General features: G+C 45.2%; 3 protein-coding genes, 1 non-coding gene and 1 pseudogene across 4 annotated transcripts; 4 read left to right on the plus strand and 1 right to left on the minus strand.

Moving 5' to 3' along the window:
• Positions 1-971: 971 nt before the first annotated feature.
• GLB1 (galactosidase beta 1) lies at positions 972-91,110 on the plus strand. The gene is made up of 17 exons (XM_065886440.1): positions 972-1,082; positions 23,181-23,350; positions 25,672-25,822; positions 26,351-26,411; positions 27,658-27,752; positions 32,593-32,773; positions 35,331-35,389; positions 36,819-36,940; positions 37,027-37,067; positions 42,473-42,585; positions 62,766-62,840; positions 65,581-65,670; positions 68,964-69,077; positions 70,728-70,859; positions 72,808-73,047; positions 90,443-90,705; positions 90,813-91,110. Exons 1-16 carry the CDS (start codon positions 1,011-1,013, stop codon positions 90,683-90,685), a joined length of 1,959 nt encoding a protein of 652 aa, XP_065742512.1. The 5' UTR covers positions 972-1,010; the 3' UTR covers positions 90,686-90,705; positions 90,813-91,110.
• TMPPE (transmembrane protein with metallophosphoesterase domain) lies at positions 3,579-4,922 on the plus strand. The gene has a single exon (XM_065886343.1). It carries the CDS (start codon positions 3,579-3,581, stop codon positions 4,920-4,922), a length of 1,344 nt encoding a protein of 447 aa, XP_065742415.1.
• A 16,720-nt stretch (positions 91,111-107,830) lies between the features above and the next one.
• Positions 107,831-107,964, plus strand: LOC136130101 (U11 spliceosomal RNA). The gene has a single exon (XR_010656301.1). It is a non-coding gene; the product is annotated as a U11 spliceosomal RNA (small nuclear RNA).
• Positions 107,965-110,328: 2,364 nt separating this feature from the next.
• CCR4 (C-C motif chemokine receptor 4) lies at positions 110,329-115,281 on the minus strand. The gene is made up of 2 exons (XM_065886097.1): positions 115,245-115,281; positions 110,329-111,488 (listed from the first exon to the last, which is right to left on the minus strand). The coding sequence occupies exon 2, from the start codon at positions 111,408-111,410 to the stop codon at positions 110,331-110,333; it is 1,080 nt and encodes a 359-aa protein (XP_065742169.1). The 5' UTR covers positions 111,411-111,488; positions 115,245-115,281; the 3' UTR covers positions 110,329-110,330.
• Positions 113,578-119,308, plus strand: LOC136129583 (transcription elongation factor A protein-like 4; annotated as a pseudogene).
• Positions 119,309-143,867: the final 24,559 nt, after the last annotated feature.

A 143,867-nucleotide genomic window follows, 5' to 3' on the forward strand; every position in this document is an offset into this window, starting at 1 on the left:
AACTCAATAAAGCTGGAAAAATACATATATTTGAAATCGATTTCCCTAAAGGCTCCTTCCTCTGAGAAAGGGGGGATTTTCAGAGAGTTCGGGGAACTAGGTAGGAAAGACAACTTCAGACTCATATCTAGTGGTTAACCAGCGGTCCTGGACACGTTAACTCACACAGTAGAGACTTCGTTCTCACGAGTGGAAAACTTGGATAAAACTTGTATTTTATGCCCAGTTGATAGATCTGCGGTATCGCAGGGATGTTGAGAGGCTCAAGGGCAAAACTGAAAGATGGGAGGTGTTGCTACTCTTGTCTCTCAAAACCCAACGATGAAATAAAAATTCCGCAGCCCCTGGTGCTTTGAGGGTTGGCATTCAGAAAGATTTTGCCACAGTTGAAACACACCTCTAAATGTATCAATAACCTGGAACGGTGGTTGTCAAACTTTAGCGTGCATCGGAACTACCTGGAGGGTTTGTAAAAATACAGATTTCTGGATCCCACCCCTAGAATTTCTTGGACGAGGACCTGCTATTTCCATTTCTAACACGTACCAGATACAGGATTGGTCTAGGGAACCACACTTTACAGGCCCCTGGTTTAGTCTTCCGGACAGCCCCGTGGGCAGGGCTGGGAGTCCATCTAGTCCACTTAGGTTTATCTGGCCTCAACTTCCCTCTTCTGTCCTGTCAAGGGAGCCAGGGAGCAAGGAGACCCCTGTAAAACTCCAACCCCGAGGCGCGTTATCAAGCTGCTGACAGCCAGGCCTCCTGAGGGCCTTCGCAAAAGGCCCCTCCCTCCGGCGGAGGCCTGCCAGTGCTAGATAACGCCATCCTGCTGTCACGCGGCAGCGCTTGGCCCCAGGCTCCCGCCTCCCTGGGTTCAAGGCTCGGCGGCCGCTGGGCGGGGCGCGGGGCGGAGCCGGCGCGGGGCGGTGCCAGGCCGCGGGTCCTCAGTCAAGTGACACCCGGCAGCTGCCCGGGCGCTGACAGTGGAGCCAGGAGGCCGGAGGGTGGATATGCCGGGGGTCGTTCGCATCCTCTCCCTGCTGCTGGTGCCGCTGCTGCTGGGCTCTGCGCGTGGCTTGCACGTAAGTCCACAGAACCCCCGCGCAGGAATGATGGATAGGGGACAGGCTGGCGGGGGACCGGGCTGGTGCTGCGGCCACCTGGGGTCCCAAAGGGCGGAGGTCCTGGGACCCCAAGGCGCGCCCGGGCCCGCAGGGCAACGGGGGGAGCTCAGGCAGTGGGCTGAGCCGGCAGAGGGCCGGCCGGGCGGGGCGAGCTTCCTTACCGGTAGCTCTGTCGCTCGTGTGTTCCTCCCCTGCCGCCTCTTTTCGCTGGGGCCTACTTCCTTATTGGTGCAATGAGGGGCTGAGATGAGGTGCTTTCCATCTTTGCGGGTTTCCGGGAGGGGGATTCCAAGTAGCGCGCGTTCTTGGAGGGTGCCCTGGGCTCTGTCTAGCTTGGCGCGCCCTCCCTTGCCAGCGCTCTGCGGAGCGCTCCGGAAGGAGAAAAATGGGGTCAAGAGAGGCCCCCGCAATGGGAACATTGGATTAATTACCTTCGAGGTGGTCTCTTTTCGGACATCTCGTGCCCTTCTCGGCCCTTCCCGCCGCCTACTTTTTAAGGCTTGGATTTTCCAAACCTTCAGGGTTTGGCGGTGAGCCAGAGGCAGGCTGCAGGTAGCCGCCAGCGTTGCTGGAGGGAGGTCTGGCGGGACGAGGTGCTGGGCGGTGCGGGGCGTGCACGATTGCGGGAGAACTACAGCCTCAGTCCACCCGGCAGAGCTAAGGCAGGAGCCGAGGGAACTCCGAATCGCTCCTGGGAAGGTCAACATCACGGCCTTGGAAAGGTGGGGTGGATCTGAGGGGAGAGGAACCGGGGGATTTAAACGGGCGCCTGTCTCTCTGCACGTTCAGGGAACCAACTTTCTTTCTCCAGAGTTCGGGTGGGCTGAGTCTGGGACTTGTTTTATAAGTGGAAAATGGTGAACTTTGACTTGCAAATTACACCTTTGGTAAAAGGCTTTCAGTAAAGTGCGTAGGGCAGGGGAAAAAAAAGAAAAAAATATATATATATTTTTAATTTATCTATCTTAAACCGAGGTTGAGAATCTTATTTGGAAAACAACTGCTGAAAATATTTTCATTTTGGATTCTTCTTGGGAAAAGGTCATCTCAAATGACTATTTGCTAACCTTTGTCTACCTGGGTCTGTGCTTCCCCTGCCCCAGTTTTTTGTCTGGGAGCCCTGGAGTGGGAACTAGCCAGCTATGAGAGCCACAAGAGAACAGTTCAAGGATTCAGTGGCAGAGTAAGATGGGGAGATGGCAGATCTTAACCGATATCTAGGAGGGTTGTGAGACGGAAGGGATAAGGATTTATGGAGGAGGAGCTGGGGGACAGGGCAGCCTGCCATGTCGTGGTTGCTCACTATCCTTGTGCAGCATCATTCACAGGGGCTGCCCTGTGACCGCCAGGAGGCCGTCTTCACCCCAGGAATCCTTATGTTAGGTGTCTAGGTGTCCCTCCTGGGCCTAGAGCTTAAAAAGATACCAGCCAACTAGCTTTCCATGATTTCCTTCTTTACATTTATTTACAACAGCGGTTCTCAAACATTAACTGTCCTAGAAGTTAAAACCGAACATTTAAAAATATTTATTAACTTACTTAAGAAATCGTAAAATCGTTATATGTTAATAAACTTTATATATTTCTTGAAAAATAATAATTTCTTCCCAAATTGTAGGGCGAAGAGTGACATTGTACAGTTTTGCAAATCTCTTTCATGTCTGTCTTAATAGATGATAGTTGGATTCTCATAGCTACTTCTGCATTCATTCTCGCTATATCACATGTCACGTAGCCTCTGGAAGACTTCACTGTACACTCATGAGAGAATGGTTATGGCTTAGTACTGTTTTTTTTTTTTTTTTTTGCGGTACCCGGGCCTCTCACTGCCGTGGCCTCTCCCACTGAGGAGCACAGGCTCTGGACGCGCAGGCTCAGCAGCCATGGCTCACGGGCCCAGCCGCTCTGCGGCATGTGGGATCCTCCCAGACCGGGGCTCGAACCCGTGTCCCCTGCATCGGCAGGCAGACTCCCAACCACTGCGCCACCAGGGAAGCCCCTTAGTACTGTTTTTGAAAATAGTTGTGACTTAATGGACCCCCCGAAAGGGTCTCCCTGGACCACACTTTGAGAACCGCTGGTTTAGAATAATGTTTTTGTTATTATAAAAGTTCATACGCATTATGGAAATACCTGAAACATACAGAAAACGGTAAGAAAATGAAACTGCCCATCCTGTTATAATCCAGCGTGTTTGTATTTCAATAATAAAATGTAGCAACTGACTGGTATTTGAGTGGCTTGGATTCAGGATGGGTTGGGCAGGTGTAAGTGGCCTTCAGGTTTTGACTGGGGACAAGGAAGCTCTCATATCCCACAAAGCTGACGCCGGTTCCTGGTTGCAGGCGGAGCTGACCTGGAAACCTGTCCTTGGCCACTGTCCTATCTAAGGAGCTCACCTTCCAGAGCCCGCCTGCACAGAACTGGCAGGGGACCCTCTTAGGAGCAGAGGTGATGGCGATCTTCAGGCAGCTGTCCCTGGGCGCAAAGGCCGCCCTGGCAGCCGGCACTGTCTTCGTGTCCATGGTCATCTCCCGCTCCTACCTGGCGGAGAGCCTCGAGCTCAGGGCCTGGCGGTGGCTGTTCCGCCTGCAGCTCGCCCTGTTTGCCAACTCACTCATGCTCCTCGGTTCCCTCTACATCTGGCGAAGCACTGTCAGCAACCTCAGCCACTCCCCTGCTGCAGAGTCGGCCTGTTTCCAGCTTTGGAAGTTGGCCGTTGTGGCCTTCCTGGCCCTGGCCCATTCCAGTTTCTTCACCATGATCTTTCTAGTAGCCGAGGAGCCCTATCTCTTTTCCCTGACGGCCTACTCCTGCCTCGGGGCATACATCATCATGGTCTGCTTCCTCTGTACCCTCAGTGGCATGGAGCAGGCCTACCAGCTCCTGGCCTTGCGCGCCGGCAGGGTGGTGGGCAGCCTTGACAAGACAAGGAAGCTGGCACTCAGGCCAGCGCTGGCGGTGCTGGTGTCCGCCGTGCTCAGTGTGGTAGGGCTGCTGAATGCTGCCCAGCCCCCGGCTGTGAAAACCGTGGAGGTGCCCATCCATTGGCTGCCCGCCTCCATGGACAACCTCAAGATCGCGCTGCTCTCCGACATCCACTTGGGCCCCACGGTGGGCAGGACCAAGATGGAGATGTTCGTGAAGATGGTGAACACGCTGGGACCGGATGTCACAGTGATTGTGGGTGACCTGTGCGATGCCGAAGCCTCTGTCCTCCGGACAGCCGTCGCTCCTCTGGGCCAGCTTCGTTCACGCCTCGGCACCTACTTCGTCACGGGGAATCACGAGTACTACACATCAGATGTCAGCAACTGGTTTGCGCTGCTGGAATCCCTGAACGTCACGCCCCTTCACAATCAGAACGTGAAGATTTCTGCCACCCGGGCCCAGCCTGGCGGGGGTGAGGATGATGACTGGATCTGCTTGGCCGGGGTGGACGACATCGAAGCAGACATCCTGCACTACTCTGGCCACGGCATGGATCTCGAGAAGGCTCTGGGGGGCTGCAGCCCGGACCACACCACCATCTTGCTAGCTCATCAGCCCCTGGCTGCCAAGAGAGCTCTCCAGGCTCGGCCAGATATCAACTTGATCCTTTCTGGGCACACTCACGCTGGGCAGATCTTTCCCTTGAATGTGGCAGCCTATCTCCTGAACCCCTTCTTTGCTGGTCTGTACCAAGTGGCCCAGACTACATTTGTTTATGTGAGCCCAGGCACGGCCTACTATGGGATACCCATGCGACTGGGCAGCAGGGCGGAGATTACAGAGCTCGTCCTGCAGCGGGTTCCCTGAACACACCCCTGCCCCGTGCACCTCCTCATTGCCCTTGCCCTCCGTCCCCGACCCTCTGCAGACCAGGCTGCCTGCTTTATCCCCTCCAGTCTCTCCTGCCAGCACACGCTTGTCACAAGACTGGCTTGCACCGTGATCAGTGGTGGGGCTGCCTGTTAACTCTGTAGGTGGCCATCTGCTTCTTTCTGTGCATTTGTGAGACCACTAAAGTCACATGTGTAGGAACAGGCATCTATTTTCCAGATGATGTGGAGTAAGCCCTCCTCCTCTGCAGAACTCATGGGGATGAACTGAATCAGGGGGTTGCTTGAAGGGGATGCCTGTGGAAAGTGGAGTAGGGAGGGGACTCTTGGTATTTTAAAAGCCTCCTTAGGACTTAAGCGGTTTTCAAAATCATTGATCCAGAGCTTTCTGGGGAAGGGGCAGTGTGGCTAGGTAATCTGGGAGAACTGGCGAGATGGAGGTCCCTCTGGCTGCTGGAGAAGAAGCTTTGCTTTTCCCCCTTGGTTCTATCAGAGTCACCTTTACTGAGAGCATCAGCCAAGTCGGCTGGAATAGAGGCTCATCCTGTTCCGGGCCTTGAGTGATGCTGTCTAATTGACTGTGCTCCTGGGCCTTTGGGGTTGGGGGTGGGGCAGAAGGATGGGAACACTGGTCCGTGAATGAAGGTCAGAGTGCTGCTGCCTAGGAATTCAGAGGGTGTTTGCCAAACTTGGCTCCTTTTATACAACACCTGGATGCGGTGGTTAGGGACAGGCGACTTTCCCCAACTGAGAGATGAGGGAACCGAGGCAAAGGGAGGTAGAGCACTGGCGGCAGCGCAAGGGTTATGGGAGATTCTGGCTGGAAGCCAGGTTTTCTGCCTCCCAAGACCAGTGTTCTTCCCACTGCCTGATGGTAAGTAGCTGTACCCTTACAGGTGAGGACAGGGTTCAAACACAAGTAACATTGTAACGAGAACAAGCAAGGGCCTCTAACCTGATGCCCTTTTGAAGTGGTCTGCTTGAGGCCGATTTCAGTTCATGGTAACTACGTGAGCAGGACCCGGAAGGGGGTCGGCCAGTTTCATTGTAGGATGGCTGTTACACTGGAGGGACAGTCAGGAAACTGGAGTGCACACCCTCCACCCCAGGTTTGGGTCAGAAACGGAGGTTCGCTCTCTACCGGTAGGGAGGTTGAGGCTTGCATGGGGAGTGGCAGGGCACTGAGCTCTGGCGGGCCACAAGGCCTTCCCTTCGTGGGACCCCTGGCTCTGGGATGCTGGGCTGTCCTTCCTGCTGGTGGCTCACTGCCCCCTTCCCCCCCACCAGCCTGACCCCATCAGAGCTGTCCTAGCGCTCTGGCCACAGAACTAGACGGCCATCCCTAAGCTGGACCCTCAGAAAAAGAGGCAGGGGTTACCGTGTCTGGAGCAGCCCCAGCCTCGCTGGCCGGCCTCTGTGCCAGAGGTAGGATACCCTTTGACCCTGGGGTAGCAATAAGGCCTGATAGACAAGGCCTCACTGAGAATCTTTCTGCGACAGGGAACTCTGACTGGAGGGGCTCACCCTCCTGCTTTCTTGTCAGGCAGCATCGGGCAAATGACCTCACTGAGCCTCGGTTTCCCTCACCCTGAAATGGGGATAATTATCGTATCTACCTCAGGATTGTTTTGCGGGGAGGGTATTAAGACATGGCGCGGAAGTTGCTTGTAGCTCAGTCACAAGGAAGCAGTTGATGTTGCTAATTTTTAAACATCCCATGAGGCCTGCCTGCAAAGGGGCTGTGTTGGTCACAGGTGCACAGAGAATTTATGGAGCAGCCAGTCCTGGGAAACAGGAGTGGGTACCATGCCGCCTGCCGCTGGGCCCCAGTGATTTGTCACAGCAGCAACTGCTGGGGTTGCTTTCCTCTGTCTCTTGCCTGTGTTATTGTCTCCCTGTGCACACTCAGCCTGGCCAGGGCAAGTCTCTCCATTTTCCCCCTTGTCTTCTTGGTTAGCGGAACCCTGGGGGCTCCTGGAGACCACCTTTCTTGTTTCCAGGCAACCAAAGTATTGACAGCGGGTCTTCCAGTCAAGTTTAAAATGTATCTTTGAGTTGAGATTTCAGTGGTTTCCTTATTATTTACCCTGTCGTGTTTAATCATCCTTACAGCCAGGAATAAGTTTGGAAAAAAACTTATCCAGAACCAAGGAAAGGACCCTGGAGAGCCTTTCTTTTAACACATTTTGCGGGTGGTGGGGTTATAGGAGGGGGAAGTGCTTTGCCAAGGGCAGCGCCCAGCTCAGCTCAAGTTTCCTGACTGCATTCTTGGTGGCATCACTCAACCTCGCCACCTCAGGAAGGTCACTCTTCCAGACCCTCTCACTTTCTCGTGCCCTGACCCCAGTTGGGATCACCCCCAGTCTACACTAGTTCTGCCATTTGTCTTCCACCTTGTGTGTCTCCTGCTCTACCAAGTATTATTTCACTGGTTTCTTGATTTGGGATCTTTCTCATCAGTGCCCTGAGCTGGATGGAATTCACTTCCATCAGTCCTGCTTTTCATCTTGCACCTTCTTGTCTCTTCTCTTTCCCTGAGTGCCAGCATTTTTCAGTCTTGAGCACCTGTCATCCCTGCTCTGAAGTCCTTGCTTGACTGATTCCTCTCTTAACAGAAACAAGACAGGTCCATCTTCTGTGCCCAAGGAATAGCCAGCAGCACCTTCTCACACTTGGTTTGTGTCCCATGACGTGGTGGAAGTTTTCCCAGCACAAATTTCTCCAATTGTGTCCAGATATGGTCCTGGTGGGCTGCTCTCCACGGCCCCCTTGGGACCTCTGTTCCCTGTTCTTCACTCATTTACCTTCTTTGATTTGTTTATTTATTGCTGTGGGAGGTGGTGAGAAACATTTACTTGAAGCTTGAAAATGCTTTCAATTTCATTCTAGTTTCTTTTTAAAAATCTGTTAAATGCAAGTTAAAATGAAACATAAAGCTTTCTAAAAATTAACTGTAGGGCTTCCCTGGTGGCGCAGTGGTTGAGAGTCCGCCTGCCGATGCGGGGGACACGGGTTCGTGCCCCGGTCCGGGAAGATCCCACATGCCATGGAGCGGCTGGGCCCGTGAGCCATGGCCGCTGAGCCTGCGCGTCCGGAGCCTGTGCTCCGCAACGGGAGAGGCCACAACAGTGAGAGGCCCGCGTAGCACCAAAAAAAAAAAAAAAAAAAATTAACTATAGCCCGTGTACTGGGATACTATATATATATATTTTTATTATTATTATTTATTTATTTATTTTTGGCTGTGTTGGGTCTTCGTTTCTGTGTGAGGGCTTTCTCTAGTTGCGGTAAGCGGGGGCCACTCTTCATCGCAGTGCACAGGCCTCTCACTATCGCGGCCTCTCTTGTTGCGGAGCGCAGGCTCAGTAGTTGTGGCTCACGGGCCTAGTTGCTCCACGGCATGTGGGATCTTCCCAGACCAGGGCTCGAACCCGTGTCCCCTGCATTGGCAGGCAGATTCTCAACCACTGCACCACCAGGGAAGCCCTGGGATACTATTATTATAAAACCTCAATACATTAATCCTACTGCCATTCATTCCAAACATCCATCCGTCCGACCATCCTTTTTTCCCCTTGTTTGTTCTTTTTAAAAGCTTTTTATTGTGAAAACTTGGAAGTATTCACAAACTAGGGAGAACAGCAACAGAATCCCCATCACCCAGCTTCAACATTTGTGACTATTCTACTGTTCCTTCTCATCTACCCCAGCCCTTCACTCTTTCTTTTTTGTCAGGAGTATATTAAGGCAAATCTTAGAAAATATAATTTCACCCCCAAATGCTTCAATATGAATCCTTTTTAAAAAAGCATATCCATAATGCTGTTATAGCTGATGAAATTCACAGTAATTCTTTAATATCATCTTATACCTAGTTAGGAGACTTGGGGCTAGAAGTTAGGTTTTCTACCTCTTAATAAAAGTATTTTTTCCACTGTCTGAGGATTAGGTGGCTGTATCTATTACAAGTAACTTTAGGATTCAAATGCAGTTAACTGTGTAGAGTTAGTTTTCAGTTTTTCCGATTATCTCAATTGTCTTTTGTGTGTGTGTGATAGAAAAACACATAGTGTGGAATTTATCATCTTAGTGATTTTTTAAGTGTACAGTTCAATGGCGTTAAGTGTATTCACACTGATGTACAAGAGATCTCCAGAGCTTTTTCATCTTGCAAATGTAAAACTCTATACCCATTAAACAACAACTCCCCTACCCACCCCCAGCCTCTGGTAACCACTACTTTACATTCTGTTTCTATGAATCTGACTACTCTGGGTACTTCATATAAGTGGAATTATATATTATTTGTCTTTTGTGGCTGGATTATTTCACTTAGCATAATGTCCTCAGTGTTCATCCCCACTGTAGCATGTGACAAGACTTCCTTTTTAAGGCTGAATAATATTCCATTGCCTGTATGTACCACATTTTGTTCATTCATCCATCAGTGGACATTTGGGTTGCTTTCACCTCTTGCCTGTTGTGAATAGTGCTGCTGTGAACATGGGTGTGCAAATACCTCTTTTGAGACCCTGCTTTCTATTCTTTTGGATATATACCCAGAAGTGGGATTGCTGGATCATATAGTAGTTCTATTTTTCATTTTTTGAGGAAACTCTATACTGTTTTCCATAGCAGTTGGACCACTTTATAATCCCATCAGCAGTACACAAGTGTTCCAGTTTCTCTATATCCTCACCAAATCTTATCTTCCATTTTTTGTTTGTGTTAATAAATTTATTTATTTATCTATCTATTTATTTATTTATGGCTACACTGGGTTTCTGCTCTGCATGGGCTTTCTCTTGTTGTGGCAAGCGGTGGCTACTTCCGTTGCGGTGCACGGGCTTCTCATTGCAGTGGCTTCTCTTGTTGCGAGCATGGGCTCTAGGCACGCAGCTCAGTAGTTGTGGCTCGCGGGCTGTAGAGCACAGGCTCAGTAGTTCTGGTGCACAGGCTTAGTTGCTCCGTGGCATGTGGGATCTTCCTGGACTGGGGATCGAACCCGTGTCCCCTGTATTGACAGGCAGATTCTTTTTCTTTTTTTTAAATTTATTTTTGGCTGCATTGGGTCTTTGTTGCTGTGCGCGGGCTTTCTCTAGTTGCGGCGAGCGGGCCTTCTCTTGTTGCGGAGCATGGGCTCTAGGCGCTCAGGCTTCAGTAGTTGTGGCACGCGGGCTCAGTAGTTGTGGTTCCCAGGCTCTATCGCACAGGCTCAGTAGTTGTGGCACATGGGCTTAGTTGCTCCGCGGCATGTGGGATCTTCCCAGACCGGGGCTTGAACCCATGTCCCCTGCGTTGGCAGGCAAATTCTTAACCACTGCGCCACCAGGGAAGTCCCTGTTTGTTTGTTTTTGATAGTGGTGTGAGATGATAACTTATTGTGGTGTTGATTTGTATTTCTCTGATGATTGGTAATGTTGAGCATCTTTTCATAGGCTTGTTGGCTATTTGTATACCATCTTTGGAAGAATGTCTATTCAGGTCTTTTGCCCATTTTAAAATCATATTTGATTTTTTTGTTGTTGAGTTGTAGGTCTTTATTATTCTGGATATTAACCGCTTATCAGATATATGATTTGCAATTATTGTCTCTCATTCCATTGATTGACTTTTCACTGTATTGATTGTATCCCTTGATGCGAAAAAGTTAAGTTTGATGTTCCATTTGTCTATTTTTGCTTTTGTTGCCAGTGCTTTTGGTGTCATAACCAAGCAGTCACTGCCAACCAAGCCCAATATCATAAAGCTTTCCCCCTATGTTTTCTTCGAGGAGTTTTAAATTGGGGGTTTTATGTTTCGGTCTTTGATCCATTTTGAGTTATTTTTGTATATGGTGTAAATTAAGGATCCAACTTCATTCTTCTGCATGTGGATATCCAGTTTTCCCAACACTTTTTGTTTAAGAGACTGTCCTTTCCCCATTGAGTGGTCTTGGCACCCTTACTGATGACCATGTGAACATTTGTGTGACAGTTTATTTTCAGGCCCCTCTATTCTATTCTGTTGATGTATTTGTCTGTCTTTATATCAGTAACTCATTGTTTTTTATTACAGTAGTTTTGAAATCAGGAAGTGTGAGTCTCCCAACTTTGTTCTTCTTTTCCAAAATTGTTTTGGCTATTGGGGGTTCCTTGAAATTCTGTATGAATTTTAGGATGAATTTTTCTATTTCTGCAAAGAATGCTGTTGGGTTTCTGATAGAGATTACATTGACTCTATAGATCACATTGGGTAATATGGACATCTTAACAATACTAAGTATTTCGATCCATTAACATGGGATGTCTTTCCATTTATCTGTGTCTTTTAAAATCTCAGCAGTGTTTTGTAGTTTTCAGTGTATGAGTCTTTCACCTCCTCGGTTAGGTTTATTCCCAAGTATTTTATTCTCTTTGATGCTATTATAATTGGAATTGCTTAATTCCCTTTTTGGATTGTTCATTGTCAGTGTATAGAAGTGCAACTGATTTTTGTATGTTGATTTTGTATGCTGCAACTTTGTTGAATTCATTTATTAGTTCTAACAATTTTGTGTGTGTGTGTGTGTGTGTGTGTGTGTGTGTGAAATCTTTAGGGTGTTCTACATATAAGATCATGTCTGTGAATAGAGATAATTTTACTTCTTCCTTTCAAATTGAATGTCTTTTGTTTCTTTTTCTTGCTTGTTGCTCTGGCTAGGACTTCCAACAGTATGTTGAATAGAAGTGGTGAGAGCAAGCATCCTTGCCTTGTTCCTGATCATGGAAGAAAAGCTTGCAATCTTTCACATCGAGTATGATGTTAACTATTGGTTTTCGTATACGGCCTTCATTGTGTTAAGGTAATTTTCTTCGATTCATAGTTTGTTAAGTGTTTTATCGTAAAAAGTTGTGGAATCTTACCAAATAAATTTCTGCCTCAATTGAAATGATCATGTTTTTGTCCTTCATTCTGTTAATGTGCGTTCCATTGATTGATTTTCATATGTTGAATCATTCTTGCATTCCAAATCTCACTTGATCATGATGTATAATCCTCTTAAAGAGTTCTTGAGGGAATTCCCTGGTGCTCTAGTGGTTAGGACTCGGTGCTTTTACTGCCAAGGGCGTGGGTTCCATCCCTTGTCAGGGAACTAAGATCCCACAAGCCATGTAGCATGGCCAAAAAAAAAAAAAAAAAGTTGTTGAATTTAGTTTGCTGATATTTGTTGAGGATTTCTGCATCAATATTAATCAGGAATATTGATATTGGCTTGCAGTTTTCTTTTTTTGTTATGTCCTGTCTGGCATTGGTGTTAGGGTTATGTTCTCATAGGATGAGCTTAGAAGTGTTCCCTCCTCTTTAATTTTTTGGAAGAGTTTCAGGAGGATTGGTGTTAATTCTTCTTTAAATGTTTGGTAGAATTCTCTAGCTGAAGCCATCTGATCCTTTGTTTTTCTTTGAGATTGTCAATTACTGATTCTATCTTCTTACTAGTTATTGGTTTGTGCAATTTTCTGTTTTTTCATGATTCAGTCTTGGTAGGTTGTATGTTTCTAGACATTTATCAGTTTCTTTAGGTTTCGCAATTTATAGGTATACAATTGTTCATAGTAGTCTCATAATCCTTTTTGTGTGTGTGTGTGCCATCAGTTGTAGTATCTTCTCTTTCATTTCTGATTTTGAAGCTTCTCTCTTTTTCTTAGTTAATCTAGCTAAAGATTTATCAGTTTTGTTGATCTTTTCAAAAAATGAACTCTTGGGCCTCCATGGTGGCGCAGTGGTTGAGAGTCTGCCTGCCGATGCAGGGGACACGGGTTCGTGCCCCGGTCCAGGAAGATCCCACATGCCATGGAGCGGCTGGGCCCGTGAGCCGTGGCCGCTGAGCCTGCGCTTCTGGAGCCTGTGCTCCGCAAAGGGAGAGGCCACAACAGTGAGAGGCCCGCATATGGTTAAAAAAAAAAAAAAAAAAAAAAAAAGAACTCCTACTTTCATTGATTTTTTTTTTTCTATTTCACTTAATTCCTGCTCTAATTTTCATTATTTCCTCCCTTCTGCTAGCTTTAGTTTTTTTCTTTGATTTCTTGAGGAATTGTGTCACTTTACAGTTCTTTTGTTTGAATCAGGATCTAAAAACAAGGTCCATATATTGTATGTGATATATTTCTTAAGTCTCTCTAAGTCTATAAGATACCCTCTCTTCTTATTTTGTGCCATTTATTTGTTCAAGTTATCTGGATATATCTTGGTATTTCCTACATTTTGGATTTGTGGTGGTGTTTGACATGTACTATCCTTCATATTTTCTGTAAACTGGTAGAGGTGGACATCTATTAAAGTTAGAGCTAGAAGCTAGACAGATTGATGTTCAACTTTTCTCCTTTTTTGGTAGGAAGACTTCATTGCTTTCAGTGATGCTGAGATTGACCAGGTGTTGTCAGCTTGGCTCCTCCACTAGAAGGTTCTACATCATCTTTCCATCTAATGTTTCAGCAGTCATTGATGATTGTTGCCTAAAGTCCTTAGTCCAGTAGGGATTGTAAAATGGTGATTTTTTTTTAAGTTTGATACATTTAATACAGAATTTAGTAGGCCAGAGTACTAAATAGACTTTCTGGGAGTATTTAGTTGGCTTTTATCTATTCAAGAGACAATGGAAACTTCTTTTACCTCAGTTCTGAATTTTGAAGGAGTTTTTGTGGAGCTTAGTTAGAAGTATAATCCTGGGAATTCACTGGTGGTCTAGTGGTTAAGACTCTGCACTCTTGCTGCTGAGGGCCTGGGTTCAATCCCTGGTCAGGGAGCTAAGATCCCACAAGCCGCACGGTGCGGCCAAAAAAAAAAAAAAAGAAAAAGAAGTGTAATTCTGCCTTCAGCCCCCAAAACGATGATTTTTAATCTCATTTCTTCTGCATTTACTAGCTGTGGTTCTTCTACAAAGAATTCTCTTCATCAATTGTTTGGTTATTCTGAAAAAGTCTGTACCAAAGGCAAGACGGATGCTGGATTCTTCCTCTTTATTCATTAGTTTTCAGAATAATTAGTTGATACCCCAGCAGACTTCAGGGATGACCAATAAGCTTTTCTTTTAGGTGGGAGGGAGTATTATGAATTTGGCTATTTTTGCATATCTGACGTGTTTCAATCTAACGAAATGATAAATCTTTTAATGCTCAAAATATCCCATTTTCAGCCAGTTGGAGCTCCTTCAAATTGGCTTCTATGTCATTTTGTGTGGCCCTAATAGTCGTTGATTGTTTTAGGCTTATTTTGTATATATTCTGCCCCAGACTTGGATTAAGTGGTTTCTTAAGGAGCCCTGGTTGCTTTTTGTGGGAAATATTTAGAGACCATAATTTAAGTGCTAGAGGAGCTAAGTGCTACTGGCTAGTGTCATTTCTTAGCTGTTTCTGTGGCTATTGCTGGGAAATAAATATTTTTTTAGAAAGAGAAAAAATTTTAAGTTACATTAGTTTTTAGAGCAGTTTTAGGTTCATAGCAAAACTGAGTGGACGGTACAGAGATTTCCTGATTGCAGGGCTTTTACTCAACTTTCTTTGATTTTATGTTTGTTTCTATTTTATACTGAAATGTTTGGTTCCTAACAACCCGATGCAATTGCTTATTTATCCTATTATGTATTTTATAGATTCAGAATAGTAATGAAATATTCTTAATAGGATGAAATCTACCAGATGCTGGTTTATTTGTTTTAATGCAGTTCAAGATGTATTTTTATCCTTAGTCTAAATACAGTCAAAATACTATTTCAAATTCACTTGAAATGATGCCTTCCTCTGTGGACAGTTAGGTCTGTTTTTCACTTTTAAGAATTATTTTATATTTTTAAATTTATTCTTTTTAAACTGTGTACTTACCTTTTCTCTGAGATGAGGGAGCAGAATTAAATCTGTAAATGTCTGTGAGTCCTGGAGGATAGGGAACTGATCCTCAACTGTGCTCATTTCTCCTCCATTCTGCCATTTCCCCTTCCTCTTCCATTGAAATTTGCACTCTTTATCCACAGTCTTTTGGAATGCTGAACAAAAATCTTCTTGGAACAAGACAGGAATAAGTAAATAAAATTAATAAATCTATAAGCCATGGCAGATCATTCACAAATTCCTCCAGATCCATATTGATTATCACCATTCATTCCATGCGGTGGTTTTTGTTCTACAGCCTGTCTGATGTAATGGTGCTTCCATGATATTTGATGTTTGAAAGGCTCTAGCTCTGGCATTATCAATGTGTGTTTTATAGTCGTCTGCAATATTCCTTCTCTTTCTCTTTGCTCTGTGAACTGAGGCATCTGGGAAGCCCATGTGTGTAAACACCCCTCCACCCCTGTCTTCTCCCCTTCTCTTAATCTCTTTTCCCTCAACACTAGGGTGCTAGCAGCCTGGGATGGTTGGGTCTCTGTCACCCTGGAGCTGAGCAGCTCATGTCAGGAATTCTCCAGGCTCTTGGGCCTCTGGGGTGAGTTGAGAAGGTATGTAGGGTGCTGGGGATGGAGATCCATGGAATAGGTGCTTACCTGAGTTATTATGAGAGACCTGAAGACATTAGCATCTTCACGTAATCGGCATGACACATAACCTGTGATAGCACTGAGCTCCTTTTATTTCTTTATTCAGGTTGAGGAATGTGCACAAATAATGCAAATATAATTAATTTTAGTCCTGAGGATTAGGCAACCTGAGGCATGTTCACGTTACCTGGTGATGTAAATACCAATGTTACATTGAATCTTTTTTAAAGAAAGGCTTATTCACCACTGAAATCATCTCAACAGCATCATTAACTTTAAAAATGTTGTATTGGGCAGTATTAGTTACCTGATATGTATTTGGTCTGGGGTTGTTTCATTTGTACTGTGGTCTTCTTTCTCCAGTGTTATATGCATTATGTATAATACATTGGTTGGGGGTGGGGGCACGGCTTGGAAAGGTGTGGGCTTTGACTTGCTTGGAATTGCTTTTTATTCTGTAAGTTCTGTGACCTCATGCACTGTAAATATTGATGCTACCACACGTGAAATAAAACTGTGGCTCTTCAGTATTTGGTTCCAATGCGAATTAATTAAAATGGGGTTGGGGAAGTAGGTGTCCAGTAGTTAAGAATCCGCCTGCCAATGCAGAGGACACGGGTTTCATCCCTGGTTGGGGAAGATCCCACATGCCATGGAGCAACTAAGCCCGTGCACCACAACTACTGAGACCGTGCTCTAGAGCCCGCGAGCCACAACTACTGAGCCTGCGAGCCACAGTTACTGAGCCTGTGTGCCACAAATACTGAAACCCGTGTGCCTAGAGCCTGCACTGTGCAACAAGAGAAGCCACCGCAATGAGAAGCCCGCACACTGCAATGAAGAGTAGCCCCCACTCGCCGCAACTGGAGAAAGCCTGCGTGCAGCAGCGAAGACCCAGCGCAGCCAAAAAAAAGGGGGTGGAATTTGCACACAGGGAAAATTTTCCATTATATGTATTTGGGGGGAATAAACTCTGAAGGCAGCTTTCCCTCTTTTCTCCTCCCCCCACATTTCTCGATGGCCCTACTTCCATCAGTGGTGCCACAGCTCAGAGATTAAGGAAGCTGGCTCTTTTAGACTGGGTCCTCTCAGGTCCTTCAACATTGAAAGGGGTCACTTTGGAGCCATGAAGTGGATTTTCCCTGTTTACCTTGGCCCTGACAGTCACCAGTTAGAGGCTGTCTCTTAGGTGATGCTGCTTCTGCATCTGTCTGTATCATCCCCTCTGCTGCTTTTCTAAGCTTCCATTTCAGAGACTTGTCACTGCTCCCCAGGTCCAAATAACATGCTGTTGTTTGTATATCAGACCAGTGTGACAGCTCAGGGAGTGTCCTGACAGTCGAGGTGTCTCATGGGAGAGAGCGGGGCAGTTACCAGGTCCCTGGAGCAAGACAAAGAATGTGTCCTGCCCACTTAAAAACCAACTGCTTTTGACCCTTTTTATTGATAGTTTTGAAAAGATTAGCCACAGACCAAATGCCAGAGGCTGTGCTGACTGTCCCACAGCTGCCACTGGGGCTACCACTTGGTTAAACAAGTGGTCCACCACCATCCAGCACGATCTGTTTTTGGCAGGGGCTCCCCGGTGATCTGAATGGGGATGTGATGAGGATGTCCACTGAGTCTTTGTGGTAGAGGCACCAGTGTCTGCAATTCCAGGAGAACTGTGGGCTTGTTCAGAATCATCTTGGGTGGAGGTGCGCAGTGGGCAGTTCCAGGACATCTGTTTGGCCCTTCCCTCCACAGTGGCTGTTACTCATGGGGAGGCTTCTGGGGGCTGTTAAGTAGAACCGTCCCAGTTTGCACTCAGAACCAGGGACATCACCATAGGGTAGGTCCTCTGACTAGTGAGAAGGACGTGGGCCCTTTCCCGTGGCAACAAGGTGGGGATGGTGGCATTCGGGAGCCCTGGTATATACATACCAGTCCAGACTGCATCCAACAGTCCTGATGAGGTCTGGGGGTGCACTTTCCTTAGGACACAGGTGTCCTAAGTCCCACTGGGGAAGGAATATTTATTGTGTGTACTTAGGGTGGCATCACAGGGCCCTTCGTCATGGGGATCCATCCAATCCTTCCTTCCATCAGCGGTTTGTTGTAGAACCACCTCAGAGCTGGGAACCAGATGAAGGAGTCATGATTTTCCACTGCAGGGGCTGACCTCAGCCTTTTGCTCACGAGTGATTGATTTTTTTCTTGCGAGACACATCAATCAACACCCTCACTGGTTGGCCAACCATCTCACCCTCTAGGAATGCTGCAGTTTCTGAGCCCTTGCCTGAAGTCACCTCTGTCAACACGCCCCAGCTGCCACTCTGGCCTAGCTAGTTGTGGTGGTGATTATGTCCATCTGCATCTGGTGGTTAAGTGGTACCTCTTTAGTTATGCCAGGATCTCATCACCCTCGAAGACACAAGGGAGCATCTTCTGTCACCCCCTGCCCACAGAGCACAGCCCGCAGGGGACTTCTGGAGGATACCAGGACCCTCCTCACTGCTGTGTTCCTTACTGAAGGGTGTGTTCTCTGGACAGTTCTGGGGAGTATAGTCAGATGTTGGGGTGTCTGGTCACCATTTTTACTTTCTCACTTCTTGGAGCCATCTCATACCTTCCTCAGGATTCCATGGCAGTCTGGGCACCTCCACCTCATTTCCTGTAAGTCAATATCATGTCCAAGTTCCAAAGAACTGGGTTCCAACGGCACAGGGACTGGGTTGGGCACCTTTACCAAGATGACAGCTCACACATGGGAGAACGCACCATGTCCATACACTCCCCTCTATCTGCCTTGTGTTCTGCCCCCTCAAGATCCCCTCCCAGTGTCCCCCCTCCCCCTCCCCAATTAAGTCCTGGCCTTATCTTTCTGGCAGGAGATGTAGGTCTCTTTAAACATTGCCATGGTAGCCTCTGGCATTCACGGAATGCCCTGAGTGGGTGGCTGATTTGAGCCTGTCAACCGGTCTCTTTCTTCAAAGCTTCCAATCTGTTAGTAAAAACCAGCCAACCTCACAATCCTTATAATTACCAGCACCCACCCCTCAGCCCCATTCTACGGGTAGAGCTAATGCAGATGCCCACTCCCAGCCCTGCACAGGTGAGGGCCTTATCGTGTGTGTTTGCATACCATGGGCCGTCGCCACCCACTTAGCACCAGCTGTAGTGTTCTTCCTGCTGTTTGACGCACAGGAAATGAGAAATCCAGGTATTGACTCACATCCTGAGGATCTGCTGTGTAGGACAGTTCTGGTACCAAGTGTCTTAATTTGGGTTCCTCTAGAAGTAAAACATGAAACCAGGGCTGGAGTGCAGGTGATCTGGGAAGCGGCCCAAGAGGGACAGATTCTCACTCTGGGCAACACGACCGTGATTCTGCCAAGGTCTCCTGGAGAGCAGACGGAACGTCTCCCGAATTGCCTGCCTAAAAGAGGAGGGTGGGGCTTCCCTGGTGGCGCAGTGGTTGAGAGTCCACCTGCCGATGCAGGGGACACGGGTTCGTGCCCCGGTCCGGGAGGATCCCACATGCCGCGGAGCGGCTGCGGCTGGATCCGTGAGCCATGGCGCTGAGCCTTCGCGTCCGGAGCCTGTGCTCCGCAACCGGAGAAGCCACAGCAGTGAGCGGCCCGCATACCGCAAAAAAAAAAAAAAAAAAAGAGGAGGGTGCAGTTATCCACTCCCACTGGTTGAGGGCTGCTCCGAGGTGCGTGGACTCCCCCCGACACCTGGGTTCCTGGGTGAGCAGGTGCCCGTGGCGTGTGGGTGGGAAGACACAAAGACTTGACGGGTGAGCTTGAGATGAGACACTGTCAGCACACTGTACACTGAACTCGCGCGGGACTATCCACAGGCGCTGACATAGGTGTGTTTTTGAGGTTTCGTTTTTTTGTTTTTTTAATTTTTTGGCCGCATCTCGCGGCATGCGGGATCTTAGTTCCCCGACCAGGGATGGAACCCGCCCCCCCTGCAGTGGAAGTGCGGAGTCTTAACCACTGGACAGCCAGGAAGTCCCCAGGTGTGTTTTAAAAAACACCTCTTGACCTTCTCTTTATTCTGTCTCAGAGGTCTTACCACAGTGGCAAGAATAAGTCATTATTCTCAGGATGTACATAATATTTCATCATGTGTGTGTATGTACATTCATATGCAGTACACATACCATAGAAACCATAATTTATTTCATCAGTCCACTTTTTAAGGTTAACCTTTTTCCAGTTTTATTGAGAAATAATTGGCATACATCACTGGATAAGTTTAAGGCGAACAGCGTGATTTATTTACATGTTGTGAAATGATTACCACAATAGGTTCAGCTAACACCCATCTTCTCATACAGATAAAGTAAAAGGGAAAGAAAGAAAGAAGAAAGGAAAAAACTTTCTTCTCCTTATGATGAGAACTCTTAGGATCTACTCTCTTAACAGCTTTCCTGTATATCCTACAGCAGTGTTAGCTATAGTCATCATGTTGTACCTTACATCCCTGGTATTTATTTACCTGATAACCAGAAGTTTGTACCTCTTTTTTTTTTTTGGCTGTGCCACGCAGCATGTGGGATCTTAGTGCCCCCACCAGGAATTGAACCTGCACCCCCTGCAGTGGGAGCGCAGAGTCTTAACCACTAGACTGTCAGGGAAGTCCCTGGAAGTTTGTGCCTTTTGACCACCTTTCTCCAATTCTCCCTGCCCCTGACTCTTTAATTTGTGTCAACATTTTACTAGGAAAAAACTCAGGAGGGTGGAGCCCCCTCCACCAGGGCTCACAGTTTCCTCTGCCTGTGTCGCCCATCCCCTTGGCTAACTCTTCCTCATCCTGGGGCTCGGCTTAGACCCATTATTCTTTTTTTTTTTTTTTTAGATGTTGGGGGTAGGAGTTTTTTAATTAATTAATTTATTTTTGCCGTGTTGGGTCTTTGTTTTTGTGCGAGGGCTTTCTCTAGTTGCGGCAAGCGGGGGCCACTCTTCATCGCGGTGCGCGGGCCTCTCACTATCGCGGCCTCTCTTGTTGCGGAGCAGAGGCTCCGGACGCGCAGGCTCAGCGGCCATGGCTCATGGGCCCAGCTGCTCCGCTTCATGTGGGATCTTCCCGGACCGGGGCAAGAACCCGTGTCCCCTGCATCTGTAGGCGGACTCCCAACCACTGCGCCACCAGGGAAGCCCCAACCTGGTGGTTTTATCCTCATTTTGCTCTGTAGGCCTCACTATGTCGACTCTTGGGTTTCTTCCTTGCTAGACAGAAGCTTCATGTGGTCTGTGGCTGCATCTGTTGGTTCCCCTCTGTTATTACCCAGCACATAGTAGGTGTTTGTAATATTTGCAAGTGCTTGTTAGGTTGATGTTTGGGCTGGATTTTGAGGTTGTTTGAATGCAGGGGTGCTCTGCTCTGTGGGACAAAGGCCATATTCCACCATCTGCCCAGATCGTTTCTCTCCAACGTCATCTGCTTTTCCAAATCCCTTCCCTTAGACAAGCGAACTCCAAACAGCCCTTTCCTTTTCCCAGTTCTGCCCGAAGTTGCTCACTCCCTTTCTACCTGTACAAACAACTTCCCCAACATATGGGCCACCTTTGAACTCAAAGAACTTGTGGGAAACCCTTATTTGACATAATCATATACATGCTGTGAGATGTTTTCAAAGACATCCATTGGGGCACCTAGTATAAGAAATCATGTGAGTTTCTTGCTTTTGAGTAGCAATTAAAGCGTTGTTTGGAGATATTAAATTGACACTCTGGCCTTCTAAAAAATGATTCTTAAATTATTTGGTTTTTTTTGTTTAGCTTTAGTAACTCACATACAGTAAAGCTTTCCAGTTGCCCCTAAGCAGTCTCCTGGCGGCATGCAAGATCTTTAGTTCCCCGACCAGGGACTGAACCCGGGCTGCCTGCAGTGGAAGCTTGGAGTCCTAACCACTGGACCGCCAGGGAATTCCCACAGTCACAATACTTTATATTTGGATTTCAGGCCAAGTGTGATCTAGGACCTTTGCTCTCATTGATGTTTCCAGATATGGCTTCAAGGGCAACCCCCAAAGCTCTCATGGACTGTGATGCTGCTATGAAAAAGAGATTTAAAAAAAAAAAAAGCCTAAAGATGCGCAAGGAATCTTACCAACAATGGAGGACACTAATTAAATGGTCTCTTGTAGCCCTTGTCCTGTTGGAACCTGAGGTCTATTGCTGCCTTTTTATATCCACCAGAGGGCAGTGTTCTATTCTGCCTCACAGTCGGCCTCCCCTTTGAGGTCTCCCCTTTCTTTTCTTTTTCTTTTTTTTTTTTCAATTAAAAAATTTTTTTTGGCCACGCTGCATGGCGTGTGGGATTTTAGTTCCCTGACCAGGGATCCAACCCAAGCCCCTGCACTGGAAGCACAGAGTCTTAACCACTGGACCGCCAGGGAAGTCCCAGAGGTCTTCCCTTTAAAATCCTAGCATTTCAGCTCCTGAAGTGATCCCCAAACTGTGTTTCTCAAACTTTGATTTGACTTCTAGAAATACATCTTGGGCTTCCCTGGTGGCGCAGTGGTTGAGAGTCCACCTGCCGATGCAGGGGACACGGGTTCATGCCCTGGTCCGGGAAGATCCCACATGCCGCGGAGCAGCTAGGCCCGTCAGGCATGGCAGCTGAGCCTGCGCATCCGGAGCCTGTGCTCCGCAACGGGCGAGGCCACAGCAGTGAGAGGCCCGCGTACCGCAAAAAAAAAAAAAAAAAAAAAGAAAGCATCTTGATTAGTTGCTAATAGAAATACATCTTACATCTCAACCCCACAGAGACATACAACCATATGCAACTCTATATATGTATATATAACAAAATTTCATAAAATGACACTTGTTTTCATAGAGAACAGACCTGTGGTTGCCAAGGGGGAGGGGGTTGGGAGAGGGATGGAGTGGGAGTTTGGGATTAGCAGATGCAAACTATTATATATAGAATGGATAAACAACAAGGTCCTACTGTGTAACACAGGGAACTATATTCAATATCCTGTGTAAACCATAATGGAAAAGAATATGAAAAAGAATGTATATATGTGTACAACAATCACTTTTCTGTACAGCAGAAATTAAGACAACATTGTAAATCGACTCTACTTCAATAAAACAAATTTTTAAAAAAACATTTGTCTTTACTCTGCAATACACTGATATTTCTATCCTCTTTCATTAAAAAAAGTGCCAATCATCACCAAATTGAGTTCACAACCTACAAATTGGGTCGCACATATTGCCTTAGAGTTCATTTAGTCTGGCATCCTGCATACTTATGGATGAAGAGATGCAGGGTTAGAGAGGGATGCTCAGTCATTGTGGGACTCAGCGCAGCACCTAGGATAAGGCTTCAGGGCTTCGGACTTCTGATCTGTTGCTTTCAGCACAACGGCATTCCTGTTGAGGGACACCCAGAGCGCCGGCAGGTCACAGCCATGGGGTCCAGGGTATGTGTGTGTGTGTTCCAGCCCCAGCACACTGAGCTTCGCCACACCTTGCGAAGAGTCCCCTGCAGCAGGGTTTTCTCTTTGGGCATGTAAATTCTGCAGCTCACCCACTGATTGTCACCTTGGTGCCGGCCTCTGGAATCCTGCACGTGGCTCCTGCATGCCCTGACTTAGCAGTGGTTTGCTTTATAGCCCAGAATCAAGAACGTACACAAGCTAAGAGGGTAGGGAGTCAGTTGCCACTGTTGAAGCGTCTGCTTCTGAGATGCGGAGGGTGGAAGTTCTCATGTGGTTCCGTCCTTGCTCTGTAGAACGCCTCCCAGAGGACTTTCGAGATTGATTACGGCCACAACTGCTTCCTCAAGGATGGCCAGCCCTTCCGCTACATCTCGGGAAGCATTCACTATTTCCGCGTGCCCCGTTTCTACTGGAAGGATCGGCTGCTGAAGATGAAGATGGCTGGACTGAATGCCATCCAGACGTAAGTAGGAGGGCACTGGGCTCTCACCTGGGCCTGGACACCCACCCCTGGAGGGAGGGTCCAGCTGCATCTCTCGGTGCAGCTGTTTCATTGCTCAGAACGGGGAATAGCATGGTCTGGGGTCCCGGGAGAGGCTAGTCATGGGCTTGAGTGTCCCTACTTTAGACAATTAACTACTTCTTCCAACCTTGAACTTTGTCACCAGAAATCATAAAGTGGATATCAGCTTGAAAGGGCAAAGGGAAGTAACAATGGTTGAGCGTTTACTGTGTGCAGGGCACGTTACATGGATGATGCCATTTCTCCAAGGTCACCCTTCTTGTTTGCAGCTGGCGAAACTGAAATTTGCCCAGGCACATGTGTTTGGACAGAGGTTCTGCTGAGATTTGAAGATAAGGGTGTTGGTAGGCAACCATAGCTCCTCTCAGCTCCTAGAGGGATATGCCTTGTTGGGTAGATTCCTGAAACCTAGTTTGTCTTTGTGGTTCTGCTGGGGTGATTCCATGGCCCAAGGTTACAGAATTTTACCCCAGAACTATCTCTCCTTATCTCTTCTGCTGTTGTAAAGTGACTAATTGAGAAGGAAGTTGGGGTGGCTGGCCACTTTGGTTTCTGCATTGTTGATGTGGATTGCTGATAACTCTTCAAAGATAAAGGGTGAGAAAACCCAGCGGCAGATTCCTGGGACAGTTAGGAAGAATCCCACTTGTTTTTCTGGTTCTAGGGCCACTGGGACATGTCTGTAGTTTCAACACCAAGTTCTGGGAGACCAAGACTGTTCCAGGGAACCCTGAAACCATGGGATTGTGGAAAAAAAACACAAGCCAGGGGTCATCAAAGACACCTTTGTGATGGCAGTGGGTGGCTTCATATTTAAAGTTGTGTCCCAGGGCTTCCCTGGTGACGCAGTGGTTAAGAATCCACCCGCCAGTGCAGGGGATATAGGTTTGAGCCCTGGTGCGGGAAGATCCCACATGCCGCGGAGCAACTAAGCCTATGTGCCACAACTACTGAGCCTGCGCTCCAGAGCCCACGAGCCACAACTAGTGAAGCCTGCACGCCTAGAGCCCGTGCTCCGCAACAAGAGAAGCCACCGCAAGCAGAAGCCCGTGCACCACAACGAAGAGTAGCCCCCACTCGCTGCAACTAGAGAAAGCCCGCACGCAGCAATGAAGACCCAACGCAGCCAAAAATTTAATTTAAAAAAATTAACTTTTAAAAATAAATAAATAAATAAGTTTGTGTCCCATGCTGCAGGCAGCCCGAGGAGCTGGTCGGAATTTTATTTTTTATAAATTTATTTATGGCTGCATTGGGTCTTCATTGGTGCACACAGGCTTTCTCTAGTTGTGGTGAGCGGGGGCTACTCTTCACTGTGATGTGCAGGCTCCTTCTCATTGCGGTGGCTTCTCTTGTTGTGGAGCATGGGCTTTAGGCATGTGGGCTTCAGTAGTTGTGGCATGCGGGCTCAGTAATTGTGGCACGCAAGCTCTAGAGCGCAGGCTCAGTAGTTGTGGCGCCCGGGCTTAGTTGCTCTGTGGCATGTGGGATCTTCCCGGACCAGGGCTTGAACCCGTGTCCCCTGCATTGGCAGGCGGATTCTTAACCACTGCGCCACCAGGGAAGTCCCAGAATTTTTGTTATTTTACCTCCTTCGGGCTATTCCTGACAAAATCTTTTGTTAGGAGGACACAGGGCTTGGAGGTTTTCCCATTTTTATTGAAAAATATTTTTCAAAACATAAGTATGGGGCTTCCCTGGTGGCGCAGTAGTTGGGAGTCTGCCTGTCGATGCAGGGGACGCAGGTTCGTGCCCCGGTCTGGGAGGATCCCACGTGCCGCGGGGTGGCTGGGCCCATGGGCCGTGGCCGCTGAGCCTGCGCGTCCGGAGCCTGTGCTCCGCGATGGGAGAGGCCACGGCAGTGAGGCCCGCATACCACAAAAAAAAAAATAAATAAAATAAGTATGCCTCTTATTACTTTAGCACAGATATTTTCATTTTTCCTAAGCCCTTACATAGGCATAAGTAATTTTTCCATAGCAGTAATTTGTGTCCATGAACTCTGTCTTTTTTTTTAAGTCAAGCATTAAATAGGAATGGGCGTTCTTTGAGGGTCATACACTTAAAAGTGTTCCCCACAAGTTTGATTCTCTTGGTAGCTGCTGTGAAAACTCAAAAGAAGGCTTCTTTTCTGCGAGTCTGCCTTAGGAAGATGTCTGTGTGTCCTGCGGGTTTATAGTTCTGCAGACTGTTCAGAAATTCATGTAGGACACCTGGATTTTTGAGCTATTTCCAGGAAGGGGCTGTGTGTGTCTTGGCAGGTACGTGGCCTGGAACTTCCACGAGCCCCAGCCAGGACAGTACGAGTTCACAGGGGACCACGACGTGGAGCATTTTATTCAGCTGGCACATGAGCTGGGACTGCTGGTCATCCTGAGGCCTGGACCGTACATCTGTGCGGAGTGGGACATGGTGAGTGCGGCTAGACCTGCCCTGCCTGCCTGGTGTGCGGTCAGGCAGGGATCTGGAGGCAAGTGAACTAAAGCAGCGTTGGTAAGTCTCTAATTCCAGGTAACACGGGCCTGTGACTGAGCAAACCCAGTTGTCTTTTACCTTGAGCAGTGCCCAGGCAGAGAGGAGCAGGGAGGGGTCACAAGGCATGGGTCCTCCTCTTGGTGGTCATGTACAGAAGTCAGTTTCCTCATCTGTAGAAAGAAGTTCATGGTGTGACCTCTGTCTGCCTCACAGGGTAGTTGTGAGGTTAAGTGGAGGAATCTGTAGAAAAGGCTTTGATTCTCAAAACATTGCATTCATGCACAGTGATCTTATTTTTATTATGTTTACAATTTCTAATTGCCCTGAAAGTTACAACCCAGAAAGCCCAGCTCAAATACCCCTTCTCCATGACATTTTTCTTCTCTCCCCTCACTGCTAATAGTAATTTCTGTCTCCCCTAAGACCTTATCATGGCCTCTTCTTCCTTTTTTTTTCCTCTCCTAGGGAGGATTACCTGCTTGGCTACTAGAGAAAGGATCTATTGTTCTCCGTTCTTGTGATCCAGGTAAGTTGTTACAGATGTCGTAAGAGAATTTAAGAAAGCTTAGATAATTTATATCAGAAGAGTCAGGTATTTCAAAGGCTGGGGTACTCCTGGGCGAATGCTTCTGAAAGTTTAGCAAAAGTGTGAGTGTTCCTCATGCTCCTCCAGATACTGAATGTTTCAGGAAAGAAGGATTATTTGAACAACTTGGCCAGATCTTGCTGATACCCCGGTAACTCTTTGAGTTGGCACTGGGCCCTGTTTGCGGTTCACTGGCTGATTTTAATGCTTTCTCTGCCTCTGTTCTTAGAATACGACATGGCTGGTGCTGACTCCCAGCTAATCAGCGAAGTGAATCAGCTATACATATACATATCTCAACTCTTTTTTAGATTCATTTCCCATATAGGTCATTACAGAGAATTGAGGAGAGCTCTTAGCTGCATTTCTGTCTTCTGAAGGCTTCAGTTTCTCTTGGTGATGAAGCTGGTCATAAAAGCAGCTAACGCTGATTAAATTTGCTGTGTAAAAGGCTAGTATATTATGTTCTATATGCATTTCCTTCTTAGTGTACTACCCTTACATTTTAAGCTCTTAGTATATTAGTGTTTTTCCACATTTTATCTCAGTTAATCCTTACAGCAACTTTATGACCTATGTACTCTGTTATCCCCATTTGACAATGTAAATGTATAATTGATTAGAACTTAATTTTTAAAAACCTCAACTGTGACAGAGAGGACACATCACTCAGTCATTCAACAAACATTGGTGGATGCCTCCTGTGCTGCAGGCTTTTTGTCTTAATGGCAGGGGCAGATACCAGGCATACTGGTCCTTGTCCTCTCAGAGCTCCACTGAGGAGACAACTCTCGGCAGGACAACTTTTTTTTTTTTTTGGGGGGGGCGGTATGCGGGCCTCTCACTGTTGTGGCCTCTCCCGTTGTGGAGCACAGGCTCCGGATGCGCAGGCTCAGCGGCCATGGCTCACGGGCCCAGCCGCTCCGCGGCATGCGGGATCTTCCCGGACCGGGGCACGAACCCGTGTCCCCTGCATCGGCAGGCGGACTCTCAATCACTGCGCCACCAGGGAAGCCCAGCAGGGCACTTTTAGCAGACTTTTAGTGCATGTAGCGCCCCCCATTTCAGAAAGTGGTTGTTGAATCCAGTCTGTTCAGTCTCTGCTGCCAGCCCCAGGGTAAGAGGCTGTGTTGTGTCTCTTTGTAGAAAAAGGCGTGTGATGGTGTTAAACCTGGTTGTCTTCCAGATTACCTTGCAGCTGTGGACAAGTGGTTGGGAATCCTTCTGCCCAAGATGAGGCCCCTCCTCTATCAGAACGGAGGGCCGATTATAACAGTGCAGGTAACTGCAGAGAGGAGCCTGGCCGGGTCAGGGGAGGTTTCCATCCATCCACATTATATATGGGAACGAAGCAGACATGAACCTCATATGTCTATTTCTTTCTCTTTGTTTTTCTTTTTAATTTTTAAAATTGAAGTATAGTTGATTTGCTATGTTGTGTTAGTTTCAGGTGTACAGCAAAGTGGTTCAGTCATATACATATATATGTATATATATTCTCTTCCAGATTCTTTTCCACTCTAAGTTATTACAAGATATTGAATATAGTTCCCTGTGCTATACAGTAGGTCCTTGCTGTTTATCTTCATATGTCTATTTCTTTAAGAGGCAATGCCACAGATGGTGCTTTGATTTAAATTGCATTCTGGGGAGGCATTACCATTTTTGAATGCTTGCTGTGTGAGACTCTGCTGGATACCCTACAAATGCTATTCAGTTATTCCAACCACCATCTTCAAAGAGGTTAAAGTGACTTGGCCAAGGTCACGCAGCTGGCAAATGTTGCAGCCTGGCTCCTCCCTGGTGCCACGTTGCCTTCTGGCCACAGGGATGCAGCATGGACTGACCCACTTTGGCGTCTGCACTGCCTAGGCCGTCAGTTTCCATGGGTGTGGAAAGAGGATGCAGTGAATTGGGGCCACTGTGTTTTCTCTCCCACTTCCTGCCCTCACTTTCCTTCTTCCATGTGTTTTTCACTTTGCAGTGACTGGTAGATTGTGAGGTATATCACGTGGCAAGAATTTTTCAAGTGAAAAATAGGTACACTTGACCTGCGATGATTTTTGATGTTTGTAAAAATACTTCGGTAAAACAAAACCATGTCTGTTGGTCATTTACCAAGGGTGCTCTGATTGCAAAGAATACGTTATGTAAAACTGGCTGCATCCCGGACCAGCAAGGGGGTGCGTGCGGTGCTCCCTAGGGGAGCGTGGGCCAGATTTCCTTCTTGTGAACAGCGCTGTGGAGTGTTTGCAGGGACGGTCATTGTGGGGAGGGAGCCTGGCCATTTCCATGCCCTTCAGATATGAGAGGGCTGGGCTGGCCAGGGTGCCCTGCGTGGTGGAGAGAGGCCAGGCTGCTACTCCCAGAGGGGTGTACTGATAGCACTCACTGCCCCTCACCTGTCCTGAGTCTGTACCAGTTAAGCTTACAGGAGCCCATTTTCCTGTATGAAGATTTCAAGGCTGAAACTGGGTGTATCTGCATAGCTGGGTCTTCTTCCTTTCTCTTGATCTCAGGTTTTCCTCAATTTCCCTTGCTTTTTAGTCTCTGCTTCTGCCGAAATCACTTTCAATTTTTGCTGACGGCTTTTCTGTACCTTTTGGTTATTGAAATGCACCACAATGTCAGCAAATATGAACTGTGCAAGGGAGAGCAAAGTTGACTGTCTTGGGGGGAATTTCCTCCTGTGTCCATCCCTGGCAACCTCAGGTGACTTGAACTTGACCGTGGATCCTGCCGGAGGACTCAGCTTCCTTCCTCTCCCTTCCCCCCATCACATCTCCACCTGCTAAAATCCCACCTAATCCTTTTGCCCCTTGATAATTAGGAGTGGAGGCCTTCCACCCACAAATTTGCTTCATCCAATTTGTGAGGTACTCATCATGAGGGATGAGCCCTGTTTATACCTGCTGTTTTGGAAGAGGAACAACTGAAAACGTCTGCAGTGTTTTGTTGCTTTATCAGGGAGCTTACAGGGTGAGATAATTATTCTAGAACAAAGACCTGCAACCTGCAAACCTGGCCCTCTGCCTGTTTTTGTAAATAAAGGCCACTGGCACATGACCATGCCCGACCATTTATATATTGTCCGGGGCTGCTTGTGAACCAGTAGTTGAGACACAGACATATGGCCAAAAAGCTCCAAATATTTACTCTCTGGCCCTTTATAGAAAAAGTTGGCAAACTCCTACTCTAGAAAAATCAGCTTTCCTCTGAGGCTAACTGCAACTTCGTCTATGAGTCTCAAGCCCTTTTCTGTGTGTTTCTCCTCTTACCTCCCCCGCCTCCACACACACCTCTGCTTTCCTCTCATTGGCAATGATAGAGAACTTGACTGTACGCTTTATTGCCAGCTTTCTGAGCACTTATCAGGTGCCAGGTATTGTGCAAAAGCCCTATTCATGTATTGGCTCAGTGAGTCCTCATACAACCCAGTGAGGTAGGTACACTCACCTCTTACAGACAAAGAGACATTTTACGGGTGGAGCCACCTGGATAAGAAGAGGCAGAGCTGAGGTTTGCACAGGGACTCTTGGGCCTCTGATGCCTGTGACCGCAGCACAAGGCTGTCTTGCGAATGTTGAGCTTTTCTCTTTCTCTAAAAACCTAACCAAATTAGGTATATGCATTTATTACAATCCTGTTTAAACTACAGTCCTGTATTTTATCTTAATACAATGATGATAATGGATAAATAAGATTTGAAAGAGTAAGTGAAAATCAATGACATTGGCTTGGGGCGTGGCCAGAAAAGAACGAGAGGTGCAGAGGCTCTGGGCCCTCTTAGTTGCTAAAGCCGACCCTTAAATTTAGCTCTGAACTTCTTGGCAGCCAGATGATGAAGGAAGACACAGCCATTTAAGTAGCTCTTAATTAAAGAGGAGAAAAAAGAAAATGAGGGGGACAGTACCTTGCCAGTGTTTGCAAAGCTTTTCTTAAGACTTATTTCAATTATTTCCAAAGAGACTTCTGAGGCAGTAATCAGAGTATCAGAATCAGTCATCCAAGGGGAGTTTCCTGCTCTGTGTGAGTGGCAAACACCTTCAATTGCAGGATGGCTTCATGACCTGTGAAGCCCTTGATACTGGCCTACTACTGCCTGTTTTGCTTCTTCTTTTTTTTTTTTAATTTAATTTATTATTATTATTTTTTTGGCTGCACCTCGCGGCATACGGGATCCTAGTTCCCCGACCAGGGATGGAACCCGCGTCCCCTGCACCGGAAGCACAGTCTTAATCCCTGCACCTCCAGGGAAGTCCTTGTTTTGCTTCTTTTTAAAATTATTTATTTATTTATGGCTGCATTGGGTCTTTGTTGCTGCACATGGGCTTTGTCTAGTTGCGGCGAGCAGGGGCTACCCTTCGTTGCAGAGCATAGGCTCTAGGTGCACAGGCTTCAGTAGTTGTGGCTTGCGGGTTCTAGAGCACAGGCTCAGTAGTTGTGGCACACGGGCTTAGTTGCTCCGCGACATGTGGGATCTTCCCGGACCAGGGCTTGGACCCGTGTCCCCTGCATTGGCGGGCAGATTCTTAACCACTGCGCCACCAAGGAAGGCCTGTTTTGCTTCTTGAACCCATAACATGAAAGTATAGTCAGAGGGATTCTCGCTGAGAAAACCATCGTGCGTTAAACCATTTGGGAGGAGGTGCTTTGCAGATGATGATGGTGGTGTCTAGTTCTTCTACATCACTCCCTACTCCCTTCCCACTCCCTGACTCTGTCCATAGGCTTCATGGAGCTACTAGCAATTTTGCCAACAGCATACTTCTTGCAGGAATACTCTCTATCTCTCCCGCTTCCCTGACCAGCGAGTGCCTTTCTGTCTAGAGCTGCCTCGGGCAATCCCTCCGGGGAAGCTTCCTTAACCATCTCTTCCATCCACCCTCAAACTGGGCACCTCTTTTCTGGAGGCTCACAGTTTCTTATGCTCATGTTCAAAGGCCACATATCCCTAGGATCACAAAAATTTGTTTCGCGTTGTGTGCAGGTAGAAATTGTTATGTGTGGGAAATTTTTAAATTTTTGTAAAATTGTGAAGTATACCACACACACATTAATGTGCAATAATGAAGCATTATGATGAGAACAGCCACAGAGTGACCACCCAAGATGGAAAATGGTACGTGGCCAGGACCCTGGAAGCTTCCCAGGTGTCCTTCTTAATGACATCCCACCTCTTCTCACTGTTCTGACTTTCGTAGCCATCAGCTTCTTGCTTTTCTTTACACTTTTACCAATTATGTGCACACCAAGACTTGATAGTTTGGTTTTGACTATTCAGGAAATTGTTTTCTATTCGGGAAATTGTATCGTGTGTATTTTTCAGTGTCATGCTTCTTTCACCAACCTCTATACCTCTAAGATTCTTTGGTGTATTGGATTTTCTGGTGTATCTGGTGTATAGGAAATAAATGAAGGTCATTCATTTTATTGCTTTAGAGCAATGTTGCTTAACCTTTTTTTCATTGTTGCCCATTAAAGATCCTCTCTAGACATATTTTTCTAATTGCCCCCCATGAAGTTTTAATACCTGAGATATACTATATAATTGTACATATATCTATACTTTATATGAAAAATAAGGTGTTTTTTTTTTTAATCCTCTAAAAATCAGTTCCCACCTCTTTGGGGATGCTCTCCACCTCATTGAGAATGGACACTTCAGAGCAGGGGTTACCACCCTCAGCACTTTTGTCATTGTACCCAGTAATTCATTGTTGTGGAGGCTGACGATGCAGGATCTCCAGCAACATCCTTTGGCCTCTACCCCCTGAATTAACAGATGATTTTTCTTCATTTTTTAATACTTCTGCCATGGAAAGGTATTATTTATGTAATGTTTAAAGTATCGGTTATGTATTATAGGGGACAATATCACTACAATCTGAAAACTAACACATTGGTTGTTTTCCTTATTTCTGGGAGGTATTAGAAGGTAGGTTTTTATGCTGAGTTGCTTTTTGGAAAATGAGTTTTGAGGACTGAGTGTAGGAGATATTTGGGGATATTACTAAGCCTTGTCATCTCAGAGATGTGCAGGTAGTTTCTCTAAACAAAAGCTTGCCTTCGGACGTTGGAGTCTCCTGATTTCTTTCCCCTCCTCTTTTTAAATTTGCAGGTTGAAAATGAATATGGCAGCTACTATACCTGTGATTACAACTACCTGCGTTTCCTGCAGAAGCGTTTCCACTACCACCTGGGTGAGGACGTGCTTCTGTTCACCACGGACGGGGCGCATGAGAGCTTCCTGCAGTGCGGGGCACTGCAGGGGCTCTATGCCACCGTGGACTTCGGAGCAGGTTGGTGTCTACAGTCACAGAAACCCAGCTCACCAGGCAGGTTTGGGCTTTTTACTCCATCCGTCATTCTAAGCAGCTGTTGTTCAAGTGGCAAGGGCATATCGAGTGAGATTTCCCAGATTTTCCTGTATCTGGTAACTGGTAAAATAGAACACCTGATAATGCACCCCTCCATTGCAGAGATCATTTTATGTCAGCTGAGCTGGCCCTTAGGTCAGGAGCTCCATTTCCAGCCCTGGCGGAGCTGGCTGCGGCCTGGAGTCCTGTTCTCTTAGGGGCTTCCTGCCAGGAGCAGTTCCAGGTTGAGGAGTTCCACCTTTCAGGCTCTGTCTGGGATATGCTGCTCTTCCCTGCTCCCCCTGTCCCCCGAGTCATGGCTGGATGCTCGGGCTGGGTCGTGGCCATCGTGAACTCTGAGGCCAGTCCTGGGTTTCGGGGAACTTACCTGGTACTTCCGTTTTCTTTCTACATAAACTCATAAGGCTGGGAACTGTGATGGGCCAGAGGTGGTTTGGCAGATGCTACAAAAAATCGTCTTCCTGATGCATTAGTGCTGTGTAAGCTGCTGAGGTTCTACACATGAAAGGAGGGCTGGGATGCTTCGGGCTGTAATGACATTAAGAAATCTTCATGTAGGTTGAGAGCAGCTTTCATAAAAGGCATGGCAGCTAAATGCAGTTGTGATCCTGGACTTTTTCTTTCCGTGTTTTTTTTTTTTCCTTTGTTGTTGTTATGAAAGACATTATTGAGACAATTGAAATCTTTGAATAAAGCCTTTAGATTACTGTTTTTTATCATTGTATTCTGTTTATTTAAAGAATGCCCTTGCCCTTAGGGGATACACACTGAAGTATCTAGGGGTAAGGGGTCATTCTGTCTGCAAATTATTCTCAAATGGCTCAGAAAAAAATATGTATATTCATATAGAGAGGGAAAACCTGATGAATGTGGTAAAATGTTAACAATTGGGGAACCTGGGTGAAGGGAAGATGAGTTCTTTGTACTATTCTCACAGCTTTTCTATAAGTTTGAAATTATTTCAAAATGAAAAGTTACTGCCCCGCCCAAAAAGACCAGCTCTTCAAGTAGCATAAGGATCCCGCTGTTCTCCCATCTGAGGGATGAGACGCATATCCAGCGTTGCCTTCTCTTGAGAAGGATGTACAGAAAACTGAAGTTGCATTTTTAAAAAGATTCTTCTACCCTACCAACAAGGAAATAACTGGCTCTGAGTGAATTGAGTGTTTCTAGAAACATGGTACGTTGCTCAGAGCATTTGGCGGTGAAATAACTCATCTACAAAGAGCTGCACAGGAAGTGGCGTGCTGGTTTCGTCCTGCTTTGGCACACTTCCCAACACAGTGGTGAAAAAGCACAGTATTTTTCTGTTGGGAGGAACAAATTGAAGATTATTATGAGTTAGTTGTAAGCATTATTTGTATGTAGGGTGACAGCACATAAAAATAATGCTTCTTCTGTGGGTTCAAGGACAGACACTCAAGACCAGTGTGCCTGAGGCAGGTGGGGCTGTGGTAGCTTTATTCATTTGTGTGCAAGAGGGGCAGTGCCTGGGGTCAGATCCCAGGAGAGGCGCCTGAGAGCAGCATTTAAAGATCTGGAAGCTACTGAATGCTTAATAGTGAGAAATTTACAGCCATAAAATAAATGAGATTCCATTCTTTCTTGATCAGCACATTCCCTCCTGAAAGCTGGCCTTACAGAGAAGCCCAAGGCTTGTCCAAGAGCAGGGGGGTTTTGGAGACTTGGCTGGTGTCCCTTTCACGCTGGGACACCCACTGCGGGAACTGGACTGTGCAGTGTGGGGTCAGGGTGTCCTCTGGTCTGGCTGGGAAGCACTGTGCGTGTTCACTGATGTAAAGCAGCCCATTACCTCTCTGGGGAGAAACCCCTTCTCTCTTTAGAGGTGGAGGGGAGAACAGAGTCATGGGAAGCAAGATGAGATACAGGCATCCTAATGGAATATTTCAGAAGAAAAAATTGAGTTCACGAGTGGTCTGGAATGACTGTTGATGTACAAATTAAAATTCAGAGTATACTCCATGATTCAGGGATAAACGTAATTAGAGCACATTTGTCCCTTTGATTTGTTAAGTAAGTGTCAGATATTTGTGCCACTATGGTGTGTATGGCACTGTGGAGCTTACCAGGAAGTATGTTCAAAGCAGGGCTATCCAGTAGGGAGCAGCTAGGTCAACCAGATGTCCGAGTGAGAGAGAGCGAGAGAGCGAGAGCCAGAGCGAGAGGTGTCCAGGTGCCGGGGACACAGAGGAAGCACAAAGCCTGTGCTGTGATCTCCCAAAAGAAAGCAGTCAGGAGAGGCCCGAGCACTGTTCACAGAGGAAGCATCATTCTGTGGTCCCCACGGTCCGTCAGATGGATGGCCTGAGTCCCCACCTAAAGCTAGCTTGGAGGTGTGCAAGCCCCTGGGGGTGTGGGGAAGGGTGGGGGCCTCAGGTGCAAGTCCTACGAAGGAATCTTTTTATTTAACTTCTTGTCATTCCCATGGCTGACCATTCTTCTCCCTCTCATTTTTCAGGTGTCAACATCACAGCTGCTTTCCTAACCCAGAGGAAGAGTGAACCCAAAGGACCCTTGGTAAGAATCAGGCGTGAGGCCTGGGGAGACTGTTTGCTTGTGCTAACTTCATTACCACTGCTGGGAGAGAGCGATTAACTGCTGCGGAGGGTGGGAATGGATCCTTGGCTTCTCTGAGTCTGAGGTCAGCAGCTGATGGGAGTGTAGAGATCCCCTTCTGGACACATGGGAAACAGCAGAAGCAGTGCTGCTACTTCACACTGAGGCCCTGCACTGGAGCGGGGCAGAATGGGGACCAAAGTGAACATCCCGCCTCCATCAGGCTCTGCGCTTTTGCATACCTCATCGTATTTGGTCATCGTGCCAGCTCTCTTAGGTAGTATCATTGTCTCCATTTTCAGTGAAACTCAGAGGCCATGTCACTTGCCCAGGGTCGTACAGCTGGTGAGTGGCAGGGCCAGGATCTGTGTTCAGGTCTGTGTTTCTTGAAAGCTCTTTGTGACAGAGCTTCTCCACCTTTAGTGTGCTTAGAAATCACGTGGGACTCTTGCTAAAACGCAAACGTTGATCTCTTGGGTCTGGGAGGGGATTGAGATTCTGCATTTCTGACAAGCAACCAGGTGACACGAGGAGGTAGGTGTTGCTGACCACTCTGGGAGCCGCGGGGCTCTGTGACATGCTGTGTAGGCGCCTGGGAGGTGGAGACGGAGGCCAGGTCCTGGCAGGTGTGCTCAGCCCATCAATGATGCAGCCCTCTCTGTGCTTCCCTTCTCCTTGCAGTTGTGGCAGTTGTCCTTGTCACTTGGCCCCGTGTAAGGGAGAATATCCTGTGCTTTCCCCGCAGCAAGTCAGGCTGCCCCGCCTGTGTACCCACCTTTGTACAAAGCAGCCTTTTCTGAACCTGGTCTCTGCTTCGTGAGCCATGCAGAACCCGAGTTCCCAGACTCCGGGTGGAGCTATTTCCTGGAGTCTGAGACAAGAAGTCCCCCGAACACATCCAGATTTCTCTTTCCTTCTATAGATCAAGGGCTTGGCAGGGTCATGCCCAACAGAAACAAACATTAAGTGCTTGGGGCTTGCTTGGCAGAATATTTGGACAAGTCTACCTCACTTTAAGTCAACCTGAGATCTGAAAATCTAGATTCACACAAAGGGTGAATTTGGAGCTAGTTATTTTATAAACATTTTGTCATCTGATTCTTTTGCCCAACAAACTTTCCTACCATATTCAAACTGAGGATTGGTTAACAAGATTTTGATGCAGATACAACTTTTCAGGGACACCTGTATTGTCCACACCTGAGACCTGAGTTTAGGCAATGCTATATGGGATGTCCTCATTGGTCCCCCAGCTCCAGGTAAAGTAGTGAATGTCAGCTCCTCTCCCCACCTGTTCCTCGGTAGAGAACCTAGGGCAGTAGTTACTGAGAAGCCCAGCATGTAAAGGTCTTAAGTCTATCCTAAGCTCCACATTCCTTTCTCTTTTCAGGTCAATTCTGAATTCTACACTGGCTGGTTAGACCATTGGGGCCAACCTCACTCAACAGTCAAGACTAAAACGGTGGCTTCCTCCCTTCACGATATTCTTTCCCAAGGGGCCAGTGTGAACATGTGAGTGTTATTTTTCGGAGGGGAGGCTGTTCTCCGTAGCTGTGGGCTCATGGTGAAGTACTGTCTGTTCTCTTGTTTCCTTGTAGGTACATGTTTATAGGTGGCACGAATTTTGCCTATTGGAATGGTAAGAGCAACTTAACATCTATTTGTAGAATCTAATCCTAAAATGTATTTAGTGCTTGATTTTTGGAGGGGTATGCCTATGGACAATTGTTATTTTCTATTTTTGCTTACTTTCTCCCATATTTTCTAATATATAAGAATTGCATATATAACTTAAAAAATAATTTTTCTTTTATTTATTAAGAAGAGGAGAAAAAAAAGAAGAGGAGAGAAATGTTGAATTTACTTTTCTATTGAGAACTGATTTAAAAAAATTGAGTATCCAGGTGTTATGAAATAATCAATGTTATATAAATGAGGCACTGCATTTGATGATTATAAATTACCCTTCTATACTTGTCTGAGATGCTCACAAATCACTTTTTCTTTTAAAATTTAATTCAGAATTTTCATTTAATTTACAAATGTGTTATAGAATCATAGAAATGGAATATTTTTCTTATGTAAATACGAATCTTTCAAAGTTTTCTTTTCTTTTTTCATTTTATTGAAGTATAGTTGATTTACAGTGTTGTGGTAGTTTCAGATGTACAGCAAAGTGATTCAGATATAGATAGATATAAATATATAGATATGTATTGTTTTTCAGATTCTTTTCCCTAATAGGTTATTATAAAATATTGAGTATAGTTCTCTGGCTATACAGTAGGTCAAAAAATCATTCTTCCTTAAAAAAAAATGTAAGAGACATAACTTGTACATTTAGAAGCTATTGTTTTAAATCAAGCTAGTCGGGCAGGTCATAGTCTCTGGCTATAACTTACTTGTTCATATATTCTGGTCTTTTTCTTCTCTTTTTTTAAAAAAAAAACACTTTGTTTTGTTGAGATATAATTCACATACCATAAGATTCATGATTTGGGGAATTTCCTCGCTGTCCAGTGGTTAGGACTCCGCGCTCTCACTGCCGAAGGCCTGGGTTTGATCCTTGGTCGGGAAACTAAGACCCCACAAGGCACATGGTGTGGCCAAAAAAATAAATAAATAAATTCATGATTTTAAAGTACACGATTCAGTGGTGTTTAGTTTATCACAAACTTATGCAGCCATCATCACCATCTAATTCCAGAACATTTTCATTACCCCAAAAAGAAACCTCATACCCAAGAAATGCCCCACTCTCCCTCCTCCCAGCCCCTGGCAACCACTAGTCTACTCTCTGTCTTTATGGATTTGCCTATTCTGGACATTTCATACGAAGGGAACCATACAATTTGTGGTCTTTTGTGTTTGACTTCTTTCATTTAGCATAATCTTCTCAAGGTTCATCTATATTGTACTGTGTATCAGGACTTCGTTCCTTTTTATTGCTGAATAATATTCTATTGTGTGGATATACCACATTTTGTTTATCCATTCATCAACTGATGGACATTTGGGATGTTCCCCCTTTTGGGCCATTATGAATAATGTTCCTATGAACATTATTACCTATGTGTAACATTACCTATGTGTAAGTATTTGTTTGAACCCCTGTTTCAGTTCTTTTGGCTGTACACCTAAGAGTGGGATTGCTGGTTCATATGGTAACTAACTCTATATTTAGAGTTAGAGGAACGGCCACAGTGTTTTCTAAAGCAGCTGCACCATTTTACATTCCTGTATGGCCTATATGGTCATTTTTTTTTAGTAGGAAAAATTATGGTAAAATTCTCTTCATTGCCATTGACTTTTGCAAAGACAAACCATCCTATATTGCTTTTCTCTAAACCTCATTCCCCACATCTCTCCACATCTGCATTTTCCTCTAGGAGTCATTGAGGATGCTTTACAGTTGAGTTTTGGAAGCTTAATTGGACCTTAGTCTCCTGGTGTTAGTAATTAGACACTATCAGCTCTTAATGAAGTTTCTTCTTCAAACTGCTATCTTTTGTGCAGGGCAGGATGGTCAAGGAGAAGACTTTGGTTAAAGTATTATTAACATTATTTTTAGAGCCAAAAAATGGAGATAATGCAAAGTTCAAATGTCATTTCTTAAAAGATAGTAGAGTGCCAAGGTTGGTAATTGAAGTTAGATCAGCCCTGTGTCTGTCTTCCCCTTAGAAACACTTCAGATTTTGTGATGCCTTTTGCATTCAGAAAGTAGGGATTCCTCCTAGCTTCCATCCATGGAACCAAGACCAGTCACCAATCCAGGAATAAAGGCTGATATTGTTTGAAACTTTACAGTTCATGAAACAATTTTTAATATCCTATTATTTTATTGAAAACAATACATACATTTAAAAAATATATTTATTTATTTATTTTTGGCTGCATTGGGTCTTCGTCGTTGGGTCTTAGTTGCTGCGTGCGGGCTTTCCCCAGTTGCGGCAAGCGGGGCCTATTCTTTGTTGCAGTGCACGGGCTTCTCATTGCGGTGGCCTCTCCCGCTGCAGACCTTGAGCTCTAGGCGTGTGGGCTTCAGTAGTTGTGGCACGCGGACTCAGTAGTTGTGGCTCATGGGCTGTAGGGCGCAGGTCCAGTAGTTGTGGCACATTAGCTTAGTTGCTCCGCGGCATGTGGGATCTTCCCAGACCAGGGATCAAACCGGTGTCCCCTGCATTGGCAGGCAGATTCTCAACCACTGCACCACCAGGGAAGTCCCAATACATTCTTTTTTAAAATTTGCGTATAATAACTGATTCACTTTGCTGTACACCTGAAGCTAATACAACATTGTAAATCAACTATACTCCAATAAAAATTTTAAAAATAAATAAATAAAATTTACATGTATAAAACTACCACTCAGAAGTTGTCCTTAATCCTGTCCCTTGCCCCTGACCCTGCCATAAATAATACAAGGCTCTTTTCTGCCTCTGTTTTCCCATTTAGTCCTCATAGCAGTCTCATCTGGGCTGGGGATTATGGACCCACTTTACAGATAAGAAAAGCAAGGTACCAAAAAAGTCCACAAGATTCCCATTCAGTTGGTAGAGAGTGGAGCCTGGGCTCAAACTCAGGCCTTGGAAAGCTGGTCACCGCTCTTTGGATAACTCCTTGCAGCCTGAAGCCTGTGTTTCCAACCCCCAAACCAGCCCCTCTGTGTTTGCGGTCCTCTCTCTCCTGCCCTGTTGCCCGGTCTCTTTGCAGGAGTTGGGCGAGGGGGTGAGCAGTCTGTGCTTTTGGCTGCAGTTCTTCGGGCCAGCTTCCCAGAGGACGGCATGGGAGAAAACCTCTGGCTCAGGTGCTCACTGCGTTCCTGCCCACAATAGCTGCCCATGCTGTGCAGATAGGCGCCCACTCTGTGCTCATGTATCCCCACGGGAGCCAAGCTGTCCTCTCCTCCTCACACACCCTGCAAAGCTGAGGAGCGGTACATCCTGCCATTTCTCTTGTCTTCCTACCTCACACTCCCCAGCGTGGCCCAGAGGAGGCTGAAGTCAGCACTGTTTCCCTAGGACACTGCCCTGTGGGGATCTGAAACATCCAGAGGAAGATTCTGCTGGTAGAACTGCACACACTTAGTTTTCCAGTCTGTCCTGTAACCCGTTGGCCAACTTCCCAGCCTGGGTTCCCTTGGCCCGTAAAGTATGTTTCTGGGTGTTGACACTTGTTGACACCCCTTCACAGAGTTCCTTCTCATGCATGGCTCTGCAGGGGCCTCGGGTAAACAAGGCCATGCCTACCACTAGGATGCCCTTGGTCTAGTGGAGCAAGGTCACTGCCACACTGAGCAAGAGGAGGGACCATAAAGGAGAAGGTGAGCTCCTTGCAGCAAGGGATGTGGTTTTTCTTTTCTTTGCATCTCACAGCAAAGGATGTGTTTTAACATAGGTGTTCCCAGAGGCAGGAGAGTAAAAGTAATATGACTGGATCAATTCAATTGGTTGAGTGGTCCAGGTCTATCAAAATATAGATTCTGTGCCTTGAACAGATTAGACAGTCTTTGGGGGATGACCTGATCCTTGGCCTCCCTCATCTGTCAACCCCGCCACCAGTAGGATCACCCAGGGCGGCTCCATCATTCGTGAGCTGTGGGATCACTCCAAGGAATTCGTTACTAAATCATAGTGAACTGTCAGATTTTGTGCCTCATTTACTTAAAAATTAGATTGGATATAAGATTATCCTAAAATAACTTTATTCTTCCACACACTTGCACTGCAAAGCGCTCTCTGGAGTAGAAGAGAAAGGGGTGGCATGGAGCCTTGCTGGTCTGCAAAAGGCAGCGTCAGTGTCACCTGGGAGGCTTACTTAGAAATGCAGAGTCTCAGGTCTGACCCTATCCCTGCTGAATCAGAATCCCAGGTTGGGCTAAGGAGTGTGTTTTAACGAGCTCTCCACATGACTCTCAGGCCAGGGCAAGTTGTACTGACACAGGGTCGCTGCCCAAATTTGCAGAGTCTCCTATCTGTGAATATCACCTCTGACAAGGCTGGGGCCCACTGGTCTAGACTGTGCCCCTTGGACAATAATTGCAGCGCTGTTTGCTTTTGGCATCCACAGTATTGGCATTATTTATTAGTCTCTGTGGCGGGTCTCGTTCCCTGGGAAACGGACTCTGAGACTGCCTGGCACGAGTTTATTGGGGTGTGCTCCCAGCGGCAACACCAGAGTCAGGATTGGGCAGAAGGAGAAGCTGGGCAGTGATGCAGTCTCAAAAGTGGCTCACCTGATTCTAGAGGGAGCTCTGGAGCTGGGATGGCCCTTTGAGGCAAGGGGACTGGGCTTTTATGTCCCTGAACTGGTCAATCTTTGGATGTGGGCGATCCCAGGAGGGGTGTAATCTTGGGCAAGGCGGCCCAGCAGATGTCAAGGACCAGAGAGGGGCACATCTGAGAGCCGTCCTCAGCAAGCACTCCTGGTAACTGGGGGAATGAGTGAGTCAATGTGAGAGGCACACCACAGCACCCCCCCAACTCTTTGCAGACATTACAAACGCCCAAGGTTACACTTGACTTTCAGTGGGCTGATGTGTGTCTGCAGTCATCTCCCAGTTTGTTTGGTCTGATAGCCCCTTAGTTGTTTGCTGCTGATCCTGGGCCCAGAAAACTGTGTGTCCACCATGGACCTTTTCTCAGCCACACATGAGGTGACGAACAAGATCACGGCTGCAGGGTTAACAGTCAGACGTGTGAGTCATGCCATAAGTCTTGCTGTTGCTGGTTGTGAGATGTCCAGGGGGGTTGTGGGGAGCTTCAGAGGCCCTGCTTGTCCAGTGACAGGGCTGTCTGCTGGGGTCGCTGAGAGAGTGGATGGGGAAGGTGCTCTGTAGGCTCTAAGAGCTTGGCGAGGGCCACTTGCAGGAAGAAACTCGTTTCTCTAAACCTTGCCTCCTGAGGGCCACCTCTGTGTCTCTTAACAGTTGACTCTAATGTGTTCCTTATTTTCTCCCTCCACAATGCCAAGCCATGAATCCCAAAGAACTTCTCCCAGGGGAAGGCCTTCCGTAGTAGCTAGTGGCACGGTTTTGTTTTCCAGGGGCCAACACGCCCTACCAAGCACAGCCCACCAGCTACGACTACGATGCCCCCCTGAGCGAGGCCGGGGACCTCAGTGAGAAGTATTTTGCTGTGCGGGATGTTATTCAGCAGGTGAGTGCTTTGTACGGGCTGCAGGGGCTGGTCTGGGCCAGAGCCTGCCCGGGACTCACAATGCTCTGTAGACGACTTCCTGGAGCCTTTGTGTTTAAAAGGACAGATGAAGGGAAGCATGAGCAAGACTTGGCCTTGAGTCTTGGTCCCACCCGATTAAGAGTGAGCCTGAGGGCTTCCCTGGTGGCGCAGTGGTTGAGAGACCGCCTGCCGATGCAGGGGACGCGGGTTTGTGCCCCGGTCCGGGAGGATCCCACATGCCGCAGAGCGGCTGGGCCCATGAGCTATGGCCACTGAGCCTGCGCGTCCGGAGCCTGTGCTCCGCGACGGGAGAGGCCACAACAGTGAGAGACCCACGTACCGCAAAAAAAAAAAAAAAAAGTGAGCCTGTCAGCAAGGTACTCCACAGTACATTGTAAGGATTAAAAAGAACACAGGTAAGGCCTCCGGTACAGCCCTGACACATCTGTTGTCCAGTAAGCAGTGGCCATTTATACTATTATTCATACTAATCAGAAGAAAATGTGTGTCCACATAAGTAGCTGAAGTACGCAGGAAAGAAAATCCGTGGGCATTCTGAACACGGTACAAATGTGAGCTGTCAGCAATGCTTCATTTTTCTATTTGGGGCAAGTGATTGCTGTTTCCTCTGGGCCTGACACCTGAATGCTTAGTCCTTGCTTAACGTTGTGACCTTTGAGGCATCTAACGCACCCAGGTGGGGTTTCCTGTCTCTGTGTGGCTTTAAAAAAAAACCCACAGTTTTTCTGCTCAGTCACCTGAGTTTTGAAGTTAAAAAACAAAGATTTTCTGCCTATAAATGGTATGGACTTTTTTTTCTGTTAGTTTTAAGTATGCTGTAGTCTCCGTTTAAGCCTGAGTGTTATTTATATTATGAAAAATTTTAAACATATTGAAAAATATGATCTATACTTAACTACTCTTAGAGTTTGTCCATTTGATCTACGTTTCCAGATGTGTGGTTAAAATGTTGCTCGTGTGATTTTTATTGTGGGTTTAATCTCTGTAGAATTTAGAGTGATGACTCCCAAGTTCTGTCTTGTACGTTTGTTCTCTGTTTCAAAGTTCTCTATTCCTATCTTTATTATTTCCTTCCTTTATTTGAAGCTTACCTTTTAAACTGGGCTTTCTTCTTTTCTTTTCTAATATAAATACTCAAGTCTATACATTTCCTTCAAGTACTGCTATGGAACCATATCACAAGTTTTGATATGTAATATATTTATTATTGTTTGCTTTTAAACATGCCTACTTTGATTTCTCTTTGACCCTTCAAACGTTCAGAAGTGAGTTTTTAAATTATTAAACATAAATATTTTTCTAGTCTGTTGGTTTCTCACATATTTGCATTGTGGTTGGAGAATGTAGTGTGTATGATACCAATCCCTTGAAGTTTCTTGAACCTCTCGGTAGAGCCTGGCCTATACCAATATGAACAAATACTCTGTGTATTCTCGAAAAGACTTCGTGTTTTATAATTGTTGGCTATAATCTGTATATGTGTTCATTAGATTAAGCTTATTAATGGTTCTGCTGATATCTTTGATAGCCTTCCTGAATTTTTTGGTCAGTTTATTGTATTAGTTATTGAGAGAGTTGTGTTTATGTATTTCTTCTTGTAGTTCTGTCGGTTTTTGAGGCCATGTTATTAGTATGTAGATTGAGAATTAAATCTTTTAGTATCATTATATGGAAGTCATCTATCTCTGATAATGCTTTTTGCCTTAAAGTCTGTTTTGTCTGATACTAATGCTACCTGCATTCTTTTGGTTAGTATTTATCTGGTATATCTTTCACAATGCTTTAATTTCAACCTTTTAATATCCTTTTTAGAAAAACACGTGTCCCGAAACAGACTCAACGGACGTAGAGAACAGACTTATGGTTGCCAAGGGGGAGGGAGGGATAGATTGGGAGTTTGAGATTAGCAGATGCAAACTATTATATACAGAATGGATAAACAACAAGGTCCTGCTGTATAGCACGGGGAACTATATTCAATATCCTGTGATAATCCATAATGGAAATGAATATAAAAAAGAATGTATATGTATAACTGAATCACTTTGCTGTACAGCAGAACTTAACACAACATTGTAAATCAACGTTACTTCAATTAAAAAAAAATTAAAAACGTGTCCCTTGTAAACAAGATATAGCTGGATTTTTTTAAAATCTAGTTTGAACATTTTTGTCTTTTAACTGGTGCACTTGTTCATTGTCATTCATTATAATTCTTGATACACATCAATTCATTTCAACCATCGTATAATAATCTACTTGTCCAGCTCTTCTGTTTTGTCTTCCCTTATTACTTTCTTTTGAACTGTTTATTTTTGTTTCCTTATTTCATCTCCCTCCCACCCTAGTTTGGATGTTATTCACTATATTTTTATTCTTTTAGTGGTTACCTATTGAAGTGTGAAATATGTACCCCCCCCAAAATAACAACTCAGTATAGAACAACGTGAACCCCTGGAACCAACACACAGCCCCCCAGAGGCTCCCCTCATGCTCCTTCTGGTCATTGACCTCCCATTGACCTCTATCACCATAGGTTAGCTGTGCTTGTTTTTTTTTGCGGTATACGGGCCTCTCACTGTTGTGGCCTCTCCCGTTGCGGAGCACAGGCTCCGGACGTGCAGGCTCAGTGGCCATGGCTCACGGGCCCAGCCACTCCGCGTCATGTGGGATCTTCCCAGACAGGGGCACGAACCCGTGTCCCCTGCATTGGCAGGCGGACTCTCAACCACTGCGCCACCAGGGAAGCCCTAGCTGTGCTTGTTTTTCACTTTATATAGATGGGTTCATACAGTATGCACGCCTTTATGTCTGGCTTTCAAAAAACTTTAACATTCAGTTTTTACTTTTAATAATTTAAAATTAATCCATATCTTTACTTCCTTCCTACAACCAGAACTTATCTCACATTAACTCCAATTACATCCTTCCTGACTTATATGCTCTGAATGTCATGTATTTTAGTTGTGGGCTAGTTGTGGATGTAAATCTTCAAGGGAGATTAGTTTTCTCCCCTATTTATTGCTGTGCAACAAATTACCTACAAACTCAGTAGCTTAAAACAACAAATGTGGGACTTCCCGGGTGGCACAGTGGTTAAGAATCCGCCTGCCTGTGTAGGGGACACAGCTTCGAGCCCTGGTCTGGGAAGATCCCACATGCCGTGGAGCAACTAAGCCCATGCGCCACAACTACTGAGCCTGCGCTCTAGAGCCCGCGAGCCACAACTACTGAGCCCATGTGCCACAACTACTGAAGCCCGTGTGGCTAGAGCCCGTGCTCCGCAACAAGAGAAGCCACCGCAATGAGAAGCCCACGCACTGCAACGAAGAGTAGCCCCTGCTCACCGCAACTAGAGAAAGCCCGCGGCAGCAACGAAGACCCAACGCAGCCAAAAATAAAAATTAAATAAGTAAATAAATTAAAAAAAACAAAAACAAATGTTATGACCTCACACAGCTTCTGAGGGTGAAGAATCTAGGGGTGGCTTAGCTGGATGTTCTAGCTCATGAATTCTCCTGAGGTTGCACTGAAAGCTGTTGGCGAAGCAGCAGTCTCTGAAGACTTACGTGAGGCTGAAGGGTTCATTTCTTTCTTTCTTTCTTTTTTAATATTTATTTATTTATTTGGTTGCACCAGGTCTTAGTTGCAGCACGTGTGTTCCTTAGTTGCAGCAGGCGGGCTCCATAGTTGTGGCATGCATGTGGGATCGAGTTCCCTGACCAGGCCCCCTGGATTGGGAGCGTGGAGTCTTACCCACTGTGCCACCAGGGAAGTCCGTGAAGGGTCCATTTCTTTCTTTACTTTCCTCTTTTTTTTTTTAATTGAAGTATAGTTGATTTATAATGTTGTGTTAGTTTCTGCTGTACAGCAAAGTGATTCAGTTATACATGTATATATATATATTCTTTTCCATTATGCTTTATAACAAGATATTGAGCATAGTCCCCTGTGCTATACAGTAGGACCTTGTTGTTCATCTATTTTTTATATAGTAGTTTGTATCTGCTAAATTATCCTTCCCCCACCCCTTTCCCCTTTGGTAACCTTAAGTTTGTTTTTCTATGTCTGTGAGTCTGTTTCATAAATAAGTTCATTTGTGTCATATTTTAGATTCTACATATAAGTGATATCATATGGTATTTGTCTTTGTCTGACTTGCTTCACTTAGTATGATCATCTCTGGGTCCATCCATGTTGCTGCCAATGGCATAATTTCTTTTTTTATGGCTGAGTAATATTCCATTGTATATATATACCACATCTTCTTTACCCATTCATCTGTCGATGGACATTTTGGTTGCTTCTATGTCTTGGCTATTGTGAATAGTGTTGCTATGAACATAGGGGTGCATCTATCTTTTTGAATTATGGTTTTCTCTGGATATATGCCCAGGAGTGGGATTGCAGGATCATATGGCAACTCTATTTTCAGTTTTTTGAGGAACCTCCTATTCTTCTCCATAGCGGCTGCAACAACCTACATTCCCACCAACAGTGTAGTAGGGTTCCCCTTTGAAGGGTCCATCTCACATGGCTGTGTGCAGGTCACTAAAGTTCTTTGCCATGTGGGACTCTCTATGAGGCTGCCCACGATGTGGCTTCCCCCACAGTGAATGATCCGTGAGAGAGGGGCACCTCCAGATGAAAGCTGCAGTCTTTTTATTACCCAAACACAGAATGACATCCCATCCCTTTTTCCATATTCTTTCCACTAGAAGCCAGTTACTAAGTCCGGGCCATATTCAGGGGAATTAAGTTCCACTTGTTGAGGGGAAGAGTATCAGAGAATTTGTGGGCATGTCGTTAAAACCACCACATCCCCCTACACTCAGGGCCATATTTATGACGGGCAGTGTTCATTGTAATCACAGGTAGCCTTTGGTTATGCCACTAATCAGATAAACAGGTTCATTTATTTCCTTTACTGTTTTTTTTTAATATTTTTTATTTTTAGAGGTTCCTTTTTTTCCTTTCTGTCCTAATTTTGTTTAATTATATAAAATTACAAGGTATCAGTATTTTTAGATGTTTCCCCTATGGCAAGATTTCCTGAAAATATGTCTTCGAATGTCCTGCCTGGAGTAAGGGGCTGGTTGCCAGCATTCTGCGCCCTGGGGCAGGATTGGAGGTGGGGGTGGGGGGGGTGGGGGGGTGGTAGTTACTTTTTACTACGTGCATGATCACATTCTCCCCTTTTAAAATGTCCTCGATGCTGCAGGTTATCCATGAAAGCAAAGACCATGTTTTCCCCTCTTGCGAGAATAAATCTCTAGTCCCAGGTGGGAGGGGGCATTGCATAGAGCAGCGTTTCTCAAATACCAGAGCATCAGAACCACCTAAGTACTTGATGGAAATGCAAATTCTACTGAATCAGAAACGCTGTGGATAGGGTCAGCAATCCAAGATTTTACAGACCCATGGGTGATTCTGACGTGCGCTAGAGTTTGAGAACCTTTGGCTTGAAGAAGGGGAAGAAATCTGAGGATCATGCTGCTTTACAAATAGCTTTCACCCAATCCTCCTTATTTTAGCACCTGTACCTCCCAGTTCTAGAAGTATCTGGTGCTTCCAATTTTGAGCCTTTTGGTAATTATGCAGTCTGATTGAATTGGCTCTTAGTTGTCTCCCATTCTGGATTAGGATTTGGCTTTCTTACTACTGATTTGCCATTCATTTGTCCATTTTCCAGCTTCCAGAATTTTGTTGCTGTTGTTTCCTCTTCTGTTCTTCAGTTCTGTGTATTTATGTCTTAAACAAAAATCTGTTTACTGAGATGTTTACTGGCATTCTTTTGGGAAAGAATGAAATTAGATGTTATGTTTAATGTGCCATCTTAACCTAAATGATCTCATTCTCTGTAATGGCTACATGCTATTATGCTATTTAGATTTACTGCCATTTACTTAATCCATTTCTAATTGATGGGCATTTAGATTATTTTCAACTTTTAAATGACATCTCATGTACAGTTCAAGGAAGCTACAGGAAATTTTCTTTTTTCTTTTTTTTTTAAATATTTATTTATTTATTTGGCTGTGCCAGGTCTTAGCTACAGCATGTGGGATTTTTTTTTTTTTTTTTGCAGTACGCGGGCCTCTCACTGTTGTGGCCTCTCCCGTTGCGGAGCACAGGCTCCGGACGCGCAGGCTCAGCGGCCATGGCTCACGGGCCCAGCCGCTCCGCAGCATGCGGGATCTTTCCAGACCGGGGCATGAACCCATGTCCCCTGCATCGGCAGGCGGACTCTCAACCACTGCACCACCAGGGAAGCCCAGCATGTGGGATTTTTAGTTGCATCATGCGGGATCTAGTTCCCTGACCAGGGATGGAACCCGGGCCCCCTGCATTGGGAGCGTGGAGACTTAGCCACTGGACCACCAGGGAAGTCCCTGAAATTTTCTTGAACTATATTACAAATGGCCCTTCAATGAAATTGCATCAGTTGAGTCTTATTTCCCCACACTTTTACCAATACTGTGAATTATCAGACTTTTTGACGTCGCCATTTGATATGTAAAAGGATAGTTTTAAAAGTAAGCATTACTTTCTTTAGTAATGAGTACTTGTACACCCTTTCATGTATAAATTGTCCATTTATGTTACTTTTTCTATGAACTATTTGTTCAGGTTTTTTCATAGTTTTTCTGTTGGGCTATTTGTTCTTTTTGTAATTTGCAAGAGTTTTGTTATTGTCGCATTATTCATTTTTCACAGTTTGGGGTGGGTTCCTTTTTTTTCTGTAAAAAATAATCCTGTGTTTTTACGTAGTCAGATATGTTACTTCCCTCCTTTATGGCTGCTTCCCCACTGTAGTAGTATAAATAAATTCTCAGCATGTTTAAAATTTTTATGATTTCATATTTTACATTTAAGTGCTGATGTGCATGGAATTTTTGTTGTTGCTGTTATTAGGAGTGAGGTGGAGACTTAGCTTTATTCATCTCTTAAATGACTAGACAGTTATCCCAGCCCTTTTTATTGACTTATCAATTATTTTGCCACTGGTTTGATGTGCCCATTTTGTCACCTACTTAATTTCCATAAGTATTTGGGTCTATTTTTGAACACTTTCTTTTATGTTATTGATTTTTTTTTTTTTTTTTTTTTTTTTTTGCGGTACGTGGGCCTCTCACTGTTGTGGCCTCTCCCGTTGTGGAGCACAGGCTCCGGACACACAGGCTCAGTGGCCATGGCTCACTGTGCCTAGCCGCTCCACGGCATGTGGGATCTTCCCAGACCGGGGCATGAACCCGTGACCCCTGCATCGGCAGGCGGACTCTCAACCACTGCGCCACCAGGGAAGCCCAATGTTATTGTTTTTTTTTCTCTTTTATTAATACCAAACTGTTTTAATTGTTACCTTTACAATGTTTTATTATCTGGTAGGATTAGTCTTCCATCTTTTTTCAGTATTTCCCCGGCTATTCCTGCAAGTTTACTTTTCTATGTAAACTTTCATATTATTCTATCAACTTCAAAACAAAACAAAAACTCGAGATACCTGTTGATGTTTTAAGTTTATACATCAAATTAGGGGTGATATTTACAATATTGAGTCTTAGCTAAGAAAATGCCTTTCTATCTATTCAAGTCTTCTCTGATGTCCTTCTTATTTTAAAGTTTTCTTAAAGTAGTCCCTGTCCATTTCTTAATATGTTTATTCCCAAATATTCTTTGTTTCTAATACTAATATCATTATAAAAGGAGTCTTTTATTTCTTTATGAGAAATATTATGATATATATTTGTCTTTAAAATATAACCTACTTAAAAAATGTTAAATATATAAAATAATGTCACACATCCATGTACCTGGTACCTAGATTTAACACAGGTTATTATGAAATCTTTGCTTCTGATTTTTTAAGAAAATAATACATCACAGATAAAGCTGGGTTTATTTCTTGTTTCTTCTCCTCCCTCCTCAGAGGGAGGAGGAGGAATAGTATTTATCCTTCACACACATTTTTGTGATTTTTTTACCACAAATGCATGCATCCACATACACTATATTTAACTTTTTGTCTCTTTAAATTGTACATGAATATTCCATTGTACTTCCCTTTTCAAGTTACTGATTTCTTTGATTTTATTGTAGTGCCTGTGGACTTATTTCTTTTACAGTCTGTTGCCTCATCTCACAAACCACTTCAGGTTTGTTTATTTTTAAGCAGATTTATTTAGATATAAATCACATACCATAGACTTCATCCATTTAAAGTACACAATTCAGTGGGTTTTGTATGTTAATTTTTTTTAATTGTGATAAAATATATATAACAAAATTTGTCATTTTAACCATTTTTAAGTGTACAATTCAGTGGCATTAATTACATTCATAATGTTGTGTAACCATCGCCATTATCTATTTACAAAATCTTTTCATCCACCCAGACAGAAACGCTAACTATTATGCAATAACTCCCCATTTCCCCCTCCTTTCAGCCACCGGAAAGCACTAGTCTACTTTCTGCCTCTGTGAATTTGCATATTGTAGATGTTTCACAAAAGTGGAACCATACAATATTCTCCTTTTGTGTCTGACTTATTTCACTTAGCATAATGTTTTCAAGGTTCATGTTATAGCATGTATCAGAAGTTCATTTCTTTTCATGGGTGAATAATACTTCATTGTATACATACAGACAGCCCTCCATATCTGTGGGTCCCACATCCGCAGACTCAACCAACTACAGATTGAAAATATTAAAAAAAAAAAATTACAGAAAGTTCCAAAAAGCAAAACTTGAGTCCGTTGCACGCAGGCAATTTTTCACATGACATTTACATGGTATTTACGACTATTTACATAGCACTTACACTGTATTAGGTATTATAAGTAATGTAGAGCTGATGTGAAATATATGAGAGAATGTGCACGGAACATATGCAGAGGTACTCAAGTCCCTTGAGCTTCCTGGAATGTTGGTATCTGTGGGGGTCCTGAAATCAATACTCTGCAGATACAGAGGGACGACTTGTATACCACAGTTTATCTATTCACCTCATTCATCTCTTGATGAACACTTGGGTTGTTTCCATCTTTTGGCTATTTTGAATGATACTACATTGAACATTGGGGCACAAGTATCTGTTCAAGTCCCTGCTTTCGATTCCTTTGGGTATATACCTCTCAGTGGTGTTGCTGGCAGGTTTATTTTTTTTATTTTTTGCGATACGCCGGCCTCTCACTGTTGTGGCCTCTCCCGTTGCGGAGCACAGGCTCCGGACGCGCAGGCTCAGCGGCCATGGCTCACGGGCCCAGCCGCTCCGCGGCATGTGGGATCTTCCCAGACCGGGGCACGAACCCGTGTCCCCTGCATCGGCAGGCGGACTCTCAATCACTGCGCCACCAGGGAAGCCCGTGGCAGGTTTATTTTTAGAATCATTTGCCTTCTGAAATAATGAGCTTTTCTATGCTTAACATAGAAAAACAATCCAAGTCAAATTTAAAAGCAGATATTTACATGTGCTTTTCTTGCACAAAACATCATCTAATCTTTGGCCTCATCATAACCTCACGTTTTTTTTTGCGGTACGCGGGCCTCTCACTGCTGTGGCCTCTCCCGTTGCGGAGCACAGGCTCCAGACGCACAGGCTCAGCAGCCATGGCTCATGGGCCCAGCCACTCCACGGCATGTGGGATCTTCCCGGACCGGGTCACGAACCCGTGTCCCCTGCATCGTCAGGCAGTCTCTTAACCACTGCGCCACCAGGGAAGCCCAACCTCACGTTTTTATTCTCCCAAATATTTAGCTACTTCTTTCTGCCCCCTCCCCCAACCCCTGCAACCCCTCACATTTTCTTGATCTTCCCTGACTCTTAGGATTGATGGCTGTTAGAGTCTTTCACCATCACCCTCCATAGCCCTCTCTGCTGCTGTTCAAGGGCACCTGCTCCACAAACCACCAGCCTGGACCATTCTGCTGTCACACTCTGGCCCTGAAACCAGGCAGGAGGACTGTGAACTTCAGTGTGGAGTGGCTGGAACAGGGATTTGTGCTTCCAACCTCAACTGGACCTTTAATTATCTGCACTTCTCTATTTACATCCTGGTCTCTTCTCCCCATCTAGTGGGAACCAACACTGCCATGCTTTCTCCTTAAGGTATAGGGGATGCTATCTCCTCCTTCACCAAGAGCATTAATGCTGCTGAATATACCATGTGGAATAGTCAGATATACATTTCAGAAAGGGTACTGAGTGAGGCACCAAAAGCGAATGTATATTTAAATGAGTAAAAAAAAAATCATTACAAACTTACTGTTACCAGGGGATAAGTGGGGGGAGGGATAAATTGGGAGATTGGGATTGACATATACCCACTACTGTATATAAAATAGATAACTAATAAGAACCTGCTGTATGGCACAGGGAGCTCTACTCAATACTCTGTAATGGCCTATATGGGAAAAGAATCTAAAAAGAAAAAAGAGTGGATATATGTATATGTATAACTGATTCACTTTGCTGTACACCTGAAATTAACACAATATGAATCAACTATACCCCAATAAAAACTGTTTAAAAATCATTACAAATTTTAAAATTTTAAAATTAAAATAATTGCAAACATCACAAAACTTAAAAACATATTTTGGCTTTATTAACTGAAACACCTCTGTCATCCTTCTTTCCTTATATTCTTTTGGCTGCATGCTGTTTTATTGTCTCTTCGGATGATAACAATGTTCGTAATCTTCTCTAGAGAGACTGGCAATCTCTCTCAAGTGTGACTGATTGAAATCTGTTTTTTAGTATTGATAGTTTAGAAAAACAGGAAAGCTTCACATTTTGTTACTGATAGCGTTATATGAATATTTAGGATTGTTATCTAAACTGGGGAGATCTCTCTCAAATTCTTTCATGCGTGAGCTGTAATATTTGGAAAAAATTTCTGTAGACATGTCCTGGCCCCATAACATTTTTTTTAACATCTTTATTGGAGTATGACTGCTTTACAATGGTGTGTTAGTTTCTGCATTATAACAAAGTGAATCAGTTATACATATACATATATCCCCATATCTCTTCCCTCTTGCATCTCCCTCCCTCCCACCCTCCCTATCCCACCCCTCTAGGTGGTCACAGAGCACCGAGCTGATCACCCTGTGCTATGCAGCTGCTTCCCACTAGCTATCTATTTTACATTTGGTAGTGTATATATGGCCATGCCACTCTCTCACTTTGTCCCAGCTTACCCTTCCCCCTCCCCATGTCCTCAAGTCCATTCCTAGTAGATCTGCATCTTTATTCCCGTCTTGCCCCTAGGTTCTTCATGACCATTTTTGTTTGTTTTTTAGATTCCATATAAATGTGTTAGCATATGGTATTTGTTTTTCTCTTTCTAACTTACTTCACTCTGTATGACCGACTCTAGGTCCATCCACCTCACTGCGAATAACTCAATTTAGTTTCTTTTTATGGCTGAGTAATATTCCATTGTATATATGTGCCACATCTTCTTTATCCATTCATCTGTTGATGGACACTTAGGTTGCTTCCATGTCCTGGCTATTGTAAATAGAGCTGCAATGAACATTGTGGTACATGACTCTTTTTGAATTACGGTTTTCTCAGGGTATATGCCCAGTAGTGGGATTGCTGGGTCGTATGGTAGTTCTATTTTTAGTTTTTGAAGGAGCCTCCATACTGTTCTCCATAGTGGCTGTATCAATTTACATTCCCACCAACAGTGCAAGAGGGTTCCCTTTTCTCTACACTCTTTCCAGCATTTATTGTTTGTAGATTTTTTGATGATCTGGCCCCATAACATTTTAAACCCTGTTTCCCCTCCACAACCCACATATTTCTGGAGCTGGATGCCTTAGAGCACAATCATATTGCAAGTCAGCATAATCTGTTAGCAATAATTTACCTATTCATAGGAGTGACAGTGAACCTTGTAAATATATTCTGTGCCCCAATTAAATAAATTCCCACCTCAGCTCTCCTTTGGTTGAATCTCAAAGATGCCTGTAGCCACTCTAAAGCCTCCTGACCCAAGAGGATGTTTAACACAGGAAAGCTGGAGCGGAAAGAGGCGAGGGTCTTAGCCTTTTGTGGTTAAATTGCATTACTTCTGCAAATTTTACAAAAACCTATGACCATGAGAATGCACTGCTAGGACCCTCCCTTGGGGCACTTCTGGCTGCAGAAGATGAGTTCAGCAGCTGCTGCAGTAACCTAGGAGTTAGATGATGGCGGGGCCAACGGGGAGTGGAGAGGAAGCAGTTGATTTGAAAAATATTCAGGAGGTAAAACTGGTGGAATTTGGCAACTGGCTGAATGCTGGTGTGAGGTGTGAGGAAGAATGAGGAGTCATTGATTTGTCCAGGTTGCAACCTTGGTTGGATAACTAGATTGGTATTGGGGTCAACAGCTAACATTGAGGGTTGCAGAGAAGGCACAGGTGGGAAGGGGGAGGGAGAAGCAAGTTGAGCTCAGGGTGCCTCTGAGGACATCCAGGTGGAGGTGTCTGTCTGGCAAGCACCTCACTTAAGAATGAGAAGCTCCAGGAAGAATCCGTTAGGCACGGATTCTGCACTCACTGTGGAGGTGGAGGCTGAAGTCCAGGAGAGGTTGAGATTGCACGCAGAAGCTGAGTAAGAAGGGCAGCAGGCCAAGCAAAAGACAAACCCAGAGGATCCCAAGCATTTAACCAGTGGCCACAGTAAAATGAACCCATGAAGGAGAGAGAGTCTTCAGAAATTAATGTAATGCAGTAGCTTATGATAGATTGCAGCTTAAGATGTGGTCATCTTTCCCCACTTCTCTTTTTTGATATTTCAGGTTTGGAAGAGAGAAATGAACGACTTTAAAAGTGAGCTCTTTCTTACGAGCCTTTGTAGATGTTCACTTCGATGGTTTGTTAGATGGTATTCAAAGTATTTGTCTGCATCGAGGAAAAGAAATGGGATCATAAATACCCCCATATATAGCTCTTCCTGCCTCTTTCCTTCACCAAAGACTTAAAAAGTCAAATGGGTATCTTCTTTAGTTCATCTCCATCTCAAGAGTAAGCTGGGTGGAGATGGACAGTCTCTTTCACTGACATGGACTCCCAGAGATGGGAATTTCCCAGCAGACTGCACAAGCTTGTGCTCAGCGGTGAAGACTCCAGGCAGCCCTCACACAGGACTCTTCAAGGCGTGACAAAGCTCGTGATATTTGCATTTTTAAATGTATTCTCTTTGGTGTGGGTAAAACTCAACCAGACGCGGTTAACACCTTGACCTCGAGGATGAAGCGTAATACTATAGGGTAGCGCCCTCCTCCTTGGTAGCAATTCCTGAGAGGGGCAGTGGTGAGTTTATTTTTGTATGCTTTTGAATGAATTTCAGACCGATTTTTTAAAGAGTTTTGTTCCAGTTCTTCATAGGGATTCCATCAAAGATGAGTCCAGCTGAATTTCTGAAGATGGGTCATTCTGCAGAAATTAAGTTGTAGTTGAGGACCTTGATGACTGGAGGGGATCTCGGAATTCCATGAGGGTGGTAGTGAGGCTGGGCGGGGACTGGACATGACAGAATGGCCATTGTGATTTTCAGTACCTCAGAAGCTTAATGAAGTTTGAGACTTGACCCAGGACCAGTCTACACTGGCTGATTGATAGTCCTTCTTGGTTTATGGCTGGAATGACATTAGCTCAATGGGTAGACACAGCTGTCTCTTGATGATCCATGTTGCTGGTGGACACAGTGTTTACGACTGATAATTAAGGATTTCGACGTGAATATTACTTAATGAATGTTAGTCTTTTTTAAAAAAATGTATTGAAGTACAGTTGATTTACAACGTTGTGTTAATTTCTGCTACAGCAGAAGTGACTCGGTTATACATATATATATATATATATATATATATATATATATTCTTTTTCATATTCTTTTCCATTATAGGTTATTACAAGATATTGAATATAGTTCCCTGTGCTATTCAGTTCTCACTTTCTTATATGTGAATCTCTAGCCTTAAAATGAAGGTACATAAATTTCTAGAATTTTACAGGAGGTGCGGTTTACAGCCCCTGGCCTCTGCACAAACTGGTCCCTCTGCCCTTATCCATCTGGAAAATGAGGACACATCTCTTTACCTTCTCTGGGGTTTGTCTTTGATTCGTCTCTCTGAAAATTTAGTCACACTTTGTTTTCCGTCACCACATTACATACTGTGGAAATCTTGAAGACACAACTTCTCCTAGTTTGCTAATATAACTTGTTTATACATTCTCACTCTGGACTAGGGGCTGTTATTATCCTTAGTACCAAGCGTAAGACCTGACACAAAGTACTTTCCTTTTTTTTGTCGCGGCTTGTGGGATCTTGGTTCCCTGACCAGGGACTGAACCCGGGCCCTGGCAGTAAAAGCGTGGAGTCCTAAACTCTGGCCAGGGAATTTCCCAGAGTACTTCCTAAGAGCTTGTTAGAGATAAATGAATGAAAACATTAGAGATCTTGGGAAAAGAAAAGTTGGTCACCATTGAATCTATTGGATTACACTGGGAAAAGAGCTGCTTCCCATGTTGAATTTGTCCATCTAAACAGGTAGGATAAGAAGCAGTATTTATGACTGCTCTTAAAACTATGATTAAAGTACAAATTACTATGGAGAAATAAAGGTTCAGAAGTATAATATTTTGGCATATTTGTCTATTTCTTTTCTGACATATTAATTAGTTGGACAGAAGATTCGAATTTTGCTGTATGATAATCAATGAAAATTCACTATAATTTTTTTTTTAAAGACAGAAGATTGTGGCAAGTGGAATAGACACATGGAGGCTTAATAATGAGAATATAATGAACTCATACCACTGATTAAAAATTCAAGATCCAATTAGATAATTGGGCAAAAGACATAAACAAGTATAGACATTTGGTGAAAGCTTTGGCATACACTATATTAAGAATCATATAGAGCTTCCCTGGTGGCGCAGTGGTTGGGAGTCCGCCTGCCGATGCAGGGGTCACGGGTTCGTGCCCCGGTCCGGGAAGATCCCACATGCCGCGGAGCGGCTGGGCCCGTGAGCCATGGCCTCTGAGCCTGCGCTTCCAGAGCCTGTGCTCCGCAACGGGAGAGGCCACAACAGTGAGAGGCCCGCGTACCGCAAAAAAAAAAAAAAAAAAAAAAAGAATCATATAAAATGCTTATATCATTTGACCTAATGACCCCTCACTTGGAACTTTATTAAAAAACATTCTGAACGTGGAAAATGCTATAGACATGAAGTTGTTCATTGCAATATTATTTATAATATCAAAATTTGGAAATAATTCAACTCCTAATATTGAAAGGTTATGGTTATGTAAACCATACATAACCATAGGTAAATTCTGTCATATTCGTTTGACTGTAATATGCAAGTAAATAAAATTAGTGTTACTATTTGGTCATGTCAAAAGTGCTTTTGGGGCTTCCCTGGTGGCGCTGTGGTTGAGAGTCCTTCTGCCGATGCAGGGGACACGGGTTCATGTCCCGGTCCGGGAAGATCCCACATGCCGCGGAGCGGCTGGGCCCGTGAGCCATGGCCGCTGAGCCTGCGCGTCCAGAGCCTGTGCTCCGCAACGGGAGAGGCCACGACAGTGAGAGGCCCGCGTACTGCAAAAAAAAAAAAAAAAGTGCTTTTGGTAAGTGGCAGTAGCAAATTACAAAATTACCTCCTTTCTTTATGTGTGCTTAAGTGGGGAGGGGGTGTAGGAGGAAAACTAGAAGAGAGAAGGTTTTGTGGGATTTTTTGGTTTTGGAATTATGGGGTAAGACACTTTCTACTCTATTATTGTTCAGCAAAAAAGGAGTCAAGATGGAGCTGTAGAAACAACACTAGACTTGGAGTCAAAGTCCCAGCTCCCTCCCTTGCCCTCTTTAAAATCTTGAGCAAGTTCCTCAGTCTCAGCTCTAAAAAGGAAATATAATAACTAGCTATGAAGGTCTTTGTGAGTAGTAAATAAGATGAGAGAACTGGCTGAATGTAGGTTGAATAAAGGTGTCTGTGCGGTGACTCTTTCTTCCTATGTGGTAGAGGGATTGCAGTCCTGGCTCAGGAGTCAGATGTGCCATGGTCACTCCCATGTGCGGTGAATAGGGGACCTCAGAAAACGAATTGTACAGCTGTCAGGTCTCCTCTGTGGATTTGTGTTTACTTATTTTACTGACCAGAATGGGGGTGGGGGGGAATGGAGTGGGTCAGCTTACAAAGGAGAAAGAATGTGGTCTAGACTTCAGGGAAAGCTGGGAAGAGAGATCTTACATCTTACTCTAAGATTAGCAGTAACTCTGGCCTCACATTCATGTTACTATGAGTCATGAAGATCATTTTTAATATGATCTTTCAAAAAATTTTTCACAGAAATATAGACTCATAGAATATTAGAAATACAAAGGGTTCCCAGTTCAAGATGGCTGTCTGTCTACATATTTGTCTCTTCTCCCTTCCAAAATGTTACTAAATGATAAAAAAGGATTTTTTTTTTTTTCTAATGAAGCCAACAAGAGGGGAGCTGTCCATGCATGAGAGATTTCAGCGGATTTCTGGGAAACAAAAATAGGTGGAGCAATGGTGACTGAAGAAGTAGGATAAGAAAATCTAGGTTCCCAGTGATGATGGAAAGGGAGTTGGTTATAGGAACAGGGAACAGGGAGAGATCGGCCTTAAAGAACCCTGGAGAGCCAGGGCCCTGGAAATGCAGGCATGGAAATGAAAGGGTGGAAATGAAAAGGATGAAAATGAAAGCTGAAAATGGGAAGGCTGATGAAACTCTACATATTTCCTGTCATGTCCTTCATTTCTTCACCCCACTTTGAAATAGACTATCCATCAGGGAAGCATCTTTCTATCAGTTAGAAAATCAGAGGATTTTTTTTAAAAAAAAAAAACAAAAAAAAAAACAGCCCCAGAGCAAAGACCCCATATATTATGTCTGACTCCCTGCCAAGTCACCCTAAAACAAAGCTCCCAACTGCACAAGCCTGGCTCCTGTACCCAGAGCAAGACTGGCAGAGAGAAGCTGGTGTGCAAATGCTAGCGCATCATCTGTATTGCCGTTAAATATGAATAGACAACTAAGGATGACGGCCAGATGTTTGAGCACATCCGTAAAACCTGCAAAGGGAAAGACAAAGACCAAGATGAAATAAACAGAAAAATAACCCTAAAGGCAACAGAGAATTCAGGAGAAAGGAGAGATCTTAAACAAAACAAAGCAAACTTTCTCAAATTTATATCCTTTAGAGAGATTTGAGATGACATTGCATCCATAAAATAAGAACAGGATACTTGGATAAAGGAGACCAAGAAAAAGTTATTGGAAATTAAAAATAATATCCTAGAAATTAGAACCAGAAGACAGAGATGGAAACAAGAGAGAATATATAAGACATACAGAGGAAGAATCTAGGATGTGCAGGTTACTTACAAGGAAGGGGAAAAAAAATTGAGAAAAAGAAAACATCAAAGAAACGGTACAGATTTTTTTTTCCAAAACAGGAAAGGATATCTGAGTTGCCTAGCATAATGAATGTAAAAAACATCTGTATCCAGACACATCCTTATAAAAATTTAGGACATCGAGGATAAACAGCCTACAAGCTTCTAGAGAGAAAAAGCTGGTCACCTTTTTCAGGAATGAGACTGGCATGAGCCACAGCAGGTGATAGAGGACACAGAACAGTACCCTTGTCATTCTAAGGGAAAATGATTTTCAATATAGAATTCTATACTCATCCAAATTATTAATTAAAGGTGACATATTCAGACATTGCAAAGATTCAGGAAGTTTACCTCCCATGTACCAGTCCTTAGGAAGTTACTTGAGATTTCTCTAGTGAAATGAGGAAGTCATGAGAGCCTAGAAACAGGAGGGAAAAGCCAGAAGAATAATGAAGGTGAATCCTGGACTCTCAGGGAATTTGCTGGTGGTCCAGTGGTTAGGACTCGGCGCTTTCACTGCTGTGGGCCCAGGTTCAATCCCTGGTCAGGGAATCAAGATACCACAAGCCATGCGGCGGGACAATAAATAAATAAATAAAATATAAAAGTTCAAAAAAAATCCTTGACTGTCAAGCCTTGGAGCAGGAAGACTGAGGGTTCCAGTAGGAAGTTTTCTAGTGGGGGAAAAGAGTGGTGGGAGGAACTTGATACCATCTCTGGAAATTTGGAACAACCTAAAGAGGTATTAACCCAACGGCAGACAAGAAAAAAGAAAGCAATTAGAAACCCCAGGGAAAAGAAGAGAAAAAAATCATCTACAAGGAGAGAGAACATGCCATCCCAGTACATATTCGCCACTTAGCTGTGCAGAGAGCAATATTTATATAATTATAATAATGTAAACATTGGTGGGTTTTTTTTTTTTTTGGCTGTGTTGGGTCTTGGTTGCTGCATGCAGGCTTTCTTTTTAGTTGCAGCGAGTGGGGGCTACTCTTTGTTGTGGTGCACAGGCCTCTCATTAAGGTGGCTTCTCTTGTTTCAGAGCACAGGCTCTAGGTGCGAGGGCTTCAGTAGTTGTGGCCCATGGGCTCAGTAGTTGTGGCTCGCAGGCTCTAGAGCACAGGCTCAGTAGTTGTGGCACATGGGCTTAGTTGCTCCGCGGCATGTGGGATCTTTCTGGACCAGGGCTTGAACCCGTGTCCCCTGCATTGGCAGGCAGATTCTTAACCACTGCACCACCAGGGAAGCCCTGATTTTTAATTTAGAGTCAATGTACACTTGAAGGGAGGACTTATGGCTATAGACTAGACCTTTAACCTTGACAATGTAAAAAGTAAAGTTGATGGTTTGGAGGTGGGAGTGGAGAGGAGAGCTCAGCAAAGCGTGCAAATAGCCTTATCTTTAAATGTGTGGACACAAGGGATGTCTTAGTTGGTTAGAACTGAGATATAAGTATATGATATTATTTAAAGCTACAAATTTAACCAGTAGAGAAAGTGAAAATGACATAACCACATTGGTAAGAAAGGGAGATACCCAGAAGAGTACAGCTGAGCTAAATCCCATGTATTAAAGAAATCAATAATCATGCTTTAAATTGATTGAACAAGAAATAGCAGATGAGTATATTATTTAGAGACTAAAAGAAGCAAAAATTGGAAGAATTAAATGATTTTAAAATGGTTTCCTCTGAAGAACAGAGCTAAGAGAATAGTGAGTCAGGAGACTATCGCTTTTTAATATAGCAGTGTTTTATCCTCTTCTTTTTTACTACTTTTAAAAAGGGAAGCAGAGAGAGCAAGAGAGAGGAAGGAAGGAAGGAAGGAAGGGAGAAAGGAGGAAAGAAAGAACTGTAAGGATCCTGACAGATCATAATACAACCTACTTGGAGATTCCAGATGGACATAGACGTTTTTAAGACCTGGGAATTACACCCATACCTTCTGATGTTAATAAAAATTGTGTGTGTGACTCTGTGTGTGTACATATTTAATATTTTATTTAGAAAATAAATTATTTTTATTTTCTAAATTTTTTTATTTAAAAATAATTTCAAGCTTACAGAAAAGTTTCAAGACTAAGAATATTACAAAGAACACTTGTATATTCCACACCCAGATTCACCCCTGTCAACATTTCACTCTATTTGCGTCATCATTTGCCCCTCGCCAAGCCCGTGTGTTCCCTAAACCTCTGGAGGGTTGCAGACATCAGGACCCTTTACCCCTAAATACTTGAGTGTGTATTTTGTAAGAATAGGCAGGAATATGCTCTTATATAACCACAGCAAATTTAACATTGACACCAAACTTTAATCTACCAATAAGATTTAATCTGCAAATACCATCTTTTCCTACTGTAAACTCCCTCCCTTCAGAGTCCATTTTACCATGTACCTTTTTCCTTTTCTCCTCCACTTCAATCTTCTGCTGTCACCTTTATTCTCTCTACTTGTTTTTGCTTTCGGTTTGAAGTCTTTTGTTCTATAATTATTTGAATGATTCCTGGAGCTTAAAGAACAGACATACAAAGATATACACTTAGATTCTGTTTGGGGGAGAGTTTTTGGTTCCTTTGCCTTTCCAAAAATCACTGGCACTGTTGTTTGACTCTTTGACCCTCCTTTTGAAACATGAATTGTATAGATATGTTTCTGAGAGTTTAACAGCTGTTTTTCTTTTCTGTTTTTTTCCCACTCTGGTTTATAGTTTGAAAAAGTACCTGAAGGCCCTATCCCTCCATCCACACCGAAGTTTGCATATGGAAAAGTTGGTCTGAAAAAGGTAAGAAAAAACAAAATGACAGGAACATTGAGAGTGAGGAAGTGGAATTCAGCAGTCGTGAGTGAAAGCGTTATGCTGGGGAATCGGTTCGTTATTTTTCTGTGAACTTGTTTTCTGTGAGACTGATGGGGTGGATGATGTTTCTGGGAAAACGGGGACACGGGAGGTGAGAGACTTGTGTGCATGTTGACAGGGTGAGCACATGGGGCACGAGCGGGCATTCTTAGATCATTTTGGTTCCATTATCCATGTCAAAAGCAGCACTAGGAGCCCTTGTGGGAATAATGTGCACCTTATTGTTATGGCTGGTGATGTTCTTTTCTATAATTCACCTTTCTCAAAGGGGGTTCTCAAAAGGCACAGACATTAACCCTCAATTATACACTCCCCTTCATCTCAAAATGATGTCCTCGTGGCTTGTGGCTTATATATGGTAATTGGGACATCAGGGGGGAAAGCTAGAAATGAATCATAAATATGAGTGAAGACCATTTTATTCTAGGGAAAGAGACAAAGAAGTGAGGTTTCATTTGATAGGAGTGACGTAGCCCAAATCAATTTGTTTTGACCATCTGTGTCTTCAGGTTTTCCCCTCTGATAATCCCTAACTCCTACATGGGTTAACTCACAAGGAAAAAAAGTTACATATTTCTTAAGAATCTTGATAATTCTAAAATAGCATCATAAGTTTTTATCTTTAAGCAAAATACCAAACATGATTGTATAATTTTTCCATTCATGAAGCCCTTTGATGTATTATTCGTTGGTTGAGCTCTTGTAACATTTTCCACCTAGTGTCGGATAGGTGTGTTATGATTTACAAAGAATGTGGTCTCTCTGCCTGATAGAATCTTGCTTTAGATTAACCAAACTTTAATCACACTTGTAAAGGGAGTATCTTCTACTTCTTCATTGCTACTACTTCTTAAGAAAAGGGTTGGTTTGAGTCTTTTTAAAAACTTTTTAAATTTTTGGCTGTGCTGGGTCTTCACTGATGCGCGTGGGCTTTCTCTAGTTGTGGCGAGCAGGGGCTACTCTTCGTTGCGGAGCATGACCTTCTCATTGTGTTGGCTTCTCTTGTTGCGGAGCACGGGCTCTAGGGTGCATGGGCTTCAATAGTTGTGGCGCACGGGCTTAGTTGCTCTACGGCATGTGGGATCTTCCCGGACTAGGGATCAGACCTGTGTCCCCTGCATTAGCAGGTGATTCTTTTTTTTTTTTTTTTTTTTTTTTTTGCGGTACGTGGGTCTCTCACTGTTGTGGCCTCTCCCATTGCAGAGCACAGGCTCCGGACGCGCAGGCTCAGCGGCCATGGCTCACGGGCCTAGCTGCTCTGCGGCACGTAGGATCTTCCCGGACTGGGGCACGAACCCGTGTCCCCTGCATCGGCAGGTGGACTCTCAACCACTGCGCCACCAGGGAAGCCCTTGGCAGGCGATTCTTAACCACTGTGCCACCAGGGAAGTCCCGGTTTATGTCTTTACAGAGCTGTGAAAATTTTATTTTTATGCAACAGAAAATAACTGCAAATGTTTCAAACAACAACATTGCTAAAACATAGCTACCTTAGTACCAGAGCACATTTTGTTTACCAGGAAGGAAAATTGTGAGACCAGAAACTAAATATATACAATTGAAGATAGCAAATTGGCATATAACTAAATGAAGTTTAAGTAGAACATAGTTATATAGGATAAAAGCTTTCACCATGAGTTGAGTTCCTTTAGTTGTCCAAGTGGGAGAGCACCCACTCAGCTGAATTGATGGATTCTTGACCGGGGCTTCCCTGGTGGCGCAGTGGTTGAGAGTCCGCCTGTCGATGCAGGGGACATGGGTTCGTGCCCCGGTCTGGGAAGATCCCACATGCTGCGGAGCGGCTGGGCCCTTGAGCTACGGCCGCTGAGCCTGCACGTCCAGAGCCTGTGCTCCGCAACGGGAGAGGCCACAGCAGTGAGAGGCCTGCGTACCAAAAAAAAAAAAAAAAAAAAAATTCCTGACCAGTATCGTATTAGGGAAAGCCCTGGGTTTGGAGCCAAACCTAACTGCAAATCCTGTCTGTGCCTTGATTCAAGTGAGCTGCTCTGAGCCCCATTTCTTCTTTACTAAAAAGGGACCATAATGCCTGCTTTTCCCGGCGTTGTGAGGATTCAGTGAGGTATGCGGGTAAAGTGATGTCTCCCCTGGAGGCAGCCAGAGCTTGTAGCTATTATCATTGTTGTTATTGCATCAGAATAAACACCATGAGCTGCAAGAATACACAATTATAAGTACGAATTGAGTGTCTACCTTGTGCCGGCATTGGAGGTAAGCTCAGTACAGACCCTGCCCTTAAGGAGCTGACAGTCAGCAAGGACAGCAGTGGTATAAACAACTGGAAAGTGATACAGGCGTGGGAAACATGCAGCAGACCAATTCAGAGGAGGGCACAGTCGGAGCTACTTCATTGGGAGTGGTGGGAAGGCTTACGGAGCTTTGGTTTCCATGCATTTTAAGGGCCTTTCATATACAGGAGGTTGTGTTTGCAGATAGGTATGTTTGAAACTATTTTTAAGTTTATCATCTGTTAATTTTCATCCAGAGTTAAGGAATAGATGGAATTGATTGAAGGTGACTGGGGGACAGCACTAAGTAGAATTTGAACCATTTCAATTTATTTAGGGGTTGGTCAATGACGTTATTCTCTACTGTGATTACCAGGGAGGGGTGACAGTGAGTGAATGCTGCTTTTGTTTCTTTTCAGTTAAAGACAGTGGAGGAAGCTCTCGACATTCTGTGTCCCTCTGGACCCGTAAAAAGCGTTTATCCCTTGACATTTATCCAGGTGAAACAGGTAGGCCTTCAAAGGTAATGCTTCACCTTTTTTCTACTTGCAAAAATGTGCTTTCTGCACTGCCTGTTCTGAACACAGAGACCAAAACGGTAAGTAGATAAATCAGACCCCACATAAATTAACCATGGATCTCCACGCTCTCTTTAGTTCTAAGTACTACGTGGTGAGCTGATCTTTCCTGTGTTTTCCCCCCATTTCTTATTATCAGATAGGTCGTAGCTCAACCTGCTTCAGCATAATTCTGTACAAGCTATAAATTGAGTATATTTAGGACATAATTAATCTTTCTTATAAGGTATCAGAGGAAAACCACTATTTTATTACTCAAAAAAGACAATTATTTGTCCTTAGCTCAAAGGTAGAAGGACTGTGTTCTTAATAGATTAGGTTATTAGAGATTCTTTTTCCTGCTTTTGAAGAGAACAAGAACAGTACATCGTGTGTGTGTGTGTGTTTAATCTCCAGGCCACAGCCCCATCTTTATTGTAAAAGTTTCCCCCAACTTTTTTTTTTTTTTTTTTTGTGGTACACGGGCCTCTCACTGTTGTGGCCTCTCCCGTTGCAGAGCACAGGCTCCGGACACGCAGGCTCAGCGGCCATGGCTCACGGGCCCAGCCGCTCCGCGGCATGTGGGATCTTCCCGGACCAGGGCACGAACCCGTGTCCCCTGCATCGGCAGGCGGACTCTCAACCACTGCGCCACCAGGGAAGCCCTCCCCCAACTTTTTATTTTGGAAAACTTGCCAGAATAGTACAACAAACACCCGTAAAGCTCTCACCTGGATTCACCAAGTGTTAACAGTTACTTCACTTGCTTTATCTTTCTCTGTGTGTATACGCAGTCAACTGCTTTTTTTTTCAGCAGTCTGAGGTAGTTGTCAACATCATGACACTTCCTTTAAGTATTACAGCATATATTTTTTAAAAAGACATTATCCTACACGACCATAAATAATGATCACCCTTAAGAAATTTAGCATTGGGACTTCCCTGGTGGCACAGTGGTTAAGAATCCACCTGCCAATGCAGGGGGACACGGGTTCTAGCCCTGGTCCGGGAAGATCCCACATGCCGCAGTGCAACTAAGCCCACGAGCCACAACTACTGAGCCCGTGTGCCTAGAGCCTGTGCTCCGCAACGAGAAGCCACCGCAACGAGAAGTCCGCACACTGCAACAGAGAGTAGCCCCAGCTCACCACAACTAGAGAAAGCCCGCGCAGCAACGAAGACCCAACGCAGCCAAAATTTTAAAATAAATAAATTTATTTTTAAAAAAAGAAAGAAATTGAGCATTGATACAATCTTATTACCTAATACACATTCCAAAGTCAGGTAGCCCTGGTCATTACCATGGTGTCCTTTATAGCTTAACTTTTTTTCAGTCCAGTTTCCAGTTCATGATCACACATTGTCTTCTTTCAGTCCAGTTTCCAGTTCATGATCACACATTGTCTTCTTTCCTCCGAAACGGTTCCTGAGTCTTTTTTTCTTTCTCTCATGACATGGACATGTCTGAAGAGGTCAGCCCAGTTTTGTATACGGCCCCTCACTGGTTAGATTCAGTGAAACATTTTTGGCGCAAACGTGACAGCAGTGATGTGTTCTTCTCAGGACACCATTTCAGGATGCCCTTGAGGTCACTTTTTGCCTTTGGTTCAATGTTCAGTTTGATCACTTAGGATCTCAGCCCTGTTTTTTGAAATGGAAAGTTATCTCGGCCCTCCTTTCTGACTTCCCGGAGAGATCACCTTCTCGAGGGAATAATAGCACATCTGATCTCACTTTAACGTATTTTGCCTCCAGTTACTATTGTTATACTTGTGATTTCACTCCAACAGCACTGCTTTGTGATAAATAAAAATGAATAATTAAGCTCCCCACCCCACACTTCTTCCTCAGGGTTGGGTAGGTTCTTTCTCTGGTTCTAACACACACTGACTGTACGTCCACGTTTTCATCTACCTGTCTTCTCCACCTAGTAGGGTCTGAGCACATCAGACAAGACACAACACAGAGCAGTAGGAACCTGGGAAGTGAATCCCAGGTTCATGTGTAGACACCGGCAGCCCTTGTTCTTCCTCAGACCCCTTCTGCTCTCTCATCTCTGGCCAAGGCAGTGCTCTCAGATCGGGTGGGGCTCCTGGGCCCTGGCTGTTTCAGATCTGAGACAAGCCCATAGAAGATTTATTTCCAGCAAACCCTTTGGTGGGCACAGCTGCAGGGATTGGGGTGCAGCCCTGGTACCCCTGCAGCTGCCCCCCACCCCATCCCCAGAGGCCTCAGCTTTGCCTTTGCAGGAAGCATCTCAGCTTCTGCTCCCCTCCTGGAAACCCCTGGCTAAGTTTTCCTCGGCCTCTGAGTTAGGACTCACCACTTTGGTACTTTCAAAAGATAAAAACAAGAGAGAGATGGAGATTTGGAGTCTGGGAGGGAGGCATCCTTGCACTTGAAGGTTTGGCTGGCGACAGCAATAGCATTTCTTGAGTTCAGCACTTTCCTGCAACACAGGAACGTGTGTTAGCGGTTTCCTTCCACTCCTGCAAGGCATCTCTCCACTTACCTGGGGTGCACTTTCTTGCTTTTGGGGCCCGAGGAGTAGGGAACTTTGTCTCTGTTCCCTGCTGGATTTCCATTTGAGCTGTCTTGTATGACTCAGGATTTATCCACCTCCCCCAGCTAATGGCCACAGCAGGAAGCCACGAACCGAGGCTGATGGTTGGGGCCTTCCTTTCGGACCAGGGATCCCAGCTCTCAAAGTACTTACTGACTTAGCGACAGGTTACACCCCCATCTCTGTCAGTTTCCCTCGTGCCTTCACTTTAAACAGTTTCTGATTGACTCTTGTTTTGTATGTTAGAGCGGATTTAGCCCAAGAATCTGGAGAATGTTTTACCGAGCGTTCTGTTGCCGTTTGCCTTTTGTTGTTGTCTTTGGTTCTGGTTTTTGAGGTAACAGAAATAACTTTGGGATATATATGATGGGATCCCCCTGAGTGATTCTGGGCAAATCACTTAACACATTCCAGGACCCAGTTCCCTCCTGTGGGAGGGGAGGTGACATTTGACAAAACACTCTTCAGGCTTCCTTGCAGTTCGCTGCTGTGATAGTTTTATTCTATGACCCGAAGATTGAAGCCGGTTCCCTTCTCTCAGATGGAATTTTTGCCGAGGCTAGGGAAGCATTTCATTCCTCTGGTTTTAGAAATGTCACTTTCACACAGATCGAGGGTCACCAAGTTCTCCTAACGTGAATGGCAAGAGTGATGTCTTTTTCTTGCATCCTTCTCTAACCAGTACTTTGGGTTTGTGCTGTACCGAACAACACTTCCTCAAGACTGCAGCGACCCAACACCCCTCTCTTCGTCCTTCAGTGGCGTCCATGATCGGGCCTACGTCTCTGTGGATGGGGTAAGAATTCTCTCTGTACTTGTGGGTCTGCCCCCACGGGAGAGGGGGTTGTGGGTTGCACTTGGTAACATGACAGTCAAGGCCGTGGCTGCCTTTCCATCCTCAGGCTCTAACCCTCCTCGTGATGCCCCTTAGCTCTGCCCCTTGCTTGCTGATGTAGTCTCACCTGTGCTCTGTCTACCTGAGATACACCCCCTCACCCATCCGAACTGCAGGACTGTGCTTAAGGCCCCACCTCCTCGGAAAGCTTCCTGGTTGCCCCAAATCCAGGGCCATCCCCTCTGATTGACCATGTGTGTCACCCATGTCTTCTTTGCTCCTGGAGGGCAGGGTCCGTTTGTACACCCCAGATGACTCATTTAACTGTGGGTCTTCATTACATGAGAAATTATATTGTGTAGGATTGTTCATGATAATTAGAGCTAAAAGACACAAAGGCTTTGGTTTTGTAGCAAAGTAAAGATAACATTTTAGGATTTCCCTTCCTCTCACTGAAACAATCACGTGAAAAAAAACACATGAAGAGATTTTTCCTAACCAAGAAAACTTGTTCAGAAAATTTTAACTGAAAATATCTCCATTCTGTTGTCATTAGCGGCTTTCATTTCAGTGGCAGCAAGTGTCAGACATTATGTGTATACTGGCAGCAGTTTCCAAAATTTCAACCTGGGGGTCGTCTTAGTGAATTACGGTCATTTTTTTTTTTTCATCTTGCATTTAACAAAACTAGGAATATGTTGCTGCTAAAATACCTGTTGTTTCCCCTCATTTTATTATTTCGTCTTTGTGGTTAACGCATCATGTCAGGTATTTTGAAGTGAGACTATTCCACCTGACTCACTGATTTTATCTCGTTTGTCTGACTCTGTCTCCTCTCTCCATGGTGTTGTTTAGAAGCTACTTTTTGTGACTGCCTTTTTGCTGTGAGAACGTGAAGAGGTTCCTGTATTAGGAATCTTCCCCTGGAATTTTTGCCTCTATCCCCTTTCTGTTAAAAATAGATACACAGGCTACTCAACACTCTGTTATAACCTATATGGGAAAAGAATATGAGAAAGAATACATACGTATGTATGTATAACTGAACCACTTTGCTGTACACCTAAAACGAACACAATGTTGTAAATCAACTACACCCCAATATAAAATAAAAATTTAATTTAAAAAATAAAGGACTTTCCTGGTGGTCCAGTGGTTAGGACTCCGAGCTTCCACTGCAGGGGGCGCAGGTTCGATCCCTGGTCAGGGAACCAAGATCCCACATGCCGTGCAGTGGGGCCAAAAAATAAAAAAACAAAAAATAAGATAAAAATAAAAAATAATAATAAAAACAAAAATTAAAAATAAAAATAAATAAATAAATAAAATAAAATAAAAATAGATGCACAACAAAACATCCCAGAGCTAAGGAAACCAGCCTTGCCCCTTCCTTGCTGGGAGCTGAGTCTGCTGACCTTCTTGTGTAGAAAGCAGTGATTTCTGGAACGTGGGCATCTGGCCAGTAACTTGGGCAAAGGAGCCATCAGAGCATTTCCTCCCAAGTCTGGTGACACTTCCAGGCAGGAAAATGAGTGCTGAACTAACTGAGCGGGCTGCCTCTCTGCTGACCCTCCCACCCTAGTTAATTCTCATTTGGCATTGAACTGACAGGTCCCCCACGGAGTCCTTGAGCGAAATACTGTGATCACCCTGAACATCACAGGGAAAGCTGGAGCCACCCTGGACCTCCTGGTGGAGAACATGGGGCGTGTGAACTACGGCAGTTCTATCAACGATTTTAAGGTAGGCGTAGCTTCCCTGTTAGGAGTGAGATTCAAAGGTTGACCTGTGCCTAAGCCACTAGGGGGGTTTCTGTAAATCCATTTAAAAACTCTCCCACATACACTCTTTCCCTCCAGCCCTGTTCACATAGAAGTAATTTTTAAAAGCACACCCACCTTTCCGTATTTGATGAGTGAACCTACCCTGATTTGTTTTGCAACCTAGAAGTTGGGTTATTTTGAACAACTGTTTTCCTCTGCAGGTGATGAGAAAGTTGAGCTTTGCAAACAGAAGCCTTCCTTTGCGTTTGAATTCAGTCATCCTTTAGTAAGAAACAGGAGGAGAAAGCCACTGCACCATGCTTTTCCTTTGCTTAAAAAAACCCACTGAGGTCGCAAAAGGCACTCCCTTGCCAACAAAGCCAGCTTAGCATTTGGTCTGCTCTGTTTTATGGATGTGGATGAACCAGGACAAACGCTTGAATTGCAGAGAACCCTTCCCTTGGTGCACTGCCTCTCACTTCTGTTGGTTAGTCTGTGCCTAGGTGTCTAGTCCAAATACATTTTTCTAATGTACATTTTGAGAGCATTATTCAGCAAACATTTGCGCAGTTCATACTCTGTGCGCATGCTCTGTGAGGCGCTTTGGGGGATCCAAGGATGTTGAGATATAGACTACCCCGTGGGTAGCTCACCATCTGCTAGAGGAGGGAAGTCTTCACTGAGGGAATGATGGCACCACCCACTCTAGGAGAGGACAGGTGTCTGGGGCTATTTCCTGACCCTCCTGGTGACACCTCGGAGGCAAGGCAATGACACTCTTAGGGAATAGCTATACAGGGGCCACTTTTGTCTCCAGTAGAAATGTCCCTGTTACAGTCCTTGTGCTCAGGCTGTAATTAGTGGCCTTCCTGCTTGGCTGTCACAGGCCATGCTGACCTATAGAGTGATGGGGACTCTTATGAGGTGTCTAAGTCCCCAGGACCCAGCCAAGAGCCTGGCACACAGCTGCCTTGTTAATACCTATTGTATTACTAATTGGACAATTGAGGCTTGATATTGAGAAGTGTCCTGGGACTAATTTGGGATCCCACTGGGTTGGAGAAGTTCCCCTCGTAAAAGGCTGGGAAGAGGGACTTCCCTGGTGGCACAGTGGTTAAGAATCTGCCTGCCAATGCAGAGGACACAGGTTCGAGCCCTGATCCGGGAAGATCCCACATGCTGTGGACCAACTTACCCGTGCACCACAACTGCTGAGCCTGCGCTCTAGAGCCCGCGAGCCACAACTACTGAGCCCACGTGCCACAACTACCGAGCCCACGTGCCACAACTACCGAAGCCTGTCCACCTAGAGCCCGTGCTTCGCAATAAGAGAAGCTACCACAGTGAGAAGCCTGCACACCACAATGAAAAGTAGCCCCCTCTCTCCGCAACTAGAGAGAGCCTGCGCACAGCAATGAAGACCCAACACAGCCAATAATTAATTAATTAATTAATTTTTAAAAAGGCTGGGAAGAGAAAGCCAGATAAACCATGAGCAAAGGCTTCGATGCAGTGGCTGGTGCCATGGACACCCCAGGCCCCTGCCCCTGCTGGACAAATAGAGCAACTTCAGAATGTGAGTCTGAGGCTCCCTATCATCATCACGGCCCTTTCTATCCTTTTACAGTGGGCTGGATGTTCTTTTGCATCCCCCCCCTCCACTCACTCTCTCATCCTCAAATTCCATCATTTCCTCCATTCTAGCAATGTCTCTGAATCAAACACTGAAGATTGGGGATTTGGGATCAAAAGCTCTGGCCTCAAGCCAGATCTGTCACTTTGATGTACACACCGTTTGAGTCCGCATATACTGTTTGTGTTTCATATCCCAGTTTGCTTTTCCCAGGAATTCAGGGCTGGAACACAGAGTCACTTAAAGCCAACCTCCACCCCCACCCCCAGCTCATTGCTCTGTTTCTCCTTTACAGGGTCTTATTTCTAACCTGACCCTTGGTTCCAATATCCTCACCAACTGGGAGATCTTCCCACTGGACATGGAGGATGCAGTACGCAGCCACCTGGGGACCTGGGATGGCCATGACAGCGGCTGTGCCCACAGCCCATCTGACTACACACTCCCGGCCTTTTATGTGGCTAATTTCTCTATTCCCAGTGGGATCCCAGACTTGCCCCAGGACACCTTTATCCAGTTTTCCGGATGGACCAAGGTATGTGTCTTCATGGGAAGTGTTTGAATTCAGGCCTCAGACGTCTGGTTTTCAGTCTCTGATTGAGAATCAAAAAGAGCTGCTAATGGGATGCTGTGCGAGTCTGAGAGTGGAGGGTTTTCTTTGGAAGTTTACCCATTTCTCAGGAGCAGGACCATGGCAGATCTTTGAAGATGCAATGGTCAGCATGAAGGTACACCATCTACCCCATTTTCATTGACTGACAACTTCCTTTAGAAACTTCCTCCTTCCTCTAAGAAAAATCATAGTCCCCTTGGAAAGTGCCTAGGAGGAGCCCTTCTTCTTTATTCTGAAGAAAATCTGGCCCAGGCAAAGGGGTGAATATCTGGGGAACCTGTTTTCTCTTGTTCATGCCTAACTCTATACTCTCAGAACACCCCCACCTCCGCGTGAAAGTGCCCCTGTGCCCTGGGGGCATCCACCACTGTCTGTACGATCCTCAGCTCTCCCTTGGCCACTTTACTGCCTGCTCTCTCTCCTTTATTCTTTGAAGACATCAGCATGTCTTCTTTCACCGTTGCCTTCTCCACTTCAAGTCCTGTTTTCATCCTAGATGCCCTTATCGTGACTCAGTTATTCATTCAACAAATATTTAGTGGCCACTGTTACCAAGAGTGGGTCCAGTTGCTTGCTGCTCTAAAACCAATAAAGAGGCAAGGTTGGTGGAAAGGATAGTTTGCTTTATTTTGGTTGCCAGCAATTGGGGGTGGGGAGGACAGACTCCTGCCCAAAGGCTGACTCCCCCCCACCCCCAATCAGCAGGCAAGAGCTTTTACAGGTGGACGGAGGGGGCTACATATAGAAACAGCACAGTCAGCTCTGACAGTTATCTTGAAATTGGTCATCGGTGGTCTGACCACCTTCATCTTGACTGTTTTAAGTACACTTAATCTTCAGCTCCAGGGTCAGTTTGTTACCATTTCCTTGAGGCCAGTGCTCTGAATTGTGGCAGCTTATGTGATGGCTACAGTTCTGGTCCTCGTGTAGTTAACTTCTTCCACCTGGTGGAGATTTCAGTATCTATAAGACAGCTCACAGGACATGGCTCAGAATATGATCTATAGCCCTTGAGGAGGAACTAAAGGTCCTTTTTTTTTTAACATTTTTTTAAGATTTATTTATTATTTTTTTAATTTATTTTTGGCGTGTGTTGGGTCTTAGTTGCGGTGCACCGGCTCTTCCTTGCTGCACGTGGGCTTCTGTCTAGTTGTGGTGCGCAGGCTCCAAGGCACGTGGGCTCTGTAGTTTGTGGCACACAGGCTCTCTAGTTGAGGCAGGTGAGCTCAGTAGTTGTGGCGCGTGGGCTTATTTGCCCTGTGGCGTGTGGGATTTTAGTTCCCTGACCAGATATCGAACCCGCGTCCCCTGCGCTGTCGGGCGGATTCTTTACCGTTGGACCACCAGGGAAGTCCCAAACTAAAGGTCCTTGATTTTACTTAATGACTGAACTCTTATTGTTTTGTCCTGTTTGATTGTTTTCCTTTGCTGCTGTATTTTTCTCACTTCTCTGATTAACCTTATCCTTTGGCTAAAATTTTTCTAGAGACAAAAGGCAGGCTGAAGACATGGTGGGGAAGGACCATAGGGTCTTGCTGCATTTCACTACTGTGTGCCCAAACTTTGTGCCAGGTGCTAATGATACAATAATGAATAGAACCAGATGTGGTTCTTGCCCTCATGGAACTTAAAGTCTTGTTGGGGCAGCCAACCCAAATCATATAATCACCCAAATTAAATGATAGAACTGCAGCTGCAATGGGTGCTAAGAAGAGATATGGAGGTTGATAATAATTGGGCATTTGACCTTGTCAGGGAGGTCAGGGAAGCCTTACCTGGGGACATGATGCTTGACAGAGGTAGGAGTGTTGAATAGGAATTAACGTGGCAGAAAGGGGAGGGAAACATGCTCTAGGCAGAGGAGACAGCATGTGCAAAGGCCATGTGGTTAGAGGGGAAAGCGGCCAGTGTGAGGAACTGATAAAGGACTGAAATGTATGGAACACAGAGAAAATGGAGTGTGGTTCAGAGAAGAGGCTAGAAAGCGGGTAGAGACCAGATCAGGACAGGCCAATTAAACCATATTAAGGTTTGGTCTTTCTGTTGAGAATCACTGCAGCAGCAGAGAGACATGGCACGATTGTGATGTGATGAGCCTCTGTGACCCCAGGATGGGTTGGTTGAGGGTGCATGTGGATTCAGGGAAACTGTCTAGGAGGCTGGCCCATAGTTTCATTGAGAGACTGGGATGGTGGGAGCCAAGACAGAGATGACATCAACTATATGAGAGATGTTTGAAGTTAAATTGGGAATTCCCTGGTGGTCCAGGGTGAGGACTCCACACTTCCACTGCCAAGGGCGTGGGTTCAGTCCCTGGTCAGGGAGCTAAGGTCCTGCAAGCCACATGGTGCAGCCAAAAAAAAAAGAATAAAGTTAAATCAATAAGATGTAATGACAGATCGGATATAGGGATTTAAAAAGAAGGATGCATCAGATGACTCTGAGGTTCTAGGCTTGCAGCTGGGTAGATGGTACCATTTACTGAAAGAAGAAATTTCAGAAGAGGACTTGGGCTGGAAGAGCAAAATCATGAGTCTGGATGTGGACAGCTGAGTTAGAAATGCCTTGGAGAACAGCGGAGAGAAGGTACACAAGGAGGCTGTTGGATTTATGGGTGGGGATTCAGAGGAGAGATCTGGGCTGGGAGCATACATATGAAATCATTTGTGTATGGATGGTCGTTGAAGACATGGGATAGATGAGGTCCTCTAAGGAGAGAGGATGAAGAAGGAAGAAAGGAAGACCTCAGACTGATCTTTGAGAGACACAAACATGACAGAAAGTGAGGAGGAGAGACCAAAAAATGAGAGGAGAACAACATTTATGCTGCCAAGAGGACAAGTGAGATGAAGACAGAAGCATCTCTGCTGGATTTAGCACCAGGGGGTCATGGGGACCCTCAGTAAGGGCTAACCCAGCAGAGTGAAGCATTGCAAGCCAGATGGCCTTCTACTGAGGAGTGTAGGGGGAGGACATGAACACATGAATAAATACGGATACTTGAAGATAAACATTCTTCTTGAGAAGTTTAACTCTGAAGGAGAAGAGGAAAAAAATACTGGAAAAAAAGCTGGAAGAGACGATGCACATGACATGTGTTTAATAAATGCCCTTTTATAATGTTTGCTTTTTACATGTTTATGGACATATGTTTTCATGATGTTTGAAATATTTTCTAATTTCCCTTATTATCTCTTTGAACCATGGATTATTTAGAAGTGTGTTGTTTAATTTTCATATATTTGTGCGTTTTTTAAAGCATATCTTATTTTTGATTTCTAATTTAATTCCTCTATAAAATTTCTGGAAGAAGGAGGAAAATCTTCATGATCTTGGGTGAGGCAAAGATGTCTTATATTTGACACCTAATACATGATCCTTAAAGGAAAAAAATGGATAAATGGGACTTCATCAAACTTGAAAATGTTTTCCCTTCAAAAAACATTATTAAGAAAATGAAAATCCAAGCCACAGACTGGCAGAAAATGTTTTCAAATCACATATCTGACAAAGGACTTGATTTTAGAATATATAAAAATTCATATAACTCAATAATAGGAAGACAACCAACCCAATCAAAAAATGGGCAAAGGACTTGCATGGATAGTTCAACAAAGAAGATATACAAATGGCTGATAAGTACGTGAAAAGATGCTTAATATTCAACATCATTAAGGAAGTACAAATCAACCACAATGAAATACCACTTTATACCCACTAGAATTGCTATAATAATGAAAGATGGACAAGAACCAATGTTGGCAAGGATGCAGAGAAATGGGAAACCTCCTACATTGCTAGTGGAAATGTAAAATGGTACAAACACTTTGGAACACAGTCTGGCAGCTTCTTCAAGGGTTAAATATAAAATTACCATAGGATTCATCGATTCTACTCCTAGGTAGAGACATAAAACATATGTGCACACAAAGACTTACATGCAAATATTCGTAGTAGCATTACCAAAATAACCAAGAATTGGAAATAATTCAAAATGTCCATCAACCGATGAATGGATAAATAAGCTGTGCGATATCCGCACGATGGAACGGTATTCCACAGTAACAAGGAGCAGACTACTGATACAGGCTACAACATGGATGAATCTGAAAAACATTATGCTAAGTAAAAGAAGCCATCATAGAAGGCCACATATTGTATGATCCCATTTGCATGAATCGTTCAGAAAAGGCACATCTGTAGAGACAGAAAGTAAGTGAATGGTCACCTACGACTGAGGGTGGGAATAGAGAATGACTGCAAGTGGGTATGGGATTTCTTTTTGGGGTGATGGAAATGTCCCAAAATTAAATTATGGTGATGGTTGCAAAATCTTCTTAAGTTTATTGAGACTTGGTTTATGGCTGAAGCATATTGTATTTCTTGATGAATATAACTCCGGAATTTTAAGCTCTACCATCCTCTCTCTGGCCACATATTTCTATCCCTCAAACTCTCATGCCTCCCAAGCCTACTCTTGGATCTTATGGATGACCTGAAGCTCCACCATTAAGGCCGTAGTTCTTCCCTATCCTGCATAGACATCACCACCATTTTTTTTTTTTTTTTCCCGGTACACGGGCCTCTCACTGCTGTGGCCTCTCCCGTTGCGGAGCACAGGCTCCGGACACGCAGGCTCAACGGCCATGGCTCACGGGCCCAACTGCTCCGCGGCACGTGGGATCTTCCCGGACCGGGGCACGAACCCGTGTCCCCTGCATCGGCAGGCGGACTCTCAACCACTGTGCCACCTGGGAAGCCCAACCACCATTTTTTTAAGGGCCATCAATGCACTGACCCCCTTGCCCTTCCACTCTGTCTCCTTGATCATCCTCCACTGGGAGTAGGTCCACCATTGGCCTCCGCTGGTTCACCAGTAACTGAGCAGCCCTGGGGGAGCCACTTTGGCACATTTGTCAGGGCCACGTTCCCCTCACTCTCTCCAAACTCTGGCGGTCCCAAGTTGCCCAGCAGTCCTGGGCCTCTCTCTTCCCTGTCCCCAGCTGGCCTTTATGACCCTCATCATCCCCCTTAAACCACCTTCCTCTTCCCCACCCCCTCCGCTGAGGACTCACCCTCCTTGACACTATCAGGTGGGGCTTCTTTGTTCCTCAGCTTTCTCAGACTTACCTCTCTGCCTCCACCCTCGCTTCCTGCCCAGTGGCCTCTAGGAGGAAGTCTAAGCTCCAAATCCCCCTCCCACCTCTTTCCTCCAAGCCGAGGTCCTGTTCTCTTTCTCCTGCTGCATTTTGTCAGCCTTTCTGTCTTCTCTGCCAACTCCCGTGTTGCAGCCCAGAAGTGATATCCAGGGCCTCTGCGACCCAGAAACAAAACAAAGCCCTCCCCGGATCTTCCCACCGGAGCACAGGCAGGCTGGTTCTTGTTCTCTTGCTCCCTGCCCACCCCCGGTCCTTCCCCCCTTTTCCTCTTGGTGTCCTCTGTTCACGCTTTTTCATTCCCTCCCTCTGCCCACCGGGTCTTCACGACATCAGGACTGGCATTAACTCCTCTCTGAAACCTTCCTAGACCCTCAGTCCCCCTTGATCCACCTCGTGCCCCGCCTGGACTCAGCTCCGTGATGCTTCATCACTCAGGCTGGCACCCTGGTTTCACCCACTGAGTCATAAGTTTCACGAGGGGCATTTCTTTAAGTGCCCAGTTTATTCTGTGTCCTCCCTGGGCCTGGCTGCTCTGTAACTGCTTTCAGGTGGAAAGGGGGAGTTGCCTGTGTTGCTGGGTGCCTTGAAAGAAAGCACGTGAGAGGAGTGTAGGCCCTTGGGTGGTCCTTTTGGTGAAGAGGGGCTTGGCTGGTGCTCTGGGTACAGGGCCAAGGCCAATGAGAAGACCCAGCACAAACCATTGCTCACCAGGTGGTGTCAGTTTAGTGCCTTAAGAGAAACAACCTTCAGGAGATGCAAAGTAGAAAGAGAACATTATCTGTCACAGGGCTTACGAACAGGGCTAGGGGGCTCAGATGGAGCTTGAAACACACCTGAAGGATGGATGGTCCTTCATCGGAATTAGAGGCTTTGTCAAGGAGGGAATTTCAGGTGAAAGAATAGTAGATGCAAAAATGAAGAAATGGGGCCTCCCTGGTGGCGCAATGGTTGAGAGTCCACCTGCCGATGCAGGGGACACAGGTTCGTGCCCCGGTCCGGGAGGATCCCACGTGCCGCGGAGCGGCTGGGCCCGTGAGCCATGGCCGCTGGGCCTGCGCGTACGGAGCCTGTGCTCCACAACGGGAGAGGCCACAGCGGTGAGAGGCCCGCGTACCACAAAAAAAAAAAAAAATTAAAAATTAAAAAAATTTTAAAATGAAGAAATGGAGAAGCATAGGGTGTTTTTGAGGTCAAGGGGTTTTGCCTTGGCCAGGTCATAGAAGTGTCACACCCAGGAGTTACTGACCCAGGAGTTTTGCTCGGCACTTAAGAGACACTATCTTCCTAATCATGAAAGGAGGCCCCTGCGGTAGGATGTCCTGATAGTGTCTCCAGTTTGCGGATGAGCAGGGAGAGGCTCAGAGACCTCAGAATCGTGTGTGAGGTACAGACATGGTGGTGGAAAGGCTCCCCAGCCCCAGGTCTGTCTGACTTGAAGGCCCACACGAAAAGGCAGGCAGCATGTACGGGGCCTCGAGGGCCAGCTGGGAGATTGTGCTAATTATCCAGGCAGAAGCTCTTTACTTACTTAGTCAGTCTGATGGATTTTCTGCACCGTCATGCTTGAAAAGTACGTGTACACACAATATTTATGAATGTGTCAAGGGGTTTGGAACCCCAGAAGCCCATCTAATTTATATGTCCGATCAAAAATGAGTACACAGGGCTTCCCTGGTGGCACAGTGGTTGAGGGTCCGCCTGCCGATGCAGGGGACATGGGTTCGTGCCCCGGTCCGGGAAGATCCCACATGCCGCAGAGCGGCTGGGCCCGTGAGTCATGGCCGCTGAGCCTGCGTGTCCGGAGCCTGCGCCCTGCAGCGGGAGAGGCCACAGCAGTGAGAGGCCTGCGTACCGCAAAAAAAAAAAAGAAAAAATGAGTACACAAGTGTTCACAGCAGTAGTATCCAAAATTATCCAAAATCAACCAAAAGGTCGAAAAACCCAAATGCCCATCAGCTAATGAATGCATAGACAAAATCTGGTCTACTCACATAACGGAAAATTATTTGGCAATGAAAATAAATAAATACATAAATAAATAAAATACTTATCGATGTTACAACATGGATGAGCCTTGAAAACATGTGCAGTGAAAAAAGCTAGTCACAAACCATACATACAGTATAATTGCATGTATATGAAATGTCCAGAACAGGGACTTTCCTGGAGGTCCAGTGGTTAGGACTCCACGCTTCCACTGCAGGGCGCACAGGTTCCATCCCTGGTCGCAGCACTGAGATCCTGCATGCCGCACAACACAGCCAAAAAAGAAAAAGAAAAAAGAAAAAAAGAAATGTCCAGAACAGGCAGATCTCTAGATATGGGAAGATCAGTGGTTGCCTAGAGCAGGGAGAAGGGGGTATTGAGGGGAGATGGGGAGTAAATACTAAAGAGTGCAGCGTTTCTCTTCGAAGTGATAGTTGCATAGCTCTGTAGTAAACTAATAACCACTGAACTGTACACTTGAAATGAGGGAATTGTATGATATGTGAATTATAACTCAAGAAAGCTTTACACACACAGCTGCAAAAAGGCCCATCCACAGGCTTTGTGGACCTGGGTTGCACTGGTCTGAAGGTCAGAGGACATACGTCTTTCATACATAGGACAGAGCATGTGTGTTTTCTGTTATTTTCCAGCGAGCGGTGGTCCCTGTTGCCAAGGACAGTCCTGGGCCAGCTCCTGAGGTTCTGAATGATCGGCAGATGCAGAACAGACAGATCCCACGCCCGACAGGGCGTGGAGTTCTGACTTGGGGAGAATGAGCACTTTGGCAGATCTGGGGGTGCGTTGGGGATGGACTGCCTGAAGCCTGGACCGTTTCCAAGACTCTGCCTCCAGGCACTAACCCCGCTCCATCCATCTCCAGCAGGGAGGCCCTGTCAGGCCCCTGTCCCAGCCTCTTGACTTACGCTATTCACTTGCTGTAGAGAAACTACCTTGATGGAGTGAATGAAGTCACTGATAAGGGTGATTCAGGAGATTAAAAAAATCACTTCTGATTACTCAGCCTTACTTAAGTCAGATGTGGATTTCTCGTTAAATGCCCGAATGTCAACCGGGATTTCAGTGGGAAGCGGTCAGGCATGTTTTGCTCCATCCCAGAGACACAGGCCAGCGCTTTGTCCGCACAGAGCTCTCGTCTGATGCAAACTCCCCGCAGTAGGCACTGTTTTTCAGTGCTCCAGCTGGGTCAGATGTGCCAGACCTAAGATGTGCTCTGCCGCTGCAGTGACGTGTGCGCTGTTTATCTCTCCTTCAGATGCGTGTGGACAATCGCACATGAATATCCTGTGTAGCCTTCCTGCATTTTTTTTACCACTCGCAGTACATCTGGGTGCCTAGCAAAGCCTGGCAATGAGAGGGGTGGGATAACTTCCCGCTTTTCCTCTACCAGAATTAAGCTTTGAATGTTAAGAATCAACATAGAATACGGACAAAAAGCAATTTTATTCTTTAAAGGCAAACATTCCCTCTTTGAAGATGTAAAAACAATCACGAAATAAAAGAATTTATAACAAAGAGCTGACAGAAATCCCTTCTATTTTGAGACTCTTTTTTTGCATCTTGCCTTTGAAATTTCCAGCTCTCCAATCAATTGGTCTTTCTGGTGACCAGGCCTATCCGGAGGCCTGGTCACCAGAAAGATGATGTGATTAGAGGGTTGGAACTTTCAGCCCCACCCCCAATCTCTAAAGCCAACATGGGGGACTGGAGATGGAATTCTATAAAAACTCTAGAACAATAAGATTCGGGGAGCTTCTGGGTTGGTGAAAACATTCCAGTGCTGGTTGGTACACCTGGGTGGGAGGTACACCTGGACAGGAGGTGCACCTGGAGAGGGCTGGGAGCTCAGCCACCCTCCTACCTTGCCCTATGAATCTTTTCCATCTGGCCATTCCTGAGTTGTAGCCTTTATAATAAGCCCATAAATATCTGTAAAATGTTTTTCTGTGTTCTGTGAGCCATTCTAGCAAACGATTGAACCTGAGGAGGGGTGCATGGGAGCCCCCAGCTTACAGCTGGTTGTTCAGAAGCAGGACTCCAGAGTTTGGAGCCTTACACAACTGGAGGGGTGGAGCTGTCAGCCTCTGAGAGGGGTGACTGAGCAGCACAGGTGGGGACCGGAGGCCCTATGTTGAGCATGTTCAGTCTCAAGTACTTCCTGTTCATCCAAGAGGAGCTGTCTGCTCTTGGCCACCAAAGCCTGCAACACAGCAAAAATGGAAAGCTGCACTCAGTACAATGGAATATTGTCATCTCTGTTTCCAGACCCAATGGCCATATTCTAGAAAACCTGTCAGTCTTGAGTCTGTATGGATAATTCTGTACAAATGGGGAGGTGGGGTACAATGTAAGTTAAAGGTGTGCTTTCGGTGCCTATCCCAGGTTTGGGGCTGTTAGGAAAGGACCCAACCTGTAAAACTGACTCTGAGTGGAGGACGATGGAGAGGAACTCTGCTCCCACACTCCTCGGAAACCGTCCCCGCCGAGGCCACCGACACGCACATAGTGACACCCCAGACGTTTCTCACTTAACGTCTTGGCAAGTAATGTCTGACATAGGTAACCACTCCCTCCCTTGAAGCTATCCTGACATCTGTGACCAAACTTCTGGTTTCCCTCCCCGTCTTCATTCCTCCTCAGGCTTCTCTTTCTGTGTCTGTGTTTCAGTTCTCAGGACTTGATCCTGGGCCCTCTTCTTACATTTTCGTGGGAGGTCATCCTCACAGATGTGCTGGTAACACCCAAATTTTCAGCTCCAACTCACCACTTTTGAGGACCGGGAACACCACATCCAAGCACCCGGGTGGACCAGCTACCGGAGGCCTCAGAGGCACCTCCCACCCGATACATATAAGACAGACCCTTCCTCCTCATTCCCCTGAAACCTACTCTTCTGCAGGAGAAGTGGTCCAAGGACAAGGAAGGAAGCTGGACTTTAGTGCAGCAGTGGTGGGTGGGTGGGGGGGGGGGATGGAGAGGGGGCCCAGCTGTGGGAAATAATACCAGCCAACTCATCATGGAGCACTCCCTGCACACCAGCCACTGTGCCGAGTGCTCACCTGTGTCCTCTCACTGTCACTTAACAACAGCCCTGAGAGAGGCACGGACACGACAGAGGTAGCCCTAACGGGATTTGGTGACTGATTAGTGAAAGAGGAACTGACTAGTAGAGGATGATCCTACTCTTGCTAAATCGGGTTCAATGACATCATTTACTTTGCTAAAAAGCACCTTGAGGCCATGGAGATGTGTATCAGTTAGCTTCTGCTACTTAACAAACCACCCCAAACTTAGTGGTTTCAAACCAAGACCATTTATTTAGGTCCTGATTTGGAGTGTTGGCAGACTGGGTGGTGGTTCTTCTGCTGGTCTCAGATGGGCAGGGCCTTCTAGTCAGGGAGGAGGCCCTCCTCCTGGGGGCTGGCTGGCTGTCTGCTGAGGCCACAGAGATTGGTCCACATCTCTCTCATCATCCACCAAGCCAGCCCTGGCTTGTTCCTATGGTGACTGGCAGTGTTCAAAGAAAGAAGGCAGATGTGCAAGGTTTCTTAAGACCCAAGCCAGAATTCACATGTCACTTCTTCCATGTTCTTTGCCCAGAACAAGTCACTAGGCCAGCCCCATGCAAGGGATGGAGAAACAGATTCTACCTCCTGATAGGGGAAGCTGCACAGAATTGTGGCTATTTCTGCAGTCTGCCACAAAGTCTTAGCAAGGTTTGACCCTACTTTCATTCTGAATTTGCTATTTTTTTTCAACTTTTTTTGGCCTGATTTACAGTTATTCTTACCCCCGACAAAATCTACTATTTCCACCTCATTCGTTGTTTCTAGTCACAAGTCCTGTGAACTTGGAAACTACATAATCAGACTCCTTTGCACAAATATATATTAATTTAGTAACAAAAAACTTGTAAGAATTGTGTGTAAACAGGAGTAAATAGGCTCTGAGTGAAGGAGGGTCTCCTACAAATTTTAGTGCATGGACTTTGTAACAAATAGTATATGGCTGCCTGGAGGTGCTTTTCACTCACCAGTTCCTAGCCTCATGTGAGAACGTGTGAATGACTGTCGTTAGGTGAGATGCTTCATAAAAAGATCAAGCAATGGTGGCACTCTGGGGGACTTGAGAAGGAAGGAATTTATCTCTGGGGTTTGCTGAGAGGAGGAAGTGACTCATCTTTTAGGCTAATATTCTATGTTTTCATGGCTTCGATTCTATCTGGGTCCATCCCAAAATACAGAGAAACCACAAAGTTCTTTAACATTTTTACTCTTAAGACCAAGGAGGAAGCAAAGGATTTGCATCAGCTGCAGACCCCTTGGGGTCTGAAGGAAGGGGAGATTTTGTTTTTCCCCTGTGTACTTCATGGAGGTTTACTTAATGTCTTATCTCTCACTATTTTACCCTTTTTTTCCCATTTTTTTTCCCTCCCAAGTTAGCACCATAAATATTCATGAATTGTGTGTGGTGAGAGCCTTCTAACCATGAGAAATGAAACTTTGTCTTTTCCATGTTAAGTCCTCCAAGTGTCTAAATATCTTTTTCCAGAGTAGGACAGAGTCGACATTCAACCCAAGTTTGCTGTTGCTAAAGGAACTCCTGACCACATCTGAAAACTTTAAAGCTATGACTTAAACCAGGATTGACTCTTATTTATTTATTTATTTTTGGCTGTGTTGGGTCTTCGTTTCTGTGCGAGGGCTTTCTCTAGTTGCGGTGAGCAGGGGCCATTCTCTATCGCGGTGCACGGGCCTCTCACTGTCGCGGCCCCCTGTTGCGGAGCCCAGGCTCCAGACACGCAGGCTCAGTAGCTGTGGCGCACGGGCCTGGTTGGTCCGCGGCATGTGGGATCCTCCCAGACCAGGGCTCAAACCCGTGTCCCCTGCATTGGCAGGCAGATTCTCAACCACTGCGCCACCAGGGAAGCCCCAGGATCGACTCTTTTGCTTTGCGTTCTTATCAGAGGGTTCTATTAATCTAGAGAATTTAAAACAGACAAGCAGACACATGTCTGTCTGACAACACAGAGTAGGTCAGGCACTTCCTATCTGTCATTGGAACTATTACCACCTTGGTGATAATAGCAGAGAGCTGGAGTCAGCCAGGGGTCAAGCCGTGGTCAGAGAAAGTCAGCCTTTGTCATGGAGATATTTCGGCTGGGACAACCACGGGAAGCCCCAGAAGCCACTTGGGTTCACTCTACAGATGCTCCACCTCAGTGAGGCTCCCTATATTAATTAAGAGTTTGTCTACTTTTAGGGACTCCCCTGGCGGTCCAGTGGTTAGGACTCCGTGCGTCCACTGCAGGGGGCATGGATTTGATCCCTGGTCGGGGAACTAGGATCCCACAAGCTGCATGGAGCAGCCAAAAGAAAAAAAAAAAAAGAGTGTGTCTACTTCTAGATCACATGTGCCTACTCTCCCCTCCACCAATAATTTCAGCATTACTTTTAAAAGAGAAACAAAAATCAGAGTGTAGGGCTTCCCTGGTGGCACAGTGGTTGAGAGTCCACCTACCGATGCAGGGGACATGGGTTCATGCCCCAGTCCGGGAAGATCCCACATGCCGCAGAGTGGCTGGGCCCGTGAGCCGTGGTCGCTGAGCCTGCGCGTCCGGAGCCTGTGCTCCGCAACGGGAGAGGCCACAACAGTGAGAGTCCCGCATACTGCGAAAAAAAAAAAAAAAATCAGAGTGTATATGTTTGTTTGTTTGTTTGTTTTATAAGTTCATTTATTTCATTTATTTATTTTTGGCTGCGTTGGGTCTTCGTTGCTGTGCACGGCTTTCTCTAGTTATGCGAGCAGGGGTATACTTCATTGCGGTGCACTGGCTTCTCATTGCTGTGGCTTCTCTTGTTGTGGAGCATGGGCTCTAGGCACGTGGGCTTCAGTAGTTGTGGCTTGTGGGCTGTAGAGCGCAGGCTCAGGAGTTGTGGCACACGGACTTAGTTGTTCCGGGGCATGTGGGATCTTCCTGGACCAGGGCTCAAACCCGTGTCCTCTACATTGGTAGGTGGATTCTTAACCACTGTGCCACCAGGGAAGTCCCAGAGTGTATATGTTTTTTAAAATCGATTTTTTTTTTAAGTTTGACTCTTTTAAAGTGTTAATCAAGGGGGAAAGCAAATATTGCATTGTTCTTCCAGTAAACAGTATTCTCTAAAATTCTTTAGCTGAGAGCGGAGGGGCATGAAGTATCTTTGAGTAGGGCTGAGTCTCTCCCCAGGCAGAATTATCCTCCAGTGTTATTTACTGAGTCAACACTGGTGTATATTGAATGTCTCTCTGCTAGGTGCTGAGAAGCTCTCCCTGAACAAGACAGACTCAGCCTTTTCTTTCATAGAGTCTCTGCTGGAAATAGCTGATAAACCAGTAATGAGACAAATGACCAAAATTTCAAACACTGACAGTAACTAGAAGAAAGAAATTAAAGGGAGAGTGAGTGATGGAATGGAAGGCCCAGAATTGAGGAGGGGATGACATGCTCCTCTCCGAGGAGGTGATGATGGGGTGGAGACTTGAGGGATCTGAAGGCTTCAGGTGTGAGGGACAGTCTTGCAGGCGCAGGGGATGCTTGGTGCACAGGTGAGCAAGCTTGGCGTGCAGAGTGGGGAAGTGGGGAGCTGGGAGCAAGGGAGAGAGGATGTGCCTGTTGGCCACTAAGGAGATTAGAAGCAGAAACGTGTGAAAATTGTCTTATTTTTTATGTGGCTGCTGTGTGCAGCCTGGTATCTAGAGTTAGAGGAAGTCCGGGGGCCATCCTGGGGGGGCAGCTGCAGGAGGCTGGGTCAGCGCTGCCTGGGACGTGCTCTGGAGGACTGGCCATGAGGGTGGAGAGGAGCGGGGACACCGGACTGATGACGGAGTGACGGCCGTTCGCTCAGCTCAGCTGTGCTGCCCAGCACGGCAGCCACTGACCACGTGTGGCTCTTTTACGCTTACATTTGAATTAATGCAAAGTGAAGATTCAGTTCCTTACGCCAGCCACACCGCAGGTGCTCAGGAGCCACTGTCAGGGCACACAGCTGGCATCGCCGAGCTCTCCATCTCTGCAGACAGTTCTGTTGACTAGCGATGCCTCGGAGCTGTGTACCACGACCTGTGCTTTCCCAATCCTTCATTCCTCTCTCTTGGAAGGGCAACCAAGCCATCACAGGCTTCATTGAATGTCCATTCTGTTAAGGACTGAGAGTAGAGGGGAAGTTTGTCCCGAAGACTTTCATAGCTTTGGAGAATTAACCAAAACCAAAGACAGTGTAACCCTGGGTTTTGGGAAAGTTGGGGGGAAGGTGCCAGGCAGGATGCCTACGTGTTGGAGTCACTTGGGCAAGTTAAAAGACAAGAGTCCAGGGACTTCCCTGGCAGTCCAGTGATTAAGACTCCACGCTTTCACTGCAGAGGGCAGGAAATTGATCCCTGGTCAGGGAACTAAGATCCCGCACGCTGCGGCACGCAGCCAATAAAAGAGTCCACGTGGGAGCTGAAGGCTTAAAATAGGCCACAGGTGATAATTTGCAGGAGAAAAGAATAACTAGAACAGGGCTTCCCTGGTGGCGCCGTGGTTGAGAGTCCGCCTGCCGATGCAGGGGACGCGGGTTCGTGCCCCGGTCCAGGGGGATCCCACATGCCACGGAGCGGCTGGGCCCGTGAGCCATGGCCGCTGAGCCTGCGCGTCCGGAGCCTGTGCTCCGCAACGGGAGAGGCCACAACCGTGAGAGGCCCGCGCACCGCAAAAAAAAAAAAAAGTAAAAAAGAATAACTAGAACAGATCGTGCAAATGAAGGAGAATCAGGAGAAAAATTGTATCACCTTTGATGTGCAGCTAGGAGTGACAATTGCGGGTTACATCCCTCGGTCACAGAGTAGTCTGGGAAGTGGGGCCACCGCGAGTGTTCGCTAGTGGGAGTTGAACCTTCCAGAAACATGGGGGTAACTGGAGAAGTGAAAGTTGGAAGAAGGACCAGACAATCAAAGGCAGAAACGCTCATCACCCTCCCGATTTGGTCCAGTCAGCTTCTCTGGGGACTCCCAGAAGCAAGTGGTACCCTGGGAAGCTCACGGGAGGCCTTTGGGGCTGTTGTCTGTGCAGTTACTGCACTGTTGGTTGGCAGGGCAGCGTTTAGGAGGACGAGCTGGACCTGGACCAAGGGTGAGCTGAGCCCGCAGGTGCCTGGTTCTGTCAGTTCCTCGTTTAACCGTGAAAACCCCCAGCAGTGTCCCGGCTCCCTTCCACCTTCCAGTGTCAAGCAAGTTGCTCCTTGCTCGGGGAGCGTTCTGCTCCCAGGGCCCCTGCTCGCTGCACCCTGTCTCCTTGCCCGGGTGAGTTGCATCCCCTAACCCTGGAGGGAGCCAGGGGAGCCTATTTCCACCCTGCGCTCCCAGGTCCCAATAACCGACAGGGAACTCAGGACCCGGTCCCCAGCTTCCGGGTGGACATGCCCGGTGCAGCACGAGGGACGTGAGGGGGTAGCATCTTAGAAGGGACTGACCTTCAGCATGGTCGTGGCTGGGATGCAGTGTGGAGCCCCTGTCGCCCAGGCCAGCCCTTGTGTGCTACTCACCGAGCCCTCTCACACTCCCCCTTGGAGCCCATCATTCCCCCTCGACCGCAAAAGTCAAGTTCTGCTGTTCTCTAATACTGCGGAAACAGGGCGCTGCCAGATCTTCAACTGATAAAACCTGGTGAGGCTATCATTGCGTGTACCTTCAGGATGGATGGAGATAGCATATCCCGTGGTAAAAACAAGAGTAAAATAATTCTGAGAATTGTGAATCTGTCACCCTTTTTCTAAATGACTTATCCCAACAGACAGGTGGCTTTCCATCACTGGCCTCCTTTCGTGGACCTGTGGAGGCCAAGATCTTTTCACTGTGCTGGTGTGAGGGGTGCTGCCACGCCATGCTGACCACGGGCCAGGCACTGCTTCCTCCCACCCTCACTGTCCCCGAGTACCAGAGTGGGGACCCGCCCAATGTCACACAGCCAGTAAGTGGCAGGAGTAAGGTTTGAACCCAGGTAGGAAGCTGACATTGAGGGGACACCTGTGGTTAACCAGGTGAGAACTGAGTAGCTCTGCAGCTGGGTCAGGGCTGCAGGTGGCAGCCAGGACTGGGCCTCCAGGGTGTCCCCCAATACATGTGGGCCACCGTGGGAGCAATTTTTATACTTCTCCCTCCTTCCCTTCCTTCTTCCTTCCTTCCCTCATCCTCTCCCACGTATTCTCTCTCTCCCCACTTGCTCTGTCGTGTGTGTGAGCTCTCCCCTCCTTTGCTCTCTTTCTGTGTAACAGAAGGTTCCATCTATTCATCCAACTGCTAAGTCCCACCTGTGAGCAAATCCTAGCTCCTGCCTAGAGGCTGTGCAGACACACCTGCACCTGGTCCCCTATTCCTGAGGACTTTCTCCTCCCTCTCAGTTTTGTGGTGGAAGCAGCTTCTCCTACTCACGGAAGTCGTCTTTGCAGCATGTAGGATCCCCTCTGCTCCTTGAAGCAAGTCCCCACTCTCACTCTGATGCTGGTGTGAAAACTGCCAAAACACAGCAGGAACACAGACACCCGCCTGGGCGGCCCCCGTCTCTCCCTCCGCGACCTTCACATCCTTCTAGAGGACCTGTGTGTCCCAGGCTGCAGGCCCTGTGCTTATCTCGTGCAGTGAGGTCACCGCCTGCCTGGAGGAGGGGAGAATAAAGAGAGAAAGCTCGTCTCCTTGAGGAGGCAGGGAGGCAGCTGCCTACAGAGGCGCCAGGCAGAGGCTGGTGTGTGCCGACAGGCACCTGACCCCCACCCCGCCCTGGACCCAGGACGAAATCCAGTAACTTGGTGCCTCTGCCACAGTGTCATCCAGTGCTGATATGTGTGGTGCTGAAGCCAGTCAAAGGGACCAGACACATCTCTTCCTGAAGCAGGGTGGGCACCAGGGGCAGCTTTTGTGGCTTCTCCCACCCAGCCCCTGCCCGATTTGGCTGGACATCTCGGCAGGATCCTGGACCCCACGCTGGCCTGGCCTGGCTCTGGGCCTGACCTGTGGCAGGAGAGTTCCTTTCTGGGGACACTGCCCGCCTCCCCGCCCCGGCCCCCTTGCACCAAGGCTCTCGCACTCCCCAGGGTGGTCAGTGCAGCTGGGTTGATGGTTTTCTCTCTCTCCAGGGTCAGGTGTGGATTAATGGCTTTAACCTTGGCCGCTACTGGCCAGCACGGGGCCCCCAGATGACCTTGTTCGTGCCGCAGCACATCCTGGTGACCTCGGCCCCAAACACCGTCATCGTGCTGGAGCTAGAGCGTGCGCCCTGTGGGGACGATGGCCCAGAACTGTGCACTGTGGAGTTCGTGGACAGGCCGGTGCTCGGTGCGGCCAAGACCCACAGCCATGTCCCTACAGACCAACACTAAGACTCATGTCTGGACCATGTGTGATGACGAGGACTGCGACCCTTTACCGTGTGTGATGACGAGGACTGCGACCCTTTACCGTGTGTGATGACGAGGACTGCGACCCTTTACCACGTGTGATGACGAGGACTGCGACCCTTTGGAATTCTAGCCTTGCTCATACCTCACATGCCCCTTGGAAGGTCAGCATTCACTGGAGAGTTTGACTGGAAAATAGATTAGGTGTGTTCTCACCTGAGGTTTCCCTACAGCCTGGCGGTGCCTGACGCACCCCCGTCTGGCTGCGTGGACGTAGGGTGAGGGTGGTAGCCCAGCAACACACAGAGGCATTTGCAGAGTTGGAATGGAAGCGTTCGAGGTGTTCCCGATTTTTATTTTGTACAAATCATGTAGTCTTTTTATTAAATAAAATTTGCATTCAAATGATCTTACTGTTTTTAATGTTGAGCAGGTATTAGATTATAGGTTCTGATTTAAATCATAACTAGACTTGAGTGGGCTGAATAAGCCACTTCACTAACTTGAGGTTGGTTCAAAGGAGTAGAAAAGAGTCTTGTTTTGATCTAGTGGACTATTGCTTTTCTGATCTTTATTTGACTTCCTTTTAAATCTCTGTGATATCTACTAGGTGAGCCTTTAAACACAACTCCAAATAATTATGCAAAGGACTGACAGTTGGAGAGCGTAGATAGGATGGTGCATCTGTACAGTAGGAGGCCCCAGAGCCACTAAAATGGTGATGCAGATCATGGTAAGTGGTGTTAAGAAAGCAGGTTGCCTTAAGTTGGATCCCATTTTGTGTGTTTAGACATAAGAGCCGCATGTATGCACACATTCAGCCCAGGCCTGTTCAACGTCAGTAGACACGTGAACACACGTGGACACGCAGAGACCAGGCGTTGTGTGAGATGCATGTCCTGCCCGGGGCATCCTGCTCTCAGACCTCGGGCACTGTCCTCCACTATGCCCAGTTCTGAGCGTACTGTATATTTAATCCACTCCTCCCCCACAAGGACTCAGAGGAACGTATTGTCCTCTTCCCCGATTTACCAGGTCACACGTCTACAAGTGGTAGAGATACGGTTTGAACCCCGGTGTTCTGGCTCTGGTGTCGAGACACACGTTTATCGACGAATGCTCATGTTCCCACAGGAAAGGACCACAGCAACATAAACAGAATTGTCAGTATGAGCATATCTGGGTGGTGGGTGTTTGAGAGATTGTTTACCTTTTCTTTTTTGTTTACCTGTATTTTAAATCCTGTACAGAGAAGATGTACATTTTTTTAAGGGAGGAAGAAAGGAAAAATTTCTGATGCTAATCTACAACACCTTTTACGGGAGCGTGTTTTTCTCTGTCTCCTAGACATCAGTGATGACTGTCTGGGATTCAACAGGGAGTTTGGAAACTCTGGTTGAGCCACTGCCAGAAGCAAGTATGAGTTGAGACAGACCAGAACTTAACTCAGGGCTGTCGTCCATAGCATCTTCTGCTGGATGTCCTGCATCCTTTGGATATTGGGCAGACCACAGGGTGAAGGGGTTGCTACCTGCACACGCAGCCTCACTGCATCACTCTTTCTTCCACTACTAAGTTACTGAAAACTTAGAAAACGACACTCAAGAACTGTGCCTCGTGACACGTTTTGGGAAGATGTGAGACCATTCCTTTTAAAGCCTTACGTACATTGGTACATTTCACGTCCCCTTCCCAGAGAGTCCCTGTCGTGGAGTCTCCAGAGGCTCAGGCAGTGGAGTGAAACCACCGCGTCAGAGCGTACATTTCCCTTCCATTCTCTCATCCGATATTCAGAACTGCGCCCTACGATAGGCAGCGGTAAACCCGCTTCACAGATGAAAACATTTAAACATCAGTGAGAGCTGGAGTTGGATTCCAATCTGGTCTGTCTCTGTCCAAAGCCAGAGTGTTTTGTCTGGTTCATGTGAGGGAATCTTTTAGGGTTCTCACCCTTGTCCAGGATATCATGTTCTGGAAAACAGAATCTTAATACACACAAATGGTACCACCCTGGACTCTACCCAAACCTATCCAACTCTCTGTACTGCCTCTCAGGGGCGTACATTTCATCTTCTATAATGTTGTTCTTAAAATACAATGCCCCTTCCATCATTCCTGATTTCTTAACTCTGTGGAAGGGTGCTACCTCTGAAAATAATAAGGGCAGCACCTTTATTGCCTGCTATGTAAACCTTTTATATTAAATTTGTCTTAAGATGGTTTTAATATGTCAAAGTTTTCTGAGCAGGCCTGAGCTAACCCAACCGTAACACTGATGTTCCTGGAACGTTACCATATTTTCAGCCATCCTTGTGAACATCGTGGCCTTTTCCTTGGTACCCTTGGCTTAGATGTTCCCCCGATTTGCACAACCTGCAGAACCTCTTGTTTTGAACAGAGTTATTGAAGTGTGATTTACATACCATGAAATTCACTCAGTTTGATGAGTTTTACTAAACTTATACAGGTGTAAACCACCATCACAATCCAGTTTTAGAACACTTCTTTCACCCCAGAAGGTTCTCTAGTACAGAAGATCTTCATTTCCACCCTACTCCAGGGAACCGCGAATCTGTTTTCCATCACTGTAATTTTGCCTTTTGTCAGAATTTCATGGAACTGGGATCACAATATGAAGTCTTCCGCGTCTGACTCCTTTCCCTCAGCATAATGTGTTTGAGGTTTGCCCATGTTGTAGCGTGATCAGAAATTTCTTCCTTTTTTCTGCTGAGGAGTATTCCATGTATGGACAGCCATTTGTCGGTTATGGGCATTTGGATTGTTTCCAGTTCGGGGCTCTTATGAATAATGCTGACCTGAGCATCCATGCACAACTCTTCATGTGGTCAACTGTTTTCCTTTCCCTTGGGTAAGCACCTAGGGGTAGAATTGTTTAGTCACATGATAAATGTATGTCCAACTTTTTAAGAAACTGCTAAACAATTTCAGAAGATCTTGTCTGAGGCAAGGAAGGGATGAAGAAGGGACAGAGTCCCCCTGGGTGGAGCCCTGTGGCACTGGAGTTTGTGCCCTCTGTCTCTTTATCCTGCTCTGTGTCAGGCTACTCAGTGTCTCTCTCTTTTTGTCTTTCAGTCAGTCCATTGTTATTTCTCAGCAAATCCAGTTTATTCAGAATGAAATTGTTTCGTGTTCATCCGGGTTTGGGGTTTTTTCATTGTTTCCCCAACAAGCGATAGGTCTTCTGTCAGATGACACACATAGGAAATGATCTTGTGTGGTCTTTGTTTCTTGCCTTATGAGCATAAAAAAAAAAAAAAAAAAAAAGTCATTTCCTGAAATCACTTTTTCAGTCAGTGCTCTGAGGGAGTCTGTCTGGTCTGTGGCAGAAGAGACGGCTCAGGTGGCCTAGTAGCTCGTGGGCTGTGAGGAAAGTCCAGTTGGTGTCCGGATACAGGCTGAGGCAGTTCTGGGCTAAGCCCAGCCTCTGCTCTTGGTCTGACTGAGCACGTTCCCAGGAGGGAACCTCCCAGGTTGTCCCCTGCCCTTCAGCCTTCGGGTCCTGAGGTTTGCTAACTAGACACCCTGCAGCCCTCTGTTGTCTATAAAAGCCCAGGGAAGATTCTCAACTGATTCCTCAGCAGACAGCTGCTCTGTACCCCCAGGGGTTTTCCACATGTGAGGAACCCCCCAGAAGCCCAGGCCTCTGAGCCCTCAGGCCGGCAGCACTGTCCCACCCCACCCCTGCCCCAGTGAAACAGGACAGGCTGGGGGCAGAAACGCAGGTGCGTGTGCCCACGCCATCACTCGCCATCGACATGGTCTCAAGGAAGTGATTTGCTTATTAAGCCCCCATTTCCTCACCTCCTATGTGGGGTCCCCAATTGTGGAGTTTTTACATCAAAGGCAATAATCATAAAAGCGCCTCATAGGGCACTTGCCACGGAGCAGGGGCTTCCTGAAGGCTAATTGCATTCTTTCCCATCACATTCCTCCACAGAAGCAGGTAACCGATCATCTGGAAACCTGAGGGATGGGCAGGGAAGAAAAGCCACCAGGAGACACTATCCTTTCCCTGGAGCTCCTTGTGTTCAGTTCAACAGCTTGGCTCTTCTGACCGGGCGCCGTGCTTGGCTGAAGGACGCAAAGCCAAGGAGACAGTCTAGTATCAAACGTGGACCCAGACCAGAAAAGAGCGGGGAGGCTCCACAGAAAGGGTGAAGGTGCTTCATCCATCAGGACCCTCCAGCACTAGCCTGGCCTTGCTGGGAGCAGCCTGTGCCTACAGAAAACACTTGAAATCCAGCATGGACTTCAGAAACCTCAGTGTAGACCTCAGGGTCCTCCACTTCCTTAAGGCCTCTGTTCACCTGTTCTCAAAACTTGAGCAACTTTCTGGAGCCAACACCTTGAATTCCTAACCCAAAGGGCATTTCCCATCACTGCATGCCACGCTGGTCGTGGTCTGTTGCTACACATCAAACTGCTTCAATACATTTGCACAAGTGGCTTAAAAAACTATTTTGTGATGTACATGATTCCATGGATCAGGAATTGGGACAGGCACGACAGGATGGCTTGTCTCTTCCATGGCAGCTGCGACCTCTGCCGGGTCCTGGAAGCGTCTGGAGGTTCCTTCACTCCAGATGGCATTTGGGCTGGGATGTCTGAAGGCTGAGCTCAGCTAGGATTGTCAACCAAAGCTTCCATCCATGGCCTTCTCTATGCCTTCAGTAGCCAGGTTCCGAGAGGGCGTGTTCCAGGAGGGAATTCTAGAGCGTCCTTTTTGTGGATTTACGTCCATCCCACTAAAGGCTGAGAAGCCGGTGAGCACGAATTGACTCCCTTCACCCTTGGTCCGAAGTCCCGTTGGCAGAGCACTGTGCTTGCTCCAGAGTGGGTATGTTTAGCCTGTGTTAATGAGTTGGATTCTTTTGCAGATTACTGGCCTTTAGGGGTCCCACCAGGTATTAACGAAAGGGGAACTGTGACTCTGAACATAGACTAGAAATCCACTGTGTGACCCTCCACCGGCAAGAGTATATGGCAGGGTGAGGTGATGGGAGTGTATACTGCACTTAAAGTCTGGTTTCCTTCTTTGTTATCTTTGGATTTAAATTCCTGAGCAAGACGTGCACTCTGTCCAATTTACTTCACTTTGGCTTGAATTTTTACTAAGCAATAGGATTTTTATCTAGGTAATTGGGCCGTTCTGGATCATCTGTCCTCTTTTTCATGGCCTTTGAAGTCATGAAGTGTCCCAAGAAGTGTCAGTGAGGACTCCCCGGGGGTTCAGGTCGTGTCCCTTTTAGGGTGGGTGTGCTCTTCACCTTTAACTATGAGTGGAGTGTTTTCATTTATACAATAAATGTTCATTCAGTTCTTACTCTGAACCCCATGCTACTGAGTAGGACGTATTTCTTGCCCCTCAAGGAGCACACAGATGTGTGAATGGACGATGCAGTGTCTATGGGGAAGACAATTCGAAGGACAAGACCAGCGTGCTGTGAACATTCCGGATCTAGTCCTGGACCTGTTGCGGAGCTGGGATTGGTCAGGGTAAGCCTCCTGGAGTGGAGCCATGTGGAGAATAAGAGAAGGAGAAAGGAATAGAAATGAAGAGAACAGAAGGTACTTCAAGGGGGAAGCAGCAACTACAAAGATCCAACGTCTAGACAGACAATAGAGAATTCCAGAAATATTCAGACCCCAACCAATCTTACTTAACAAGCACCCTTACTTCTCACTAGCTCCAATTCTAATTCTCGATAAACAACTCTCGTAACTGACAGTAACCTTGTGGGTTTTGCCTTTATCAGCCTCCCCCATTTTGTAGTCCAGCGGAACAAATTCAGGGGCTTCTTGAGTCTGTGTCTCCCAGACTACAGTCCTAACAACTCCCAAATAAACACCTTTTTATTTCAGTTCGGGTCTCAGTTTCTAAAAATTTTGGTTAAAGCTCTTGTTTCATAGTCCGGTGAATTCTTCTGTTGCAGGAGTCTGCAATACAAGAACTTATTTTCCTCCTCAACTCTTGAAACTTAGATAATTTGTTTTCTTTCTTTCTTCTTTCTTTTCTTGATTGCTGTTATTATGGAAAATGGTAGGGGAGAATTTTTCTTTTCGACTCACACTTGAAGAGAACATGTCCCACACCATCCCTCCATCTCCATCATGTCTCGTAAAATCTCTCTATCTTCACACTAAATGTGCTAAGAATCTCATCTGTCTCTTTGGGACAAATGCCCACCTCCAAAAAGAGCCTTTTGTTTTTCGCGCTAACTATAGACATTAAGGCAATTATCTCACCCAAAGGTTTTTGAGATAATGGGCGATTTCCTGTTTTGTTGACACTTGCTGTTGATACTGTACTCTCCCATCACCTTAACTGCAATATGTGGTTATCATGGAGCTTCTGCAGAGTAGTCTTATGCTCATGAAGCAATAGCCAATGATAATAACAATCACAAAAGAAGAGGAATTGCCATCGTTTAATTAGGCAAAGGACACATAAGTAAATATCCTGGGCACTGTGTCAGAAATTCAGACTTGCGGATTAGGACCAGGTTGGCAAACATTCTGTGAGCCTTGGGGGCAGACGAGGAAATGGAAGAGCTAGGTTGCCCTGATAATTATTAGTGGAGGGACTGTTAATCCTTGCCCAGGTTACATCTCCTTCTGTGGGACTTAGCTCATAATATTGTTATTTGTTTACTGCTGACCCGAGAGCCTTCATGACAAGTACCGTGTGATTTTCATTCTTGTATCCTTGGTACCCAGTACAGCACGTCTAGCCCTCAATCAGTGCTTTCTGGATGAAAAAATACTTCTGTGTCTACATTCACAGACTGGGAGTGGGTCCATGTGTTTTCAGTGTTCCTTTAGCCGTGTCTAACACAGATGCTAGCTGAGGTGTCCTTCTCTTTAAAAAATTTAGATGAGATTTGTCTTTAAAACCTTCCCAAGATTTCTGTGAACCCCATGAGAGAGCTTCCTTTCTCATGGTTTCCTCTGGCTACACATTGTGCTTCCACTGAGCTAGTTCAATTCATGAACGAGCTCATCATCCCACACAGTCTTTTGCAGTATCTTGACTCAAATGTGGAACTGAGTCCCTTGAGTTTCACCAAAACCTCACCCACATTGGGCCTTTCATCTTTAGAACTTTACAGAAGTTTTAAGAGATGTGGGTGAGGGACAGTCTGCAGAGCAACAGCATAAGCTTGATAGTACTGAATATCAGACACTCCAGCTTTTACAGGACATTCTACCATGCTCCATATTCCTTGGCCATCCTTGTTTATCTTCGCTTCTCTTCTCTGTCCACTCCCACCTCTGAGTTTCTAATAACTTAAAAATTAAACATGTCCCATCTGTATTCCTGAAATGACACATTCTCACCTTTCTCCTTCAGGTCCAGTTTCTTAGGAAGGGCCCCTGAGAAGGCTTCCATGCACTAAGAGAGAGGAGTCAAAAGGAAAGCCAAGTCAGATGCCAGGGAGCATCCCTGGGAAGGGTTCTGGCATGGCCACCTCCCATGGCCAAGCCCTTGGAGTTGGAAACCACAAGAGAAGCCCCACCAAAGTTTTGAGATCTGAGCAAATGGGGCTTTGCAGGGAGGAAGCAAGATCCCTGAGCTCCCCATCATGGCTCAAGTGTGGAGGCAGCATGGCATGGGTGTCTGCATGTGGACCAAGGCCCCTTCGCTTCAAGGGTTCCTATGAGCAAGACATGGAGTGGAGAGCAGAAGGATGGTCTCATGCCAGCCAGAGCAGCATGAAGTAGCAAAGCCTCCAGAAAGCCCTGCTAAGTCTTCTGAGGCCACAGAGGAATAAAGGAGAAAATGGAGCATTTCCAGTGTTGCAAGAGGAACGCCAAAGGATCAGTGGATCAACTCAGGAGGTCAGTCCATGGGTTGATGGTTGAGGCCCAGACAGGATGAGGTGCATTTCAGCAGGTGCTGACAGCAACAGATGACAAAGACCAGAGTCCCTTTCCCAAAATTGTTGACACCGAACGCCACTGAAGGAAGGGGGGTGGGTTAACTGCTGAATTGACTAAGATTAAGTCTCCGCCTTTTGGAGGAACCGGGGTCTCAAAACAGAAGTTAAGTTCAGTTCTAGGTGGAAGTTTACTGTTGACACCCACATACATCTCTCCTAACACCTTTGGGTAGGATCAGCCCTATCTGGTGCCGGTAAATGTTTTAGAATCGTTTGTTCTTTGTTAGTAGGTGTTATTACTTCCTCAGAATGGATCAGCATATTTATTTAGAAGTATTTTCTCCGCTACTTTATTATATTGAGTTCATCTCAAGTGAGCTCGTTTGGATTGTTGATCTTGTTCATTGTTGTAGAATTATATTTCTTTCTTGGACTAAGGAGTGTTGGATTGCAGGCTCATTTTGAATGGGAGATTTCCTATTAGCTTGTTTATAAAGATTTGTTTCTCTCTCTCTCTCTCTGCTCCTCCATCCCTATATAGGAATTTTGAGGTTGCCTCTGTATTGGAGGCTGTTGGTACCCTACCCAGAAGCCTTTGCCCACTGCTGCACCCCTCCTTTACCTGCTGTGAGTGTTGGTTGTTCTTTTTTTTTGTTTTTTTTTTTTTTGCAGTATGCGGGCCTCTCACTGTTGTGGCCTCTCCCGTTGCTGAGCACAGGCTCCGGACGCGCAGGCTCAGCGGCCACGGCTCACGGGCCCAGCCACTCCGCGGCATGTGGGATCCTCCTGGACCGGGGCACGAACCCGTGTCCCCTGCGTCGGCAGGCGGACCCTCAACCACTGCGCCACCAGGGAAGCCCTGGTTGTTCTTTACCCCAGAGAACTACTCCTGGCTTAATTAGGAAGATGCCTCACCAACATGAGAATACAAAAGGCCATACTCTTTGCCTCAAAATGGGCTTACTTCTGTGAAACAATTCATGCTCCAGAGCCCCTGTGAAATCAAGCCAATGCAGCCAACTTGTAATGGTTAATTTTATGTGTCAACTTGGCTAAGCCACAGACATTTGGTTAAACATTATTCTGGGTGTGTCCGTGAGGCTTTCTGGATGAGATTAAATTTGAATAGAAATAAAACTGATTTCTTTATATTGATTTTGTATCCTGTAATCTGCTGAACTCATTTATTAGCTGTAAGAGTGTTCCTTATGGATTCCTTAGAATTTTCCACATAGAAGATCGTATTGTCTGCAGAGAGATGTAGTTTTACTTGTTCCTTTCCAATCTGAATCTGGATGCATTTTATTTCTTTTTCTTGCCTTTTTAATTTTTTCCTGACCAGAACCTCCACTATGATAGAAATGGCGAGAGCAGACATCTTTGTCTTGTTCCTGATCTTAAGGGGAAAGCATTCAGTCTTTCACCATCAAGTATGATGTGGTGAACATTCTTGAACAAGTCTTTTAAGGACTGAGGTCTTCATTTCTATTGAGTAAATACCTCGGACTAGAATTCCTGGATCACTGGGTACGTATACGTTCAACTTTACAAAGAATTGTCAAGCTATTTTCCAAAGTGGCTTTTGTATCCAACATCTTTTTTTTTTTTTTTTTTTTTTTACAAAGAATAGGTTTGGGTTTTTTGGTTTGTTTTTTTGCGGTACGCGGGCCTCTCACTGTTGTCCCATTGCAGAGCACAGGCTCCGGATGCGCAGGCTCAGAGGCCATGGCTCACGGGCCCAGCTGCTCCGCGGCATGTGGGATCTTCCCGGACCGGGGCACGAACCTGTGTCCCCTGCATCGGCAGGCAGACTGTCAACCACTGCACCACCAGGGAAGCCCTGTATCCAACCATCTTTTAAATTTTTCTTGTTACATGTTATGTATCATCTCAGTGAGTTTTGGAAAACAGGAAGGCCCCCAAACTGTGGCTTCTTGTTGCACCTTAATTGGAAGTCTTCTCAGTGATAGACTCAACACATCGGCAACCCTCAAGAAGTTCCCAAGGGGGGACTTCCCTGGTGGCGCAATGGTTAAGAATCCGCTTGCCAATGCAGGGGACACGTGTTCGAGCCCTGGTCCAGAAAGATCCAACATGCCGCGGAGCAACTGAGCCCATGTGCCACAACTATTGAGTCTGAGCTCTAGAGCCCATGAGCCACAACTACTGAAGCCCATGTGCCTAGAGCCCATGCCCCACAACAAGAGAAGCCACCGCAATGAGAAGCCCACGCACCACAGCAAAGAGTAGCCCCTGCTCGCCTCAACTAGAGGAAGCCTGCACGCAGCAATAAAGACCCAACACAGCCAAAAACAAATAAATAAACTTTTTAAAAAAAAGAGAAGTTTCCAAAGGACAGTTCTTTTGTTTTCAACTTAAATCCATTCCCTCATAAGCTCACTCTTGGTCGACTGTACAAACCCTCTCAAACTCCTCCTTAGTCATTCCCCCAAGAGAAGCCCAGCTAGACCACAAAACCTGCTGCTCGAACCACCATTCACTTTATTTGCATGTGATGTTTTTGTAGCGATGTCATTACAATTAGGAGGAATCCCTCTAACCAAGGCAACCATGGAGAGGTGGTTGTACAGTCCAGTCTTGGTGCAGATCTTTTTCCTGCCTGGCAGGGCTCCAGTTATAGGCTTTGCTTATCTCCTGTGTGATCAAAAGAATGCAAACATTCTGCAGGCTCCCACATGCTATCTTGTAACCATCTCATACCACAAACTCTGCTTCCCATCCCAGGACTGACAGCATCTTCTTCAAAGCACCACGCATCTTCATAGGCAGGTATATCAGGATGAGCAATCACCTGCTCACCTCACTTGCGAGCCCTGCTTTTTAGCTTCTCTCTCTGCGGTTCATTAGTCAGTTTTCCTTAATCACAAGGTCTCCCTCATTTTATTTTTCTAAAATGGAGGATATTGATTGTTTGGGCAGAATATGAAAATAATGCGTGTTTGTTTAAAGAAATAAAGAAGCCCTGAAATTATAAAGCATAATTCTTCCCTCTATAAAAATGGCTAACATCAATAATATCTCAATAAACCTGGAAACATTTAAAATGTCTAATAGTTTGGGGTTGAAGTTTGAGGTTTATCCTTCCAGGTTTTTAAAATGCACTTAAGGGAATTCCCTGGCGGTCCAGTAGTTAGTGGTTAGGACTCGAAGCTATCACTGCCGGGGCCCAGGTTCGATCCCGCAAGCCATGCAGCCAAAAACAAAAAAAAAAATAGAAGCACTTAATATACATAATGAACATTTCTGCATGGCAGTAAGTTTATAGCTGGACATGATTCTTTATAATGGCATATTCCATAATATGGATATACATTAATTAATTTTTATTATTAAATGTTTTAACCATACAGAAGAGTACTAAGAATAATGTAATAAACATCCATGTGCCATTTAATCATCAGAAAAAAAGTTCAGTCATGTATACATATTTTCTCCAGTTTGTCATTTGTCTTCTGATTTTTCTTTTGGTGATGTTTCGTCATGCATATTTTTGTATTCACATAGATGAATTTATTACTCATTTCTTTTATGGCTTCTGAATTTTGAGAATGTTCTTGCCTGTGCCAAAATTCTGAAGAAATTCTCCCATGTTTCCATTTAGAACTTTGATTGCTCTAACTTTGACATTTAAATATTTTATCTATTTGTAATTTAACCATGTATGGTGTGAGGTATGAATCAAGCTTCATTTTTTTCCCAGATGATGGTCCATTTTGGTCTACTCCTTAAATAAACAATTCATTGTGTCCCTCCTTTGATTTAAGATGCTATCTTTATTTTTTTAATTGAAGTATAGTTGATATTGTTAGTTTCAGGTGTACAGCAAAGTGATTCAGTTATATATATATAAACATTCTTTTTTAGAAGACGTGGTATATATGTATTATATATATATGTAATGTGATATTACTCAGCCACAAAAAAGAATGAAATCTTGTCATTTGTAACAACATGGATGAACCTAGAAGGCATTATGCTAAGTGAAATAAGTCAGACATAGAAGGACAAATACTGTATGTTATCACTTATATGTGGAATCTAAAAAACAAAATAAATGAACAAACGTTAAAAAAAAAAACAGAAACAGTCATAGATACAGAGAGCAAACAGGTGGGTATCAGAAGGGAGGGGGTGGCGGATGAGTAACATAGGTGAGGGAGTTTAAGAGGTACATCTTTCGGGCTTCCCTGGTGGCGCAGTGGTTGGGAGTCCGCCTGCCGATGCAGGGGACACAGGTTCATGCCCCGGTCCGGGAGGATCCCACATGCCGCGGAGCGGCTGGGCCCGTGGGCCATGGCCGCTGAGCCTACGTGTCCGGAGCCTGTGCTCCGTAACGGGAGAGGCCACAACAGTGAGAGGCCCGCGTACCGCAAAAAAAAAAAAAAAAAAAAAAAGAGGTACATCTTTCTAGTTACAAAATAAATAAGTAACAGGTATGAAATGTACAGGGTGGGAAATATATCCAATAATTATGTAATATCTTTGGTGACATTTTTTCTTTTTCTTTTATTTCATATCTATATGAGATGATGGATGTTCACTAAACTTACGTGATGATCATTTCATGATGTATGTAAGTCAAATCATTGTGCTGTCCACCTTAAACTTATACAGTGCTGTATGCCAATTATACGTCAATAAAACTGGAAGAGGAAAAAAAATAAAATTATAAAGAAAGTACAGAGAGTTCCTATATATTCCATTTCCCCTATTACTAATATCTTACCTTAGCATGGTGCATCTGTTATACTTGATGAACCAATATTGATGCATTATTATCAACTAATGTCCACATTTTATTCAGATGACCTTAGTTTTTAGCTAATGTCCTTTTCTGTTCCACAAATAACTACATTTAATTGTCATGTCTCCTCAGACTCCTCCTGGGACAGTTTCTCAGACTTCCCTTGTTTTTGCTGATGTTCATAGTTTTGAGAGGTACTGGTCAGATACTTTGTAGAATGTCCCTCTTTTCCAGTTTTTATAGCTCTAGTTTATCCGCTTACAGCAAGGAGCTAGCATCTCCAGCACGATGGCGTGTAGCAGTGATGATAGCGGGCATTCTTGTCGTCTTTTGCTTTTAGCCAAAATACCTCAGGAGTGCCCTGTTAAGTATTTTGAACTGAGATAAATATATTTGATCATGATAATAAAATATTATATTCCTATACTTCTGTCGTATTCCTATCCTGGTTATAGTCAATATTATTTTTCTTAGTGTCTATCTTTGAATCGTTTTTCTTTCAATTGATTAGTTTATTTTTTGTTTTTATTTTGAGCTGTTTTGGGTTGAGCTTCTCATTGTTGTGGCTTCTCTTGTTGCAGAGCACAGGCTTCAGTAGTTGTGGCACGTGGGCTCAGTATTTGTGGCTTGCGGGCTCTTGAGTACAGGCTCAGTAGTTGTGGCGCATGGGCTGAGTTACTCCGCGGCATGTGGGATCTTCCCGGACCAGGGCTCGAACCCGTGTCCCCTTCATTGGCCGGCGGATTCTTAACCACTGCGCCACCAGGAAAGCCCTATCTTTGAATTGTTAAATACGATTATGTTTGTATTTGTGTGTGTCTGTGTGTGTGTTTGGGGCAGGGTGTCAGTAATTTTCCAGGAGGCAAGCTGTTTTCACAACCCAATGACTCTCTTCTACTGCCTCAGAGAGATTGCCTCCTGCAAATCTGAAATTTAACATATCTGCCTCGTCTGCTCTTCTGAACCGAACTGGGACTCGGAGGGCTTCTGACTGAAGCCTTTCTCCTGGAGGTGTGCCCCTCCCTTTGGGAAGTGGATTCTTTCAGTGCTTTGTGAGGTCCGTCACTGCTGCACCCTCTCCCCACCCTTCTCTTCACCTTTCCCCACAATTTGCGCCTGACGTCGGCTGCTTTTAGCAGACCTTTCATATATTTTGGAGTCTGAAAAGTATCTCTCTCTCCAAGTTTGATTGAAAATGGAGTTCGTGGGTGTTTTCATTCTTTCTTCTTGCTGTTATTTTACAATTTCCCAGAGAAGATGAAAATGCAGACTTCTGCAGCTCTGTTCATACCAGAAGTCTTAATGAAGTCATTTTTGACCCAAGGACCACAATTTCTGGAACTAGGAGGCAATTCAATCAACCTTTGAGCTCTGTCACACAAAGTTTTATTAGAAACATAATGGGGATTTTGGAGAGAGGGCTGGTGAACTTTGTGTAGTGAAATAGAAACTTGAATTGCCAGCATAGAGTACTTAATTAAGAGATAAGGAAATTCACTCATTCACAAAAAAATAATTGAACAACTGCTTGCGCTAGGCATTTTACTAAGCAGTGAGGTGATGATTATTGTTGGTAGGGTTTGTCTAATTCATTATTAGAATATTGTTTCCCCTGAACTCAGTTGCTTGGGGATAATAAAACCAACCTTATCTACTTTAAGAAGAGGCTGAAATGAGTTTCAATATGTGAAAACAGTTGGTGGAGTTCTGGTATACTGAAAGGGGAATTTGGAGCCATTATAAGCTTTTAAGGAGTGAAGTATTTTATTTTTATTTTTATTGAAATTAGTTGGTTTACAGTGTTGTCCTGGTTTCTGGTGTACAGCAAAGTGATTCAGTTATACATATATGTATCTATTCTTGTTCTGATTCTTTTCCATTATAGGTTATTACAAGGTATTGAACATAGTTCCCTGTGCTACAGAGTAGGTCCTTGTTGGTTATCTATTTTATATGTAGTAGTGTGTATATTTTGATCCCAAGCTCCTAATTTATCCCTTCCACCCTTCCTCTTTGGTAAACGTAAGTTTGTCTTCTATGTCTGTGAGTCTATTTCTGTTTTAAAAATACGTTCACTTGTATCATGTTTTTTAGATTCCACGTGTAAGTGATATCATATGATATTTGTCTTTCTCTGTCTGACCTACTTCACTTAATAAGATAATCTCTAGGTCCATCATTGTTGCTGCCGATGGCATTCTTTCTTTCTTTTTTTTTTTTTTTGGTGGCTGATTAATATTCCATTGTACATATGTACCACATCTTTTTTATCCATTCATCTGTTGATGGACACTTAGGTTGCTTCCATATCTTGGCTATTGTAAATAGTGCTGCTGTGAACATTGGGCTGCATGTGTCTTTTTGAGTTAGAGTTTTGTCCAGATATATGCTCAGGAGTGGGATTGCTGGATCATATGGTAACTCTATTGTTAGTTTTTCAAAGAACCTCCATACTATTTTCCATAGTGGCTGCACCAATTTACATTCCCACCAACAGTGTAGGAGGGTTCCCTTTTCTCCACGACCTCCCTAGCATTTTTTTTTTTTTTTGATTTGTTGTTGTTGTTGCTGTTGGCTGGGCCACATGGCTTGTGGGATCTTAGTTCCTTGACCAGGGATTGAACCCAGGCCCTTGGCAGTGAAAGCATGGAGTCCTAACCACTGGACCTCCAGGGAATTCCCTCCAGCATTTATTATTTGTAGACTTTTTGATGATGGCCATTCAGGAGTAAAGTATTGTGATCACAGAAATGGGTGGAGCTTGTGTCTGGTTCCTTTGAGCCCAGGAAGCCACTGACTGGTACAGAACACAGGACGTCAGGTGGCCGCAACACGGCCAAGGGTAGAGTTGGCCTATGACTATAATAGAAACAGAGTGTAGGGACAATGCCTCAGGGCTTGAGGCAGGCAAATTATGGCAGCAAAGGTGAGACTGACTGATGGAATTGCATGAACCAAGAGTCAAATGGGGGCCGGAAGGCAATGAATGGACAGCCCTGATGCAAACTCAGTGCTTCCTCATTTTCCCACAGTGGAAATGGGGTCAATTTCCATTTATATTAGGTGCTGATCCAGAAGTCCCCATTTTAGACCTGAGTTCCTGGAAACAGACTCTGACACCCTGAGATTAGCATACAGGAGATTTAATGGGGAGTCCTCTTGGGAACAACACCTGTAAGGGCATGAAGGAAGCAGGAGTGGGCAGTAGGAAAAGTTGGTCCACAATGTAGCTGCAGCAGAGGCCCCAGCTAATCTTATGGGGAGCTCTGCAGTTGTAATGGCCTATCAGCGTTGTCCCAAATTAAAGCAAGGGGGCAAGTGTTTCTTTCTCCTCAGTATCCAGGCGCTGGATATGAGCTGGCCCAGGAAGGACAGTCCTGAAAGGAGACCAGCTGAGAGCCCCAGATGTCCGGCCTCCTGGTAGATGGTGCAGTGAGCGGCCCTCCGTCCTGCATGGGGTGTGTGGACGGCATCCCACAGCACCCACTAACAGTCTCCTCCAGCCCAATGCAGGATGGCCACTGGCTCAGGAGCTCAAAACTGCTGCCTCTTAGGTCTATAATTTTTCTTTTGTCTCATCTTTTCCTACTTTGCTCCTCTCCCCCACCTGCAACGTTCACTTTAACTACAAAAACCTTCTCACCACTACCTGACCACACAGTGTGCTCTTGACACCACACCTGCCTTTTCATGTGTGGTTTCATCAGCATAGAATGTCCTTCCTCCCTTCCATTCATCCAAATCATGCTCTTCCTATAAAGCCGACTTCAAAAGCTACTTGTATTATAAAATTTGAAATTGAATCGATCTGGGGTCCTGAAGCATTTTGTTTGTGACTTTGTTATCCTATCTGTCCTGCTTGCACTATAGTCGATCTTGTGCTTGTGTTTTCCCTTCTCAGATTATAAATTCCATACATACAGGGCTCACTCCTTTATCCTATATTCTATCCATTACCTAGCATCCGGTTTGGCACAAGACAGACTCTCAACAAATAGGAATTAATTGCATCAGATGTCCCAAAGTGTTATGAGAGTTTCTTGGGAAGAACCTACCTAAAGATCTGAAGACCTTTTGCCATCACCCTGTATTCTTCCTTCTCATGGGAAGCAGGTAACACATCTATTTAATAGAATTTGAGTACCAACTACGGGACAGATCCTGACAGGGCTATTTCTTATTATTCTTTTTGTTGTTGTTGTTGTTGTTGTTGAGGTAAAATTCACATACTATAAAACTAATCATTTAAAAATGTTCAATTCAGTAGCATTTAGTACATTCACAGTGCTGTGCAGCCATCACCTCTATCTAGTTCCAAAACATTTACATCACCTCCAAAGCAAACCTGCTTCTTTTGTTCTTAAAGAAATTACACCTAGCCTGTGTTCCCCAGAAGCGAGGCATATTGCAACAAGAAAAGGATGGGTCTAATGTCTGAAAACTTATTGTTAAACCCACCTTAAAAAGGGCTTCTGTTGTGAGTGGCACACGTAGGGCAGCTTGCTTGTTCTTTGTGCGGAATCGACATCAAGAGATTTTGGAAGCATAATTTTTTGGTACTTGGACAGCTGGTGATCGTTGGTCCTGATGCCCTCAAAAAAAAACCTTTGTGTAGAAATCAAGCTGGCTTGCTTTCTATGTTTCTGTTACTGAAGGGGAAGAAGGAACTTTCTTTTCAGTGTTCTGAGAGGATTATGTTTGGGTATCACCAGAGGTTTTAAATTCCCATCCTGAGGGGACACCCCCCAACTTTGGAACAAGGGAGGCCGTGAGTGACTGGGGGTGATAAGTGACCCTACTCTCAAGTGGAGGAGTGGTAGCTGTGTGGTCTGCACCGCAGCCTTGCTTAGCATTGTATGCGATGGACAAGGAAGGGACAGTAAAACCCCTTTGGCCAGTCTTTGTCTTTTGGTGTCCTTACTGGGGTTTTGGGTTTTTTTTTGTTTGTTTTGGCCATGCTGTGTGCCATGTGGGATCTTAGTTCCCCAACCAGGGATCGAACCCGTGCCCCCTGCAGTGGAAGCTCAGTCTTAACCACTGGACTGCCAGGGAACTCTCTCGGTGTCCTTAAATTTCTGTCTCCTTGTGATTAAATGAATGAAATTACAAGCTCCCTCAGGAAAAGGGAGGCAGTCACTGGCTGGGAAGTTCAAAACCACACTTTATCTATGACTAAGGAACATAGATGCTTTCAGTAATCGTCTTATTTCTTTTTTTCAATCACTCTGAACTATATTCTGCTTTACAGATGCAAGGAAACTGAGGCTAAGAGAGGAAAGTAATGTGGTCAGACTCACAAGGAAACACAGAGGTAGGATTTGCAGACCCTGCCATATGGTGCGGAGGTTTTCTAAGGAAACACTGCCTAGGAACCCGGCCCACCCCCACTCCTTATCCATTCTAACCTCCAAGCGTTGTTGTGACAACACGTAGCGACTCCTTTCCCCATCCCAAGTGGTGATCTTAACAGTGAACCCTTTAATTCTTCCTCTCGGGGACATCCATCTCGTCTATGACATGTAGCAAAGATGATTAATCGAGACAATTGGAATATTAGTGGCTCAGATTCTCATCCCCATCAGGAGACCAAACACACACATACCAAGGAGAAACCATACACAGGTTTATTTTATTGTATTTTATTGTATTTCTACAAAGGCAACATCAACTTACCCTGTTAAAATCACTTCTGAAAATAAATTTTCTGGAAATGCATTCTTTATAAATGTAAAGCATGCAATAATGTGTAAATTTACAGAAACATTTTAAACTGGTTAACTCAGGTAATAGTCTGTAAAATAGGTTTTGTTTCTGGAGATAGTACAGGTATCCCTAGACTTTCTTAAAGTCTTTACTTAATTCTGATTAAGGCTGTACGAACAGAGATTTATCTTAATGGTGTAAAATGATTAATTACATAATTAAAATGACCTGTCAGAACTTTTGAGTCATCCAAAAGTTAAAAAGCAGGGCCAATATTTTAGAAGAGAGGATGACACCTTGGAAAGTCATTTTTATGCCACATCAGCGATAACTTTTAGTGGACTATTCTTGCCTCACTTGATGGCAGGCACTTCAAAATGATTAAGGAAAAACTGTCATACTTGATTAGTCCTCATCATTTTTGGTTTTGAAGGAAATGTTTGTAAATGAGTAAAAGACCCCAAATAAATGTGTCTGGGCCTATGTATTATTTTTTTAATTTGAATATTCATCTGTTATAATTAAAACAAAACATGTCCACAAGCATATGAAGCTGTGTTTGGAGTTCCACAAGTATGTTTAGATTTGTTAATGCCTTGTATTTCATGTTTGGAAATCAGACCATGCTAATGCCTTTTTCTCCTTATGATTGTAATCAGCATTGAAAGCTTGGCTTCCATTAACAAATAATCTTTTACAATAAAAGAATCAAGATCTAAGTTCATTACTTCACTATTGGTTTCTGCAGACACCTGGCTACATGGAGTATACCATGCTTCAGATATATTCTTAGGAAAACACTGAGACAGCATGCCGAAGTTTTCTATATTGTTTCACAAAAAGCTAGAAGTTAATTAAAGGGCTCATTTTCACAGCAAGAAGTAGAGATTTACTCCCCCAGTCAATTCTCTACGGTCCCCTCTAGAGAATCCCATGAGTTCAGGTTAGAAGGGACTGGTCTTCCCTTTCCAAAATCATCCAATTCCTCATTGAAACACTGCTCAGAATCCTCCTTGGGTTTACTCATCCCTGCAGGAAAGCCTGGTGCGAGGAAGGGCACCTTGGTCCGGGTGAACTCTGGTCACACTGAACTTGTACTTGGCAGGAAGAAAAGCTGACTGCAGGGTGAGAAGCCCTACTTTTTGCAGTGGATATAATTCTTCCCGGTACTTGTTCAGGAAACTCTTACTACAATACAATTTTAAATAAGCTCTTAATTTGAGAAGCTTATTAACTCTGCTTTTTGCATTTTCATCTTTTACAGAGCATCGTGGAGATCGTGGTCCACCGTGGACTGTGTGTAAGATGAGCTGGGGGTGTCGGGGTAAATCGGGAGGAACCTACAGTACTGGCAGAGCACCAAAGTGCCCTGGCAGGTTTTGAAGAGCTGTACGATGTACTTGCGAAATTTCTGCCCCAGGAAAAAGTAGATGACCGGATTAAGGCAGCAGTGAACAAAAGCCAGGGTCTCTGTGGCCTGAATGGCATAGTCCAGGTGCCTCTCAAAGGTGCAGTCTTGAAGGACCTCCAGCTTCACCAGGGTGTCCAGGAAGAGCACCACGTTGTAAGGGGTCCAGAACCCCAGAAAGAGGACCACCACGGCAAAGATCATCTTCACTGCCTTGTTCTTCTTCTCATTTTTGCAGTGCTGCAAGGTCCTAATGATCATGGAGTAGCAGAACAGCATGATCCCCAAGGGGATCACCAGCCCTAGAACGTTGATCTCCAGGGAGCTCAGAACCTTCCACCTCGTGGAGTTGAAAGAATACTTGGTTTTGCAGTAGGTGTGGTTGTGCTCAGTATAACACGTGCTGAACACAAGGCCTGGGAGGGAGGCGAGCACAGCCACTGCCCACGTGGCCACGCTGGTGATGACCCCGTAAGTCAAGGTCCTCGCTCTCAGGGAGAAGACCGCGTGCACAATGGCCAGGTACCTGTCGATGCTCATGAGTGTGATGAAGAAGATGCCGCTGTAGAAGCCCACCAGGTACATCCAGGAAACTAGCTTGCAGAGGCCGAGCCCGAACACCCACTGGTCTGTGGCATAGTAGCCCCAGAAAGGGAGCGAGAGCACAAAGAGCAGGTCCGAGATGGCAAGGTTGAGCAGGTACACGTCGGTCATGGACTTGAGCCGCTTGTACTTGAACAGGACCAGAACCACCACAGAATTTCCAAGCAGACCAAACAGAAAGACCAAGGAGTAGAGGGGGGGCAGGAAAAGCTCCCCAAATGCCTTGATACCTTCCTTGGTGCAAGGTTTGGGGGCGTTTTCATGAAGATAATAATTGTTATAGATGCTTTCATCCAGGGTGGTGTCTGCTATACCCGTGGGGTTCATTTTCAGATTTACAGGCTTCTCACGGCAGGTCTGAGCCCAACCAGAAGAACCTAATGAGTGGAAGGGCCAACAAGATTTCTATCAGAACAAAAGCAAATCAGAACGGTGCTGCGTACAGAGCACAACTGCTTCGTATTTTGCCCAGATCACCATACACTCTTCCCAACCTTCCCACATTGAAGGGCTCAGGTCCTTGAACTGAAGGGCAGTGCAGCCGAAGTGAAATAATCCTGCCCTTTGGAGGCAGATTCCAAATTACAGCTCTGCCACTTTTTCTACCCCTCTGCTGGGAGCTCTGGTTCTCCTGTTTGTAAGCGGGGGTAGTAAAACCTCTTTATCAACAAGAGGTTTTTCTTTTCTTTTTTTGAAGATTTTTTTTTCAATACAGGGACCATTTTTAAAGTCTTTATTGAATTTTGTTACAATATTGCTTCTGTTTTATGTTTTTTGGCCGTGAGGCATGTGGGATATTAGCTCCCCGACCAGAGATCGAACCTGCATCCCCTGCACCAGAAGGCGAAGTCTTAACCACTGGACTGCCAGGGAAGTCCCAATGATGAGGTGTTTTTCAAAAATATATTTCTGAAAGTTAGTCTGGCATTACTGAAATCACTCGCAAGAATGACGAGACTATAAAGGAGAAACTAACACACCATTGTAAAGCAATTATACCCCAATAAAGATGTTAAAAAAAAAAAAGAATGACAAGACTAGCTGACGTGCCCAACAGAACTTTATCCAGGGCCTTTCTGACATGAAAGCCAAAAACAAAAAATTTAAAAAAGATTTTAAAATCTATGCATGTTTCCCCTTCAGACTGTAACACCAAAAATTCAGTGATGACTTAGGTAAATCATCAGGCTAGAAGGGAACCAGGTTGGCCTCTTGCCTTTATATAAAAATTCTGGGGGCTTCCCTCGTGGCACAGTGGTTAAGAATCCGCCTGCCAATAAAGGGGGCACGGGTACGAGCCCTGGTCCAGGAAGATCACACATGCCGCGGAGCAACTAAGCCCGTGTGCCACAACTATTTAGCCTGCGCTCTAGAGCCCAAGAGCCACAACTACTGACCCCACGCGCCACCGCTACTGAAGCCCGCGCGCCTACAGCCTGTGCTCCGCAACAAGAGAGGCCACCGCAATGAGAAGCCCGCGCACCGCAATGAAGAGCAGCGCCCGCTGGCTGCAACTAGAGGAAGCCCGTGGGCAGCAACGAAGACCCAACGCAGCCAAAAATAAATTAATTAATAAATAAATCTATTTAAAAAAAAAAAATCTGGGACTTCCCTGGTGGTCCAGTGGTTAAGAATCCACCTTCCAATGCAGGGAATGCGGGTTCGATCCCTGGTCAGGGAACTGAGATCCCATATGCCGCTGGGCAACTGAGCCTGTGCGCCACAACTAGATTGCCCACATGCCACAACGAAGCTCCTGCGTGCCACAACTAAGACCCAATGCAGCCAAATAAATAAATAAATATATTTTTTAAAAAAGAATAGGAAAAAAAAGAATAGGGCTTCCCTGGTGGCGCAGTGGTTGAGAGTCCGCCTGCCAATGCAGGGGACATGGATTCGTGCCCCGGTCCGGGAAGATCCCACATGCCGCGGAGCGGCTGGGCCCATGAGCCATGGCCACTGAGCCTGCGCATCCGGAGCCTATGCTCCGCAGCGGGAGAGGCCACAACAGTGAGAGGCCCGCGTACCGCAAAACCCACCCCCCCACACACAAAAAAACAAAAAAAAGAAGAAGAAAAGAAAAGGGGGCAAGGACCAAGAAAATATTTTTTTTTTAAAATTCTAGGGGCTTCCCTGGTGGCGCAGTGGTTGAGAGTCCACCTGCCGATACAGGGGACATGGGTTCGTGCCCCAGTCCGGGAAGATCCCACGTGCCGCAGAGTGGCTGGGCCCTTGCACCATGGCCGCTGAGCCTGCGCGTCCAGAGCCTGTGCTCCCCAACGGGAGAGGCCACAGCAGTGAGAGGCCTGCGTACCGCAAAAAAAAAAAAAAAAAAAAATTCTAATTCCTCCTGTGTGCTTCGTACTTCATAGGATTTCAGAGCATGTTCACTCATATCGTACATTCAATCCCAGTCCTGTGCTCCTGTTCCCACACCCCCTCCAACAAAAACCTGGTACTCTAAGCCAAATAAGCATACTGAGCCATGGTGTAGATGACTCGTGAAAGACTCAGAGAAGTTAAACGCCTCCTGAAGGCCACACAACCATGTAGAGAACTTGTTCCTCGGGCCCCAAGTCCCAGTGCTGTGCTGGTGAACCAGGTCTGCGAGGGCAAAGAGGTGCGGGGGAGTGGGGGGGATCTGATTTATGGCTCTTGCTGGTTTCCGTGGTGTAAATACTCCCACCATGGCCAAGTTCAAGCCACCAACCGCCTCAAAAATTCCTGAAGATTTAACAGTCAGCTCCTGAGAGCTGGTGGGGGTGGGCCCTAGCACGCCACACCCAAGCCCCATGTTTCCTCTGGAGCACCTTCTTAGTTGGAACACACCTAGCCTCCCAGGCTGGGTGGCGGGCCACTCCTGGGCCGACCTGACACTAATGCAGCAAATGTGTTTTCCAGGCCCTGTAGAAGGTTGCAGTATTCAGTTGGGTAAATTGAGGGAAATTTTTGGCCTTTTCATCGAAACCACATGTAAAAAATCAATCTTGGGCTTCCCTGGTGGCGCAGTGGTTGAGAGTCCGCCTGCCGATGCAAGGGACGCGCGTTCGTGCCCTGGTCCGGGAGGTTCCCACATGCCGCGGAGTGGCTGGGCCCGTGAGCCATGGCCGCTGAGCCTGCGTGTCCGGAGCCTGTGCCCCACAACGGGAGAGGCCACAACAGTGAGAGGCCCGCGTACCGCAAAAAAAAAAAAAAAAAAAAAAATCAATCTTACACACTGAATCCTATCAGAGTGGGAATTAGCAGGACGGATCTAGAAAAGGCACATCATAGCCAGAAATCTCTACCTCGCCAACCACCCTCATTTCTTATCTAATTGGCAGATGAAGAGGTTAAAACCTGCTTAAAGTTATGTGAATCGGAGCAATGCAGGAGGCTTTCCAACTCAAGGCCACCTCCTCTTGCATCCTTCTTAGTGGCACCCTGATATTCCTTATCAAAACCCTTTCACATTGTTCGATAATTCACATCTATTCCCCATCTCCCACCCTGACCTCCACACACCCAAACACCCAAGCTACGTGTTTCTCAAGAGAGAGGTTTTGGTTTATTCCTGCAAACAGATGCTGAAGACCTGGGGCATCTCAGGGTCTCAAAAAAAAAAAAAAACTGTGTTAAATGATTATCAATTCTAGTTAAATGAATAACAATTCTAGCCTTCCTCCATAATTTTACCAGTGAAAATGAAAGGAATAAGAGAGACTGAGGTGTTAGGAAATTATCAGGAGAAGAAACGAAAGTCAACACAGCTGGTGAATGTCTGGAATTATTCTGCAGGCCTTATTTGGCAGGTGTTTCTTGACCTGGGAGTCGATAGAAGCCAGAAGCGGAAAAGTGTATATGTTGAATGAAAATTAGCTGTGTGTTCTGAGCCTGTGACTTAGGCCACATGTGTGCAGGAGGAGAGCCCTGTATGTATGTGAGAGCCAGTCCGATGAGGGCTGGGAGGGTAGGTTGTGTGTGAGCTGCAGGACAGGTGCCAACAGAACGACCAGCAGGATGACCAGGATGCCTGAGTGATAGGGTTAGCTGTGTGGCTGGGCAGCTTTCAGCGCTTCCAAAGTCCACACACCTGTGGACAAAGCAATGCAGGGCCTGAGGCCCTGGGAACGCGTCCCCTCACCCGCACACCCCTACCCCCCCGCCACGCCGGCCCCTTACCTTGTGTTTCTGAAAGTGGCTCCAAGGCAGGTCTGCGAGGCAGTGCCTGGCTTGCTCAAGAAGCACGGCACTAAGAACGGCAGGAGCCTTTGAAGGGCTCGTGGCTTCCTGTGAGCACCAGCTCTGTTCCTCATCCATCTATGCTGAGTTCAAGTGGGGTTTTTTGATAGAAGTAAGATGCAGAAAATGAGTGACTCTTAGCTTGGGTTCAGGTTAAACTCTTAGTCACTCATTTCCCCAAACTGAAAGCTGGGAAGATTTGCTCTCTGCAAGATGAGGGAAGTTAAGTTTTTCAAGAGAGAAACTTTTAAATGTTTTAAAATTTATTTGTTGGATTTTTAAATTTTTTCATTTTAGCTGGCTATGTGCTGTAGAAGTGATCTTTATACTCTGGATCAGTGGGCTGTTTGTTATTTCCCCATCATGGATGTACAGTGGCCAGCAATCAAGATATTCAGTGTTCTCTAAACAGTGAGATCTGAGGAGGTTGGAGTGAGAGGCCAGATTTATTTAAGAATAAGGATAGTCAGGAGGAGAGAAAAGTGTATCCAAATGTCTGGCAGTGATGTGGAGGCCCTAGTCAACCACATTCAATAAACATCCTCAGCCTGGTGTAAAGTGACATGACAACAAAGCTCTAAGCCCTTTTCCCAACAGGAAGAGCCCTCCCCCAAGCCCCTTCCACTGAGAAACAGCAGAGCTTCCCCTGACAGTGCTCCTGGCTGAGAGCTTCTTCAGGTTCATGTACCCATCGTAGCCAAGGAGCTGACATCAGTCCTGAGTCTTTTCTATATGGTATCCTGCCAGCTTCTGCCAGCTCCCAGCCATTTCCTTCTATGTGTCCACAGTTGCTTGGCTCTTTGGTTCAGCTTACAAGAGCCACAAATGTCATTTTTCCTGAGGAATTTGCACAAATAAGAACTGAAAAATTGAGCTAGAGTGGTGTTTATCAACTTTTTTTTTTCCATTATCACCCCTCCCAAGGAGTCTTTTTGGATTTTTTTTTCCTAGTCACCTCCCCATGATATATTTTAATACCACAGATAAATAGGGAAGTTCCCTGGTGGTCTAGTGGTTATGATTCAGTGGCCCGGGTTCGATCTCTCGTCTGGGTACTGAAATCCCACAATCTGTTCGGTGCAGTCAAATTAATAATAATAATAATACCACAGATAAATAGTAAATCTGCTTATGTTTCATATATATATATATGCAAATATATATGCTTTATATATATATATATAAAAGAGTAAGGTTTGTTTAGGGTCGGAGGAGTTGCTTCTGGCTTCTAATGGGAAAAGACCAGAAATGCTGCTTAAAATCCTACCGCACACAGGCCAGCCCTCCACAATAGTCATCCAGCCCAGAAGGCCAGCAGTGCTGAGGCTGAGGACTCCTCAGCGAGAGTAATATTCCCACCTGTGAACTGTGGAACCAGATTCATAGAAATCCAGTGAAAAGGAAGTAGACAAATAACCTTAGGGAATGCTGGGCTTTGATTCAGGTTAAATACAGTTCCTTACGGCAGTGCTTTCCAGTGCTAATAGTATCATGAACTCTGGAAGCAGATGTAGAGTAAAAATGTCCCAGATATATTTTGTTGCCAGAGCTGACACCAGATCCTTGCTCAAAACCCGCCAACCCCTCCCTTGGACAGGAACTAACATATATCTTTAATCATAGGGTCTGGAGACAAAAAAGCGGAGTTACAGGAAGAGAAAAACAAAAGCTCAGATAGAACCAGCTGGAACCAAGATGAATCTGGCCTCCAGCAACCCCTGAGCCTCATTCTATGCTGATTTCACTACATCAGCTACTAAATGACACCCCTGCTCTAGGCTATGACCCAAAGTTGATCCACGTGTGTGAGAAGCTCATCCGTAAACAAAGTTCCCACTTCTCCTTTCTCAGGCCATTTAATAAAGCTTGCACTGCATCAATCTCAGCTTCGTTTTTGTTTCTGGCTGCACGAACCTGAAACTTCCCTGCTGAGGCAGGGGGCCTCGGCTGGGCTAGGGCCCGAGCAGGGGTCCATACGACCTGATTCGGTAACAATATGACCAGTAAATCCACGCCCATTATACAGAGTAACTTATTTTTAGAAATGCAGAGCCTGAGGAAGTTTCCACCATGGAATTAGAGGCCTTGAGGGACGAGTTACCCTGGGCAAGGCCATCTGAGCATGTTGCGTAAGTCTCCATGGACCCTCCATGGAGGGGGGAGAAGTGGTAAAGTCTAGAACAGATGATATCTGGATGTCCAAATTGTCATCAGTGGTAGTTGGTCATTGTGGGTCTGGAGATGGTCCCTTAAAGCTAGTTGGTGCTCCCTTGACTGACTGGCCATGTGACAGACACCTGGCCCCATGAGTGGGGATAAGCCCAAGCTCCAGGGTCTATGTTAGCTAAGGGCACTTGCTTTTTGAGGCCTGCTCAGTCTGGGTTTGGATCTCAGGGCCACCATGTACTAGCTATACGAACCTCAATTTTCTCATCTGTAAAAAAGGGTGATAAAGCCTGAGGATTGTGGGAGGATTAATGACCTAATGTTTGTAAAACACTTAGCATGGTGCCTGGTACAGATATGTGCTCAAAATGGCACCAGCTGTGAAAATTAGTAGGATAAATAAAACACACAGGAATAGCTTTCTCTCTTGAAATGGGTGAGCCTGGCATGTTGCCCTTAGCCATAACTAGGAATCCAGGAAATATTTTGATCTAGACGCAGTGGGCCACAACCAATTTCTGAGTTGCTGTTCAGGTTAAAAGCAGGTTTCAGGGCTTCCCTGATGGTGCAGTGGTTAAGAATCTGCCTGCCAATGCAGGGGACACGGGTTCGAGCCCTGGTCCAGTAAGATCACACATGCCGCAGAGCAACTAAGCCCGTGAGCCACAACTACTGAGCCTGAGCTCTAGAGCCCGCAAGCCACAACTACTGAGCCCACGTGCCACAACTACGGAAGCCCACACACCTAGAGCCTGTGCTCTGCAACAAGAGAAGCCACGACAATGAGAAGCCGGCGCACCGCAACGAAGAGCAGCCTCTGCTCACTGCAACTAGAGAAAGCTCGTGCACAGCAACGAAGACCCAACACAGCCAAAAATAAATAAATTACTTAATTTAAAAAAAAAAAAAGCTGGTTTCAGATTTCCAAGTTGCAAAGGTTACTGCCCTGGAGAAAGTCGGTCTTCAGGTTTGCAAAGTAAAAATGATAGTGTCCTGGAGAAATACTAAATAGGTTTTCCCTCCAGTAAGGGATTCAAAACTAAACAATATCCCCACCCACAAAAAAAAAAAAAAAAAAGAATAAAGGATGAAATTTTAAGAATCCAGAGAAGCCTGCTGTCGGACCCGGAGCCGTCTGGGAGCCCCTAATTGTTGCTCCAGGTTCTTTCAGGTGTATGTGTCTGTTGTTCCCAGTGCTCTACTGGGCTAGAGAAGGAGGAACCTGTCCTGAATCCTCGCAGTGAAAATGAAGGAAAGCCTGAGAACCAAGGCAAGATGGAAAACAAAGAACAGCCACTGGTTGCGGGAAAGCCGGGAGTAGCTTGTACTGTGGAAGACAAGGAAAAGTTAGAAAACAAGGGAAGGACAGATCTCAGGGGAAAGACAGAAGATGAGGAAGTACTAAAGGATAAGGAAAAGCCAGAGAGTGAGGCAAAGCCAAAAGAAGGAAATCCAGAGAGCGAGGGAAGCCAGTGAGTGAGGGAAAGCCAGTAAGTGAGGGAAAGCCAAAAGAAGAAAAGCCAGCCAGCGAACCAAGGGCTGCAGGAAAGGGCCCAGCTGGGGATCATGTACCCAGGAAGGCCAAAAGAAAAACCAACAAGGGGCTGGCTCAGTGTCTCAAGGAATACGAGGAGGCCGTACACGATATGCATTTGAGCAATGAAGCGATGATAAGAGATTTGACGAGATGGCCAGGGTGGAGGATGAGGTGAAGAAAACCAGACAGAAATTGGATGCAAAAAAGTTTACAGGACCCCTTCCACCCAAGGGGCCCAAGGGAACTCAGGGGTGGCTGCAGGGCCCCACAAAGGGGCTTTGAAGACATTCCTTTTGTGTAGTGCCCCTGGCAGGCATTTGCAAGGCCTTGTGCTTTATTTAACCTTATGCTAATACTATACTTTAGGTGTCACTCTCTTTATCCAACTGCAGCCCTGTGTGTTTCAGTAGCAGATTTTCATCCATTGCATGGAAAAATGTTTATGGTACATTGTAAAATGTTTAAAAAACCAGTTTTCAGAACCATACATACAGCATCAGTCCATTTTTGTAAAACTACAAAGATACTTACCTAGTGATCCATGTACAGAAAAAACTCAGAAAGCTGTGTCTACTAAAAGATTAACAGTGGTTTAAAAAAAAAAAAAGAATCCAGAGAAGGAAGGTGGTGCACTCAAGGCAACACAGCCAGAGACACAGTCAGGGCTAACGCCTACCCTCCTGACATTTTCATGGACAATATCTTTTATTGAGCTAAGTTTCTGAAACCTGACCAGAGAGAAGGTGACCAACAAAAAAATACCCAGAGCAAACCCACCCCCAAAGCAAGGTGGTATGTCATATGCTGCACAGCACAGACCTTCAGCAAGAAACAAAGCAATAGTCTGAGCCTACAGCGCCCCCTAGTGGAACAAACCTTATTCCACGACCAAAGACATCAAAATACAATCCCCGGGCCACAGGTACCATAGCCACCCAGCGTGTCTGACACTGGAAGGCAAAAACTCCCAAGGCCTTCAGGAAGAGCTCCACGGAACTCTGCTGCAGAGCAGAGGTGATAAAGCATCCAGAATTTGGTGTCAGACCTGTTACTTACAGCTTAAAATGAGAGAAGGCTGTGAGGCAGGCCACACAGGGGTTGCACCCAAGGACAGTAACAGCAAGCTAGAGCTGTAGGGGGCAACTTATGTATGGCAAGCAGGGTGGGGTTAGTTAGTTTTCAAGAGTTCTCTGTTGATTGGCTAAGTTGAAAAACTTTGTAGGCTTGGAGCAAAGGAGCTATCCCTAGTCATCTGATTCCCAGTCCCCAGGACAATTAGGGCTGGTTCCTAGTGATCCCAGAGTATACACAAGAGGCTAATGGGGGAAGTGACTGGGGTATGGACCTAACTCCTCAAAAAGGGGAACTGACAGGTCCTCAAAACTGGGTCAAGAAAGCATTTGAACAAACTATATTACAGGGGAGGTCTGAAGAAACAGACAAAACTTTGGAAAGGAAATAAAAGATTGCAAACAGTTATATTACAAATGGGTTGTTTCGTTTTGTTTTTTGACAATAACTAAAAATTACTGCACATTTGAAAACTAGAAAACACATTTTCATGTAACCTGGATGTCAAAGAAAGTACTATAGAAAATAGAAAACACTTATAACTGAATGATAATAAAATATCATTTATCCAATATTGTGGTCTGGGACTTCTCTGGCAGTCCAGTGATTAAGACTCCAAGCTTACACTACAGGGGGTGTGGGTGGGGGAACTAAGATCCTGCATGCTGTGCAGTGCGGCCGAAAAAAACAACAACAAAAATTGTGGTCGGCAGCTAAAGAGGCTCTTAGAGGATAATTTAGACCTTAAATGTTTATACCAGAAAAGAAGAAGAAAGGCTACAAATTGGTAAGAAGTGTTTAACTTGAAAAAGAAACTGCAGAAAAAGGAAGAGTAGAAGAAACTCAAAAAGGGTATAAGGAAGGACTTTTCTGGTGGCTTAGTGGTTAGGATTCCAGGCTTTCCCTGAGGTGGCCCAGGTTCAATCCCTGGTCGGGGAAGATCCCGCAAGCTGTGCAGTGTGGCAAAAAAAGAAGAAGAAGAAGAAGAAGAAGAAGAAGAAGAAGAAGAAGAATTTAAGGAAAAAATAATAAACATAAGAGAGAAATTAGTTAAACAGAAATTGAAAGTGGGGCTTCCGTGGTGGCACAGTGGTTAAGAATCCACCTGCCAATGCAGGGAACACAGGTTCGATGCCTGGTCCGGGAAGATCCCACACGCCGTGGAGCAACTAAGCCCGTGTGCCACAACTACTGAGCCTGCGCTCTAGAGCCCATGAGCCACAACTACTGAGCCCACATTCCACAACTACTGAAGTCCGCGCACCTAGAGCCCATGCTCCGCAACAAGAGAAGCCACCGCAATGAGAAGCCTGTGCACCGCAATGAAGAGTAGCCCCCAGGGCTTCCCTGGTGGCGCAGTGGTTGAGAGTCCGCCTGCCGATGCAGGGGACACGGGCTCGTGCCCAGTCCAGGAAGATCCCACATGCCGCGGAGCGGCTAGGCCCGTGAGCCATGGCTGCTGAGCCTGTGCGTCCAGAGCCTGTGCTCTGCAACGGGAGAGGCCACAACAGTGAGAGGCCTGCGTACCGAAAAAAAAAAAAAAAGAGTAGCCCCCACTTGTTGCAACTAGAGAAAGCCCGAGCGCAGCGACGAAGACCCAATGCAGCCAAACATAAATAAATAAATAATTTAAAAAGAAATTGAAAGTAAAATAGACCCATAAAAGTATTTGAAAACAATAACAAAATTCACAAACCTCTAGGAAAATAAGTAAAGAAAAAATAGGAAACAATCTTGGGAATGTAAAGGGAGAAATAAATACAGAGCAGAGACTTAAAAGATAATAAATATTATGAATGATTTTATTACAATGAATTTGAAAACTTAAATGAAATGGATAAATTCCTAGAAAAATCTACCTACCAAAATTGTCTCAAAAAGAAGTATAAATCAGTCAAAAATTAAATAAAAATTGACATAATCTTTCAAAAATTGAATCAGTAGTTTAAATGCTTTGCACAAAAACAAAGTTAAAAAAAAAAACAAAAAAAACCCTCAGGATGGTTTTATAGGAAAATTCTACCAAACATGCAAGGATTTTTTTATTGGCATATAGTTGCTTTACAATGTTGTGTTAGTTTCTGCTGTACAGCAAGGTGAATCAGTTACACACATACATATACCCCCTCCTTTTTGGATTTCCTTTACATTTAGGTCACCACAGAGCACTGAGTAGAGCTCCCTGTGCTATACAGTAGGTTCTCATTAGTTATCTATTTCAGGTTCTCATTAGTTATCTATTTTATACATAGTAGTGTATATATGTCAACCCCAATCTCCCAATTCATCCCACTCCCACCCCTTTCCCCCCTTAGTATCCATACGTTTGTTCTCTACGTGTCTCTATTTCTGCTTTGCAAGTAGATCTATCTGTACCATTTTTCTAAATTTCACATATATGCATTAATACATAACATCTGTTTTTCTCTGACTTACTTCAGTTAGTATGGTAATCTCTAGGTCCATCCATGTTGCTGCAAATAGCATTCTTTCATTCTTTTTTATGGCTGTGTAATATTCCATTGTATATATGTACCACATCTTCTTTATCCATTCCCCTGTTGATGGACATTTAGGTTGCCATGCAAGGATTTTTGTTTCTTTGCTAACTACACATCTCTAGCACCTAAAACAATGTCACACATAGGATATGCTCAAAATTATTCACTGAATGAATATCTTACACAAATTATTTTATATGACATAACCAAGAAACTTAAGACTTCAGTAATGGGCAAAAAGTATAAAAGTAACAATTCACCAAATAGAAAATACAATTAGTAATAAATGATAATGGAATAATGTGCAATCTTCCTAGCAAACAACAACAAAAGCAAGAGATTTTTTCCTAAGAATTTAAGTTGTGACCAATTCTCCTAGGTGAAAATTAATTTAATGATTCAACAAGATTTCCTGAACATCTCCTACATACTGGACAATGGTGATTTCAAGAGGAAGTGTCCATGTTTCAGGGCACCAGTTCACAATCCAGTGGAGGGGATGACAATATAAGAAGATAGTTATGACAGAGTATTATGTAAAATAAGATTGAACAGAACTGCATAATAAAATAAAGAGATAATTTTATAAAGTATAATACTGAGTAAGTGAGATATGAGCACAATTCTATAACAGAACAGAAACCATACCTGGCTCTGCTTATTAGAATGAAGGAAGGCTCCTAAGAAGGGTTGATAGTTGCCAACCATATTTGCCAAATGAAGGCATGACATAAGGACTGACTGGCAAGGCTAAGGAAACAGTGGGGTCAGAGGCAAGGAATAGAGAAAGGGCAGGAAACCTGTTTGGGATGGTGATGCTCAGTGTAGTAGGCAGGGAGGGACACTAATGGTAACTGAGATCAGACACAGGCTGACGTCATCACTGGCATCAGAATTCTTTGAAATAAGAGAAACCATAATCTCATCAATGCTCTTCTTTCTTTTTTTTTTTTTTTTTTACGGTACGTGGGCCTCTCACTGTTGTGGCCTCTCCCGTTGCAGAGCACAGGCTCCGGACGCGCAGGCTCAGCGGCCATGGCTCACGGGCCCAGCTGCTCTGCAGCATGTGGGATCTTCCCAGACCGGGGCACGAACCCGTGTCCCCTGCATCGGCAGGCGGACTCTCAACCACTGCGCCACCAGGGAAGCCCAACGCTCTTCTCTCTAATCGAATGTTAGCTCTACCTCTGAGCACAGTGATGCGGATGTGTTGTAGGCTCCATCCAGTAGGTAGCTCTTGGGAACACCCCATGGGATAGTCACCTTCCACTTCCTTGCTTTCTTTTGAGCTCCTGATGGTTTTCTTCTGCCCCAAAGCACACCAGGGCCAGCTTAGCCAGTGTGCAGCACCCCTTCTTTGGATTTAACCCTGACAATTTTCCTTCCCGTTAGGTGAGGATAGGCGACAACAGCTAATTTCCTCTTTGCATCCAAGGAACTAAATATAACACACAAGTACAGCCAAATTCTGAATAATAAAATATGCATTATTCTCTTTTTATGAACAAATGTATTAGTGTGAAGTCAAGTGGAGGCCAGCGTTCATGAAGGAACAAATCCAATCATCTCAAACAGATCGATGGTTGATTACACACCTTACTCCTCCCAGGGGTGATGCTTGACGCCAGAAGGGAGCTGGAGCCCAGAGTCCAACGACCTCATTCCCACCCAGCTGGTCTCCATGTTACAGTTAGTCACTGAGGGGAAAAAACTGCCCAGGGTCATTGGCCAGAGGGTATTTCGATCCCCTGAGGTGGATTTTTTTCTGGGTGAGGCTCAGACACCTCAGAGCCTGCCCCCCCAGTGCGGGCCCTCATGCTCTGAGGAGAGTGGAGCCCAGCCCTCCCACCAACCTCTGAGCTTCTGAATCCTAACTTCCGACACCCCTACCCCTATACAAAACCCACCAGTGGCCCAGAGAGGAGAAAGAGAGAGAAATATGGTAGGCAGCGGATAAAGCCTGAAAGGCTTCGCTCCAGCCTGGCTCAGGCTCACAAGGGTCTTGTCTGTAGGGCACAAGGAGGGGTGGTGCCTCACAGCCTACCAGTCAAGGGAGCAGCATGGGGGCATGGCTTCAGAGGAGCTGGTCATGGCTACCTGCCCCCTAACTACTCAACACTGACCAGCAGGAGACACCAAACACCTACTGCCACTCCCAGCAGCCGCTTCGGCAGCACAGCTCTTCAACCCGTTCCCTTTGCTTCTGCTTGGGAGAGGCTGCAAGAAGCTGTATGGTTGATCTAAGAACCTTGCTCATCTCTTTCCTCAAATTCACACAATAAAGAATGCCAAACACTGGAGCAGGCTGGGGCAACACTCCTGCCTTTTCATCTTTGCTGTACCTAATCAAAAGAAACATATACATAGCCATATGATTTATGAGTTTATTTGCTGAATCTCCTCAGTTATGGAGGCCAATTTCAATGATTTTCTTCCAGAGATAGACTTTTTACATTATTAGGAACCCCCCAAATATTGTCTACCACCCCCCCCACCCCCCGGCGACTATAGCCCACTGGTGAAATTGCAGTTGTTTGACCCTGAGAAATAGTATGAAAAAAACAATGGGAGACTGTTGATGGGCAACAGAGTCTCCAGGGAACAGCGCCTAGACCCTAGAGAGGTCCCTTCCACACTGCTAGATACCAACATGTTCCATCAGTTCTTCAGGACATATACTCCACACAGAGCAACGACCACCTTTCCTCCTCCAGAGCAACTACCACCCAACACACCTACAATCCACCAGATCCTGTCTCTGGAACAACAAACTGCCTCCAATCCTGACTTTCTACCTGTAAATCAGCCCTGTGAGGTTCTTCCTCCCATCTTAACCCAAGGTTCTATTCCTTCCTTGTTAAACACAGTTGAAGACACAAAATATAAAATACAGCTCTGCATATTCAAAGAATATATTTTTATTTTACCATGTAAATAATTTTGGAAATATGACAGTATATTCAATATGAGGAATTTTAATACTGCCATCTTATATGTGAGAGAGGCAGTAGAGAAGAGTATCACAGGCATTTTTACTACAGAGAAACAGTTTACCACAGCCCTCAAGAGGGTACATGAGGAGTCACCATGAGGAAAGAAGTTGGAAAAAAATCTCATTCCTGCAGCTCTGAGAATCCTTGGGTGGGACCTGTGGAGGCAGAAGGTGGCTGTGGAGACTGGGAAACAGACTGCAGAGGTACACCATGGTCTGTTGCTGCCATCTTTTTTTGGTCTAGGGTAAAAAGAGGAGAAAAATCTCTCGGAAAATAATGGCTCCATGATGTGCTAAATAATGAAGCCCTGAACTGCAAAACCCAGGGCTTTCAACAAAGAAAAACAAAACTGCTTAGAAGCAGTTGGGAGAAACCCTGGGCCATATTCCCTTAGGGGTTACTCCCTCCTCAGTGTTCCCAGGTGTCAGACACTGTCTCTCCCATCTCTTAGGAACAGATATCCCTATCCTCCCTCTTCTCTTTCCTCTGGCCTCCTCCGGCCCTGCCATTTCCCTGACACTCCCACGTCAACACTTAGTCCCAGAAGCTGCTTAAACATTAGCACCAAGGGTTAAAGAGCTGGGATATACCAAGCCTTCCTAAGTGCCAGAAGTCAACGTGGAGAGGGAGATGAAGTAGGAAAGACTGAATATTTACCTTATATCCACATAGCCACTGTGATTCTCTCATGCTATGTATGATATTTGAGAACATTCCAAGATAAGAAGTGATACTTAATATAAAATAAAATGTATTTTTAATCAGAAAACATTTTTTATATATTATCTATGGTACTTAAAAATGTCATGTAGAGAAAATTAACTTTTGCTCTTTTCTGAAAATATTTAAAGTTTATATAATAAAACACAAAATGATACTGTGAATATGTTATCAAACAAGAATGTGTGTGTGTGTAAGCTTGTGTGTGTGTGTCCCTGTATACATACACTTTTGGGTGCAAATATTATATAAGCAGTACTCACACCTACACAATGACATGATGTAATAAAAAGCTCATGTACTAAAATGTATCCACGGTACAATGGTATATCTGCATTACAAAAGCCCTCCTCCCTCATACTTTTTTTGAAACGGGGCTCATTTTACTTTATGGGACATGCACACATTGTTAGCAGTTCCAAGATATATTTATTTGAATGTCTTGGTTTATTTAAGGATAAAAGGAAGAGATGTTGTGATCAATAACTGAGTGCTGGAAAAGGATCATTCTTGCATATAATTGAGAAGTGGGACTGACTTGGTCAAAAGTGTCAGCCAAGCTACATTAAACATATTTTAACAGACAAAACTGATTTTAGAATTATGAGAGTGAAACAAAGAAATGCATTTTCCATGTTGAGTGTAACTTACATCATTTATTCATGAGCAAAATCTTCTAATCAACTAAGTTTTGCAACTAAGGGAATAACTATAGTATTTAAACTCACCCATTTAGTATGTTTTTAAATGCTTTAGCTTCTTTCAGTTTCTCTAAGAGTTTCTGCTTGATGCTTCTATTACCTCCAGAGTTGAATGCCACTCCAAATTCACTGTCACATCCTCATCTGCATACTAGGGCCTCTCATGGGTCATGTGCTATGAAGTAATGTAACCAGCTTTTCAATTCAATCTAATTTTATAGCTAACATTTAAATTCAGCTCAGAATTAATCTGGAAGATCCAAAGAATATTATCATTCTTAAACATGTGGAAAATTTACGTGTGAAAAAATATCCCTTCTCAAGAAATTGAGAGTTAAGTTTCAGAACTCTTACCTATGAATGTGCTCAAGATGATCATCAACAATATCATTCCCACCCACCTTATGGTTTAGCAGTCATAGTTTATTACAGAGCTTGGAATAGTTGGGGAGAAATATTACTGTAGGCTAAAACCTAGAAAAATTCACATAATTAGTTTAATGATAAAGATATTACCCCAGCTGTTATGTCATATGACAGATCTTGACTATTGTTCTTGCACCCAAACTAGGATTCAATTCTTCATTTTGGCAGTTATTTTAAGGGCCACAATCTGATTATATGCATGTGCAGCCTTTTCATCACAGAATTTAGAAAAAAAAAGTTAAGAACAGAAATAATGTACTAATTTAAAATATACTTATAGTCACATACAAAAACTAAATTAAATATTAATATTTAGACTCTTGCCTTCTGAGAGGGTCCACACTCTGTCCGTGGAGTGTGTTTTTCCCAGGGCCGCTCTCACTTTTTGAGATGGACCACATTCTGTCTATGGAATGTGTACCTCTCTAAATAAAGCCACTTCTTACCGATCATTTTGTCTCTCAGTGGATTCTTTCTGTGACAAGGCATAAAGAACCTGAGCTTCAGCAAGTCCTGACACCAGTTCTGCAGGAACTAATAAGACCCCCACTCAGGTGGAGGATGGAATGATGATGTTGACCCTCCTGACTTCAACCAACTAAAGCTTGGACTCTGTCGACCTTTGCCCCAATTCTACACTGAATTCTCCTCAGCTCAAGCCCCCTCCTGAATATGCACGTACCCTTAGTTTAAAACTTCCCCAGTTTTGCAGTTCGGGGAGACACCTCTTTGGAAAAAGATCCCCAGTATTCTCCTTACTTGCTGCAAGGACAATCCTTCCTTCTCCCCAACCCCCCCCAAATTAATATTTAATTAGATCAAAGATTCCTCAATATATGTGATACTGGTAGAAATTTAAAGTGCATTTCAAATGATTCTTCCATCAAAGGATCTATTACGGCAGTACAGTGGTTCTTGGAGTGTTGTCCTTGGACCCCTAAAGGGGCTTCAGGATTGTTTCAAGGGGCCTATGAGGTCAAAACTATTTTTGTAATACTACTACTAATACCAAAGTAAATAATTTTAACTTCTAAAGAATTTCTAGAATTACAGTTGACCCTTGAACAACGTCGAGGTTAGAGACACCCACCGTCCATGTGGTCAAAAATCCGACTATAAATTAAGTTGGCCCTCCAAGTATGCAATTCCATGTCCGTGGATTCAATCAACCACGGATCAGATCGTGTAGTAATGTAGTATTTACTATTGAAAAAAATCCACCTATAAGTGGACCCGCGCAGTTCAAACCCATGTTGTTCAAGGGTCAACTATATATCTGTTTTTAACTTTTTTCTTCTATATCCTAAAGAATGTACAAAGAGGGGACTTCCCTGGTGGCACACTGGTTAAGACTCCACACTCTCAATGCAAGGGGCCCGGATTTGATCCCTGGTCAGGGAACTAGATCGCACATGTATGCTGCAACTAAGGAGCCCACGTGCCACAACTAAGGCCCGGTGCAACCAAATAAATAAATATATATATATATTTTTTCTTTTTTTGTAAATAAATAAAGAATGTACAATGAAATTTCCCAGAGGCTACAATGTCATGATGCTGCCAGTGGTTTTACCTGCCAATGCTTTTGCACCATTAGTGCAAATATCAACACAGTGAAAAAGGCAAATAACATCTTATTATTATGAAAATAGTTTTGGACTTGCAAACACTCTAAAAGAATCTCTGGTTCCCACCAGAGGGCTCCACATTCCACATTTTGAAAACTGCAGTATTAGGGTAATGAATATTGCCAGCAGGTGACAGAAGGTATAGTTTAGTATCTTCAGATTAATCCTAGCCACAAGTTAAGATATTGTGAGTTATCAAAAGTAATCCAGGATTAGGCAAAGCCTTCTTAGATATATAACAAAAGCACAACAACAACAAAAAAAGTAAATCAGACTTACAAAAACTTTTATGCTTCAAAGGATACCATCAAGTAAAAAGACAACCCACAAAATGGGAAAAAAATACATATATCTGATAAGCGACTTGTATCCAGAATATATAAAAATGCTTACAACTTAATAAGACAAATAACCAAATTTAAAATGAAGAAAGGAGCTGAACAGACATTTCTTCAAAGAAGAGATACAAACAGCTAATAAGCACATGTAAAAATGGTGAACATCATTAACTATCAGGGAAATGTAAATCAAAACCCCAATGATATACAACTTCACATCCACTAGGATGGCTATAACCCAAAAGACAGATAGTAACAAGTGTTGACAAGAACATAAAGAAACTGGAACCCTCACACATTACTGTGGGAATGTAAAATGGTGCAGCCACTTTGGAAAACAGTTTTCCAAAGTGGTGCAGCCACTTTGGAAGACTGATGACTGGATAAACAAAATGTAATATAGCCATACAATGAACTATTATTCAGCTATAAAAAGGAATGAAGTACTAGTACATGCTACATCATGTATAAACCTAGGAAACATTATGGTAAGTGAAAGAAACCAGTCACAAAGAACAGATATTATTTCATTTACATGAGATGCCCTGAATAGGCAAATCTATAAAGATAGAACGTAGATTAATGGTTACATAGGGCTGGGGGAGAGGAGGATGAGAGAATGGAATGGTGAGTGACCACTAATGAGTATGGGGTTTCTTTTTGGGGTGATGAAAATGTTCTAAAATTGATTATGATAATGGTTGCAAAACCCTGTGAATATACAAAAAGCCACTGGATTGTACCCTTTAAAAAGGTGAATTTTATGGTATGCGAATTATATCTAAATGAAACTGTTACATGTATACATAAGTCAGTGCCCTTTATTATGACTTTAAGACACTACATGATCTACTCTTAATATTCTAACCTCATTTCCTACCATCTCTTCCTTTCTCCCTCAACACTAGCCTTTGCCTCAGAGATGCCACCAGGCATGCTGCCACCTCAGGTCATTTACATTTGGTTTTTCCTGTGCTTCGAATATTCTTCTTTCAGATATGTACAGTAAATTCTCCCATTCCTTTCAAGTTTTTACCAAAAAAATTACTTTCTGAATGAGGTCTTCAATTGTTATCCAAATGAAAATTTCAACACTCTCTCACATATTCTTTTAATCCCCATTCTGCTTTTTTCTCCCTAGCATTTCCTATTACCTAAAATACCAAATATTCTATTTTCTTGTTTCTTTTCTTATATCTTTATTATTTTTTATTCAAAAAGTTGATTTACAATATTATATTAGTTTCAGGTGTACAGCACAGTGATTCAGCATTTTCCATTAAAAGTTATTACAAGATAATGGCTATAATTCCCTTGCTATACAGTATATCATTGTTGTTTATCTATTTTATACATAGTAGTTTGTATCTGTTAATCCTGTACCCCTAATTTGTCCCTTCTCCCCTTCCTCCCCCGTTTGGTAACCACAAGTTTGTTTTCTATGAGTCTGAAAACATTGGTATTATTTTTTAGATTCCACATATAAGTGATATCATATAGTATTTGTCTTTGACATTTTGCTAAGCATAATATTCTCTAGGTCCATCCATATTGCTGCAAATGGCAGAATTTCATTCTTTTTTAATGGCTGTATAATATTCCATTGTGTATATATGCCACATCTTACTTATCCATTGTCTGTTAATGGGCACTTGGATTGCTTCCATGTCTTGGCTATTGTAAATAGTGTGGCTATGAACATTGGGGTGCATGTATCTTTTTGATTTAGCCTTTTTGTTTTTTCTGGATATACAGCCAAGAGTGCAATTTTTAGTTTTTTGGGAACCTCCATACTGTTTTCCAGTGACTGTGCCAATTTACATTCCTACCAACACTGTACAAGGGTTCTCTTTTCACCACATCCTCTCCAACATTTGTTATTTGTAGACTTTTTGATGAAAGCCAGTCTGACAGATGTGAGGTGATATCTTGTGGTTTTGATTTGCATTTCTCTGATGATTGGCAAAGTTGAACATCTTCTCATGTGCCTTTTCATGTACCTGTTAGCCATCTTCTTTGGAAAAATGTCTGTTTAGATCTTCTGTTCATTTTTGATTGGGTTGTTTGTTTTTTGATATTGAGTTGTATGAGCTATTTATATATTTTGAATATTAACCCCTTGTTACATCATTTGCAAATATTTTCTCCCATTCCGTAGGTTTTTTTAGTTTTGTCAATGGTTTCCTTTGCTGTGCAAAAGCTTTTAAGTTTAATCAGGTCTCATTCATTTATTTTTGCTTTTATTTCTTTTGCCTTAGAAGACTGATCCAAAAAAATATTGCTATGACTTATGTCAAAGAGTGTTCTATGTTTTCTTCTAGGAGTTTTATGGTTTCTGGTCTTACATGTAGGTCTTTAAATCATTGCAAGTTTATTTTTGTATACGGTATGAGGGACTATTCTAATCTCATTGTTTTACATATAGCTATCCAGTTTTCCCAGCACCACTTGTTGAAGAGACTGTCTTTTCTCCATTGTATATTCTTGATTCCTTTGTCATAGACAATTGAACATAGGTGTATGGGTTCATTTCTGGACTCTCTATTCTGTTCCATTGACCCATGAGTCTGTTTTTGTGCCAGCACCACACTGTTTTGATTACTGTACCTTAGTAGTATAGTCTGAAGTCTAGGAGGATTATACCACCAGCTGTCTGAAGATGGTAAAAGGTTTAGTGTGGTAGATCATAATATTAATGGTAATGGATATTAGACATAGGCTGAAGTAATCACGGGCCTTTTCAAATATGAAAAGCCATAATTCAATCAATCTTATTCTCTCACATGGACATGAGTAAAATGGATAATAAGAGAACTCTAAAAGATGAACTACGGAATGTTTACTTTGTAATATACACTCTACTGAATATATAATCTATCCATTTAAATCCTCACAATTACTCTATGAAGTAGGTTTTTTCATTATCTTCCATACGTGGATGAGGAAATTGAGATACACACATATTAGTAGCCATGCCAACATCATAAAGTTGGTAAGTGATGGCGCCTAAATTAACATCCAGTGCTTGAGCTCTGAGCCATCTTTTCTTGACATTAGATCTGGCTAAGAGGAGTCAGCCCATGTCACTTCATGGGTCCACAAAGAACCCCAACCTCTCCTAAAAACAAGTGTCAAGCTACACACAAGAACTTGGATGGGGACTTCCCTGGTGGTCCAGTGGCTAAGACTCTGTGCTCCCAATGCAGGGGGCCTGGGTTTGGTCCCTGGTCAGGGAACTAGATCCAACATGCATGCTGCAACTAAGAGTCCGCATGCCACAGCTGAAGATCCCGCATGCCACAGCGAAGATCCTGCATGCGGCAACGAAGATACCACGTGCCGCAACTAAGACCCAGTGCAGCCAAATAAATAAATATTAAAAAAAAAAAAAAGAACTTGGATGGATTGCAAGGTAATTATGCTGAATGAAAAATGCAATCTCAAAAGGTTACAAACTGTAAGATTCCATTTTTATAACATTCTCGACAAAATTATAGAGATTGAGAACAGATTAGTGGTTGCTAGGTATTGGGTGCAAGGCTTTATCTCATAGGTAAACCTTAGGAATACCCCCATGAGGTGGTCAATTCCCATCTCCTTGCTTTCTTTTGCACCCCGAAGACCAGTCTTCCTTTTCTTTCAAGCTCACTACAACTGCTATAGCTCCTTCCTAAGGCTTAGCGCTGACAATTCTTCCTTCCAATCAAGTGAGGATTGGAGCCACCAGCTAGTTTTCTCTTTTTTGCAAACTCCAAAGAACAAAATATGCATTATTTTCTAATTATGAACAAATGTATCAGTGTGAAGTCAAGGAGAGGCCAACATGTTCATCAAAGAGCAAATCCAGTCACTGCAAAGGGGACTGACAGTTGATGAATCATTTTCGTCCTCCCGGCCCCTCGCGACCCTTCGACACCAAGTAAGACCTTGTCCCCAACGGCCTGTCCTCACCCCCCAGTCTGTCCCCATGTCACAGAGGCTCACTGAGGGGAGGAAACGGCCCAGGGTTGCCGGCCAGGGGGACTGCTATGCCCTGAGGCAGATTTGTGGGGAGATGGGGCCCGGTGGCCCCACAGCCTGGCCCTCACCTGGGCGGCTCCCCCTCCTTCCAGTGCTCCAAGGCGGGTGGGAGCCGCGTCCCTGGTTCCACAGCCTCCCCTTCCCCACTTCCTGGCGCCCAGTCCCTCCCCCGCTCCCCACTCAAATTACCTGTCAGGGACCAGTGAGTCTGTGAAGACGGCCCTCCCAGCTCTGAGGTTGTGGCTCAGGGTGTGTCTGAGTATGCGCTTCTCCCAGCCAATCAGAGGCAAGGGGGAACTGGCGGGAGCCTCTGAGTGGCTAGCCTGGAGGCGCGAGTCTCGCAGCCAATCAGAGCCAAATGAGCCCAGAGGCTGTGGCTCCAAGGAGTGTGTTCTTTCATTCGAGGCTGAAAGTGTATCCACGCCCAGGCGACCTCAAGAGCCTGATAGGAGTAACCCATCTAGGGGAGGCCGCCTCTCGGCCAGTCAAGGCAAACAAAAGGACTCATGTCTTGTGGGTTCCTATGGGGCGAGATCCACGGGAACATCTAGACGTCTCACTGTTGCGCTGTCAAGGCTCAGCGCTGTGAGTAATAGGAGACTGAGAGCTACTGCATATCCAAGCCTGAATTCACACTGGTTCCTCTGCCATAAATGCCCTTCTCGCTTTCCTTCCCAGTTGACTCCGGTTCTTCCTTCAGAGGCCGACGCAATGCCATCTTCTCCTCTAAGCCTCCTCCAACCTGGGAGAATCTGATCTCAGGCGGACCAGCCCTGATCATCCTGCATTGAGACTGCCCTGCCTTTGTGCCGCCCGCCCACCCCGCACCCCACCCCATCAGAGTAGGAGCTTGTCTCGACCCGGGAAGTGGAGGCAGATTGCATACTAACAACTTGCAAGGGCTGAGTCCGAGGCCAAGCTTCACTCACAGCAGGTTTCACAACCTCCAAGCTTTGTGGCCTCAGGGAAGGGAATTAACCCCTCTGAGATCAGCTTTCTCATCTACGAAAGGGAGGAAGATGCAAAAGCCTCCCTTTAAATTGTTGGATGACTAGAACTGTAAGTAAAGGGACAGATAAACCTGGTGCAGGCTCTTGTCATTTCCCTAACTAGTTATCTGAAGAATGTGAGGAGTTCAGGGGCTGAGGAGTGGGAGGGGGATTAGTAGCACCTTCTGGTACCTAAATTTAGGCTTCTTTAGGAAAAGGCATTTCTAGATTGGAGGCCTCTCAGGATGACATCGACAGAACTGGGTCCAACAGTTGGAAGCCCCAGGAAAATGGCTTGGCTAGGGGGTGAGGTCCCCCTGCAAGGAGGGGTCCAGCGGGAAGAGGCTGTGCCTGGAGCTGGACCAAAAGACCCCTCAAACTTTACCCCAGCCTTGGAACCTATGACTGACAAAGGAAGAAGTTCGGCAGCACTTTCCCCTCTGGACCCCAAGCCTTCTTGCCTTATTTAAAATGAGAGGACTGGTGCTTCCCTGGTGGAGAGTGGTTAAGAATCCGCCTGCCAATGCAGGGGACAATGGTTCAAGCCCTGGTCCAGGAGGATCCCACATGACGTGGAGCAACCAAACCTGTGTGCCACAACTACTGAGCCTGTGCTCTAGAGCCTGTGAGCCACAACTACTGAGCCCACGTGCCACAACTACTGAAGCCCATGCACCTAGAGCCCGTGCTCCGCAACTAGAGAAGCCACCGCAATGAGAAGCCCGCGCACCACAATCAGGAGTAGCCCCCACTCACCGCAACTAGAGAGAGCCCGTGCACAGCAAAGACCCAACACAGCCAAAAATAAATAATATAAATTAAAATAAATTAAAAATGAGAGGACTGGGCTGAACATCTCTAGGGTTAGGGAGGGCAGCTCAACCTTGGAAGAAAGCCCACCACCCTGAAACCCTTCCACTGTACATCCTTGACCTCATGGCCTTTCATCAGGAATGCCTTCTCCCACACCACTCCAATATCCTCTACCATCTCTCACAGTGTTTCCTCCACGTTCAACATACTAAGTACTAAATACTAAAATCTGGTCATCCCCTGAGGACACTGATTTTTCTCTAACGTTCTCTAGAGCAGCTGCTCTTTCTCAAACACTCCTGGTTCTAAAAAGATTTGGAGGAGAAACAGATCAGGAAGGTGCAGTGTCCTAGCATGGAGGAGATGAGAAATGTGAGCCCAAAGGTGAGACAGCTTCACTTGTGAGGAGGCAGCAGCGCCTGAATTAAGGGCCTCTGAAAGCTGGGATTTCTGGTCTGGCACCCACAAAGTTCTTTCCCCAAGGCTGGATGACAAAATCTGGGGTAGAAGAGAGAGAAGCTCTCCCTTTACTCACCAGAACCAAAATATAGAAAGGTCTTGAGCGTGGGGTTGGAACCACCCCCTGGGTTTGGGCTCCTGTCTGACACAGAGAAGCCACTGAACCTCTGAATGAACCTCCAATCCCACCTGTCGCCAAGCCTTCCAGGTCTCCACTAACATGTTTTCCCTCAGGTTTTCTTAGCTTCAGCTCTTCCCACCTATTCCCAGTCCCCACTCTGGGCTTGTCTCTTGCTTCTCATCCCTCCCCCTGGCCTCCTGCACCTGCCATAGAACCAGCCCCCCAAGTCTCAGCCATCCTTACACCCATATCATCCTACCCACCAAAGCCAAACCACCGAGCTGAGCTCCAAGGCCCCTCTCCCCTCTGGGCAGTGTGGCGATAGGACACAGGAGGAAATGGGCACCGGGACTGTGAAGTCAGGAGAGTAGAGAGAGCAGGGAGCGAAGAAGCTCTGGTTCTACATATAAAGGGAGAAGCACAGTGAGAGAGGAAATAAAGAGGAATGGGATCATTTCAGGAGAAATGACAGGAACTAGTGAGAGATTGGAAGCGGGGCACGCAGTATGTGAGCTGCATGAGGGCAGGACTTTGGTCCACGTTGTTCACTGCAGTATCCCCAGCACCTGGAACAGTGCCTGGGTCATAGAGGCGTTCAAGAAATATGTGTTCCAGAGCAGATGATTCATAGAGTGAAGTGATGACTGATGAAACAAAAAACATAATTAGTTGGAATTAATACTGCTTACAAAATTCTAAATACCTTACATAGATCTGTCATTCTTTTTTTTTTTTTTTTTTTGCCGCACTGTGGGGCTTGTGGGATCTTAGCTCCCTGACCAGAGATTGAACCCAGGCCCCGGCAGTGGGAGCACAGAGTCCTAACCACTGGACCACCAGGGAAGTCCCCATTCATTTTTTTTTAAATGTATTTACGTATTTATTTATTTTTGGCTGTATTAGGTGTTCTTGGCTGAGCGCAGGCTTTCTCTAGTTGCGGCGAGTGGGGGCTACTATTCGTTGCGGTGCGCGGGCTTCTCATTGCGGTGGCGTCACTCCTGGCTTCTCTCGTTGAGGAGCACGGGCTCTAGGCACCCAAGGCTTCAGTAGTTGTGGCTCACGGGCTCTAGAGCACAGGCTCAGTAGTTGTGGTGCACAGGCTTAGTTGCTCCGTGGCATGTGGGATCTACCCAGACCAGGGCTCGAACCCGTGTCCCCTGCATTGGCAGGCGGATTCTTAACCACTGCGCCACCAGGCAAGTCCCCCATTCATTTTTCAAATATGTATTGAGTGTTTATTCCATGCTGGACACTATCTAGGCCCTGGAAATACAACAGCAAGTGAGCTAAACAGAGAGGGAGGGGATAAAAATGACAAATCAGTAAACAAGGTAAGGGCTTCCCTGGTGGCGCAGTGATTGAGAGTCCGCCTGCCGATGCAGGGGACACGGGTTTGTGCCCCGGTCCGGGAAGATCCCACGTGCCGCGGAGCGGCTGGGCCTGTGAGCCATGGCCGCTGAGCCTGTGCGTCCAGAGCCTGTGCTCCGCAACGGCAGAGGCCACAACAGTGAGAGGCCCAAGTACCGCAAAAATAAATAAATAAAAATAAACAAGGTAAAATAAGCTAGTCATAAATGCTAGTAAAAAATGAGAAAGAAAACAGAGTTGAAATATTTGAATATTTGACTATAGAATATACTAATGAATAAACGAAAGGGCATTGCCAGAACTCTAGTCTGAGAGTGTGACAACGGAGGTCCTCCTGGCAGGTGTGAGGAAGTTGGTGAAGGAAGCCAGCTGGCAGGGAAGAGACAAGATGGGCTCAGTTTCACAGCTTGTTACGGGTGGTGTTGGCAGAGATTCCTGGAGAACTGACAAATATGAAAATGAACTCTTCGGTTCATAGTCATACCTATACACACACACACACACACACACACACACACACACACACACACACACCTGCATATCTGATACGATCAAGAATAAAAAGATTTAAGAAAAAAATATATACATATAAAGAAAGAATAAAAATATTTTAAAAATATATTCAAAGAAAAAAAGAATAAAAATATTTAAAGCAGAAAGGAACCCAAATGAGTAAGGAGTGGCTCCTTAACACTGGAGAGTGCTACCTGGCCTCTGTCACAAATGGGCAAACTGCCCCACCCAGAAAAGGCCATTCCTCTGTCTCCAGTGGTTTCCTACTCCTCCAAAGTGGGCTTCTGCCTGCATCTCGGTCTCTCTTGTTTTAGAAAAAACGTCCTGGAGGGAGATCTTGTTGGGAGAGGGTATGTTGCTATGTGGAAGGTGCAGCAATACTAGTGGTGCTGGAATCACGACAGAGCCTGTTTCCTGGGGATTCTGCCGGACTTGGCTGGGAACCTTGACATTCTGGCACCTGCCCAGCCCTCCCCGCATGAGGGCAGTGGGACAGCGTGTTCTGGGTGGATCCCTCCCCCTTTCTCTCCTCATTCCCATCCCAGACCTTAATGTTACAGGCACATTCTTAAACTGAGTTCCCAAACCTGATGAGATCTCTCAGTCCAGATTAGAGACTGTATTGCAGTCCCCAGCCCACCCTATTCTTACTAAGAATTTGTTCTGGTGCCAGCTCCTCGAAGATAACCCTGGCTCATCTGGGAGAAGGTGGTCCAGGCTGCTGTTGAGCTCTCCTCAGGCAGTACGGTCTCTCCCTGGAAATGGTGAGCTAACTGAGAACACAGTGTAAAAAATTAAAAGTTTTGGGAATTCCCTGGTGGTCCAGTTGTTAGGTTTGCACACTTCCACTGCAAGGGGCACGGGTTTGATCCCTGGTCGGGGAACTAAGATCCCACATGCTGAGTGGCGCGGCCAAAAAAAAAAAAAAAAGTTAAAAGTTTCCAATTCAATGATAGTTAGCTCGGTCCAGTGAAAATACTCTGTCTTTAGCCTTTTGTAGCAAGGATAGCACATATTAGTAGAAACAGAATTCTGAGTGTTATATATGATAGCCATCTTAAAACATGTTATCAACTACACTTCAATAATATTTTTTAAAAAATGTTGGGAATGCTTGACTGTAAAAGTTGCCAAGATAAGTCTTCAGTCACTAAAATCAAAGTTGACATCTTTTGAGTAAAACACTAGGAAATTACCCCACCCAAGAAAACAAAGTTGTTGTCAGGCCACCTGTCCCAGCAGGCCCTAGAAGGGCTTGGTTGAGCAGAAAGTACATTCACGTCATGGAACCCACGAGGTAAAAGTGGGTGAATACCCAGCCAAAATCATGCATCTGTCTGACTGGACTAACAAGGTCATGTTCACATTTGTCAGTCAGTGTTGCAGGAATATTCACCTCCAAACCCAGTTCCAAAACCCACACATCTTCTTCCCCACCAAAGGGCTACATTCCCCACCTCCTCATTTCTTCTAGGAAAGCCTTCATACCAGCACTAGGCTAGGCATGGGGGATCAAGAGTAAGTGTAAGTCATAGCACAACCTTAAAACAAAAAGAGAAAAAAAAAGTCTTTTCTTTTCTTTCTTTCTTTTTTTTTTTTTTTGGCTGCGTTGGGTCTTAGTTGTGGCACACGGGATCTTTTGTTGTGGTGCATGGGCTCCAGAGCGTGTGGGCTCAGTAGTTGTGGTGCATGGGCTTAGTTGCCCCGTGACATGTGGGATCTTAGTTCCCCAACCAGGGATCGAACCCACATCTCCTGCATTGGAAGGCGGATTCTTAACCACTGAACCACCAGGGAAGTCCCAAAATCAGTCTTGTTGGGGAAAAAAAAGATCAACAATGGAAATGGTGAGCTAACTGAGAAGACTGTCATTTTTTTTTAAGACAACACATTTAAAAATTTTATTTATTATTGGCTGCGCCACACAGCTTGCGGGATTTTAGTTCCCCGACCAGGGATCAAAACTGTGCCCCCTGCAGTAGAAGTGGAATCCTAACCACTGGACTGCCAGGGAATTCCCTGTAACTGGTTTTAAGTCATCCTAGACAATGCCCAAACTAAACAACTACTCCCTGGATATGAAAAATTAGAAGGAATAAGGCAACACAGCCCAAATCCTTTTGTAGAAGGGAACATGGTCCTTAGTTGTAAGGCTAAAGATGAAAAGAACTGTACACCAATATGGTATTTTAGGTAGCAAATTTGTTTTACATAAGACTATGGGTGAAGCATTTCTGAAACTAGTATATATGTATTCTAGGACTGGGCAAATAAGTAAGTATATTTTAGATAATGAGTCCCAGGTTTCTCTCTGTGAAGAAACTTACAAATAATGAAAGGAAGGAGACTGGAATAAAGCCTGTGATGTTGGGCTAGAATCAGAAGTATCAGTATGAACTCAAGGTTTTTAGTATATTACACATAGATATGTGTGTAGGTGCATCTATGTACATAAATATATGTCCTAGTGCTGTCTGCCGAGAGGGCCTAAGAGCAGTGACACTCCAGCAGAAGTGAGTCCACTCTGCACCCAGATTTTTGTTTCTAAATACCAGTTTGCAATACAAGGAACCAGGGTTTCTTGGAGAAATGGCTGTCCCCACCATAGTGAGCCATATTGTGGGACTGCCCTGTGGTCCAGTGGTTAAGACTCTGCACTCCCAATGCAGGGGGCCCGGGTTGGATCCCTGGTCAGGGAACTAGATCCCACATGCTGCAACTAAAAATCCCTCATGCCACAACTAAAGATTCCACACGTGACAACGAAGATCCCACGTGCCGCAACTAAAACCCAGCGCAGCCAAATAAATAAATATATTTTTAAAATGAGCCATATTCTTACAATATATGGGTGCTTCAGCCCACATCCTAGCTCCCTATCCCCCAATCCTGCAAACAGCCATGCCTTGGCCACACCTGGCTCCGTCTGCCCTAGGAAGGCAGTTCTAGGGAAGGGAACTGTGCAGGCCTTAGAAGCAGCATTAAGGTAATTTGAGCTGCGGCCCCGGGTTTTGCAGCATGGTCTAGAAGGGACAGCCCTTGGCCACTGGGACTCCTTGCTCAGTGGTGCGGGACACAGCTGGAGGAGAGCCAGAGTGGAGACTGCTGAAGTGTGGGACCCAGGACAGAGGCACCTTTTAAGAGAATAATAAGTGAATTTAGTATTTCAAAGGATTTTCTTTAATTTTTAGGCCCTAAGGGTCATGTGATGCTCTAGAGAAACGTAACTTAAATTTTTTTTTTTTTTTGCAGTACGCGGGCCTCTCACTGTTGTGGCCTCTCCCGTTGCGGAGCACAGGCTCTGGACGCGCAGGCTCAGCGGCCATGGCTCACGGGCCCAGCCGCTCCGTGGCATGTGGGATCTTCCCAGACCAGGGCACGAACCCATGTCCCCTGCATCGGCAGGCCGACTCTCAACCACTGCACCACCAGGGAAGCCCGTAACTTAAATTTGACTTACTATTTACTATTGAGTAGGCCCAAGCTCTCTCTCTAAAGTTAGATGTTAACTTGGGGAAGAGTGAAAATGATTTCTGTCCAATAGGAAAGATAACCCCAAAGATCTCACTGCCCTGAAGGACATTAAGTGGATTTGTAACTCACTTTGCAATCTTATGCCAGCATTCCCTTTTCTGCTGACACGTGTTCGCCCCTCTCCATATCCTCTTTGAACCAGCTTTAACACTGCCATTCCCTCATTGATGAGCTGAACATGTCTTTGACACATGCACACCCTATATTGTGTGCATCATTTTACTTTTCAAAATTTATACTTGGTAGGTTCATCCTCAAAGAATATGAAAACAATTTAGGTCACCATCGCCTAAACTCTTATTACTCTTGTGGGCCTACCATTAATTCAGAAGTGCTAGTCCTGAATCAAATGACTCTATTTAGGTGACATTTTGAAAAAGGAAAAAAAAAAAAACATTAAAAGCCCAGTGACAGGGCTTCCCTGGTGGCGCAGTGGTTGAGAGTCCGCCTGCCGATGCAGGGGACACGGGTTCGTGCCCCAGTCCGGGAAGATCCCACATGCCGCGGAGCGGCTGGGCCCGTGAGCCATGGCCGCTGAGCCTGAGCGTCCGGAGCCTGTGCTCCGCAACGGGAGAGGCCACAACAGTGAGAGGCCCGTTTACCGCAAAAAAAAAAAAAAAAAAAAAGCCCAGTGACAGGCTGGGCTAAGGGTGCTGTAGAGGTTGACTACAGAGACACTGGAGAAATTTGGGGGGGATGGTACTGGCCTCTATCTTGCTTGTGGTGTTGGTTACATGACTATGTACATTTGTCAAAATTCACAGAAATGTAAACCAAAAAGAGTGAAATTTATTATATGTAAATTATACCTCAATTTTTGAAATAAAAAGGCTAGTCTCTAAAATTTGATTTTCTAAATATCCCACCAGATTATATGTTTACTGTGATTTGTTCTGGTGCTCATTATTAAATTTTAATAACTAGTACTGTTGCCTAGGAGACATAAAACTCACTTTTAAGCACGAGTAAGTCTAGCACTATACACTTAGGGAGAAAGAATAGATGTCAAAGGTAGAGAAAACAAAACTTACAACATGTCTGAGGAGAATGGAGGGATGGTAGGGAGTCATATATCACTCATGGACAGGAAATTTCTTAATAGCTATATACTCCATTTTATTAATCTATCTATCTATTTATTATTTTTGGCTGCATTGGGTCTTAGTTGTGGCGCACAGGATCCTTCATTGTGGCATGTGGGCTCGTCGTTTCGGCGTGCAGGCTTCTCTCTAGTCGTGGCACATGGGCTCCAGAGCACATGGGCTGTGTAGTTGCTGCATGGGGGCTTAGTTGCCCCACGGTATGTGGGATCTTAATTCCCTGACCAGGGATTGAACCCGCGTCCTCTGCATTGGAAGGCAGATTCTTAACCACTGGACCACCAGGGAAGTCCCTATATACCACATTTTATACCCCATTCTATTCTTTCTAGAAATGCAAAGTTCTGCCATTATTGTTCTCACATTTCTTCTTCTTCTTCTTTTTTTTTTTTTTTGCGGTACTTGGGCCTCTCACTGTTGTGGCCTCTCCCGTTGCGGAGCACAGGCTCCGGACGCGCAGGCTCAGCGGCCATGGCTCACGGGCCCAGCCGCTCCGCGGCATGTGGGATCTTCCCGGACCGGGGCACGAACCCGTGTCCCCTGCATCGGCAGGCGGACTCTCAACCACTGTGCCACCAGGGAAGCCCTATTTCTGCTTTTCATTGTCATGTTTTATGAGCAAGTCAGGATCTCTACTGGTGGAAAAGGGAAAACAGAAGTTCTGAGGTTTTCTTCATCTTCTTGGTCACCCTCCCTTTTTAGTAACCATAAGGGGATTAGTTGCTTTCAATTTTACAACTTGCTCATCCAGCAAGAAATCCATCTTGTAACCCAGCGGTCTCCAATATTTTTGGCACCCGGGACCAGTTTCGTGGAAGACAACTTTTCCAGGGACCGGGGTGGGGGAGGGGTGGGATGTGGTTCAGGCGGTAATGCAAAAGATGGGGAGAAGCAGATGAAGCTGCGATCACTCGCCCACCACTCACTTCCTGCTGTGCAGCCCGGTTCCTAACAGGCTGCAGACCAGTACCGGTCCACACCCGGTGGTCGGCGGCCCCTGTTGTAACCCACCAAGCCACGTAATGCTGCCTGAACAAAAACCAGATCTATAAAGAATATGCAGTATTGTTTTGAGCTTTTTTCAAACATGTAAAAGGTGTACTGTAAAGTCACCCTGGAACTAGCTCCTTTGACTTTTAAACATACCCACAGTTAGCTCTTGGTCATTCATTTTGGCTTCCATTGAATAAATATATCGCATGTACTCTTCTCATGTTCTGTGCTAGAATCTCTCCACAACACACTCTTGCAGGTGAAAGTACTGGGTCTTGGTGCACACCCACATCTCCCATTTTACTAGATATTGACAAATTCCCCTACTAAGTAAGGGTTGTACACTCCCACCAGCTATGTAGTTCTTATTTCTCACCAACACTTGCTATGAGACTTTTACATTTTTATCAAAGTTATGGGTGTGAAACGGTATCTTATCTTTGTTTAGTTTGTTATTTGTCTGAGCTCTACTGCAGTTGAACTCTGTAAATTACTTTTTTAAAAAAATTTATTTATTTATTTGGTTCTACCGGGCCTTAGTTTGGCAAGTGGGCTCCTTAGCTGCGGCATGC

Source organism: Phocoena phocoena, chromosome 10 (genome assembly GCF_963924675.1).
Source record: "Phocoena phocoena chromosome 10, mPhoPho1.1, whole genome shotgun sequence".
Classification (NCBI taxonomy): Eukaryota; Metazoa; Chordata; class Mammalia; order Artiodactyla; family Phocoenidae; genus Phocoena; species Phocoena phocoena.

What these genes read in the sequence shown, in the direction of transcription:
- CCR4 (XM_065886097.1), bottom strand. Translation starts at nt 111,410, where the DNA reads ATGAACCCCACGGGTATAGCAGACACCACCCTGGATGAAAGCATCTAT.
- TMPPE (XM_065886343.1), top strand. Translation starts at nt 3,579, where the DNA reads ATGGCGATCTTCAGGCAGCTGTCCCTGGGCGCAAAGGCCGCCCTGGCA.
- GLB1 (XM_065886440.1), top strand. Translation starts at nt 1,011, where the DNA reads ATGCCGGGGGTCGTTCGCATCCTCTCCCTGCTGCTGGTGCCGCTGCTG. An exon ending in GGCCGATTATAACAGTGCAG is followed by an intron (nt 27,753 to 32,592) that starts GTAACTGCAGAG and finishes TTAAATTTGCAG; the next exon opens with GTTGAAAATGAATATGGCAG. An exon ending in GTTCTATCAACGATTTTAAG is followed by an intron (nt 70,860 to 72,807) that starts GTAGGCGTAGCT and finishes TCTCCTTTACAG; the next exon opens with GGTCTTATTTCTAACCTGAC.